The 144179-nt window shown below is 47.9% G+C and overlaps 3 protein-coding genes and 1 long non-coding RNA gene across 4 annotated transcripts; 3 read left to right on the top strand and 1 right to left on the bottom strand.

Moving 5' to 3' along the window:
• Window positions 1-446: 446 nt before the first annotated feature.
• Window positions 447-92157, top strand: LOC144097960 (uncharacterized). The gene is made up of 3 exons (XM_077630549.1): window positions 447-530; window positions 54357-54520; window positions 89956-92157. The coding sequence occupies exons 1-3, from the start codon at window positions 447-449 to the stop codon at window positions 90236-90238; spliced, it is 531 nt and encodes a 176-aa protein (XP_077486675.1). The 3' UTR covers window positions 90239-92157.
• On the top strand, window positions 35124-37727 carry LOC144099431 (innexin inx2-like). The gene has a single exon (XM_077632725.1). It carries the CDS (start codon window positions 35171-35173, stop codon window positions 36263-36265), a length of 1095 nt encoding a protein of 364 aa, XP_077488851.1. The 5' UTR covers window positions 35124-35170; the 3' UTR covers window positions 36266-37727.
• Window positions 71377-73851, top strand: LOC144099432 (innexin inx2-like). Its single transcript, XM_077632726.1, has one exon. The coding sequence runs from the start codon at window positions 71535-71537 to the stop codon at window positions 72618-72620; it is 1086 nt and encodes a 361-aa protein (XP_077488852.1). The 5' UTR covers window positions 71377-71534; the 3' UTR covers window positions 72621-73851.
• A 28296-nt stretch (window positions 92158-120453) lies between the features above and the next one.
• On the bottom strand, window positions 120454-122460 carry LOC144097347 (uncharacterized). Its single transcript, XR_013306986.1, has 4 exons — window positions 122330-122460; window positions 122068-122247; window positions 121755-121935; window positions 120454-121354 (listed from the first exon to the last, which is right to left on the bottom strand). It is a non-coding gene; the product is annotated as an uncharacterized LOC144097347 (long non-coding RNA).
• Window positions 122461-144179: the final 21719 nt, after the last annotated feature.

Genomic DNA, 144179 nt, shown 5'->3' on the forward strand with positions numbered 1-144179 from the left:
AGCAATGATCGATTGATATGCAGTGCTCAGCGCGTGCTCACTGATCACTGCAACGCATCTTGCGTTTATTAAAAGACAGACCTGTCGAGTAAAACCAGCCCATAGCCGTGCTTTAGCTTTCCTCAAGGTTCCTGCTACAGCTACGCCTCAATGTGGAAGTGAGCGCGATACGCCGAGGCGCATGGCAGCCATTGAAGGCCGCGAAACAGCCGTATTGTAGAGCAATCAGGATACCCCCCTCCCTAATCGAGCCGGAAGCGGATGAGAGAGAACTCCGCGGCTGCTGCTCTGAGGAGCCCTATTGGCTGCACTGCCCTTAACGACGTGCTATGTCCGCTTTTCGCAAGCCGTTGAGATCACGGTTTCACGCCGCCCTTTGCCTCATATCCTGCAATTCTTCCGGTGACGTAAAGCTCAGGAAATTCACAAGGGCAGTTATTTTAACAATGTGGAGCTTGCTTCCGCTAGGAACGCGATTACAGTCATTGGTATGGAAATTGCTCGCAAGGGGAGACAGACGAAAAGAAAAGGTGAGAGGACAGACGCTATACTGACGATAAATTTAATTAGAGATCGCTGAATGTGTTCTCTTTACATTCTGCTTCCGGGTAGGAAAATTAGTTTTCATTTCAGTGCCAGTCCCTTTATAGTGGAGCCCTGCCACAACTAAATTGTGCCAACTTGCTTCCATAATGGTCGTGGCATACCGTCTAGAGCCAGCAATGGCACCCCGTTCGCTGTTTTCCATAAGCTTGAAAACATGCTTGCCCTTGAAATAATGGAACGCTGCAAGAAAATCCCGATTTTTGTCAAATTGTTAGTCACTTACTGTGCTGCAAGACAAAAAGGGTTTTGTACTGTTTTCCCACACTGTCTCTATTTTTTTGCTGACAATTTCGGCCTTGCGTTCTCAACTCCGCTTGACAGAAAACTCCCTCATCTGTGCTTTCTTTGTATTAAAGTTCCCGCAAGCACCTAATATTGCGTACTCAATGACCGACCTGCAGCTACATTCACACACATCGTTTTTTTTTGCATTTTTCAGCGCTCTATCGAACTCAAGCACAATCTCTTGGAAGCAAATGAACTCATGGGAGCTTTTACCCTTTCAGCATGGGTTCCACTCAGGCTCAGTGGATATTAAGATCACCAACGTTCACATTAGCCGACGCAGTGCGAACAGACAAGTTCGTTCAAACGCATTGTCGCAGTCATCGGCAGGTCTTTGTGTTCATGACCAGACTAAACTATAATGGTTAGTGAGTGCCCTGTAAACACCTCGCGCGCGCTTCACGAAGATGTTGCACAAAGGTACAAAATGGTGTGATTATAAGGCATGTTCGTCTGTAGAAACGCAGTTCGTGATGCCAAGGATGTAGACGCCAAATAATTATGAAGTATATACCAGCTGGCTAGACGATGGTCTTGCTAACATACGCTCGTCACACAGGCTCAGAATTAACATAAAGCAGCGGAATCGGTGACCCCGAAACCCTGTGCCTCGATCCAGTACTGTTTAATTATGCATTTCGTATTCAAGCACACGGAATGGATTAGGTGTTGATGGACACAACGACGTGCCACCCCATGCTTGGCAGCAGTGCCGCGCGGTCCACACTTCCAGCTCTGAAACTGTACGCAAAAGAACGAAGGGCTACTCTTACCCGGGCAGTCGATACTGCTCTTCGCATCGGCGGATAACGCAAGCCAGTGATTTCGCGCTTTTCTTCCCTTTGAGTACATAATAGTTTTCTTTCATATCATATTCAAGCTGCTTTGCACAATTCTCTGCACGGCTGGTTAATGACCTTATCACCTTGACGTAGCCAATACTAAAAGAAAGACAAAACTTCGTCTTTCTTAGTTTGACTGCAATACAGTTTTACCTTGCCAAAATTTGCAGAATATTCCGCGCACCTCGTAACAACGGTCCTGATGCACTACATACAGCTATCTGGTACACAAGCGTCGGCACGCTCTCATTATAACCACAGCCGCTGCCGTTGTCGACAATACTTTGTCGAAGTACGAAGTACGTTCTCGGGCTACGCAGCGAAGAATATGACAATGAGCGTTCATTCAATGAGCATCAGGTATGAAATTCCTGCGCACCTTCATGTCGTTTCATAGCGAGTTCTACTTACTGCTACGAGTTTACGGACCATTCATTTTTAGAAACAGACTGATTAACTTCTTTGGTACATTATTTGGTACACAGTGCATTTTCAGGCACCACATTCTGCTGTAACAATGTATGCAATAGCTAGGTGCGAAATGGGCATGCGCGGATGCTCTCTGTAGTCAGTCGCTCTTAATAAGGAAGGGTATATTAGGCAGCGAGACACGATCTCTCTAGTGCTGTTCGCCGCTTCTTTACAGGAAGTATTCAGAGAACTTCACAAGCAGATTTCTTCCAGATGTCTTCACAAGCATGCCTTGTATGAATGTTGAGAAATAAAATTGAATCAATCAATCAATCAACTGGATTGGGAACAGGTACGGATAAGTGTTAATGAAGTGCAGATGGGTGGAAAATTGGGCGAGTTGGTACTGATCCATGTTATTGAGTCCCTACAAGGACGGAGGAAAAGAATGACAGAACGTGAAGAACATCTTAGTAATCTGCGATTTGATCATGCCATTGCTCTGCTAAATATAAGGGGACAAATTTCAACGCATGATCGAGGACCAGTAAAGCTTAACGGTGGGTATAAAAGCTGATATGATGAAAACTAATTAATGTTCAACAGTCTCGAAAAGGAATTGCAGTTTAAGATAGGTAGCCTGGCACTGGAAGCATTAAATTACTACATTTACTTGGGCCAGGTAGTGACTGCAGATACGGGCTTCGAGAGTGGATGGATTAAATGGCAGAATAAGAATAGGGTAGAGTACATTTGACAGGCATTCTCACACGATGCAAGACAGTTTATCAGCATCCCTCCAAAGAAATACATATAACATCTGTATCTTACCGGTACTCACAAATGGGGTGGAAACGTAGAGGCTAGCGAAAAGCGTTTAACTTAAATAGAGGACAACGCAGGGAGGTATGGAAAGGAAAATGACAGATGTAACGTTAAGAAGGAAGAAGAGGGAACAACGGGCCAGGGGACAAACTCGAGATATTGTCACCTTTGTCGAAATCAAGAAGAAATAGGCTTGGCCAGGGCTTATAATGCGAAGGCAAGAAAAGATACGGTGGTTAGGATAACGGACTGGATTTCAAAAGAAGGCAAGTGTAGCGGAGGGTGAAATTACGAAGCTGGCACACGACCGGTTTAATAGGAGAGATATGGGAGAGGCCTTTCGCCTGCAGTGAGCGTAGTCAGGGTGATGACTATGATGGGGATTATGATGATTATATCTCTATTATCACCACAAAATTCGAAAGTGAACACCTTCAACCGAAGTCCGTACCGTTCTCTGATGTGAGCGAGAGTGCTAGCCGGTGCGCCTAACCGATTTAAGGCTGTTTGTCTCGACTTAAATCGTATTAAGGATAAACCGTGCCGTCACTAATATGTATTATGCTTAAAAGATACGGTAGCACCAAAGCTAGAGTATCGTTCCGTTGGTTACGGGTTTCTGGGCGTATTAATCACACGAAGGAAGGGAGACACGAACAGGGGTTTTGAAACACCTCATTCACGAATGGCTCGCGCCAGGTGGTCACGGGAATGAGGACGAGATATTGTGCGCGCTGCCTATTCACTCGCCTCTGAGGATAGAACCAGGACGGTTCCGAAAAGTTGAGATTTTACAAATCTTTGCTAGAGCTTAAACATCTCCCCCGCGAGACCAGCCGGCCTTTAGTCAGTTAACAGACTCCGATGGGGGGGTCATTAAGAAAGCTACGCGTTCTTGATCTAAAAGACTTCCTGCTTTTTCATCTTATAGACTGTCGCAGCAGTGCTGTAACGCAGTTGACATAATTCTTTGCGCTTGAAACTTAGTTAGGCTGCGTCCTATGTGACGAAGTTTATGTCTCCTGAGATATGATTGGCACTCACGCAGTGATAGCTATATTTTTAGGGTTCTGTTTAAATATATCCCGCTTTTGGTAAGCCGAAAGACGTCTTCTCGTGCCCAGATGTCTTTTATGTAAGTAGCTACAGTGCACTGTAAAACTACACCTGACACTAGCAAGTTACACATCTTCCGCAGCTTCCTTCTCCGAAGAAGTATAAGCCAACTGTGCCAGCGTTTCTGAAAGAGCCCGTGAAGTGGTCGGTGAAACACAACGGGCACGCTGAACAAGCAAGCACAACAGATAATGCGTCCGCGGAAACGTAGACCCCGTCGAGCCGAGAGATTGGGCAGCAATGCATGATTGCAACATTATCGTCGACTCGAAAGCCTTACATCAAAGGCGTATGCAATCTCCCAGCAATCCTCTGCCCATGCCAGCGCGGTCGCGTTGCAGCAGATGACGAAGCGCAGCTTACGTGCTGCTGCTGCTTGGCTATGTCAGGTGAGGAGCAGGCTGCTATTTGTACGTATATGCGCCTTTTAAACAGCCAAGGAGAATGCTTTTCGTCCTACCATTGGTTAGCGTCATGTGCGCGAATCCCGAAATTGTACTGTTGGAGAGCTTCCACTAGCGTGGACAGCGTCCACATTAAGCCCCATATATACCACCATGTACTGTTGAAGAGCATCTATTTTGCTTGAATTGACAACAATCTATCAGTGTTTCGTGGGCGTGATCACTCTAATGATGCTTTCTTGACGGTTCGGTCTCTGAACACAATTTATTTTACGTTAGCCTAGAAAAAGGCACCATTATTCATTTCCATTGCTACACCCCGAAATCCGTTCCAAATTCTGGGCATCACATTGTGCGGATAGAATTTTCCACTTTTGCAAGATTTTATTCTATTCTACGTCGTAAAGGCGCCGAACATTCCTTACTTTGCGGAGATGGAGATGAGGGCCCAAATGCGAGAGGAGGTGAGGGACTCCATTTGGGATTTTCTACTTTGCGCCATCATTTCGCACCAACGAAATTGAAGGCCAGAAGTATTCTTGCAGGGTCATTTGTCTATTTATTCTGGATAGGCTTAGCACTTTTCATTTTAGTCCTTCCGAAGCTTAAGGCGCACGCGTGCACTATGCTTATAGGGTTTCGACGCATAGCCCGATTATCAGGAACCGGTGCAGGTTGCACATTTTAAAGCGGTGATGATTCTAACGTGATGACAATAAGATAAGGGCCATGGAGGTTCCGGAGATCAAGAGCAGCTGGGGCGTATTCTTCTTATTCATTCCTACTTCAAACATTCACGTCACCTATGCTGTGCAAACACTAAAGCATAGAGTTGGAATAGCGTAGAGGTGTTGTGCGGTTCTGGCATCCGCTATGGCGTACGCTACTTTGATAATAGCGATGACGCTCTCTGTCGTGCTCGCTCACGCCACCACTTCGACGAGTTCTCCCGACAAAGCGTCACTCGATACGCTTATCTAATAAAGGGGCGACCTGACGTGTAAGAAGATAGCAGGCGATTACACCATGTAGGAGCGGCATCGTGTTGCACTCGCGTCACAAAATAAACGGGACAGAAAAAGGTAAGTAATCAGCTCACGCGTACAGAATATGTCTGTGCAGATCAGGCCGACCTCTTGCCTCTCTCAGTTTGCACTTCTGCATAGTTCACAGCACACTGCACAAACACATTTTCACCTTTTACTATTCGAAGAACTGCACCCATGTACTTTCAGAAAGGGTAGTTGCACATTCTGGGTTTTGGGGTTGGGAAAGGAAAAATACGTTTTTACTTTTTGCTGGCCGCCCTGAACTGAACGCAAAAAAAGAAGGTTCACAGTGACACCTGAATACCTTATGCATCGGCAATGCGACAGCAGTGAACGCTTTTGGTGACTTTACCGAAAGTGCATGCCTTCACTTCCATTCTGGTGCTTTCCTCAAGCCAATGGGCGAATTATATGACCGATGACACTTTTTTTTTCGATGAGGCTTTTAGTCTCAGCGGAGCAAAAAACAAAAAAAATTGGCAGCAATTTAGCCGTATATGATACATTTCTCCCCTCTTTTTCAGATTCTCCCGCTGCCAACTCTCACTGACAGGCGCCTAGCAACCTTGGCCTTGAAGCCTCACATTCAATTCAAGCAGCGCCAAACAGCCGTATTATTCGAAGCTGAAGTTGATCGATTCGAAAAGAAAAACAGAGAAGAGGAAACCATGAACACATTCCAGGGCGCCTAAAGTACCGTACATAATTTTTTACTCTATGAAAAATTATTTCAAGGTTTTAACGTCTTTATTACACTGTCCCGACTCCCGAAGATACAGAACGGCACGTCGATATTGTAACCACTGGCATAATTGCAAACGAGTCTTTTACGTTCATGCCATGACTGCTGGTGTGTCATGCATTAGTTCTTTTTAGCTGACATCAACCGAATTGGGGACTTGAGGACAAAAAGCATATTTAAATCAACCGTACCCAGGGAAAGCCATAAATTCAAAGCGCTCTGCAAAGTATGAGACTCGGTGTCAAGGAGCTACGCAAGAGGGTGAACCGCCGCACCAGTCGGTGGAGAGAATGTGACTGGCGGCAGTGGCTTAGAGCTTTGACACAGGCTGAGGTGTCTAGCCTCCGCTCAGTTTAGAGTGCACGTAAAGGCCCAACTCCAAGAATGGATGCATCCCGCGTACGCTTTTTAAGGCGCATGGTTCACTTGCTGGAGAAGTCGCGGCCTTTAGCGGTGAGGATGCATCGCCGACAAGGAGCATGCTTCTTTTTTCGAATTCCTGTGATAGCAATATTTTTTTATGCAGGAAAAAAGAAAAAAAAAACGTCCAGCTTGATTCTTCCCGGAATATGTTCTGAGTTTAACGGAAAACTAATTAAACTAAATAGTTTACGGGCCTGTTCAGTGGCCTTTAATCACTTGTGTGCCAGCAGGTACGCACAGCGAAAATTCGCCCGTACGCGGCGTCACCGCATGGTGGAAGCGTATATACATAAAGTGCCTATAACGCAATCCATACTACGGCGCCTTGGCGTAGGTTGATATCGTTATCAAGAGGAGCGCTAGCTCAGTCGTCACCATTGTTATCTCTCTTGATGTTCCCTGAAACTTACGAGACGTTTATCTGAGACAACAGACGCGAAAGGTCCTTCAGGGGATGCCACGAGTGCTTATCTATGTTAAACAAGCATTTTTTTCTCGGTGACACCTTACTTCCATTTTCTCCTCATCAGCACATCACCTAGATGTGAAAGTGTTTCTTATCTTTGAAAGAGCACAGCAACTCTCAGCGTTACCTTGGCAGAAGGATGGCGAAAGTAAGTGCTGTTGAAAGTGAAAAAAAAAATATCCTCCCTCTCTATTCCCCAATCCCCTTCCCATTCGTGGAATAGTGGGCTACCATCATGCCTCCTAGCCCAACCTCCTCACAACACTCGTATTTCAAGCCTGTCTCTTTGCGTATTGAATGCACTATGCTTGCGTTGAGCGACAGCTACTTGAAAGGGCACTTGAGACGGACTGCTCAAAGATAGTGCTAGAGGTTTCAGGTGACGTTACGACTTGAACAGCGAGCAATGGCCACACAAAAGGCGCCTGAATTGTTCCATGTATTTATAGTTGAAAGAGACATCCATGTATCCTTTGACAGTTTAACATCAGGCTCTTGGGCCGCCCTGTGAATGCAAGGAATTTGTTACAGAGAAAGGCAGTATTGATTGCATGTGAAGACAAAAAAAAAGACAGCCTAAAAATTCAAAAAAAATTATTCTTCTAGCTCAATGAAGTGCTCCCGTCATTAAGCACAGCAAAGCCGTAGTATAAAAACAGGATAAAGTAGAGTAGTTAATTAGCCAATGAAGCCTCACGTAAGCACGAACTGAATAGCACTTGGCTATGAACCGAAGTTCAATATAATCGTTAATTTTGATAAACAATCATTATAGTATACTTGATTTAGGAAATGAGAGTTAAAAATCATTCTCTGTGCATTCATGCTACACGCGGCTTCCGTACAGAAGCACAGTGAGGACAGGTACTCGATTTGTTTCCTTTTTTTTCCTCTAGCAAGACGTGACCGAAATGATCCATTGTCTCCGTGGCTCGCCTTTTCACAACCTCCCTCGGGGTCATCCGTCAATGTCGCAGCTAACAATCCCCGGTATACTTCCGCTTTTCTAATTATCATCGCTTCCGAATACGTCAGACTTACGCAACGAACGCCTCTTCCACGTCCCACTACGCATGCGCCGACGAGCCATTCGCGTAACCGCTGCGTTGCTTCACCGCGTTCTTTTCCTTCTTATCGGCAGTCGAAATTGTCGCCGCCGGCCGCAGATTGCATTACGGGGCCCGCAGCGAAAATTGTGACAGAAGATTGCGGGCGGCGGCAGAAGGGATTGAAGATCATTACCACAAACGTTCATCCTCTAAGCCGCTTGTTACGGGACACATTTTCCTCTTTGCTCGACTGCTGTCTCTGCGTTGGCGCTGTAGAACGTCATCCTGAAATACGATCGCGGCTGCGTGAAGGCCTCGTCACATAATATGCATCAAGCTATGGACAATATTGTGAAGACGCTGATCCATATACCGAAAGGCAAGATAAGGCAGCCAACGTTGTGCGCCCACTTACCTGCCCTAATGCATGAGACGTCATAAGCGTATTGAACAGTTTATCTTATTGTCATTAGGAAGGCTTAAGTATTGTTAAAGTATGCAGACATTAATTAATTAATTAATTAATTAATATGGTGCATTATGGTTTATGAAGAACAGAACCTAGGATCTACAAGCTAGATGTAAAAAAAATTTTTGAACAGGAGCGGTTCATCTCGGCGTTGCTGTGAAAGAGCTGCACGACATGCCCTGAAAAAGGCAAACTACTTTACCTGTCGCGTGTTGTAGACGTCGGTGCAAAATTTCGCTGAATACAATATTTACTCGCATAATGAACGCACCCCGACTTTGAGGATCAAATGGTGCAATTTTCTAAAAAATTTACCCACGTAATGAACACATCCTCCAAATTTTCAAATATTTCTTAGGAAAGAGGGTGAGTTAATAACGTGCGCAAATACAGTTGACCACTGCATCTCATGAGGCCTGTACTTTGTACGTGTACCCTTTGTGTCAGCACAAAATCAGCCCAGTCGACAGAATGTTTCTCCTCCCTCGCGTAATTAATTAGGCACAGGACGTTCAATGGAAAATTTAGTAACGAAAAATCGATGTGGTTTTTTTTTGTGTGTCACGAGATGTGTGAGCTATCCTCCTCCTTCGGGTCCTCTAGCGTATCTTAGGAACTGAGAGCGTAGAAGAAGATGACACGAATGCGTATATCATCTTCACACTTGAGTCTCCTTGCGGTGAACTACAGTATGGATAGCTAATCTAGTCATACACTTAATAATGTACGCACAGGCGTCTGCATCTGCCAAGCGGAGAAAGAGTAGCTTCAGGATCTTTACTTAAGTTCTTTTAGTCTACACGCATTTTATATCATTGGCCGCTCTCCTTTTGCTCACTTGTTTGTAGCGTGCAATGTACTCATCTTCAATTTTACCTCAGTTGCTTGAAAACCTTCGCAAGCGATGGTAAGCCAGCCTATGAAAAAGAAAATATTGAAGCTAATGCGCCTTTTTCAGTTTGTAAGTGCGTGCTCTCTTGTACAATATGTGCACAGGTCTAATGATTTATGGCTAACTAGAAGTGGACCTGCACCTCTGTTGACCCAGAATGTGAAGCCACATACGGCAACAAGTGCACAATGCAGGCAGGCAAGCGAAGAGTGCAAACGCTCACACAAATCCAGAGTCCGCCTACTCGTTCGCTCCATCTTGCGTGCCACACGCACATTCGCTGGCGCACACACGGCAGACCACCGCGGCAGACCGGCAGACCGGTTCGTTCCCGGGCAAACGCTAATGACGCGCGTAATTGTGACAGTCACGCAAGGAAGAGCTCCAGGTATAGCGAGGCTATCACGCAACTCGCGGCTATAATGCACCATCCGCGGACGGTAATTCCTGATGCCCGTTACGCGAGATTTAAGCGGAGATTACACACAGGAGACACGAGAATTTGCGTAATGCTTTTGTGACGCGCGTCCCGCGCCTATCAACGTGAAGAAAGCACGCGAAGAACTGTATACAACAGAGATGAAAAACCCTAGTCTAGAAACAGATCTAGAAACGTTAAAACCGAGGTTATTTCCATTTTTTTTTAATTTTCTGACGAGCGAAATGCCAAAAAAATGTGCGTCCTAGTGCCACATGTAAAATTTTCTACACTTGCGTTGACGTCGCCCTGATGATTACAGCTTGCATTATCAGATTGAAATATCCCTTGAAGAGACTTTGAACGTTTGCGGCGGTAATAATAACGTGGATGGCGGAAGCAGCGCAACGTTGCAGATACGTATAGTAACCGCTGAGCAACGGCCACAGGCTTTGCTAAGTATTGCCTGTCCCTAAGTAATGCAACAATAGTTATGCCACAGCAAATAAAGCGCGTCTTCGCACTGCATTGCGTGCCGTTCTTCATTAGGCATACCCTCCCCGAACGCTTGAAATTTCCTCTCTGGGAGCGTTAAAACACGATGAAAATCGTGCGTCGTTGCACGAGATGGACCCTTATGCTCCACATCTAAGTAAGCTACATTGTGGAGCTCTCGGATCCCGATGTGGAGAGCTCCGAGTATCCCGGTTGTGGACGAACATTACCACCCCCACCTTAAAGGAATTAGAGCCCTGACGGAAGATCTGATCCTGATGTAAAGTACCGGCTCGTCAAATCACCCCTAGCCGCAGCAATCGTTTGTGATCCTCGAGCCGCACTTGCTCTTTTGAATTCAATGTCGCTTTAAAACAAGCATCGACATCGGCTTTCTTCAGTGCACTTCATACTGCGATGTTATTGAACGTCATAACACGCATACTGATATGCCTGAGTGAAGGCTTTTGTTTCGTTAGCGTTTTTTTTTATCTTTCTCTCTTTATTCTGCGTTTTTTGATTAAACGCCCAGCTGCGAGCAAGCGCTTGTGTTGCTTGGTCTTCGCTGCCCGTTGTCCTGAGTGCGCTATATTTTCTCCACGATAACACGTTTTCCTAGCAGGAGACGAACGCGCTGATTAGGTGGCAGGGCAACCAAACCCGACAAGACAGTGTTTTATGAATAAGGCGCGCAGCGCTTCGAAACACCGTGACCAGGTGATGCAAAAAAAAAAAACTTTTGAACTGCGTAACTCTGCGTCAAGTCGTATTATAAGAGTCAAGCTAAAAACGACGGCAGCAGAACCAAGCAGCATGAACTATGGAACTGCTTCGGAAATCCCCCTATACTCTATACAACACTATATACTGCACAGCATGCCATTTGAGAGCTGTCAGCCATCGGACACGCCCTCTAGAAGCCATGGACTGATTCTCAGGCCACTCTTCGTTGAGCGTCGCAAGAACATACTGGATTAGCAGTAGCAGCTGTACTGCACATCATACTCGCTGTTATTAAATTCGTTTTCTCTCTCCCTCCGCCGTGCAGGATTGAGCCCCGCTAATTGCATTCGAACGTCGCCATTCCAGCCCTCTATCGGCCAGCCAACGGCGTGAACCCCAAACGGGGCCAGTGGGTCGGCCGGCGCCGCGCCCATGCCGAGCCGGCCAGGAAGCAGGCGGGCCGCACACGATGCAAGTGAGGCCGTCGGCGGCGTCAGGTGCGGTTGTCGGGCGCGTTTTGTTGCGTCTGTCGCGGCCGTCGCCGGGTCACGTACCGCCGCGGCAAGCAGTGAATAACGCGCGTCGCGTGCTACTCCGCCTCTATAAAGCCGCTGTCTGGCGCGTGGGCAGCGAGCAATATAAGATGGCTGCGCTGCCGTCTCAGATTGCAGCGACGCCGCATGGGGCCTGACGGCAGAAGAGATTGCCGGCGCGTGCGAGTCCGGCCAAGACTCACGCGCTTCTGAGAGCGAAGCTCACCAGCCGTCGCTCAACCAAGCATTCTTGCGTATACATAACGCTTTCGTATACGCCGTTACCTGCGTGACTTCCAGTGAAGCGCCTTACGGACTGCGACTCCTGTCCAGCTTCAGCAGCTTTCGAAGAGTTCGTGAGGCCGGTGATTATGTCTGGTACTTAGATGATTATAGTCGACGAAAAAGACACCGTCACTTTTCCTAGGAGAAAGGCGAAGGATATGGCAAGTGTCGCTGAGGCACCGACGCCAAGGACGACGAAGCAAGTTCATATACCACCGCTGCGGGCTTCTGCGCGAGGAAGAAGCTCGAGCGCTTCTCTTGAGGCCTGGCCTTGCGTTCCGCAACACCATCTGCTTTAGTTCCCGCTTCAAATGATTCCAGGGCCTGAATAAACCTTACTTGTGTGGTTTTTGTACTTTCACCTGTGAATCCAATCGTTGCAAAGTGACCTGCTAAGAAGGTGGAAGTGCCGCCCGTAACGGATGTGAAATTACGTCTTTAACATAATAGAAAATGCGTTTTTCCGCAATTCTAACGCTTTTCAGAAGGACTTATGCGACCTGTACTCAATTAAGCTTCACAACTCCATATTCCTGCAAGAAAGTCCACGTTCGGAAGATGTAAACAAAAAGAAATTGAAAAAGGACAGAGTTTTTGTATCAAATCAATACTTCGTTCACTCTGCATATTCATATACCACCAGCGTTTTAGCTCTAAAGAATTCCGGTCTTGAAAGCCTCGCAGCCCGCCGCCGCAACGCCAGCCTCTGTTTGCTCCGCAAGTTTTTCCATAACTCTCTAAATCAATCACCCTACATTACTCATCCGAACCGCATATCCCACCGCACTGCCCATCGTTTCGGATTTCCCGCCCTGTGTCCCGTACTGCAACTTTTTAAGACTCATTCTTTCCCTGAACTGTTGTGGACTGGAATGCCCTCCCCACCGATATCGCTATCGCTGCCATCACGCACCCGTCTCTATTTCCAGATGCTGTAAACACTTACATTTCAAGTCAATGACCTGTACTTGTTGATGTGTTGACCCACCTCTTATGTAATACCCACTGAAAGGGGTCTTTAAGGTGAATAAAGTGAAAGTCAAAGGCATTTCCCAGATCTGTATTGGTGTAGCGCTATTATTTAAAGGAGAATGTGCAAAGAACGCCAACTTAAGGGCGTAATTTAACCTCTGAATACGCCCCCGCTAACGTATTCACAACCACTTCCATTTGGCCAGAGTTCACAAACTAAACACCCTCCTCAAAAATCTCCCGTTACTGCCAGGGTACATCGCAGGAAACATCATATCAACTCCTCCTTTTCTCCAAGGTTTATGAACTTCGTTGCGACAACACCACATGCTCATCGTTAGAAGTCCTAAACGGCCAAGTCAACAAGAAGCAAACAACGAGAGCTGCAAGACCTGACAGCGACACCGACTTGGCGACACATAATCGCCACCATTAGAGTGTCGTCTGAAGTGGCACGTGCGCATGAAGGCAGCGGCGGCGGGCTTAACGACGTCTGCGCCGCACTGATTCCGTCTTTCTTGTGCGGAAGCGCCTTCGCACTTTTGGAGACTTCGCCGGTCAAATAAAGATGCATAAGATCTGGAGCCTGCCTCGGGTATTTTCAGTGGCGCCTCCATAGGGGGTGCACGAGGTAGCGAAATGAGGCAGAGTGGACAGACAAGGCGATGACCATCGTGCTGATGCGAAAGTCACTGGCCTGCTGTTTTGTGTGCAGTTACGACGTCGCAAACTTCTCGAAACCACCAGCTAACACAACTGCGTTTGTAAAACGCGCGCGCACGGCACACACGAGCACACGCACTCTCGCACACACGCGCGCACACACACACGCACATACACGCACGCACGCACGCACAAATGCAAACACATATCAATACGGCATCTCTTTCTCTCTTTATTCACTCTCACCTTCCTCCCTTCCCTACGGCCCGGTGCGCGTGTCCAGCGATGTGAGACTATTACTGCGCCATTTCCTTTCCTGAAAAACTTACCAATACGCATACATCATTGGCAGCGCCTTCACTTTTGATGGGAAGATTAAGAACACGAAGTTTTAAATGAGATAACGCATAGCCTACCTGAAGGGAAGATCTGAGAGCAGCCTGAATAATACCAAGGCATTCTTTATGCTGTTAGTACGTCTTCATTTAGGGTGGAAAAGTGCTATGCTGGTTTATACTGCTTTTCATACATAGCAGACAACGCTGGAGAGACCGCGGAAGTAGTGCGCCCGCGAAACCATATTCATCAACATCATCATCATCGTCATCATTACTCCGCCACAACCGTCATTCGTCCTTCTCGAAGCCTCGGGGAGTGTTCGGACGAAAACAAAGGGTGGTATAAAACTAAGCGGTAGCAGTGAAAATTACGGTCGAAGCTGTGAGGAGGATTGCGTCAATTTTTAGCGTCGGCAGATGATAAATAAAATCCAGTTTGCGATGACAGCTATCTGACACCATGTTACAACTTGACTGTGAAGATTTGGACTTGCCGGAGATAGACGTGAAAAATGTTGGGGCAAGGATTGACATTGACCAGCTGCTTCCCCCCCCCCCCCCCCCGAAAAAAAACAGAGTCCTTCAATTTCTTGAGTAAGCCCATCAGTCGACTCAGAGACAGGTTATTTCAATGTGACATGTACACTGGAAAGAAGACCGAAAATAATAATAATAATAATAATAATAATAATAATAATAATAATAATAATAATAATAATAATAATAATAATAATTGGTTTTTAGGGAAAGGAAATGGCGCAGTATCTGTCTCATATATCTTTGGACACCTGAACCGCGCCGTAAGGGAAAGGATAAAGGAGGAAGTGAAAGAAGAAAGAGGTGCCGTAGTGGAGGGCTCCGGAATAATTTCGACCATCTGGGGATCTTTAACCCAAAGGAATTTCGACAGGCTGTGGTACGCTCCCTCGTCGGCAGCTTTTCTAGTCAGTAACGGGCAATAACAGGTCTTGCGCAGACGCAGAGACGAGTCGCATAGTTGCCAGAGCATGTAGGCCCCGCACCACCAAATGGCGAAAGGTGACTCTGATGCTGCGGGTCCGGGATCGCTCTACGTGCTCGGTTTAGCAAGCAGAGAGTTGTGACACTCGCCTGTTGTTCCGCGACGTCGGACATGGCGCGATGATGGAACCGCGCAGAGGGTGGCTGCGGTGCCATGGCGGTGTGCACTGGAGGTCCGCTGCTGTGCTGGTTCTGACGGTCGGTTCCCGGGGGTGACTTGAGTCAGCCAAGCTCCGAGTAAGGAACAAACACCGCGCACCACAAACGCTCCATTACTCTGTTGTTGGGGTTGTTGTTGGCTTCGCACGAATGGCGCATACCAACAAGGTGATTGGCCATGACTAGGCTGCGACTATCAGTTTTGTTGTGGTTGTTGTTGTTGGCCTTTAGAGGAATGGCACATGAACAGTGGGAGATTGGCCTGGATTCCTCACACATTCTCTAGATTGTTGTCATTGTTGTTGTTGTTATCCTCGTACATTCATTGTTGTTGGCCTTTACTCTGCACTTCTACTACCTCTTTCCCTTCTGCTTTCTAATTTCTACTTCCTCTTCTCTTCGCCCGCACCAGAGCTTTTTCCGCATCATCACACTCATTCTCGAAAGCGCTGCGCAGATTGCGTGAGGTTGATGGTTGAAAACTAACACATTCAAATGTTGCAGTTTGTGGAGTGCTTTTGGGCTTTACGGCTTGAAGAAACTGTTTTCTAGAATTTCTCAGCGCGAAAAAGTGGCGGCTATGGCTGGAGAGAGTTGGCTCCCATAAGGTATACATAAGGTCATATGTGTTCCAACATTTCAATTTTCCCGGATAATAGAGAGTTTTAGTGTTGCCGGACAGCTGTACGGCAAGTACGGTAACGCGTTGCCGTCGTTACCGTTGCCAGGCTTGCCAAGCCACATTTGCCGTACGGCAGCAATTGCCGTAGTTACCGTGTTTACCGTACGGTAGGGCTAAAGCTCTCTAATACCAATTGCCGTATTTATTTTTCCTTGTTGCTTTCTAGGTCATAATAAACGAAAACAAACGCTGTAATAATTAATTTCCCGGTCAATCATTTTATTGTGTTCCTGAGGAAGTTTTTGAACGAGTGTGTCAAACAAATCGCATCTTGGTCATAATATTCATTAATTTTTTATTAAGCGCGTCATTATTCCTAGTTTCAGCGGTATAGTAATGGCGTTCTTCACATTACACCTTAGCAGCAGGCAGCAGATTAGATTCGAGAGCAAAGGAAAGAAGTATGAAGGCCAACTATGAGGTGAGGGACTAGTCAGCGGAAGTGCATTGAAGTTTGAAGTAATGAGGCTCAGGTGATCAAGTTAGAATAAAGGCACGAGATCATAGCACGTTGTCCAGATTATTTGTCTCGTTTAAACAGGTTGAAGGTGGCGACTCAGGTCGGGAGACTTTGCTTTGATTCGCACTGCGGAAGTCATGGTAGAAGCAGTCGAAGCGCCGCCTATTTTCAGGCTGTGAAGCCAAGCAAAATGCATAAAATTACGATAAGATGAAACGACAGCTAAATCCAACTGAAACCACATGGAGCTCGTCGACAGACAGTAATGTCAAAACACTTAATTCTAAGCCACGATGTCGAACTGGTGAAGGCGGCGATCAATGTTATTCACCTTTTTCAGAACCATTGCCACTTAGGCTGGAAAAAGATGGCTCATCGACGTTTTAGACGCTATAAGCATCCTTCATTACAAAACTTGTATAGAGCACCCTGAACACGGACCGGACATCAGTTCAAGTAACGCATGAATGTATGCAGTAAGTTTTGTCTTTACTTGCTACAATTTATAAAGCTAGTTTACGATAGAGTGTTTTTAAAACGCAGTGCCTCTATAGTTAGTTCCACTGTTCCCATTTTGTTATACTCTGTTCTCACCTGCTCACCTCGCTATTCCTACCTCATTTTGTCACTTATTCGAAGTTACAACTTTCATTTTTGCAATTCAATGCGCGGATCAAATGTGTGAGCCTAGATAGTGTTGCCGTGGCATAGAAAAAAAAAGAACCTTGTCACAAACGCGCATTTAACAAGTGATAAAAATGCCAATTATATTACGTGTCGTTTTTTTATATGCGGCCGCATCTCCACTTCTTTTATTCCAACCACTCCATCTAAATCAAATCACGCGACGTTCTGCAGCCTGCCACAAGCGTCGTGGGGCTCTACAGACAGCGTGGCATTCACAAGCCAGCCTCCAAGATCGAACCACCCAGGAAGCGTCGACGGCCGATTCGCCAAAATTGGTCGCGGCCACTCCACCCTCCTCCCCGTGTGCTCCCCGAAGCACGAAGTCCCGACGACCTGTTGCGTGTTCAATCGCACCACAAAACAAACAAACATCCGCCGGTACATCTGCGCAAAACGCGCCTGGTCCGCGCCAGGCAAACAGAAAGACGCGGTGCGAGACGTGGCGGCGCAAAACCGTGAGATGTGCCGATGCAGAGGCTGTACCCACGTACCGAAGCGCTGCAGCAGGCACTTCGCTTGTTCCCAGCCATCACGGCGCAAAGAAACATCCACGTTGCACTGAGGCCGCTTTCGCTGAACAAGCAAGCGGAAAGTCCGCGACCACCGGAGGAGGAGGCCTTGCGATGAGGTCTCGGTGAAGGGGGTTCGTTCTCGCATTGATTCGACCCGTGCACGACGTGCAGGGAGGGTGCGGGTTCGAACGCCTTCTCGGTCTGTGCTCTGCGTGACGGCGCTATTGGCGGCGTTACAACGGAAATAAAGCGACGGCCAGACGGCAGATGCTTGCGAGCGTGGCCTGTCCTTGCTATGTTAGCGACAGGAGAGCCATTACACCAGCGCGCCGACAATTGCGGCATCCCGCGCTGTAACGTTCGGCGGTGCCATTGAAAGGAAAACTGTTCGAAAAAAAAACGGTTACATCATGCATTCGTCCGCTTTTGTTGCTTTCGTTGCTTTAACCTTCATCCCCGTCTACTGACGTCATATAACGAGAGTTGGGAAGTGATGATCGATAAAGGGACGCTGCAAACCGCCCGTCCCGGTCCAAGGGTATGAAGAATTCTGCGTACTATGTAAGATCTCGCTATGTATGACGAAACGCTTTATCGTTGGAGATTGTGTAAAAAGGCGAAGTGCTGATGGCGCTGCAGCCGAATGCGAATAAAAGATGCAAGAAGGAAAGGTCAACGAATAAATACATATACTCGATACGCTCTACGTTAGCGGACAATCACGCGCATGTGAATAAGATTGTTTTAAACGTAGTTAACCGCAAATGTAAAAAAAAAGAGTGAAAGTGCGTCGAACAACTTACTGAACAAATTACTTATTCTTTCTAGAGCCTAGAGATTTATGCATTTCGGATTTCTAAGGCGCTTAAAATTCATCCATGTTATGACACCGCTATCCTTTCGTTGCCTTGAGTCGCCAGGGTGGCTCCGCATTTTCTGCGGGGGCCAGATTGCAGGGAAGTGGAGCCGAACGGCTAGAGGCAGACGAAGTCGAGAAGGGTGGGCACCCGGCAGACTACGAGCTACCAAACCTGTGAACAACGGCTCCGTTTCCGACGGGTACCAGCCTCCTAAATCCCGCCGTACAGGACAAACATCATCTTGTGATTATTGGCGATTTTCACGAAATGTACGCCACGCTTCGACAGCGCCGCGAACTAGTCCAAGGAGGATCGCCAAGCGAGGAAAAACGTGGTTTGCTCCTTTTCTGGAACCCGCCGCGGTGGCTCAGTGGTTAGGACGCTCGACTACTGATCCGGAGTTCCCGGGCTCGAACCCGACCGCGGCGGCTGCGTTTTTATGGAGGAAAAACGCTAAGGCGCCCGTGTGCTGTGCGATGTCAGCGCACGTTAAAGATCCCCAGGTGGTCGAAATTATTCCGGAGCCCTCCACTACGGTACCTCTCTCCCTTTCTTCTTTCACTCCCTCCTTTATCCCTTTCCTTGCGGCGCGGTTCAGGTGTCCAACGATATATGAGACAGATACTGCGCCATTTCCTTTCCCCAAAAAAACAATTATTATTATTATCCTTTTCTGGAGTGGTTCACAACCGCATTGATGAGTTGTAGTCGGAGATCTGAACTGAAACATATTATGGGACCGCTGTTATATGGATATTTGCAAGATATAGAGCATACAAGAGCCGCTAAGTGTCGCCGCTTGACTTTTCTTGTGCCAGCGATACGGAACGAGCTTTGGGAAGCGAAACTTATCACCTGTGTAATGAAATGCTTGCCGGATTTTTACTGAGAAGATAAGATATGCAAAACATTACCTCAGCATAGATTGCGTTGCTCAGAAGCTAATTATCGTCTAGTAATCGTCTTCATTATTGATGACACTGAGTTGTGCCAACTCTGTTCAATGCGCCATCAAAGCTGATAGCAAACCTCGACAAACAGCAAAAAAAGCACGCGCTGTATAGTGTACTAAGGTACAACGTTGATAAAAAAAATAAGGGGGGTAGTCAAAGCCACTTCAAAATACTGGCGATTGGGGCCAGTTGGCACGTCATGTTCAAAAAGAACAGCGCTAACCTGGACAGATTTTGACAAAAGACACAGTATACAAAGCACTCGTCCTTTTCGTATTCTCAGACCTTCCTTCAAATTTTTCCGATTTTGCGCCGTCCAATTCAACATAGCAAATCAAGGCCTAGGCCTTGATTTCTGCAAATAATGGCTTTGCCTCCTGACTTCTGGAGAAGGCAACTGACGCGGGCACCTCGTTCGTACCCTTGAAACATTTCGAGGGTACTAGATTCAATAAATTAAGTGGCTCAGGCGGGGCGATTGCTGACAGGCCACTGTGAGGCTAACCCTCACAAACACCGCTCCCTTGTCCGTTCGCAATTTAACGATAGCATAGGAATTCTGACACTTAGTGATTATGGCACTCATTGGTTTTGGCACTCGGCTGCTGACCCAAAAGACGCGGGTTCGATCCCGGCCGCGGCGGTCGAATTTCGATGGAGGCGGAATTCTAGAGGCCAATGTGCTGTGCGATGTCAGTGCACGTTAAAGAACCCCAGGTGGTCGAAATTATTCGGATCCCTCCACCATGGTGTCCCTCATAGCCTGAGCCTCTTTGGGACGTTAAACCCCCATGAACTATGAACCAAACTGGGAGTTTAACGTGCAGTTTCTATGAGAAAAAAGTCCACGGAAAATGACGACCCCATGTTTCTAGCTTAATTCCACTCCTCCTCCCCCCTATATACCCAAGATTAGAAGCTGTTATTTATATCTGAAGTAGCACGTGTTTTATAAATTCCAAGGGCGTGAATAAACTGAAAATAGCGCTGTTTTACAAGTGAAAACTCAAGCGACTCTAGCAGGAAGACTGAGTATTTATTACCTGCGCAGTCAACATGACAACCTTTGTGTCTTGGTTAATGTCTGGTGCTAAATGCGGAATACTGCACTTCCATTATTGTCATACACCCGCGCCTCCAAAGCGCGCCAAACGTCTACTCCTTCGCTTTCACGCCGGTGCACATTTTCAAACGTGAGGCACCGATTTATTTTCTTTTTATCTAGTTTATTATTTGTAATCAGCTTGAAACGAAGCTATAGTGCTCCGGAGCAATATCGAAGCTTTTTGGCCCACACGAGGTCGCCACCATCGACTAACAGGCGAGAGTGTACGGAAATTTTTTTAGGTAAGCGCATCCCAACCTATGCTGACCGTAAAAGCGCTCGCTTAAAGTATATCGGACGATTCCATACCGAAGAGGCACTTTTCAATTCCTGCCGCGCAACTCGTACGCGAATTTGACGCTAACAACTCCCTGCACTGCTCATAAACTTGTCAGGCTGTGGATGACGCATGTCCATCCGCCTGAATTTTGTGTGTATTACAGCTATCGATATTTCGTGCAGAAGCGAAATAGGGTTTGGCGCGGTTTAGTGTCGGTACCAACTGCCATGTCTGCGCATCGCAAATTTTCAGAGCAATAAGTTATAATTTTCGTGAGAGCATAAATGACCCCGAAGGCAACGTCTCATGCACTGCTACGGTGCAGTGTCATTATGCCTGCTGAGACTTCGTCGGCCTTATCGTTTTATGACACTATAAAGTTCCCAGCCATTAAATTACTCGCACTTCAATACCAGCAGATAAAGAAGATCGGTTATCTTTCGCAGCTTAGGTGGAGGCCACTCTCGAAAAAAATTGGGTGTGAGAATGTGGGTTGTGTCTGTACAATAAACTTATTTTTGGGAATACTAAATATTTTTTTTTGAAAAATGCATCGCGCATAAAGACAGGACAGTGCCGAGACAACACGGGACGAGCGCTAACTGACAACTGCAGGTTTATTTGAAATCCACACTCGAGGAAACCAGTGCGAATGCTCAGCCACGCAGCAACAAACGGAAAGATTGGGACGCCGATACAGTTATCATGAAAACATCACATGTACAAAAATTCAGAGCCCCAGACAAAAGGTGACAGCAACACCCCCTTTGATCTTTAACTTTCAGAACGAAGAAAAATTTTACTTTGAATCGAGGAAACAAAATTTTTTATGCAAGAGAGCAAGGGAAGGTTCGCTGACACAGTTGTCCCTTCCAGTCCTTTGGATGTTAGACGCCTCAAGAATTTCTCTGGCAAGCTGGTCTTTGGCGCGGCCAACAAACTTAGTTTTGTACAAAAGTGGACGGCACCCGCAGTCCCTACAAAACATGGGCAAGTGCCTACCGCTTACACCCTCGAGTGAATTGGAGTGCTCGCGTAAGCGATCATTCAAGCATCGGCCAGTTTGGCCTATGTAGATACTGCCGCAGCTTAGAGGGATTTCGTACACAACGCAAACAGTGCACTCGACAAATTTAGTGGCATGCTTGATGTTGCAAGCTGGTGTCTTGGCAATATTTCTGCTAGAAAGAGCGCAAAGACTTGAAAGCTTTCGGGGGGCTTTGAAAACCATATCTAGTCCGAATTTTCCAGCTACTCTTTTTAAATTATGCGAAATGCTGTGGACGTAAGGCAGTACTTCAAATTTCTTTTTCTGATTTTCTTTCTGGGAACCGGACCGCGTTTCTTCTCGACGTAATTTCTTCATCAAGGTTTCTGCCACTGCCGTGAGAACTGACATAGGAAAACCAGCTTGCTTGAGTCGCTCAACTTGGAGGTCAAAACTTGAACCCACTCTGTGCATACAAGACTTTTAAAACGCGGCTCTAAAAGACAACGAAGCTATTCCTCTTTTCACGAGATTAGAATGGGAAGACTCAAACGGCAACACAGCCTTAGTCGAACGTGGCACATAGGCCCAACAAATGTGGCTAGTGTGGTTAAAAACAATCTCAAATCTAAAAACCGCAGTGAATGATGTTGCGGGAGCTCAAAGGTGAATTTTAGGCCCATAGAAACAAATGAAAAGGCTTGCAGAACTTTGTCAGCGATAAAAATGATATTATCTTCCGTTGGTTGTAAAAGGACCAGGAAGTCGTCAACGTACCTAAAAACTTTAGCAACGGGTTCAGTGTTGAATTTTTGGTTTAGAGCGCGGTCAAACTTTGCTAAAAAGATTTCACACAATACAGGCGCCACACAAGAACCGATACTTATTCCACTTTTTTGAATGTAGAATTTCTCATTGGAAATTGATGATGGTACTGTTCAAGTAAAATGTTAGTAGCTCTAAGAAGGCTTCAACAGAAAGGCCACGCTTCCAGCAACATCAATGCTCTCGCGAACAACTACTAAAAGTTCATCGTGCGGAACTGAATAAAATAATTCTTCAATATCCGCCGAGATGCCGCAGTTAGCCCCGTGCCGTTCTTCACGAAGCATTTGAGCAATTTGTTCCGAGTTGCGCACCTTGAAAGGGTCTTCAATCTGTAGCTTGCTGAGTTGAAGCTGCAGAAACCTACTGAATTTAATGCTTTCTTTAACAATGCTTCGTGAGGATGGCAAGCTCCCATCTTCGTTAAACCATTCATAGCACACGGCATACGTGTGGGACCTCGTGTCCAGATATTTTCCTACTGCGCTGGCATTAGTTCGAAACCTTATTTCTCGTTCGATTGTCGGTCTTATTCACTTCCTTAATGTCAAGGCCTTTGTTTGCTTTAATTGTAGCTTTATAATTGTTCTCTGCTGTATATAATGCCTGAATAATGTTTATTTTTTCAGGGCTGTTTTGTTTCTAATTGCGTTGAATTAAGTTTGATCGCTAGACGTTCCTTCAGCGGATGCAATAGCAGCCATCTGTACGCGATTGATGCGAAAATACCTTTCCTATGGGGTTGCCACACTCGCGTCACTCGACGCTCTCGCTGTTTTATAACCGAGAAAGTTTTTTTTTCAATTCAAACTTATATTTTATTTGCTCATACAACGCCAATATCTACATTCTGAGCAACTTTTTCGCCTTCAGGCACCAGTGATTATGACGGGCTTCTGCGTACCGCACGCACTTCAAACTGGAGTTTCGTTCGCCTTTTGTCGGATGCATGCACCGATTCATTAAGGCGCGGCAATGCTTCAAAAGGCTGCCGAGGCCCTTGAATCACCTTTTTTCTACGCATCTTGCAAATGTTACTGTCTTTTATTTATGTATTTTTTGCATTATCGGGCTTCTAAATTACATGTGATTACTAGCCGACTTCCTTGCGCAGCCAAAGGAAAGCATGTTCCTGGGCGCATCGTAGAAGAAAAAATACAAAACCAAAGAAAAAAAGAAGACATTCCTATCGTGTCTCTGTGCATGTCTTTTGCATGTCACGCCCGTATTTGCGTCACTGTCTCGGCCGTGAAGGCCACCGCCACACTGTCTGATGTTCGCAGTCGGCACACTGGCCGCGATCCAAGCTCGGAATCACATCTGCTCTGGTATTGAAGGTAGCCGCATTACCGAGTTGCTAGCTATATGAGAGAGAAAAAGATTGCTTCCTTCGGCCACGACGGGATGACCGCATTGTACACATAGACGTACCGGATGCCAAGACACACGCTCAACAAACGCAAATGCTAATTTTCTGTTGCAGGCCAGAGACCCCGGCAATTGCCTGAAGTACGAAGCTTGAGCTAGTCGTCTCCACTGTTGTTCACTATATGAATTGAAATCTTATCAGGATTCTAGTGCTATCCATCAGATGTTCTTACACTTCCAAGATCGCTTGCCACCTTCCCGTCGTTTATGAGACCCCAAAACTACTTAATTTTTCTCACACACACACAAAAAAAGCTGCGACTATTGACAGATATTCAGAGAGGTAGATAGCATTATGAGTACACAGTCATCAACGCACTATGTCCGATAGTGTGAACAATTCCGACTGTACTTGTGCAGCATGCACGATGTGCTGACGGGGTAGAGCCCAGGCTCTACAAGATGAGAGCGCTCATAGTCACGTGCATTTTGTACCTGAGGTAAATAATGTACGTGCGCTTTTTTGTATTTGCAGATTATGAGATGTCAGTCTTCTCGTTGTTCTAGTAAATGCCGTTTCCCTCTCAAGCCAGAGCGAAGATGATGGAATATCGTCAGTCTTCCTTGAGGTGTCTGTATTGCTCACAATTAACTATTACTAATTTTCTGATTTAATAAAACAAAAACTTATCGTGAAGCGACCCTTACGACAAAGACGTATGTAATATTAAAAATTTTTGGCGATATTCTTTGCGAGGGGTGCTTAAGAATTTTTTTGCAAAACAACAAATCGTGTTTGTTGTCATTTTTTGGTGGTTCAGAACGCATTCTTGGTATTTGACTCAACAGAGCTTTTTCAGGGATACTTGTCTTGCAGCGGACAAGCCCGTTGTAAATCGTTTTAAACGATTCCCAAAAGAAATTTTTTAGCAGCTGTTTCTCTGAGGCTCATGCAGCAGCCGCCTTTTGAATAGTTTAATCATTATGAAAGTATATAGCATATTTTGCTTTGTTTTCTTTAAAATTACAAATAAGAATGTAAAGGTTCAGAGAAGGCAGAGGTTATCGAAAAAAAGCGACAGAAGATGAGAGGGAAACAGAAATATTGTATTATATTGTATTGGGTTTTACGGCACATATAAGCAACTTAGGCTATCATGCGCCAAACACATAGTATAATTTATTTCAAAAATTGGGTGTCCTCAGCGAAAGTCCTTGTCCGGACAAGGACTTCGAGGAGCCCATCAAATCGAATGCAGACCTCAGCCTTCTTCTCAGGACTGAGAAAATGGATGAGGTGCGTCATAAAATGCGCGAAAGCACGGGGTAAAAATTTTTAGAATTAAGAGTTCTGCGATATTTGATATCATATTTTGTTTAAGGTGGCCGCCTCTTTCAGAAAATTAAAAACAGATGAAGTTCTTACAAGTTGATTATCCCCTAAAAGTAAATTGGGGTGAAAGGGAATGCGTTCATCGTAAAATACAGTAAAATATTTTTTTCTTAGCCGTTCAAGTTGTGTGCACGAGAATAAAATGTGATTAACTGTCAGCTCATCTCCACATTTCTCACATAAGGGTTTGTCTTGTTTTGTCAGTAGAAAGTTGTGTTAGGTGTGTGTGTCCGATGCGCAGGCGGCATAAAATTATTTCTATAAAACGTTCCTGATGCCTGCATGATCTCCATTCTCCCAGAATAGGTTTTACTAAATGTAGTTTGCTATTTTCTTCACTATTCCATGTATACTGCCATTTTTCTGTAAGTTTATTTTTTACTAACTTCATGCAATCTGCATAGGGTACATTTACAGTCTGGACTTCCTTATGGCGAGCTTGAGCAGCGCACGTGTCAGCTCTCTCGTTGCCACGAATTCCGAGATGGCTTGGTATCCAACAAAGCTTAATTTCATGTCCTTGTGTTTCAGCAGTTATTATGTCATGTATTATATTTCCTATAAAGGTTCCCTTGCGTTTCTGGCTTTCAGTGCTGTGATTGCACTCAGCGAGACCGTGTAGATAATGCTGTTTTGAATGTTCCTTTCGACTATTTTTGATACAGTCACCGAAATGGTATAACATTCAGCTGAGAAAATTGACGCGCACTGAGGTGCACACGTGCTCGTACCGGATGTTCCAAAGTCCTCTATACACTGAAAGCTTACCTTACGGAGGGAGAACAAGCTGTGGCGGTTAGCAGCAGCTAACTTACTTTTGTGCCGTCCTGATAGAAACGCACATGCGCACTGGTTTTGTACAGCACTCTTATTGTTGTCATGAGTAAGAGCGGCACAACTGTTCATGATATTATGAAACACGAGCACCGGACAGTGTACAAGTTGGCTCACCCAAGACAATTATAAATAGCCACCTCACGAGAAATAAATAAATAAACTTTATTACAGGATGGTTCACCTAAGATAGTTAGTCATTTTAGAAAAGTGAGTTTTGTAGTTAAAAGGGCTCTTCAATCCGTATAGTATATTGTACGTGTCTTACACCAGAATGCAGCTGAGACAACTTTAACTTGGATAGCAAGGTGGCGAGCCGGTACACTAATTATCGCGCGAAAGAGCAGGAACCAAAACAGCCGCCACAAGATAAAGACGGCAACGCCAGCGCTTTCTCACGTCTTGCCATTTTGCGAGGCGAACAACAACAACAATTAAATATTTTACTGATAAATACGCGCCTTTAAAACATAACAATAATGAACAAAGCAAGAACCGCGAGAGAAAAACCGATAAAAGTGCACGTATAATCGACCGAAAAACCTGCTGACATCTGCCCGCGCATTTTCAAAAAGGTGAATCGTGTCAGTCAACGTATTTAACATTAAACCACTAATTTGGCTTCACACGGTGACCAGCGCACAAACGAAATAATTGAGGTGTTCTATGTAGCAAATAAAGGCCCCGATTCTGTAAGGGAGCACTCGATTACTTTGTACAAAAATAACTTTACAACATTGCCTGCTCACTTCTGTGACTCCTATGATCCCTGAACAAGTTGAACTCACACCTATAGGAGAACACTAACTCGTCTTAAAAAGCGACTATTCGCACAAAAACGCGATTTGCAGTCGTAAAGGCGGCATTGTTGGGCGTTGAAAAATGTTGCAAAGGCCGGTGAGGTTCCCACTGATGCTTCGCACTGATAACATGTTGTGCAAACATCCGCCCTTGTGTATAGCTGCATTTTTGCACACAAGTGCTATTGTGTGATGTAATCTACTCGTGCTCGCCGCTAATCTCGAGGGGTTCGTCTTCGGGCTTCCGGTGTGCATGTGCGGTGATTTGTGTATGCGTCTCTGGTCCGTCGAGTTCTGAGCCTGACAACGCATAGGCAGAAATGAAGTATTCGTAGTTAGTGGCGCAGGTTTACCGATGGCGATTAAAACGCACGAGAGTAAGCGAATGATTGCGTGTGCGAGGGAGCGAGTGAGCAGTGAGTGAGTGCGCGAGTGAGCGAGTGAGTGAGTGAGTGCGTAAGTGATTGTGCGAGTGAGTGGGCAAGTGAGTGAGTGAATGAGTGGGTGAGTGAGTGAGTGCACGAGTGGGTGTGCGAGTGAGTGAGTGAATGGGCGAGTGTGCGAGTGAATGGGCGAGTGAGTGAGCGAGTGATTGAGTGGGCGAGTGAGTGTGCAAAGTAGTGAGTGAGTGCGCGAGTGAGAGAGTGAATGTTCGAGTGTGCGAGTGAATGGGCGAGTGAGTGCGCGAGTGATTGAGTGGTCGAGTGAGTGTGCGAGGTAGTGAGTGAGTACGCGAGTGAGTGTATGTGAGCGAGTGTGCGAGCGAATGGGCGAGTGAGCGAGTGAGAAGTGAGCGCGTGAGTGAGTGGGCGAGTGAGTGAGTGAGTGCGCAAGTGAATGTGCGTGTGAGTGGGCGAGCGAATGAGTGATTGAGTGAGTGAATGAGTGGGCGGGCGAGCGAATGAGTGATTGAGTGAGCGAGAGAGTGCGCGAGTGAGTGTGCGAGTGAGCAAGTGGGCGAGTGAGTGAGTGAGCAGTGAGTGCGCGAGTGGGCGAGTGAGTGAGTGTGCAAGTGATTGTTCGAGTGAGTTGGCGAGTGAGTGAGTGAATGAGTGAGTGAGTGTACGAGTGAGTGTGTGTGTGAGCGAGTGTGCGAGTGAATGGGCGAGTGAGTGAGTGAATGAGCAGTGAGCAATGAGTGAGTGGGAGAGTGAGTGTGCGAGGTAGCGAGTGAGTGCGCGAGTGAGTGTGTGTGTGAGCGAGTGTGCGAGTGAATGGGCGAGTGAGTGATTGAGTGTGCGAGGTAGTGAGTGAGTAGGTGAGTGAGTGAGTCGGAGAATGAGTGGGCTAGTGAGTGAGTGCGCGAGTGAGTGTGCAACTGAGCGAATGAGCAGTGAGCGAGTGAGTGTGTGTGCGAGGTAGTGAGTGCGCGAGTGTGTGTGTCTGTGTGTGTGTGTATGTGACCGAGTGTGCGAGTGAATGGGCGAGTGAGTGAGTGAGATAGTGAATGAGTGGGCGAGAGAGTGAGTGATTGAGTGAGCGAGTGAACAGTGAGCGAGTGAAAGAGTGGGCGAGTGACTGCGAGGTAGTGAGTGAGTGCGCGAGTAAGTGTGTGTGTGAGTGAGTGTGCGAGTGAATGGGCGAGTGAATGAGCGAGTGGGCGAGTGAGTGAGTGAGCGAGTGAGCAGTGAGTGAGTGCGCGAGTGGGCGAGCGAGTGAGTGTGCAAGTGACTGTGTGAGTGAGTGGGCGAGTGATTGAGTAAGCGAGTGAGTGTGCGAGTGACCGAGTGAGTGAATGGGTGAGTGAGTGTGTGAGGTGGTGAGTGAGTGTGTGAGGTAGTGAGTGAGTGCGCGAGTTAGTGTGTGAGCGAGTGTGCGAGTGAATGGGCGAGTGAGTGAGCAGTGAGCGAGTTAGTGAGTGAGTGCGCGAGTGAGTGTGTGAGTGAGGGAGCGAGTGATTGGGCGAGTGAGCAGTGAGCGAGTGCGCGAGTGAGTGAGTGCGCAAGTGATTGTGAGCGTGACTGGGCGAGTGATTGTGCGCGTGAGTGAGTGAATGAGTGTGTGAGGTAGTGAGTGAGTGCGCGAGGTAGTGTGTGTGTGAGCGAGTGGTGAGTGAATGGGCGAGTGAGCTGTGAGCGAGTAAGTGGGCGAGTGAGAGTGCGAGGTAGTGAATGAGTGCGCGAGTGAGTGGGTGTGTGTGAGCGAGTGTGCGAGTTAATGGGCGAGTGAGTAAGTGAGCAGTGAGCGAGGTAGTGAGTGCGCGAGTGAGTGAGTGCGCAAGTGATTGTGCGCGTAAGTGGGCGAGTGATTGTGCGCGTGAGTGGGCGATTGAGTGAGTGAATGAGTGGGTGAGTGAGTGGGCGAGTGAGTGAGTGGGTGTGTGTGTGAGTGTGCAAGTGATTGAGTGAGAAAGTGAGCAGTGAGCGAGTGAGTGCGCACGTGATTGTGCGCGTTAGTGTGCGAGTTAGTGGGCGAGTTAGTGAGAGAGTGATTGAGTGAGCAAGTGAGAGTATTGAGTGCGCGAGTGAGTAACATTTCAGCTTCGGACAGACGAGGGAGTTGTGGTGGCTTACACCGGAGCATAGGAAGTTACAATGGCAGCTGAGGTACTGGATCTTGCATAAATGAGTCGTGCTAGGCACTTACATGGAAACGAGCGAAATTTGGGTGGTGACTCGGAACAGCTTTCTCATGTGAAAAGAGCATGAAGAGGGACGAGGCGCCGGGGGACAAAATGCGGATGCTGGTGAGCACTGGGAGAAGTCCCGTACGTGTTGGGATAGCTCTCGCAAACCTGACAACGGTGGATGCCAGGTCGGTCCATAACACGATGCGCGTTATCTTGGGCCGCAAGTGGACGACTGTGTCTTGTGCCGTGTGAATGTGCACTATATCTCGATGTGCGACGCCACGGTGGGAGCCGGCAAATTGAGGCAGTACCGGCCTGGGTCTCCGCAGCTCTCCGTGATGCTTTTACAGGGGAGGCACGCTATTCTCGGTGGTTGCAGTCCCTGAGCCAAGGTTTGAGGTAACTCGAAGGCACATATTCGCCGGCAAGGACGTGGCTCTTTTTGATCCTTGCGACGCCTTGGTGTCCAGGGGGCCACTCGCGGAACGCACGAATGTGATGTGGAGTTCCAGACGTGAAGTGTAGCTCTTGTCTGATACGTGATGGTAGGATGCTGAAGATGAATTCCCGGAGAGCGCCTTGATTACCATTGCGAACCGTAATCGAGCCGCTGAAGGGGGTTGCAAGAAGGTGGATTCAGTTTCATGAAGTTACTGCGTGTTGTGTCGGACTGTTTATTCTTCCAGTCACATTGATGGATATGTCTTCAGTGGACGTAGCATCCCAACGTCAGACAGCTTGCGGGGATGGGCGAAAATGGGACGCGGTACTCCCCTGTACTTCGGGATCCATAATCGGGTTCATGTGCCTGCATGCGAACAGATTTCGTTGTTATGCGAGATATGGTGTTCCCTTGCGTGTTTTTTTAGGGGGGGGGGAGGTAAAATAGAGAGTAATAGAAGTAACTTGTTTTTAGCGTCCGCTAAAGTGCTGCCATAGATCTACAAAGGAATTCCTATAGAGTGTGGACAGAAACTTCGGAGTTCAAAAAAAATTTATGATGGTCTGTTGACTAACAGGAGAGATGTGGTGTCGTACGTATAAATACCCCCAATACTTTTTTGCAAGGGAAATGTGAATGTCATCCGAGGACATCCAGACTGCCCTTGTGACGAAGGTTATTACCGGACTGTAAATAAATAATAACGCGTGCACAGATCAGCCGTGCACAGATCTGGGAAAGAAAGGTTTACTTTGGTGAGCCTTTGTGCATTTTGGATTATTAGACTTCTTTCGGGAAATGCGGAAAAATGCGACCTCAATCTTTTTTTTACACGTGCACATACGTTTAGAAATCTCTCCTCACATTAATAAGCGCATTAAGTCAATAATAACGATGGGTACGAATCAACACAGACGTGCACAGCCTAATAAGTTAAAACTCAAACGGCAGTGACTGGAGAACTTTCTTTAGCAAGAAATGTTTGGCAGTTACTGTTCCACGAGTTTCATATAAAGCTGCGGCCTTTTGCGTTTTGCGTGCTGATAAATTTCGTTACGCACGTGATACTTTAATATAGCCACATATTTATGGTCGTGTAGAGGTGGAACGCGAGACAATGAGGTCGTCTTTTCCGCGTACTGTTTTCACGAAGCAGTTACTATTCCTTGTGTTCTCAGTTTGATCGTAAGCAGCGGGTGGAAGGCTTGCAATAAATGTAAAGTCGCTATGACACAAATTCTTTTCGTTTTTAGTCGACTCGATTATTACCGTTCTACCGTCTGTCACACTGATTCCAGCGATAGCCATGATATGGAGCAGTGACGAAATGCAAAATGAATCGGAATGAAAAAGAATTTGAATGAAATCATCATCCAAGAATAACGAAGCCCGATATTACGGCACACGTATGCCCCTTTGAAGTCTATCATATTGCACAGAAAGACATGCGTAAATCTCTTCAGCCTCGAAATATGTCCGTGAATCACGCATGCTCAGCGATATCTGCAAACCGTCTATTTTTAGAAATTTAGCCCCGGTGTCTGATAGGAATTACGCTGCAATGGCCCTGCAAGCACTCTACCACAGGGTGGAAACTTCCTCTTATAATGTACCACGTGGGACAGTGTGATGCTGATGCGGGTTGTTTCGCTTGACCATCTTCCCTGTTAGGGGCTTCACCTCGATGACAATTGCTCATCTTCCCAAAGAGGAATCAGGGAGGGTATGCTCTTGAGCTCCTCTCACATGAGATGTCCGTCTGCTATGCGTAGCTACTGGTCTTGGCAGGTCAGAGTGCGCCGTTCTTCTTCTCTTTGGACACCACTATTGATAATCACTTCTATAGTGGGCAGGCCAGCGGAGCGATATAACTCTTTTTTGACGGCGTAGGCCACTAACCACACGCAGGGACGCCCCATACACTGCTTCGATGATGGTGATGATAGTGAATTTTCATGGCGCAAGGGCATCTGCGGCAAAGACCGCCATGTAGTAAGTGTTTAATCATGAAAATATAATAAAAAGGAAGTTAAAATATTTTTGCTCACCCCGGCATCTGCCATCACTGTGTCGGCGGCACCTGAGCTGGGGCAGCGGAAATAAAGGATAGAAGGCAGTATGAAGAAGAGAAATGAAAGAGGTGAGGGGACAGCAAGAAAGGACATAGGGAGTGGTCATATTTACACTATTTACAAAGAGTCAAAATAAAGTTGTCCAGGCCATGCGTGTGTACAGTCAATGTGAAAAAATAAAATAAAGATAAAACACAAGCGCACAACACTTTGCACACAACCGCTGGGGGGGGGGGGGGGGGGGGGGGCAGCTGTTAAGACCGCCATGGCACATGGTATTTTTCGTAGGCTCAAAGTGGGGTGAAAGACCCATTTCACAAGCATTTCACCCTGATTAAGCCGGGCATCAGGCCAGCGGAAGCTTGTACCCATTGTATCACCACTGGGTACCCGGCGGCACTGGGGATCGAACCCCGCACCTCTCGCATGCGATACACTGCTTCGAGCTGCGCAGCCTGCTTCTTTGTTAGGGCGAAGCGCATTGCGGCGTATGCAGCCCTCGTGATCAAACGCACGAGACAGGCAAAGGCGACGAGGAAAGAAAAACAGCACAGCATCAAAGCATCCTATCCACGTGCTTCGGCTCGCTGTGTCGGCTGAACAATACACTACGAACCACGCAAGCAAAGCAAAGTTGCCCCGGCGTCTTTCTTCGAACGCCGCCAGTCAGCACAGCGTCGGTAAGGTGCACACCCTTGCTGCTCGAAACGCGGCACCGATGCAACCGTAAGCGGGCAAAAGAAAAGACAAAGCGGAAACCGATTGGGGAACGGCCGCTTGCCGCGCGCATCTCGCCTCACGCGCCTCGCTGGCTGATTCGGTGGCGTTGCTTTTGTGGTGTGGTAGCTGATCTGGTTCTCCAGAATAAACAAAAAGAGGCTGGGAGAAAGGTATGACAGACAATGCCGTCAGAAGATCTTCCACGTTGTGTCTGTCCACGTGATTCTCAACTCAACGGTGTCGAGACAAGAATGTGGTGCTGATGTGAACGCATGTCTCGCGTGTTTTCGTGTCCGCCTTGAGCTCAGAAGTTCTACAATGATACAGAAAAACGAAGCGCCGACACAAACAAGCGCGTGAGAGTGGAACGGACATGCGCATTGCGTTTGTTTGCGTCGCCGCTTCTCTCTGTAACATGCACTAACTATACCAGCTGAAAGGTCCGTAGTGAGTTTGATAATAAGATGGGGTATTAAATATGGGGTTAAGGTGCGTGCGCACAGGGATTTCAAATTGCATAATGGATAAAGCAGTCTTCTCCGTAAGCGGCCTTTTATCTCCCCACCCCCCCCCCCCCCCCTCCCTTGAGACTTTCCGCACTCTGGCCTCTACACAGAAAACTTCAATGATTCAGATCCCCTGAAGCGGCTAATTACGATTGTTATACATGCTTCCTGCGAATGCTGGCTAGTGCGAGGGATCAGTCAGAGCACTCATGAGTCACTATAGAAAGGCTTGAATATCCGACAGTTTCACTGGGTGTTAATATTCAACAAACAAATGCGTCCTTTGGGCTAGGTAGTGCCACATTCGCTAAGTGCCCGTCACCTCATCTACCTTCGTTGTTTGCGGGAGATTTCTAGAGAGAGAGAGAGAGCAGCAAACTTTTATTTCGGAAATAGGATGAGCCGGTGCACATGGTGAATGTCGCCATCGTCTATAACACTGCCTTTGTATATAAATCGTGCCGTGCTGTTCGATACCGAACAATTCGGACAAAAGCTTTTTTTGTGAACGGGGAAGAATTTATTAACACAATTTTTTCATACATTGTAAGATTTCACTGTAACATTCAATATATCCGCAGATATCCCGCCGGCAGCCTTGGATATTTTTGCTATATTAACGTTCTTGCTGTCATCAAAAGCGTTTACCATTGATTTCTTTTGGCAATCTTATTTCCTCGATGCGAGCGATGGAAACACCATAAAAGAATGTTTTTGCTACATATCAGAAGAATGGATCAATACCTTCAATATTTCCATAACCGTACGTTACAATTTTCCAATATTCAAAATTCTTGTCCAAAAACATTGGACATGCTTCCTCCGTTTTGTTTTTTATGCGTTGCCGATGGTTACTGCTGGACGATTTTGCGATGATAAATGACTTATCAAATATTATATCCACAAAGTGCAGCTTCGTCGATCCACCTTTGTTTCAGGTATGTGCCTGATGGCACCAAATTCCTCCTTTATTTCGTGTGATTAATTTCATCATTTAATAATAATAAATTCAAGCATTTATTCACTCTCTAACACGCTAGCAGTGACAGGCGGTCACTAACAGCGAGCAGGAGATAGCTAAAACGGCGGTTATCGTTTTCGTTTGGTATCGGTTTTATTCGGTTTAACGTCCCAAAGCAACTCAGCCTATGAGGGACGCCGTAGTGCACGGAGGGCTCCAGATAGTTTTCGACCACCTGGGGTTCTTTCACGTGCACTGACACCACATAGGCTTATCGTTCTATTTGCAACGCTAGCTGTCGTGGCAACAAGTGACAACAAAAGTACCGTGAAATAACTGTTGTCGCCGCTGTAAAGTTTGCATTCTTCTAAAATACCTCTCGCGAGCAGCGTCATGCACTAACTCCATACAGTGGCCGCCAGGGGCAGAGCACTTCACGCATCTGGCTCACGGCTTTGAAACCAGGAAGTTAGAACGCTGCTGATAGGAGACCGGCTTCTACGTCAGCAAATAACATTTACCTGAACTGAGCAGTGCTGACATTTGAATATGCCAGCGCACGATGCTGGCTATCCCCAACGAGCAGGTAGACCTGCAGTTTTTTCCAAGCGTTCATTACATGTTCGAAAGTAGAGACTTTTCTTTTGGTGTATTCTTTTTGCCTTCTTACACGCTTCGTATGTCTGTGTTATTCATCGCGAAACGCAGAATTTCACGGCAAATTTATGAATTCCTCTTTTGTAATACAATCTCATTTGAAAGTACCCCAACGCCCCCTACCATATTCGATGCACGGGTGTGAGAGGAAACGCAGCCTGTGCTTCTAGCGCTATCTCTCGTGCAAGAGCCGAACCTTTTCTGAGGGATAAGAATTACGTCGTCGACACGGACTGATAACGCGTTGACAGTGTATCAGCACCTTGTTCACCTCGCCTTTTGCTCGCCGGAGGGGCTCGGAGGCGGTCGCCATGGATCTGTTGGGTTCGCTGAAGTCGTACTTCAAGACCAAATATGTTATCACCGACAACCTCATGTGCCGCATGCACCACAAAGCATCTGTGGGCATCTTGGTGGCTTTCAGCTTACTAGTGACCGGCAAGCAGTATGTCGGAGACCCCATCGACTGCATCAGCAAGGATGCTGTGCCCCCGAGGCTGCTTGACACATACTGCTGGATACACAAAACGTTCAGTGTGTCCACAGCATGGAAAGGCAAGGTTGGAGACGAAGTGGCCTACCCCGGAATAGCCCCCCACATAGAAGGCGAGCCCAGGGTGTACCACGGCTACTACCAGTGGGTCTGCTTCGTACTCCTGCTGCAAGCCATGTTCTTCTACATTCCTCGCTACATCTGGAAGACAATCGAGGGTAACCGCGTCCACAGCCTCACGGAGCAGCTGTCTACTCCCATGCAGGAGAAGGCGACTCTGGACAAAGCCCGCGATATGGTCGTCGACTACCTGGTGAGCAACAGGGGGAACCACTGCGGCTACTTCCTCGCGTTCGTGTTCACTGAGGTCCTGTACTTCGTCAACGTCGTGGCTCAGATTTTCGTCATGGACAGGTTCCTGGGCGGCGAGTTCTCGACGTACGGTTGGCGAGTCCTCCAGTTCACCGAGTGGCACTGGGAGGCCCGCTACGACCCGATGATCCAGGTGTTTCCGAGGATGACGAAGTGCACCTTCCACATGTTCGGTACGTCCGGCGACATCCAGAAGCACGACGCTGTCTGCGTCCTTCCCATCAATATCATCAACGAGAAGATCTACGTGTTCCTCTGGTTCTGGTTCGTTATCCTGAGCATCATCACAGGCCTCTTCCTCATCTACAGGCTGGTCGTCATTGTGTCTAGTTCTGTGCGCTTCCATATCATGTACAGCCGAAACCGCAACGTGCACTCACAGAAGCTGCGAGAGATTGTGCAAGCCATCAGCTCTGCTGACTGGTTCATCTTGTACCAAATGAGCAAGAATATTGACCCCGGCAACATGAGAGAATTCATCGACGAATATTACCAAATGATGGACGACAAGCACAAGGACAGCAGACAGAAGCTGAAGTGAAAAAGTTTTCAAGCGTAATAATGCCCGAGACTGCCCAAAATCGATGCCATTCGGTGAGCTTCCCTTCATTCTCCTTGGAGGCACTGTCAAGAGCGCAACAATCGCTAAGTGAAGGGCAAGGAGAGCCGACTGCGCAGTGTCGCGCCCCGTGTTGTCGAACTTCTTTATCTACGCCGGTTCAACCCTGGGGCTAACTCTCCCTGATGAAGCCGCATGTGATCCACAGTGCAATCCATTGTCAATCTGGTCTCAATGTGTGCTACTGGAGTCGCATTGTAATCTTGTTAGATACTGTGTGCGCTGTGACCACGCGGTGCTGTTGGACACTTCTGCTATTCCGAGCTGCCCGGATAGCAAAGATTAATAAGGAAGATCAGAGCTAGGTGTTGACGAAAAACTATCTAGTTCCTTAAATAAACTCCGTTCTAGAGTATGATATGACATAAAAATTAGACCGCGGAGAGAGCAGCGGTAAAGACGGGTGCCATTATTGGAGTAGAAATTGCCGAAGAAAAAAAATTCAGTATTGATGAAAAAGTATTTCTATTCAATGCAATGTAAACGACCTCGGCTGCCGCAGTGGCAGTTTACGGTCGCGTAAGAGTCAAGTTAATATCTCTATTTACAGCGGCAGACAAAGCGGTAAGGGGGCGTTGAGGTTGCAACCTGTGATCGGGAAGGTGACTGTCAGTGTAAAACAGCTTTTCAAAGGGCAGAGACGGCCGTTACACGGTCCGCCTCAGGCCCTTTCTTACTGGGCGAGGTTCAGTAAAGATATCGTAATGGAAGTTACGCCCGGTTTTATCGCCAACCGTCGCTATCGAAGCGAACAAGCATTCGTACTGAGCGCCGCTGATTGCTGAAGGGCTTTTGAAGGACGAGTCCAATGTTTCTACGAGGTACCACTGTCTCTAGATGGCAGCACCTACCTGAGATGCGGCAGAAGCAATCACCCAGTCGCCTGCTTCGGAGGACACGTACGTACCAAAAGCGGGCTACGAGAAAATCTTGACGATGACTAAAACTACTCTGGTTTTTGAGTTTCCTGCTCATAAGACGATAACGAAAGGCTGAAAACTGAGTACATATAAAAATGGATAAATCTTATATCAAGCATTGCACTGATTTTACGGCTTCCAGTACCGGAGAGGAGGTTGCATGTGCGTGCTAAATTGACCGTTGTGTCATCAAAGCTAAGCGCTAAAGTGCTAACTAAATCTAGTAGTCATATTCAAGCTCTAAAATAGGTCGGTCATTTGCATGTGCGCGACCAACTGCCGAAAGGTGTGTTGGCGCGCTTCTCGGCTGCAAATACAAAAAGCTGCTTGCACATTTTAATGAATTTTATTACGTCGCTATTCTTTCGTAAAGCATATGCTCAGGTGTTAAACAAGTATTGTGCCAGCCCGGAACCCTTTGCAACGTTGTTTGTACTCAATAAATCGCAAAGTTTTTGTCTCAATTCAGTGCCTGCAAACAGCTAGCCTAGCTGCACGCTCAGTAGCTTTTCCCCAAGCTCACGTGATGCATTGGAGACTACCGGCAGCGAATACGATGCTTCTGTTGCTAATGTTTCTGCAATCGCAATGTAGTGACTGCGTGGAAAGACAGCCACCTCGATCTTTTTTGGCTCTCATTGTGCACCACAAACAGGTACAATGCGCAGGACCAGGAGACAAAGTTGGTGAAAGTGGCCGATTTTCTTGGGCTCAAGAAAGCCTGGCTAAACACATTGAATTGGCGCTACTACCGCCCCATGCCGCAAGACGTTGAACGTTCAAATTAACCGCGGGTATCTCGAATGTTAGTTAAATTCCACTTATCTTCTACATATAGTCGTCAGTACTATGCGTTGAGAGCGCAGGAACTATTTTACAGTTACATTTTGTAGCGTGTAGGAAGTGTAGACCAACACTAATCACTGTAAGCATGATTTTACAGCATCCACTCGCGTACAGGAATTTTCTCGCAATTACAAGCGAAAATATACCCTCTGGGTTACGTTGCGTTCGCTGCTGGCAGGCGACAGATGGCGCTAGTTGATGTCTAGGAATAGGGTGCCTGGATGCCCGCTCGTCTCATCGAAGCATCCTATCCAGGAATAGCTTGCAGCGTGGCTTGCTTCCATAGTTGTGCTGCATGAAAAGTGCTTTTGTGTTTAATTTCATTCGTCAATGTGGCGGGCAAGAATTGTTCTTGACTGCACTAATAACATGAATTATGATGATGAATCCTAGCCCTAAGTCATCTGCTGCGCTTATAAGATTTGAAATCATTTCGGACAACGCTCGCACCACGATTAGGACGCAGCAGACGGTACTGCTCCTCAAGTCGCTGGTTTCGCTTCCCCTCTGACACAAATAAGTTGTATTACAAAATGAATCTCAGACACTTGGTCAGCGTGAGCATAGCTACGTTCCGGGAGAAGTCCACTTGCTTAAGGAAAGAGCTTGGGGAAATGTTGAAGACATCATCGGTTAACGCTTAGTCTGCCGACTTCCGGTTGTCGCACCCGTTTTCCCGCTCATGGGTCTTCCCCTTACAGAAAATCGGAACCATGTGCGCGAATACATTGACCTAGCTCGCGCACGCCCGAAAGTTTCGCGCAGCAACACGAGCAGACGCCTCTCGGGGCTACCGGAAGTGCGCCCGTTACGTCACAGCTGGCTTTGATGTAGTGAATGGCAGTGCCTGGTGACATTTCGCTCCCCATGACATCAGCGTAGTCAAGTCCGGTCGAGACATATACCATTTAGAAGTTGCAGAAACCGTTCCTACGGAATGATCAATCTGCCCGCAAATTAAAAAAAAAACACGGTTTTAAAAAACTAATAATAGATTACCAGCTCCGTCGTTAAGACCCATACTTAGTGCAAATGCTCAAAAATATTAGTTGTACATGTTGAACAGATCTTCCAGCAATATTTCCAATTCTCTGGTCCCTTTAACGTCCTACATCCAATTTGCAACCTGTGGCCTTCTCAGCTCTGCATTGAAACGAGACCCCCTGAAGTTGATTGGCGAAAGCGTGAACTCCTAAATAGTAGCAGAACGCTGTACACGGTTTCGATTACAGTAGTCTTGGCGTTTGTAAATAAACGTGGGTTACTGATGATGATATTAGCCCCAAGACGCTCCCGCTATCAATGACGCTGCTTTTGAAACGATATGCACCGGTGCAGGCGACGCCCGTTGCGCTGGTTTTGTTAAGAGGGCTCACCAGCTACGAGGCAACTCAGGTTTGAACTTTTTCTCTCGATAGGTGGCAGCACTTAAGCACCACAAAAAGGAGGGAACTTCTGTTTCCCCTCCAGCTGTGTAAATTCCACCTTGACACCTCCTTTACCGCGACACGACAGTATTAGTTCTTCCACGAACAAAAAGTAGGGCCGAGAACTTTCTTTGTATATCCTGCCAAAGCTGGGAGAGGGAAGCACAAAAGAATAACCCGTCTCAAGGGGTGGCGGTCACAGAATTGACATTTTTTCAGTAACCGACCACTCAGCTTCCACAAGGAAAATTAGGTTTTCCGGTTTGGGCCCCCCTAAGCTACCTGGCATATTTTCTGCGAAAATACATTTACAATGGTAGGCTGGGGTATACAGCCTGTAGTTAGAAGCTGAGTTGGTTTCGCCAAGCCAGAACAGAGAAGTCTGAGTCATCTTTTGACACACATTGGGAACACCTCCCCTTCGGCACTTCGGCCGGCTATTCCGTATTCCGCGAATTCCTCCGTAGCCACACGCAATACAAGCCTTGTGACCGTGTACGAGTGTGGAAGCCGATTCGACGACGCGGCCTCAGTGAAAAGCTTTTTGCGCTCTCATTGTTTGCACTGCCAGTGCTTATTTTGCATTTTCATTGCCGTTGATGACCTTTTCGTTTAAGAATCCGGCCGATGCTTCTTTCGGAGAATTAATGCCGCGAAATAATTGTGCTACTCGTTTCTTCGAGTTCAAAACCGCTGGCGCGCGGGAATGTCACTTTGTAATGCGAGATGCGATCAGCGTTATATATCTGGAAGGATTGCAGCCAGGCGCAACTATTTCGACATTATTCTGGGTTGTTGTAGTTATTTTTAGGGCCTTATCCTGATGGTTCCTCTTCGATTACCACTGAGCACGTTTGTTGCTATCGGTGTCGCCGAATTCTTCACTTTATTTATGGGCGACAGTCACATCAGTAAGTAAATTACTGCTGAAATACTTTATTTCATGTCTCCTTCACTGCTTATAATTTCACAACGGAACAAATCAAACTTGGGTAAAAGGGTGAGATGTGTGGTTTGCAAAAGCTTTGAGATCGTCCTGTTGCTATTCGTGGTGACTTTGAACGCAAATTTCGTCACTGCACAAGCGACTTCTAACTGTTCTGGATAAAGTTCCTATTAGTGGTTTATTTTTAAAAATAATAAAAATTGCAATTTAATAGAAGAAAAGATGGGCGCTGCAGCCCCGCCAACCGCGTGTGCTCTTTCTGTACACAAAAACGGCAGCGCACCGGAATTGTCATGACGTCACGGGTTTGAAAGCGAAAATTCTACGCCTACTATGGTTTCCGGGAAAGTCTCATTATGCGCCCTTTTGTGTTTTTATACGTTTTATACATTATATACTTTTATGTATTATATATTTTATATATTTATTTATATAGCGCCCATGCCGAGCGCTTTTCTGATTGAAAAATGCGACTTTTGGAAGCGTAGTGCAGGAGGTGCGACTAGTTGTGGCGCATACCGAGGCGTATCTAATTGGGAGAATAAAGACGGTTGGGGAACGCTTGACACATGCGAAACCGGGTCAGAAGCAAAACTGGATGATTTTGCCAGCCGCGAGCTCCTTTCTGCAGACAAGGTGCACCCACGCTTAGCCGCGTACAGTGGACAGCACCTGCACTGATAACGCCAACATACAGGCAGAGATATGCCTGGTCGGGGGGAGAATTGGGAGAAAGAGCGACACGCGACCAAAGATTCGTTAGAGAACCGATGTTTCGATGCCGATCCGACACAATCTGGTTTAACTAGCTTGGAGCCAGAGGCGAACGTTGTCTTCGACCGGTTCTCATGACGTAGCAGTTGCAGTGCAGCAGAAAGTGAGCTGGAAGATGAAGGAGACGGTCCTTTCTCCCCTTGATGTGGGCTGTTGCACTGCCACAGATAGTTGTCCGCTAGTATAGAGTGAAATCGCAGGTGATTGGCAAGTGCCTCCGTAAAAGGAGTTTTATCGCTACGTCATGACAATCAGTCTACGCCATTAGCCCTGTTTACATGAACCCGATAGCGTCGGGTCGATTTGGGGGTCGGGTTGAGCATGGTCAGTCCAACTCAACTATTGCGTGTTTACATGAACTCGATTTTAGCGATTCGAGACCGTTCAACTGTAGAGACACCAAGCGTCGAGCAAGCAGTAGCAGCCTCCAAGATTCAGGCACGCCATCGCTTTATCACAGGCGCGACAGCGCACGTGAAAAGCAAGTTCGCATTTATCCTCTCCCCTCTCAATAACCCTACTTTTCGACTCGACAGCGTTTACAAGAACATCGGGTCAGGGTCGATTTGAGTCACCTACCCCTTGCGGCGGAGTTGACTGTACCCGACCCGTCGACTGCCGACTCGGTGCGGGGTACATGAACCCAGTGCCGGTTTTCGGCCCGATAACTCAACAATCAGGCGTGTTGGATTCATGTAAGCGCCGCTATTGGCTCGAGGGCCCCCTATGGGGAATATCTGAAGCTGCATTCTTGACTTGTATCGCCACCTGGGTTACTGCGCCCCTGCGCTGGCCAAGGAACAATGGTGTTCTCCCACACTGTCCGGAATAGGGAGCCCCCTTCCTGTGTTTTGGCACTAACAATGCCTTATTGTGTGGCTGCCGGGAGGGGAAAGGGGAAGCGCCTTTGGGTGTGTCCTTGCATCCCACTTCCTTTCCGCACGAAGAACTCGAGCAAAAAAGAAAAGCAGAAATCCTTTCCGAATACAGCCCAAGCAAGAAAAAAGGAATAAGCTGAAGTCCGTCCAAGTTCTGAGTAAAAACCTGCGCGCAGGAACACAAACAACCAAGAGATTGGTAGTAGAGTGTAGTAGCGAAAAAATATTCTGACGCCAGATGTAGCCGGCTCGCGCTAGTTAAATTAGGCGCGAATTTCAAATCCCCGCAGAAAATATGTGCACAACGTTCAGAACCTGTAAAACGCTAACACTAAGCTCGATATGAATGAAAATTGCTGCTTTACAATCAAGAAAGAAAAAGGGAGGAAATGTTGTGGACAAAATTCTGATATTTGGCTTAGTTTTTTCACGAAATGACATGAAAGACCAACATATCTAAAAGTGCAATTTTTCTGGGTATTTACCTCTGATTGGTAAAAAAACAAAATTAGAAAATAATATCTGTCCGCAACATTTCCTCCATTCACCAAGAAAACGCTGCCACAGGCCTCATGAAAATCGAGTCATTTTTAGACACGCTACAGCTTCTGAAAGTTTTCATGTACTTCCTATGGACACTGTCACTGGTGAACCAAGAATTGAACCAAGCCAAGAATTCCGTGAAGTGTTTGATAATGTGCTGGTGTAGCCTTTCCATGCCTCTCTTAGAACAGGAATTGCTATGGGGTTAAACAAAATTGTTGTCAGATAAAAAAAAAGTTCCATAAAACGGAGTATAGCCGCTCTGCCGCAGCGACGGGCGAATGGCAGCACTCTCTAACATTGATTCCGGAACCAGGTTAAAGACACCAGCCCTGATGAGAACTAACGGCATACATCAGTGTGCTACTATATCGAATTCTACGTATCCGAATAATGACTGAACCTCCAAAGGAACTATTTTCCGTTTTAAGCAGTAGGAGACCACTCGAGACAGGCACGTTGAGACGGCAATCAGGTTGAGACACGCCATTACCAGTTTTTCTTTCAACACGAACCAACTCGCCCAAACTAGAGTTTTACTTGACCGTATTTCTCCTACAATGGGCCCTTTCCTCTTTCGAAGCTTCCGCACCGAACCTGCCATTACGTGTCTCAACCTGATTGCCGTCTCAACGTGCCAGTCTAGAGTGGTCTCCTACTGCTTAAAACAGAAAATAGTTCCTTTGGAGGTTCAGTCATTATTCGGTGTTCTGCAGCCATCTTGGGGGCACGTCAGGCGCGTCTGCAAGATACTCAAGTCTGAGTTGGCGTCTGTCCTGTCTTTTGTGTGCCTTCTGTGTCCCCGTTTCTTGCGCCATTACCAGTTTTTCTTTCAACATGAACCAACTCGCCCAAACTACAGTTTTACTTGACTACGTATCCATCAGCCGCCTTTATCGAGCACTTGCTGCACTCACTTCAGCCCCTAAAAGAACCGCTGACAGAGAGCAGCCCACGCCGTCTAGATATAAAAAAGTAAGAATTGTTCTTCCCAATTTCAAGTTCGAAATGAATTATGATAAAATTCAGCGGTTTCGACGCTAAGTCAGAAGAAATGAAGCTCTTCATCAAGCGTAACCGCATACCAATACCACGTTCCAAAAACCCATGCGCTATTGGCGGCTGTACGTACCGATTTATGGGAGCAGTGTACGTTAACGGTACCTAGCATGCTCTAATAATTTATGCCCGAGGCACTGCGACAGTATATACTTTTAAAGTACACGTTCCTAAGCGTTCGATTTGCTCCATTTAAACCCCATTTTTCAGATCATTGTGAACTGGAGTGCACTATTCCGTGTACGCGGCTATGATCGGGTTCCATGGAGGTTGTCACAGCCTCAGGAAAGGAGGAAGGCAAACATTACAAGAATACAACGTTAGCACCTAAAAATGGCGATAATTAATCTCACAGCTAAACACCTTTGAAGCAGTCGCGCTAAGGTGAGGCCACGCCATGGCGGGAAGATGCGCGCGGAATGTCGTTTGGAGTAAAAGGCACGAGCATCGGTGTCTCCATGCTATACTGCTAATGCCACTGCGACTCTGTGACAGTTACACATCACACTTGTCGCTCTTATAATCTCCATGGGTAGTACTTCCGACAGGAGCCGTGAGGCGGCGACAGCATCGCTCGCTGCGGGTATATAGCCGCGGGCTGTCAGGCACGCATCGTTGGGCAGTGTTATGGGACTGGCCTCGTTTATTGCGATGATGTTCAATATATACAGCAGCGCTGATCGCATGACTTTTGTGATAGTTCTGAATGCCAGTGAAAGAAGCATGCTCGTTTTTATCTACAGGCTGCCGTCACATCTTTCCCCTTTTTTCAAACTAAGTATATTCAAAGGAACTCTGCAACACAGTTCATATCGTTAATCATTGATTCCAAGTTGTTTCGGCGTCGGCATAATGCGACTGTAGCGGGTGGCTCTACGATGTCCGGTGGCTTCGCTGGCTTATTGAACACCATCTGACGGCTGCTGTACATCGGCATACTTTATTGGCAGCATGGCTGGTGACGCGGAAATTTGCGGCTTCTTAGGTGCTGCATCAATTCCTTGCGCATGCTCATGTCGTTGAATCTCCGATCATACACTATCGTCGTCTGCCGTCTCTGGCAGGACCGCAGTGTTTGGTATGGTCGCAGGACAGTTTTGGGAGCATCCTTATAATTCAGCCAAACCCGATTCCGAGCACAAAGTCTGGGCAAAGATCGGGCAGCATGAAGCTTGTGTCTTTTCTGCCTGTTACTGTGCTCCTCATCTATTTTCTGCCAGGAAGAATTAACGACAGGAGGCTGTAGCCTACATTGAACGCAAAGTATTCTTGACCGCAATCGAAGGTTCATCAAAAGTTGTGTTGGGCTGTAATCTGTGGGACCTGGCGAGTTCCCGTATTTCAGTAAGGAAATGTAGGGGTCCCCTGCTTTCTTCAAAAGTAGGTTTATCGTTCTTACCATGCGTTCAGCTTCGTTATTAGCTTGCGGGAAGCGAGGACTAGTGATGTGCTTGAACTGGTACATATTTGAAGCCTTCTTGAAAGCCAACGAGAAAAACTGTGGCCCGTTATCGGATACTACGGTTTTTGTAATTCCGTGCCTTGCTCTTCAGTTGGCTGATGACCGCTTCTGATGATGGGTCTTGTTTCAGCAAGGCCAGCTCTGGATATCTGAAACGATAACCCACGACAACAAGATTCATCTCAAACAAGTCAGCGTCGGCAACTTTTTGCAATGGTAGCTCTGTCGTTTCCGAGGGAATCATTGGTTCCGCGAACTGAAGACGTTCGATCGCAGAAACGCGGCAATAAGTTACAGCTTTCGCTATCTCTTTGCAGAGCCTCGGCCAGCAAGCATTCTTTTGCTTGTTCTCTGTAGCGAATGATATCTTGGTAAATAGCATCGATTAGTACCTTCGAGTGGGCCAGTCGGTGAGGAATCGTGGAGAGATACCTTTGTGTCCTTTGCGTATTCGTCCAGTTATTTCGCAGGCTTTCCGGAATAGTGATGGAAGCATCTTTTAGCAACAAATCGTTGGAAACTAAAATGTTAACACGGACGGGCCAAAATTGTCTGAAAACTTCTGGTAGCCTTTCTTTTCTTGGCCACCCGTGGTGGCAGGATTACAGCAATGACAAGCACTCATCGCCTTTTTGTAGCTCGCCTCGTATGGCATTAAGCATGCTTTCTGCAGCAGGTAGGCCTCGAACGATTCCATGGACGAAAGCGGATACACCAGACTGTCAGGTGGCCTAGGTTATGGTTAGCGTTCGATCGTATTCTTGAAAAGGTGTCTGCTGTCGCAATTGTGCTTTCCTCCGGAACGTGCGTTAGTGTGAAGTGGTACCTCATCAAACACATTCTGAATCTTTGAATGCCAGGCGGCATAGCGTCCAGAGGATCACATCCAAGCATCGGAAGTAGAGGCTTGTGATCTGTTTCGAACAAAAATGTCATACCTTTTAAAAATTCGTCGAAAAGTTCAGCTGCTCACGTCAACACTAATGCCTCCTCTATTTGAGAGTATTTTTGTTCCGTTCTTGTCAGCGATCTCGAGGCAAAACCAACCGGTCGTCGTTCTCCAGATGGTTGGACCTGCAATGGAACGGCACCAAGACCATATGACGAAGAATCTGCTGAGACTTGACTCGTAAAGGGGGTGGTACCTGGCGAGGCACCTTCCCGAGCTGATTTCCTTGATCTTGCAGAATGCTTGTTCTTGTTGCGGTCCCCAAGAAGAGTCACTCTCCTCGCACAGAAGGCTGCGCAGAGGCGCACTCATCGATGCTGCATCTGGAAGGAACCTAGCAAGATGGATCCTCATTGCCAGAAGAGAATGGACGTTTGAAACGTTCTGCAGCCTCGGAAACTTTGATGACCCGCACTTTTTCAAGCTGCGGCCGCACTCTCACAGCGCCAAAAATCATGCCACAGAAGGGCACTTCTTGTACGGAAAAACAGCATTTTTCTTTGTTTAGCGTCACCCCTTCCCGCTGCAGTCTCTCGAGCACCTTGTGCAGATGAGAGTCGTATTCTGCCTTATTTGCGCCGAACACCAGAATATAATCCATGCAGTTCACAACGCCGTCTAGTCCTTCCAAAACTTTCCTGAACTTCCTCTGAAAAACGTTAAGAGGTCATGCCAAAAGGTCTCCGGCAGCAGTACCTGCCGTACGGCGTTATGAACGTTGTGAGGTTTTGGCACGACTCTTCAAGTTGAATTTGGTGAAATCCAGAACTTGCATTCAATTTCTAGAACGCGGAGGCTTCCTGAAAGCTCCTCATGATCTGCTATACTGTCGGTAGTTGGAGGCGCTCTCTTCTTACGAACTTGCTTAGTTGAGTGAGGTAGGCGCAAATCCTGACTGCGCCGGATGGCTTCAGAGCCGGCACAACTGGCGCACACCATTATGTCGGATCCTCGACCTTTCTGATTATGCCTTCCCGCTCAAGCCTGTCAAGTTTCTCCTTAACCGCTTGCTTCATCGGGATGGGGATCCTGCGCGGGGTTGACACTGCGTGTATGGTCTTGCATTTTCCACCAACGGTATCGTGTGCTCCCTTGGTAAAGACCTGATTCCTTGATACAGCCCTGGGTAGTTTGTCGCGACCACCATCTCTCGCTATGTGATGCCGCGGTGATGCCCAGTTGTGGCCCTTTTCTCCAAGAATTTCACCCCAAAGATAGCCGAGCACCAGCCCGGGGCAATGCTTGTACCCACTGAAAGACCGGTGGGTGCGCGACAGCACTGGGGATTGAACCCAGCACCTCCCGCATGCGAGGCGGATGCTCTAACCACTAGGCCACCGCTGCGGTAAAGAAGGGCCACAAATGGGCTTCTACCGCACGAGGCGGATTTACGGTTGCTAGACGGCGGAACTTATCTCTGATTCGTCAAGGCAACGGTTTGGTCTAAGACCCTTTTCCCAAGCACCTCACTATAGAAGAGCCGAGCACCAGGCCGGGGGAAGTCTTGTACCCATATAAAACCGGTGCATGGGTACCCGGCGGCACTGGGGATCGAATCCAGCACCTCCCTCTCGCTCGCTATGTGCGCAGTCACTTACTCTACGTCCAGTCGGCCGTGTTCAGCTGCCCGCAGTGCAGGGGCTACCAAAGCCTGCGCTCGAATGTGCAAACTCTTTTTACATTGGCCGTCTGGGATTGAAGCGCGTGGATAGCGAGGCGGTGCTCGAGAGGTGGCCGTGTGTGACTTTACGAGAAGAGCAGAACGTTTTTTTTTTTGGCTTCAAATGCGGCGCCGTAGGCGGGGCGTGATCAAATTCGGGGACAGGCAGGAGTTGGGTATCCAAAATTTACAGCCTGCAGTCGTGCATCACTCGTGTCCGCTTGCGAAATGATCAGAGCTCGTTTGAATCTCGTGGATAGAGCGACTGCGAATGTTGGCTTCCACTGCAAAAAGAAAAAAAGTAGAGTATTGCGCCGAAATCTGCTTAAAAACTGGCGACTACAAGGGCCTTAATTAAAGCCAGTAGAGGCATGCGCAGGTTTTTCACGGCGCACACTGTCTGCTCGCAGCGACTGTCCTTCCATCCGATTTCGGCCTGAAACTTTCCGCGCGTGCCAATGCTTGCATCACGTGGTCCTCTCAGGTTTTCTGCTTTATCGAGGTAATTCGGTATTCCTGGGAAAGCTTCCCCCACAACCGTGGCTTCTGCTCCAGCATACACTTTCATTTTCAATTCATGACCATTTATCTGCACCATCACAAAGTGCGCAGACGCCTAGCTTTGTCGCAGTGTGACTATGCCGAGGAATTAGCCTCCTTTATCAGCTGCCGTTACCCCGTCGAGTTTCCTTTCTCGGTTCTTAATGCAACAAGCTTTTTCGAAGTGCCCCAACTTCTGACAGTAAAAGCATTCTTGCTACTTCCCTGGACAACTAGTTCACGGGCGCGTTGAACCTGCGCAATAAGTGCAGCTTTGTGCAGAAGCGTGCTTCCTACGACGCGCAACTAGGATTCCCTTCTCTTTTCTGTTCTGTTTTCTTGCTCTTCTCATTTACTGCTGCCATGCATTTTTCGGCATTCGTACCTTCACGCTCTTTCAAGTCCTCTTTCTGCTGCTTTACTTTTTCCCTTGTTCATGCTTTCGCTACTGCGGTGGGCAATGTTAGCCTGGGATCCATTTGAAGCTCTTGCGTCGGTGCTTCGTATAGAAGACCAACTACAAAGAGATCCCTAATCAAACGATCCTTCATCCTATCGAAGTCGCGTCGCTCTCCTAAGCAGCACAAGTAATTGGCCCAACATTGGAACTGTATTGGCAAAGCTGGCCCTACAAAGGACCATGATGGGACCATCTTGTTGCAATATTGGGCCGATGACCTGTGCTGCTTTGTGGAGCTCGGTTGCAAACTTTTCTACAGTTCTCCCTGGCTGTTTGCGATGTCGATTAAAGCGGGCGCTCTCATACAAGCGGTATTATTCGTGTGCACGAAATAGGTTTCAAACTTTGACTTTATGACCTTGAAGGAATTCAGGTCTTGGTCTTTTACAGCTAACGACTGAAGAACCTCCCTTGCCGTCCGCCCATTGTTTAAAGAAGGGTTCTTACTTGAATTTCTTAGGTTTTCTCGCAAAGACCGGATGCGAAGCTGTAGTCCTCGATCCAAGAGGGCCACTCTGCAGCGTTGTGGAAACCAAATGGCTGCGGAGGCTTTATCTCCGCCATGATGGCCTGATGGTCGCTGCTGCAGTGACTTCCGTGAAGACTTGCACCACATGCAATCTACTGCTCCGCTGATCACATGACTTGTGATAGGGATGAAGGTCTGAGCAAAAGAAGCGTGCTCGTTCTTATCTACAGGCTCACATCACACGGGCCACATTATTGTGCATTACCGCACATAACTGACTCGGGTGCTGGCTACGCAGAGAAATTCCGATGCCCATTAGCTGCGCTATTGAAATACTATGCCCCTGAAGGTTTTCGTGCTGAAATTTTTTCAAATGCGCTTATTATTCACTCCGGAAAGACCCAGAAGATGGCGACGCAGGTGCTTGCCATTTGCCTATGCCACCGCGCACTCCAATATATTTGGTTCCCTCGTTACGCAACACGCAACAAACCGCAGATGATGAATCCGAGTACATTTCACCGCGTGGTATCGAAGGTCTCGAGTTCTGCCGCCATTGCGGCCACACCTTCAAACTTTACGGGATCAGCCGTCACTTTCAAACATATTCAGTTCATGTCCACTCTCGTCCTTAATTCGTTCCCTTAACGCAACGTAGTGATTCTGAAGCAAATGGTTATGCAAGAGGTCGCGTGACCGCGGTACCAACGCTATACCTGCAATAAACGAACCTCGCACAGTGACATTTGTTGACCAGGTCATGAAGCTTTTGCTGCTATAAGATAAATGCATTTACAATATATTGAGCGATGGAGCACCAATAGTGTAATTTTCCATTTCCTCGTAGTACTCTTGTGGCATAACGAACATTGAAGCAAGGTAAGCGCTGAGCGCGCCGACAAATATGTTGCGCCGATTCGGCCTCTGTTTCATGTTTCGTAGCTCGGTCCGTTTCGGAATGGCGATTAGAGATGTCAATACGTTGGAGATAGGAGAAGCGGTTTCATTTTACTTGAAAGGATGCAACTATGCCAGGACGGAGAGTGAAATGCATTAACTGAAAAGAATTATGTGATGGTCATTCATAAATGTGAGAAGCTTAAAGGTCATCATCCGTAACGGTGAGCACGTGGTTATGGAGAGCGCCTTAAGAAGGCCCAGGGTCGTTTTTTCCATGTGGCAAAGCGGCTGATAATTTTAACCAAGGGAAAGGCATCGGAGCAATTATTCGACCCTTGGAGTTGTGCGAGTTGTTTCGCTACCAATCTTATTTGCCCAAGAACATTTGCATGATTGATTCGCTCTTCTTTTGTAACACTCTGGGCCTCAACAGCTGCCGCTGGATCAAACGCATTCGTGTGTCAATCAGCTTTCGCACAATTTCTTTCACTGTGGCAATTAGCATTATCAGAGGATTGAATTGTTAGCACGCTGGAGCAGTGGCGTAGCCAGAAATATTTTTCAGGCGTTGCTATACGCCACCGGTGAAAAAATAAAAAGAAAGAGAGCCTGCGCCGAAACAAAATCAGTCATTTTTCTATGTTAATAAAGCTGAAGAATCAGTTGCTTCGTTTACTCTAATAATTATATAAAAATACGATTGTGCACAGGACTCCGAGGACTTGTTTCCTATAAAGAATATCTATATATTCTAATGTATATATTTATATTCTCACAAAAAACAATCCCACAAAAAATCGTGGCTTTTCATAATATTTTCACATAATATACAAAAACACACAAGCTTTTGGACCGCCTTGATGATCCTCGCCGTTTCACAGAGGCCAAGATCCTCGGTCCGTGGCTACAACAGTCGACTGCCATCAAGACTTACAAGGCACTGTTTTGTTTTTACAAACGACTGCCTTGATTGACAGATTGTGACTGCGTTTCCCGTTCCTTCTCTGTTCCCTTTTAATCCCCTCATTCCCTCACCCAGTGCAGGATAGCCTACCGGAAAATTTTCTGGTTAACATCCCTGCTTTTCCCCCTTTCTTCATCTGTCTATCTTCTACTCTACAGCAAAGTCGGCAACCGCGAACGAATGGCATCTGTAAAAACTTCTACCCCATGCGTATATGAATCCGCGCGTCCGCAGGGGCGCTTCAAAAAACAAAAACACTTGTTTTCGTGATTCTTTATGATTATTTTAGGGCGAATTTCGTGGGGTGTTCTGACACCGAAACTCCCCTCCTGGCTACGCCCCTGCGCTGGAGTGTGCGCGAGAGAGAAAGAGCAATATTGTTTACAGCACATCACTGATGCACTGGTGATGCGCGTCGTCATCATCATCATCGCCGCCTGGTGCGCGTCTCAAGACTATCCTGTTTACTGGTGAAGGAAAGTTATTTTCAGGCGTCAGGATTCGCACCCAGGCCGCTGCATGGTAATTGCTTCGCGAAGATGTTAGTGCTGCATTCTATTTGTCGTAGACCGCCACTGAGTACAGCATGCATACAGAGAAGAAGCAGCTGAGGAGGGGCGTAGGATAGGAGCACACAGGGGTGTTTTAAAGGGGCCGTTCTGTAGATGGGGTTTGGGGCGCGTCAACCGTCCAACACAAGAGGTATGCCTCCACAGTACGCAACGCTTTCTTATGGGAAGCAGGAACTTCCCGCATAAGTTTTACAAAGGTCCACTGGAAGTGGAAGTATTCTGAACTGAGGTCTGAAAGTTTCGCTCGAACTTTGAGCATTAACATGAAAAGCAGGCCGACGCATATCCCTCTTGAATTATTGGCGTTATCCAAAACCACCGTCTTGCTGATATGTACCGCGCTAAATTTTGGTATTTTACTTTGTGTTAGCATTATAGTTGCTGTCGAAGTTCGTGGTCGCACAGGAAGATGGGTGGATACGGGAGCACAGGTATAGAAGCTTTCGTCAGAGACATACTATCGCCGCCTACCGCTGCAGCATAATTAAATTATTTTTTAGTGACTGTGGTTTCGTAGAACGGGGTATAGAAGTGTGATGCCAAACAAGCTGTTTCCCTCTGAGGAAAATCCTTCTCCATTTATGTTATGGGGACGATGTGCCGCGAGGGATGACCGGTTTAGTCTGGTTTGTTTCCTCTCTACGCGGCAGCTCGCTCATTAGGAATTTCTCGTTTCCACCGCAGGTGTCGTTAGCTAAGCATGCGACACCTTGCAAACAAAATCAAACGTCAACGTAGCAGTTAGACAGAGGGAAACTTAAAGGTCAATGTATTAGGCTTCGGAGCATTTGCGTACCTCGATTCTTCCGTTAGTATATTTTAAGGACCGTTTTTGAACTCTGCATTACTGGGAAACTGGGACGTCCAGAAATGGCGCAGTGAATCGCTAATAATTCGCTGAAGCACGTAAACATGCCGAAATATAACCGCAACAAATGTAAGTTCCCAGCGAGCAGCTATACCGAAAGGAACGGTACGCTGTGCTGATACTGAGTCGGCAGACAGGCGCCGTGGCTGCGAGAAGCACCGAGCCGTGTACTTCCCGCCGTACTGCCTGTTATAGTGAGCGTAAAGATTTCCATCCATTTTCATTTTTGCTGGTAGAATTAGGTGAATTAGTAAAATAATTGCAGAAACGGCCACTTCCATGTAGTTATCAAAGCAAGGTCAAAGTGTACGTTGGCAGAAATGCCGGCTGACATAAATTAATGCAAAAGCTAACCCTAATAGCAAAACAGCCGACAATTTTCGGCGTCATAATGGTTCACTAGCAGACAATACATCAGTTTTGAGTTTTATTCTTGATTTACTCTGTGCGCCTGCGGTTGAGTTAAGTTTTATCGTCCTGTTCCTTAGAAAGCTTAGCAGAATTAGCTAAATTTTAATTATGCTCTAATTGTGCTTTTTTTAAGGCAATTCTTCCAGTTTTTTTTGCATTTCTGCAAAGAAAGAAGCATTAGCCTAGTGATTAAATCCTGAAAGTTCATCAATTTTGTCCTATGTTTTAATTCCTGGGCCTTACGAGGTTAAGAAATGTAGTATATGCCTGATGCTCGCCCTTTTCTTATAGCCACCCGAACACTCCCGCGTTCCAGCCTTCAGCACAATGTTCGGGAACAAGGGATCGAAATGCTTTTAATGAGGAGGACAGATTTATGCAGCCGAGACTACACAAAGCGCGAACACTGGACCACACGTATAAAATGGGAATGTATATACCAGCCACCGATATAAACAATAACGCACACACGTATATGCAAACACCTACGCAAAATGCGCCTGCGACTGCGTGTGTCCAAGTTGGCTCGCATGGCAGCTCCGTCGCCTCTGTAGCGTGCCCCCGCTAGTCCTCACAATCAGCAGCGCTTCGTGACGGGCGTATAGTTCTTACAGCTCCATAAATAACGGCTCTATAGTTGACTCCGTCCGGAACCCCGCTGACCTTTCGACGCTAAATCTTTCCGGCATCGGTTCCTCGGGGGCACCAAACAGGCGGCATGTCCTGGCGGCTTTTCCTCTTCTCGTCCAGGATTAGTTGGCTCGGCGTCGCTCTAATGCCGTCGCCGCGCCGGAAGACTCCGCGCCAAATTCGTGTCCTGCTGCGCTTCGGAATGCCATGGACAACGAGCCGAAAGCCATACATGGCAGTAGGTAAATCAGTATTTTAAGTAGTTTTACCGGGACAACGTTAGTAACCCCTTCTTGAAAAAAAACTCTGGCGACGGCGTTAGCTACCATTTCGAGGTTCGCAGCCGGAGCGGCCGGAGCAACCAGCCTGTCCGGCAACCATATGGGCCAGATAGGTGACTTGACCTTGTGGCGTCATCACAACCTGGCCACCGGATCGTGAGCAAATTGACTACGGTGTCAGGTAGCAGTTAAGCTACTGACTGGTCGCGAGATGTTGCTAGAGGAGGGTAACCTATAGGTCTCCCAAGCCCCACCGTTGGCAGCACCTGCCATCGCAGGGCAGTGGCACATCGCTTAACCGCTGCACCACTGCGCCAGGAGTTGTACTATGAGGACTCTCAGCGATCTATGAATGTAGAGTGGAGAATTATCATTTACCGCACATGAGCATTAAAGTTATCGTGTCATACCCTTAAGGTGGAGTTTAAGTGTCCTCTCCAATTTTTTTTTCCAGCTCAGGCATGAGCAACTAGAGCAAAAGAAGCAGCACCTTGTCCACTCCTATCAACGGCCGGATTTCCGGAACGACAAGTGCGAACAAGAAGTCGCTGCACCGCCCACGATTGACGCGAGCCACAAGTTCTCCAAAATCAGTCAATGCAGACTTGAGAACCTCAGGTGGGTGAAATCGATTTAGACCCTACTCCACAATCCATGCGCAGCTTCCCCTGTTCATACCCTGTACATGCAAATGCATAACATCAAACGACGCTTTTTGAGACACAGAAAAAGAAGTATAATTACAGCCGAGTGGAACATATAATAAAGATTATCTACAGCCTTCGTTGATTACGAGAAAGCATTTGACTCAGTTGAAACTTCAGCAGTCATGCAGGCATTGCGGAACCAGGGTGTAGATACGCCTTATGTGAAAATACTGGAAGACATCTATAGGAACTGCACAGCTACGATATCCCTCCATAATGTCAGCAATACAATTCCAATAAGGAAGGGCGTCAGACAGGGAGACACGATCTCGCCAATGCTATTCACCACCTGTTTACAGGAGGTACTCCGAGGCCTGAATTGGGAACAGTTGGAGAAAAGAGTTAGTGGAAAAAACCTAAGTAATTTCCAATTCACTCAGGAGATCAACTGCACTTAAGTCTGCTTATGAGCGGAAATGCGAAAGCCTTTCCCTGTCCTCTGTTTCTCTCTACATTTTTCATTCATAGTATTTTTATATCTTTATCGTTTAAATTTTCTTCCTTTATCCATTTTTAGATTTATTTTTAAATTTTATTTCTATTTTTATTTCCTTTTCGTTTTCCCCGTTTTATTCTTAATTTATTGTTTTTACATTTTCATTCCTTTATTTCTTCATTTTGTTTGATTGACAGGCGGAGTGGACACTTGCACACGTTTCCTGCGGACAGGTCTCGCGCCCACTGATGAGCCAAGAAAGGCTTTCGCCTTAAAGCGGTGGTTATTAAAATTAACAAGCACAATACCAAAGTAATGGTCAATAGCCTGGGAAGGAAACAGCAGCTCACATATGGTAGCGAGGTGCTTGCAGTGGTAAGGGATTATGTGGTTTATGGTTTGTGGTTTTTGGGGGTTTAACGTCCCAAAGCGACTCAGGCTATGAGGGACGTCGTAGTGAAAAGCTCCGGAAGTTTCGACCACCTGGGGTTCTTTAACATGCATTGACATCGCATAGTACACGGGCCTCTAAAATTTCGCCTCCATCGAAATTCGACCGCCGCGGCCGGGATCGCACGGGTCTTCCGGGCCAGCAGCCGAGCGCCATAACCACTCAGCCACCACGGCGGCGTAAGGGAATATGTATACTTAGGGCAGGTAGTGACAGCTGATCTGTATTATGAGAGGGAAATAACTAGAAGAATAAGAATGGGGTGGAGCGCATATGGTAGGTTCTCTCAGATCATGACAGGTAGTCTACTGATACTCCTCAAGAGAAAAGTATATACTTTTGTCTTACCGGTACTCGGCAGAAACGTGGAGGCTAACGAAAAGGGTTCAGCGCAAGTTAAGGACAACGCAGCGACCTATGGAAAGAAGAATGATAGGTGTAACGTCAAGAGACCGGATGCGGGCAGAGTGGGTGAGGGAAGAAATGCGGGTTAATGACATCCTAGTCGAAATCAAGAGGAATAAACGGGTTTGGGCAGGGCATGTAATGCGAAGGCAAAATAACCGCTGGTCTTTAAGCGTAACGTAGTGGATTCCAGTTGAGAAGGCAAGCGTAGCAGGGGGCGGCAGAAGGTAAGGTAGGCGGATGAGATTAAGAAGTTTGCAGGAAAAGGGTGGATGCAGCTGGCAAAAGACGGTTAACTAGAGAGACATGGGAGTGGCATTTGCTATGCATTGGGTGTAGTCAAGCTGATGACGTTGATGATGATGGTGGTGGTACAGATTTGCGGCCACTGGTCCGTGGGGACGAGTGTCAACTGGTCTTGTTGGCGGCCGGAAACAGCTTCGTACAAGAAAGAGGGAAGGTGTTCCACAATGAGATGAGGTGCTATTGTTCTCATCAGGCGCGTAGGCAGTGCCCAGGGCAACTTCTTGTATCAAGCGCGGGGGGACGTGAGGGGGGGGGGGGGGAGTAAACAAGCGAAGGTTATCTGATTGGTGGCTAAAATCAAGACAAGAGTAAAATTTCGTAAGTCATGACTAGGTTGCTTGAGCCACCGCTCGATTTAAAAGGTTCAGCCGTATCCGTCCGTACGACCGTCCGTCCGTCCGTCCGTCCGTCCGTCCGTCCGTCCGTCCGTCCGTCCGTCCGTCCGTCCGTCCGTCCGTCCATCCATCCATCCATCCATCCATCCATCCATCCATCCATCCATCCATCCATCCATCCATCCATCCATCCATCCATCCATCCATCCATCCATCCATCCATCCATCCATCCATCCATCCATCCATCCATCCATCCATCCATCCAGTTGCTGTACAGTACATGTCCTTTTTAAGAGGATCGAGGAGAGGGGATGAGCTTGATTTGGCGGAGGAGGGGCGCCCGCTCGAACCCCCCCCCCCCCCCCTTCCTTGGATACGTGCCTGCTACGCATATTCGATGCTGAATGTGCGACTTTCTTATGAAACCAACCACTTCTTCATTTTGAGTGCCACCTAGCGAACTATGACGTCATGTTACGGTCAAACAGAAAAAACAGAAAAAGTACGGTAAACACTAATGTGACTCTTTACCTCGCAGCAAACGTCACGTAAGCAGAAAACGCCGTCTGCCTTTCTAGGACATTTTTGTCTGGCCAGCATGCAAGGTCAGGCCTTCTACAGCAATATTTCTTACAAGGACAGTTCGTCATAAATATTTCCTTTTTGCCCACGTAAACCTACAGTTTTTACGAATACTGCGCCCACTAGAAGGTATGCAGCCCTCCCTGGTGATGAATGATGTTTAACTTTCTTACAGCCGGTGAACAATGCAGTGAGAATAATTTTGAGGACCCGGACGAATATTCCGTTCACCTGCGAGCTTCCAATAAAACTGCGTATGATTCCTTCGGAGCAGTAAGCATGGCTGCATTCAGGTGGACCAATTACCAGAACGTTCAACCTGGCGGTACTCAGTGACTAAAGGCACAGTGCGTCGTCATCATTTATTTTTCCTTAAGGGCTCCGTTGAGCCATTACATAACGGGGGGTGGGGAGTTCAGATGATAATTACGGGCCACAAGAAATAATAAAAATAAGTTGCATAAAAATAAATAGTAAGCACAAGTTGACACAGTTGTTGACACCATGAGGTGTGGAAACAAGGCAATAAACAGGTAAAAAGGGCGCTTAGAACATGACTTTTGAAGAGATATAATCTGACAATAACTGTTTAAATTTTACAAGGTTTCCTTCATTGACCACAACGTACTGAAGTGCATTCCACTGCGCTTGGGTCTTGCACTGACTACAAGTAGCTAACCACGCCTAGTGGAGCAAGAAACCGTGCCCACACCTCGCGCTGCTCACACGGGCCGTCGAAACGTTGACATCTGACAGTGAAACCTTGCCTCTGGCGTCATCGAACAGGGCAAACAGAACGGGCGGCACTTATCGCCGCGGAACTGCGTCCGGTTGCCGCCGTGCGCGTAGAGTACGAGAAAGCGTCGCCTTGAAGGCTGACGCTCTTCTGGCGTTGTTTCGCACCGAGTTCCTTGTAAGGAGAGCGGGAATTGGTCATGGTAGTTGTGAGAAACTGTTTCAACCTTGTGGAGCCACCTCGGCATATGTCATTTCCTTCAGGCTTCACTCTAAATGTCTGCGTTTGGGGGTTTAACCTGCTGTGCAAGAAAGCCCAGATGTCACCTTTAGCCGTTGTTTCCTGGACATCTGAAGTCCGCTGGATATCGATGTTGCACAAGTGGTGAATGTTTCGGGAGCCAGATATGAGTCTCCATACTGAGTGCATTCGGACAGGCGCCGGCATTCTCGGGAACATGGCGACTGTTATTTGAACAGGATGGATGTCTTGAGGTCGGAGGAACGGCGTTTTGGTTCATAATAACGAGCACTAGCGTAAACAAAAGCGACAGTAGACATAGCGAAGTCTGGATTGATCGGATATGTAAGATGCATGCGTGTAAATGAAGATAACGCTTTAATACATTTTCCACTCCTTTCTACTCCTGCTTCTTGTCAGGCGAATTTTGTCTGTTTACCAGGGGAATCGGCTCGAGATAAAACGCGCCTCAAGGCTCCACTCGAAAACCAATTTCAAAATAAAACGGTGGGCATTAAGAATTTTCTATAGTTTTGTTGTCCGAGTAGAAGGCGCTATGGTTTCCTGAAATAGCGGTATCCGCCATATGCTTGGCTCTTATGTCTTACATATTTTCTCCTCGGTCTTTGCAACGCTCTATAGTGGCACAGAAGATGGCGTACCTGTATAAAGTTTGGGCCGCTTTGAGTCATCAGACTTTTTCTCCTGTTATTTTTGCTTATGTTCATATACTTATTATATATCCAACGGCCCTAGGTACTCAAAAGGCCTCTGCTTTCGTTTATTTTTTTCTCGGAAAAGTGAAATATCCCTCTCGCTGAAAACACAGAAAGAGAGCGGTCGCACAGCAATCTGCAAACAAACAAAAAAATATTATACCAATTCAGGTATATTGTTTCCTCCTTGTACAGTTTATGCCACCAGAATAAAAACTAAAATGGAAGTAACCGTGCCATTATGTAAGAAAGAGCGCCAAGACATACGAGAGCTGAACGGATGCAGTTGAATATAACCTGCGGTATCAATTACCGTGCTCTGAATCAAGACTGGCCTTGATGAACGACTTAGTAATCCATTTCCAATCCGCAGAGAAAAAAAAAAGCAGATGGTCGATTTTCGTAGTTAGGCTAAATGCGAATTCGATACGCTAGCAGTTCGGTTTTCACTTAGATTTCAGTTTTCAGACCCAGTGTTCACGTGATGACGGCAGTTCTTTGGATAGCTATAATGTGTTAATATCCATATATGTGTAGAATATATGTGAAATTGGCCATGCTCTGCATTCATAGGTCCTCGGTAATCTTCCTACCAATCCTGGCGCAGTGCTGCAGCGGTCAAGCGATGCGCCACTGCCCGTCTATCGCATAGATGCCGTAATGAATGGGACTATAGGGTTGCTTGCGTTCGGTGGCGACCCGGGTTGCTCTTAACGAGTAGCCCCTCGCGATTAATTGAGCTGCCGCCTGACACGGTGGACAGGCTGCTCACCAGATGAGCGAACGGTGAGCGGTTGCTGTGCAACAAGCGGTTACTACGGGTGCAAACGCCCGCAGCCCGATCTATGGCAAACGCAGCTGACAACTACAACTACTACAATAACCCCATTTTCAATGTTTGAATTAAAATTAAGATTTTTCAGAAGGCAGTCAGGCAGGCAAAATGCTAAGTGTACGCTGAAGAGAATCACAAAGAGAGAGCGCAGACTGCGAGAAGGCTTACTGATCTCTTATACTGGATAATTAACGCCTACACTGACGCGATACGTGCGAAGCACGAGGCCCATCGATGAACTTAACTATGATTACAGTTCACACTGCCTTCGCATCAATTGTCTGCTGTTTGGCCGTGCTGTCTGGCCATCGCCCGCACAGCGAATGCGGGCCATTGCTTGTACCGTGATAAGCCGTGTTTGGTCTGGCCCATGGTGTTGGCTATAGTCTGGCAAGAACCTATACAGTTTTTGTTAAAATAAAAATGACAAATATGTAAAACACCTCTCCTCTGTGGCACGAGGTTCCGCCCCTTCGTTGCCACGTCATCCGTACTACGACTACTAATACTACTACTTTTTATTGCCGCTAAAGAAAGCACTCCATATCGTATTCAGGCTCGTCAATGCTTGGACGCTGAAGGGCTACTGTGTCCCTCTTCCTTATCTCGATTATGGAATTTTGCAACTGACAGTACAGTTTGCTGTTTTGGGATCCTGCGTGCTGATTAGATGGGCCACTATCAGATTAGAGCCATGTTCAGGGGCGATTGGTTCTATCTGATGGTGCCTTGCAGGCATCTGCCGTGTTGACGTCACGCGTTGCGGCAGTAAACTTTCCAGGGCAGCTGGCACTCGTTGTGGTAGATAATCCTGCTAGGAACTTAAGCTGCTTAAAGAACTGACAAGGGGAAGGGAAAGAATACCATGCTAACTGCACCAAGGCAGCCGTGGAAAACTTCCGGACAACTGAAGGCTCACACGGTGAATAGAAACGGGGTCATTACACTACTAAGCGTGGGCGTCGAAATAATGACCGTTGGTCTGATGTCTGCACTTGGCGCAAGCGTTTCTGGGTCGCCGGCATATTGGTCGTTGCAATGCTGTGTGCGTCTACATATTAATAACGGAGTAATTACTCATTAGCATCCACACAAGCGCAGCCACATGGTAGCCGTGTGGCTGCGCTTGGGTGGATGCCAAAGTGCAATTACTCCCATGTTCATAATATACTCCATCTTGGGGGATTCCCCTAAAATATCTAACCATGCACAGAGTAAATGTGCTAGCGTAAGGCTCCTGCCCATTTTCGCAAGAGTTCAAAAGCAAGTGTTTCTATATCGGCACGCGTACTTGGTTACATAGAACGCAAACAAGGCAAAGTGCCACAAGTTCAGCGTACGAGGAAATTTGAACCGAAAATTTTTTGGAGACCGCAAAACACACTGCATGTTTAAGAATCGTGCGACAAGATTAGTAGTTTCCAAAATATGGTAAGCGACTCTGTTTAGCGTGCCTTTGGGCGATTGCAGCGAACGTCAGCACAATTGCAATGACTAAATTGGATGCAATTGCAGGAACGAATCGTGATTGAAGCTTACATCCAAGTGACATAGTGGGTTTTTGCGACCGCGATGGGAAGTCAAAAGACATTTTAGAAGCCGCACTCCTTCAAAACATTCATGTAATATAGACACGTCTAAACCTCTTGATCATTGCGCCTCGCCGGCGCCTCCGCTGTTTTTTGTTGTTGAAGTTGTTGTTGGTAGGCAACAACCAACCTAGGCAATAGGTGATATGCCGCTCACGGGGCAGGAACCAGCCGGCGGCAATTTTTCCGCACACCCGACGAAAAGGCGCTTGCCAAGTTTAGTCTATCCGTTTACATTTGGCAGCCTCGGAATGCGACAGCTGACAGACGGAGCATCCGTAAAACAATGGAGATACTACACCGACCCGGGTTTGCCTGGAGAAGGTCCCAAACATATCGCAGCCACTGCACGACAAAACAAAATTGTTGAGCTAGTGCTTCAGGCGCAGGAATACGCTGTAGTTGGAATCAGATGCAGGAAAGGGACGGCTGCACACAACGGAATCGAGTACTTAAGAGGGTTCACCAGTGACAGTGTCCATAGGAAATACATGGGAACTTTCAGAAGCTGCATCATGTCTAAAAATGGACATATTTTCGTGAGGTTTGTGGCAGCGTTTTCTTTTTTAGTGAACAGAGGAAATGTTGCGGACAGATTGTATTTTTTAAGTTTAATTTTTTTACAATTCAGAGGTAAATATCCAGAAAAATTGCACTTTTAGATATGTCGGTCTTTCATGTCATCTTGTGAAAAAACTAAGCCAGATATCAAAATTTCGTCCGCAACATTTCCTTCCTTTTTCTCTCTTGGTTGTTAAGCCGCAATTTTCATCCATATCGAGCCTAGTGTTTGCGTTTTACAGGCTCTGAAAGTTGTGTATGTATTTTCTGCGGGGATTTGAAATTCGCGCCATATGTAACCACTGCGACGTGGCTTCACCTGGCATCAGCATATTTTTGTCGCTACTACACTCTACCACCAACCTCTTGGTCGTCTGTGTTCGTGCGCGCAGGTTTTTACTCAGAACTTGGACGGACTTGAGCTCTTTCTTCCCTTTTTTCTTGCTTGGGCTGTTTTCTGCAAGGATTTCTGATTTCCTTTTTTGCTCGAGTTTATGGTGCGTGACGTTGAGCTGGCGCGCTGTTTTGACAAGCTGGACAGCGTTCCCTACCATGACAAAGCGATCGACGGGGGTTAGCAAGACGGCCCACGCCATTGAGGAATTGGACAAAGGGCCGCACCTGCACCATTCTATCACACAGTCATGGGTCGGGAGGAAACACCTGTTTGACCAGCGTTGCCAAACGCTTTAAGATAATCTGGCAACAGTTGTACACCCAGTGCATCGTTTGCTCTTTTGGTTATCACTTGCTTATCACGTGCGCCGTCGCGCCTCCTATACAGCGATGGCGGCCCCAATTTCGGAAGCTGCCACTGCTTGCTCGCTCGACGCTTGGTGTCGCTGCAGTTGAACCGGTCTCAACTCCCTAAAATCAAGTTCATCCAAACACGCACTGGTCGAGTTGGGTGGACCTCGCTCAGCCCGACCCCCTACTCAACCAGACGTTATTGGTTCATGTAAACAGGGCTAACCAAGAACTCGCTTCCCGCAATTTTAAGTTTTATCCAACTTTGACTCATTTCGTTGTGAAATTATAAGCAGTAAAGGAGGTGTGAAAGGAAGTAAATCTACTTCAATTTATAATAAATATTGTCACGAGGCGGTGAAAATGCCATGAAAAAACAGACGAGCAGATTAACGTGGTACTGAAACAAGCTCTTTATTGGGCTGCTGCAGAATAGCCGTCTACGCCCATACGCGGTCACTTGGCTTGAATTGTGCGTGGCGACGGCGGAGATTGTAGCGTCGGGCGTAGGTTCGCTCTTGGTGTGTAATACGTAGCCGAGCGACTCGTAGAGCTCCCGCATGCTGCAAGCAGGCGGTGACGTCAAGGTTGTCCTCACTGGTGACGTTTGGAGGCATGGCGTCAAGCGTTGTCGTTGCTTCTTCGCCGTAAATGAGCCTAAAATGTGTCATATAGGACTGGTCATCTCAACTGCGGTGTAGTAGACGAACATGACGTACGGAAGGAAGAGATCCCAGGTTCAGCGTCGGCGACCATGGCGAGCTTGTCTGCAGTGGTTTTGTTCAAGCGCTGCGTGTGGCCGCTCATCTGTGGATGAAACACAGTCGTCGTCCGACGGCATCTATACTGTAGCGCACGATGGCTTGCGTTCGCCCCACAGTGAACGCAGTTCGTGTGTGTCACGCAGGACGCAGTGAAAGAAGGAAAATACGCGCTGTAGTCACAATGAGTGTCCTAGGTGGTTTCTTGGTTATCGTCGTTTTTCGACGTTTCCTTCAATGGTCGCTTGAGCGACCGAGTGTTTTGTGCTTCGAGAATGTAATCAGGCTCACGAATTGGAAGGCCACGGCTCCTCCTTGGGTCCACGACCTCAGGCAGCAAGCAGTGCATATAAAATTTTTTGAGCCACGGCAACATCTCGTCCTCCCAAAACGGTTGATTCCTGGATATCACATCAGTGCAGATGCCTTTTTTGGTCCACAACACAAACAAGCACTTCCTACGGCGAGCAATATTCAACTGTCCTTGCACTTGATACCAGTAATTACTGTTTGTCTTCAGCTGCAATCTCCCGTTCTTGTTTTCCTCACAGCACGTTATTTTTTTGGCGCGAACTCCTTCCAGTGGAGTAAGGTCCCTCGCTGAGTACGGACACTTGACTTCAACAAGAACGTCCTCCCCAATGAGTCCGTCCGGGGAAGCGCCAAGAAAGGGGCTCTCCTGGTCAACAAGCAGGCCGCACTCCTTCACCACGACGTTGCACTCATTCGCGATTTGCTTGAGTGCTAAGCACTCGTGGTCCTTTCCATACCGAATCGCTTCGGAAGTTATTTCTTTGTACAGGATGTCACCAACTGTCCGCCCACATCCCGTCGTTGGCTTCATTTTACAAATAGCACCAAACAATGATGCTGTCAATCTTTTTCGCCTTTCTTGTTTCCACACAGTGGATGCACTCTGCTTTGACGTTGCTCGCTGCAGGTCTTCGATGTTGGTTGCTGATAGCGGGAGCGATTTCAGGAAGTTGTCGGAAGCAGATTGAAAAGCATCAGGCTCCATGTCTGGTACGCCGTAATCAGCATCGGCACCAATATGTCGCTCTTTTTCTCGATGCTGGCAGCGTGGAGTGATTGATATCTTCTTTTTCGGTAGCTTTCGCCTCGAATCTCTCCTAGAAATTAATGCCTTCACAAATGATGCTGTGCATCCTCCAAGCTGCCCTCCCGATATGCTGCGCGCGATTTTTTCCTGGTATGTTCCTCGGCAGTTGAGCGATAAGGAGGCTGCAAAACACCTTGTCTCGTAAGATGCTTTCTAGGAATAGCTTATCCTCTTTCCACCTACAAATTTTGCCACAACGGAATTGTAATGCTCGGCAGCATTGTTATCTACGTCCATTATTAGGCTCGCCGCGTTTGCAACCACTCTGCTCATGGCAACGCAAATTTCTTCAAAGATGCCTTTCTGAACTATTTCAGGAAATATATTTCCTTCTCCCGCTTTGCTTCCGGAACCGAAGTAATCAGCGCAGTTGGCGTGGTCTCCAAACACATGATTTGGGCCGTTCTTTATGTCATGAGCAAGACGGTCTATTTTTTCAGAAAACGATGCATCTTCACTGCTTCTAACTTTTATTGCTGTTGCAACTCCATGCCGTAGGCGCACAGCTGCTTGGAGAATGGAGTTTTTTAATTTAGGAGGAATTTTTTCCAGCCGCTTCTTCTGAGCGATCTCTCTTATTTTTGCTGCATAGTTTCGAAGTAGGTGGTTCCTGCACTCAATTTTTTCAACCCGCTAGTTGCCATACGGTGCTGCTGCAACGATAGATCGGTAAGTGCAGGAATCACCATCAGCTATAAGCTTTGTATATTTGATGCCATGTAGCTCAACGCTTTTCTTGAAGCCTTCAACAACAATAGCTTGCTCCATGCTTGTTGAGCTTCCCTGTCAGTTCTTGTGGCACTGATGCTCTTTCGGGGTGGCACCTTGTGGAGTCCGACGACACATTGCGCATACCTTGTTTTTCACGCCAAGGTGCAGGACTTTTCCAGTTCTGTGACCAACGATGGCAGTCTGAAAGAGTAATGCCAATATTAGTCACGAAGCTGCCATACTGGCTGCACTGCTAATCGCTAGAACATATAGGTATTGTCATGCTTGTGACTCAAGTGCCGCTTTGTAACTACCTCCAGGCAAATTGATGCCTTTCGATCACAGCGGCACATAGCCCCGCTTTCATGCTTATTCTATAGTCTTTCTTCCTGCTCGTAGAGTGATGTAAATACTCTTTTTTTCACACGATATTAATCCCTGAACAACAGGAAAAAACTATAATTATTAAAACTGTGCGTTTGCACGTATACAAGGGCCAATTCAAACACACATAACATCGTTGACAGCATTTTTGTATTCACAGTTCTAATCACTGCACGCTCTCTCTCTTCGTTGACGCTAGCACTGAAACTAGTTTCAGTGCTTTGTTATGAAAGCGCGGGCCTTTTCCATATCTCTTCAATGAGCCGAAGGAGCAAGTGTAAAATATTTCAAGTACAAAATGCAGCATTTTTACCACTTTGGCAATTAAATAAATTTTTACACTCACCACGCCTGACGAAGCGTCATATTTGTTCTTGTAGGATCTCTTTGACCACGCACCATCTGCGATGACTGCTATCGTGGGTGTACCGTCACTGTCAATGTTGCCACATTCTCTTGCCAGCCTTGCCTCTTCTGCGCCCGCTGTTTTTCATTTCCTCCCAGGCGGCTTGATTGATAATGTGGCCAACGTTGTCCTCTATTTTTGTGTAAGTGTCCGATTACATTCTTGGGATGTTCATAGACGCAAGCAGTTCGTTAAGGTTTGAGGAGCCACAGTCAATTGGCATTATTCCACATACCGCTGATGTGTTTACATCACCGCAGCCGATAGAAGCTTGTGCGTCACGTGGCGGGTCCGTGTGGATGACATCCTTCCTTCGGCACATCCTGCGTACGAGAGTCAACGTGCTTCGAAGACCTTGCTTTCTTTCAGACTCACAGTCCATATCCGCTAAAGTGCAGTTGAAGGGAGCATGGAGGGCGGTCTTTTGCAAGCTGCTCAACAGGTACTGAAAGCTAACAATGCGCCGCCCTTGAATTCCAGCGCTTGCACTGCCGTTCTTTACTGAGGTGGTCGCGGAACCTCCAATAGCAATATCTTCGTCGCACGACCCTGTTGCGCTCATCACTGAAAATTGATGAAGATGACAGGGCACTTCCTGGCACCTCCGGTTCTCTGATGAGGGCTTCAACGTCTGCCGGCCTTGGGTTGTGCTCGTTGACTTCAGGCGTCGAATAAACTTCAGCAGGGTGGCCAAAGTCACCACAACAGCGAGAAGAGTGTCTTTTGCTCGTAGGAGCTTCGTTTTCGAGAGCAGGCCGCTTTCTGGTGTTCGCAATTAGTGCACCTGCACGCTTAAGCTTCCCGTACCTGAAATTCTTTGATGGCATTTTCTGCTGACTTGTTGTCTGCTGGTATTCAAGCCCTTTGAGACAAATCTACTGCTGTCAAGACAGGGATCAAAAGTATGGCGCACAAAAGTGCCACAAGATGATGACCATCGTTAGAACAAGCCAAACACTCAAGCCTTGTTGGTGCTGAGAAGCGGAACATGGGTGTTCGGCGCTGGGAACGCTCGTACGAGACTAGGAAAAGTAAGCTACACGCTGTCACTGCACTCGAGGACATCCATCTGTAGCTATATAAGGAAGGCTACGCGGGAAAGGGAAGAAGACCAGCCATGAGGCCTTGTGCTAGGAGCTCCTTTCTTTCCTTTTATTTGGGGCTGGCTACATAGGTGCTCAACCCAATGGACCTTTTTCCAGTAATGTCCTGGGGATGCGCCAAGTCTCTTCCGCCATTTTAATCGAGCACACCTGTCTGCTCAAGCTAAACCAGAAACCCCACCCTACCACTGTAAAATAATTTTCTCAGAAAAGTCGAGGGAGCTTAGGCGGCCCAAACCAGAAACGCTAAATTGGTGGGTTACTGCGAAATGGCCCATTGTCTGACGCCCACATCCTTCTTTGCTGAATGGCTTCAGAGGGGTTAACGTTTTTGTGCTTCGGTCCCCCGAAATTTCGCCGCGTACCTACAGAAAGTTCTGGCCTCTACTCTTTGAACGCGCAAGAACGAATGCTTTCGTGTCGCTGTGTAGTTTACATACATGGAGGGGGGATAGAACTTACCACCTTTTTTGGGGGGTGCTTAAGTGCTACCATCTATCGACAGAAAAAGTTCAAATCAGAGTTGTCTTGTTAAACGAAAAGTAAGGGCAACCACAGCAAAGACAATGCGAAATAAACACTGGCAGCGCAAACAATGAGAGCGCAAAAAGATTTTCACTGAGGCCGCGTCGCCGAAGCGGCGTCCACACTCGTACACGGCCATTAGGCTTGCATTGTGTGTGGGGACGGAGGAATACGCGGAATACGAAATAGCCGGCCGAAGTGCCGAAGGGGAGGTGTTCCCAAGGTGTGTCAAAAGATGACTCACACTTATCTGTTCTGGCTATGGGAAACCAGCATAGGCTGTATACCCCATCCTAGCTGTCACCTGTCATTGTAAGTGAATTTTCTCAGAAAGGATTCGAGGGAGCTTAGGGGGACCCAAACTCAAAAACGTATTTTTCGTTGTGTCAGCTGTGTGGTGGGTTACTGGAAAAAGGTCCATTCTCTGACCACCACCCCTTGAGAGGGGTTATTCTTATTTCCAGCTTTGGCAGGATATACAAAGTTCTCGGCCCTACTTTGTTCGCGGAAGAACTACTACTTCCGTGAAGCGGTCAAGGGGGTGTCGCGGTAGAATTTACACACCTGGAGGGGAAATAGAAGTTCCCTCCTTTTTTGTGGTAGTTAAGTGCTGCCATCTATCGACCGAAAAAGTTCAAATCTGAGTTGCCTCGTAGCTGGTGAGCCCTCTTAACGGCAGCGCTTCTAGCGCGTTTCACATCTCACCGTCTATTCTGTAGCTGCAGCTGAAGTAACAGTTCACGTAACTAAACTGACGCAGCCTTAAACGAAGAATGGAAAGCTAGACACCCCTTTCATCTGCATGCATTTCACGCGGGTTGTATAGCTGTAGCCTTTGTCGAAGCTAAAGTTTTCACAGTGGGAAGAACGCCAGCTACATAGAGAAACGATAGTGACGCATCTAAGGAGGAAGGATCCATCGGCCGCGACTGCTGCCTGCGCCAAAAACACCTCGTCATTTTATAAGCCGTCTACTTGGAATCGCATGCACAAAACGCCAAGCGTGAAGCGTAATCGCCGTTATGCTGATCTAACCTCCTCGGGAAAACACGTAAATACAGCATACCGTTCCGTTCTCTTCTCTGTGGAAAGGTAAATTCCGAACAACGTGATTACGGCCCTGACGGTTGTGCGTTGCACCACTGCCTCGATCATGCACGTGGCCTGGAGAGCATGCCGCGGGCAGCGCCATTAGTGCAAACGCCATTTTTCGCGGACAATTGAAAAAGCTGGACGCGCGTCTGGACACGGCTTCGTCCATGAGCACCTACAGATGTTGCCAGTTCCTTAGCAGGCCGTCCTTGCGCCTATGCACTTTCCGAGCTAATAGAATGCGTTCGTGCTGTTCACAATACCAGATGTGATACCAGAGATACCACCGACAGTCTATGGGTGAATTCTGGCAGCGCGCGCACTCGCGACCTCAGTGATTAGATGTGAATTCCGTCTTGTCCACAGGATACATTTAATGAACTTGATAGCACGAAATAGTAAACAAAAATACATAAATAGCTTAGAATCGCGGTCACCGCTGCGCTTGGTAAACGAAGCAGTGGGAGAACAACCCTACTTGATAAATGGATAACGTAGCCTGTCGCTTGAGATCTTGTACCCCCTGAACAAAACAAAGGCCCTAAATACTGGTACCAGTACGAATAACGCTCATCAGTCTAAATGAAGGCGAGATATTCGAGGCGCGTACGGAGAACACAGCATTAATAAAGAGTTTTAGTTTCACGTACGTAGAGGCTTCACGTACGTAGAGCTCTTACGTGTGACCAGTGCGCATGCGCAGAACGCAAAGGGTCTGCGCGAGTCTCACGTACGTACGTGAGATTCGGTTTTTTACGTTGCGGTCTTTGCGTTGCTTGCGTACGTATAGCGTTGACAAACAGGGCGGCGCCCTGCCCGCCGCTTCACAGCGATAACAGCTTCGTCGCTAATCGCTCGACGCGATATCGTGTTCTAAACTGTTGTATTCGCCTTCGATTAGCCCATTCTTACCCTAGCATAAGGTTTCAAGCGACAAACAGCTTTTGTTTTTCAGACAGAAGTGCGATTTTTCAGCTGTTAAGCCTGACGAAGTAGCGTTGGTCGTCGTCATAGCAACGGTGTCGCTATGAATGGCTTGGCTTAAAGACTTGTCTTGGATGATTTAGGCTACAACCAGTGTCTGTGTTTCTTAGTAGATGGCGCTAGGCGTAACGCGCGGCGTGTTTCGCGTACGTATAACTATAAGGGTTTCAAACGACCTGCGTGCAGGCTTACGTAGACTTCTCACGTTTGCGCACGTGAACCATCTACGTACGTGAAACTAAAACACTCTAATACCTCCAATAACATGAATGTTCGGACGCTGCAAAATTAATCTCCGTAAGTCAGTTGACGCGATTTCGTCTATCGAATGGCAGGAAAAAATTGAAATTTGTTTTTGAGGAAAGGAAACGGCGCAGTATCTGTCTCACATCTCGGCGGACACCTGAACCGCACCGTAAGCGAAGGGATAAAGGAGAGACTGAAAGAAGAAATAGGTGCCGTAGCAGGGGTGTTCAGAATAATTTCTACTAGCCGCGGATCTTTAACGGGCACTGACATCGTACAGCACGTGGGCACCTTTGCGTTTCGCCTCCATCGAAACGTGGCCGCCGCGGTCAGGTTCGAACCCGACTACACAGGCTCAGTAGCCGAGCGCCTTAACCACTGAGCCAGCGCGGCGGGTAAAAACGGCAGGTCCACTCCGGCGATTATGCTTTAAAGGCGTAAGTCTCGGAGGCTGCACCTAGAAAGAGGGCGATAAACTGAACAAGCGCCGAGTTGACGCGGGCACACTCTTTAACAGCTGAAAAATATCACTCGTATTGATGGTGCTGTAAAGGACAACCAACAAGCTATCATTCACGTGGCAAACTAGAATCGTCCGCCATTGCATCTGTGCGGTTTAAAGACGCCGCCCCGTCCCAAAAAGAACGGGGTCATACCAGCCTCGCGATAAGATGCGGCATGCGTCGATGCTAATCTCTACCCGCGTCGTTTAGAATTCGATAGTCCACAAAGGGAATGCCCAGAATGACTCGTTCGGCCACAATCGCGTGCTCCCGTAGATGCTTGTCTCGTGACTAACAACTCTGAAACGCTTTGCGTGGGAAAGACGCGCTGTCCAGCCCCGCGTGGGAGGTCAAGACAACGATGAGCCAGCGAATATTGCTTCATGCCGCGATAATGGCGCCGTTCGGCCGGAGCGAGCAAAAAAAAAAAAAGATGCGCTGGCTTAACTTCCAGCAGGCGTAGTCTTTCTAGGAATAGTTTATTCACTTCCCGCGTGAGTCGCGATGCCTTGATCAGGTGTGCAACGTTTGCATCCGCGCGAAATTCCCCGCGCAGGACTGCTAAATTCTCGACACTTTCTGACCGCGTCCGGAACATATCTTTGCCCCAGCCCCGATAAAGTACTTTTTCCGCCGCCTCGGCTATCTCCAGAATATCCAGACAAGCGCCTGGCTTCCCTGGATGCAACCGTCTGCCATGCACGTGCACGCCGCGAGGAAGCAACTGGTTTTTCAAGAAAGCCGCTGCCGCAGAAGGCATGCGGGGAACAGCTCCCTGCAAGGGGAAACCAGCAGGGGAGGGGGCTAGTCCTGAAGAAGGGGGCTTGACACAAGAGACTTCTCGGAGCGAGGGGGGTGCGAGTGACGTCAAACGTGGGCCCCAGCAACGGGATGAGCAAGTTTCGTCGAACGCCGTGATTGGCTCAAAGTTGGCGTGAGAGAGGAGGACCAGTTACGCCAGTTCCGCCGTCTCGGCCGCGGCGGACGCGCGTGCTCTTTCTCCCCGCCTCGCATTTCCCGCCAGCCACAGTCGAAAGGGGCTCCGCGCTCCAGCAACAAGTGTCAGAGGCGTCTGCGAACGGCTCCTCCGCAAGTGGTGCGTCCTTTTTCTTGAGTGCGTGGCAGCCGGAGGCGCGGAGTAGCGGCAGCCATGGATCAGCTCTTTGGGAATCTCAAAGGGTTCTTCAAGACCGACTTCACCGTCATCGACAACAATGTCTTTCGGCTGCACTACAAGGCCACTGTGTGCGTCCTCATCGCCTTCAGCATTCTCGTCACTGGCAGGCAGTACATCGGCGACCCCATCGACTGCATCAGCAAGGATGCGGTTCCTATGAACCTACTGGACACTTTCTGCTGGATACACACCACCTTCTCGCTTACCGATGCCTGGCACAAGAAAGTGGGCGTGCAGGTGCCCTACCCCGGCGTGGACAAGTACACGCCGGGCGAGAAGCGCGTGTACCATGCCTACTACCAGTGGGTCTGCTTCGTGCTGTTCCTGCAGGCCGTGCTTTTCTACGTTCCGCGCTACTTCTGGAAGGCAGTTGAAGGCGGCCGCATTAAGAATCTCATTCTTGGCCTGAACAACCCGATTCTACCTGAAGAAGCGAAAGAGAACAGCCGAAAACTGCTTGTTGAGTACCTGTCCATCAATCTGAACAACCACAACATTTTCTTCTATGGATACGTGACGGCTGAACTGATGAACTTTGTGAACGTCGTGGGTCAAATGTTCCTCATGGACATGTTCCTCGGCGGCGAGTTCTCCAGCTATGGTTCTAAGGTGCTGCAGTTCACCGAGTGGGATTGGTCCGTTCGCTACGATCCCATGATCAAGGTCTTCCCCAGGCTAACAAAGTGCACCTTCCACATGTACGGTTCATCCGGCGACGTGCAGAAGCACGATGCCATGTGCATCCTGCCCATCAACATCATCAACGAGAAGATCTACGTGTTTCTGTGGTTCTGGTTCATCATCCTGGCTTGCATGTCTGGTGCAGTGCTCATTTACAGGGCGTTCATCGTCTTCCTGCCCCGCATCCGTTTCATGGTCCTCCGCCGCCGCGCGAAGCTTGCCAACAAGGACTACGTGGAACGCGTCTGCGAACGCTGCAAGCTCGGCGACTGGCTCGTGCTGGACCTGCTCTGCAAGAACATGGACCCCATCAACTTCAGAGATCTCATCAACGACTACGTGCGACGCCTCGACCACAAGAGCATCGACAACGCGTAACCGATCACGCCGTGTTGTCTGGCTGCCTCCCACGAACGACGACCGACGCCGCTTTTCGGCGAGGCACAATGATTTGTAGCCGACCTTGACACCGGCAAGTCTGTGCCTTCTTTCATATTTTTTGCCTTTCCTCATGAACCCGGCAGCTCGATCTTTCTGTCGGAATGCATGCGTTACTTTGGGGAAGATGAACCAAAATGGCGCAGACCACCGGGACCAAACAGCCAGTAACCTAGCCGAACTACTTCTCATGGTGACATGACCTGCCTTTACCGCATGCCTTCAGGCAAGGCATCGCAAGTGCCAACATGACCATGGAGGGAGCAATATCGGAGTCGCCTATGCTGCCAGCGTTTTGTTCTTTTGTGTGAATTGTCCTTTCATGTAATCTCTACCATTGTAGCTGAAAGCCTAGGAACAAATTATTTTTTTTATGCACGACATCAATATCACTAAAAAAAAAAGCGAGCCGAACAAAGCGCGGCCTTGCATAGTGTACTGTTTGCGTCTTTGTTTTCTTTTATTATTTAGAAATGCCTTTCGTCCAGAATCTCCAGGCGATGTCTTTTAGACCGCTGCTTCAAGTACAATCGTCCTGTTATTGCAGCGTTAGTGCATGCAATCTATACTCGTTGTGGCGCTCTGAAAGCAAGCAATATTTTTTGTACTGTATTTCCATGTTACTCAGTGCCTTCGAGGTAACAACAAGAATCCCAAGTCTTCCAGATTTTGTGTATTCCTTGCGGCTTCGTCTCTTATTTAACGTTGCACAGAGACTTATTGTTGCGAGTATTTCCGTTTTGTCAAGCAGAGACGTAGTTATTTTAGTTTTATTCGTATTTCATTCCATGCTGTTTTTTTGTGTGTTGGAGGTGGTGCCCATTCCTTTCTTCTCGTCGTTTTGCATTTCCTTATCCGCATAAGCAATGCCAACATGTTAAACATCTGCTCTTATCACATGGAGTGGTGACCTGCCAAAATGAATTTTTTGTTTTCATTTTTTTTTATATTCTCTCATAAATATGAATGCGTCTGCTGAACGATAGATGTCGACTGTCTCAGTGCCCTTTTTTTTTCGGATGTTCTATTTTTGTACCGTGAGAAATGATCTGTAAGATACAGCAGTGGAAGAGTTGTTTTACTTTTTGTGCGTGTGTGCGTGAGTGCATTGCAAATCATCGATGTGTTGATGGTTTGTGGCGCGACGAATAAATGTTACATACAAAAGGTTTCTACGTTGCCTGCTTGAGTTTCTTTGCAACACGAGAATGGCTGCTTCACCTCGTCAGTCTCTGGATTCAGGAAATATCTCTGGGCGCGACTAGTCACTGCCCAGTACTGGCCTTTGTCCGGACATTTGTATTATTGGCTTCCGGATTGCAATCGCTGCCTTCGGTAATTTTGCTTAAAGGCACCATTGCGGACTTACTTTGCACTCTGGGCCTCATTGCGTTTTGTGCTGGTGCATAACTTAGCGCCACTAATTTGTAAAATGGATGGTGCCAGTCACAAAAGACGACCACGGTGCCATGCCAGAACGCATTTTTCTAGCTCAATCAGTTTGAGTGGTTGAGATAATCGGCATATTGCGCTTTAGACTTTCAAATGCCGTATATTGGGTGCATGCGAATTAGCGAGCAGCCGCAGGCAGCCCGGAGACCTGCCATTGTGTCCGTGCTCTTTGCTGGTGCGCCATTATGTGAACATCACTTTCGTGTGACGCCCTGCGTAGCTGTGGTTTAGCGTCATCACGTGCTGTTCTGTTTACCTCACAAGCGTACGACCCTGTACTATTTAAATACGGCTAACGGTCGACGACAGGTGCCTCCCCTTAAATGATATGCCTGCTGTCATCCGGAGACTTCGAACCAGAACCTATACTATATTTACTCAACTTGGCAAAACAGCCTTTGAAGATTTTATCTGGAGACTTTAAGAAGTGATACTATTGGGAGTGTCCTTGGCATCTTAGATCTGAACGTTTGTTGTGCACCGTCTATGGTGGGGTTACACTTCTGTTTGAGCTGGATTGCCTTTTACGTCGTTGTCACCAACATTTTGCAGTTCAGTATTCTGCGCTGTTACTGGCACCGACAGTTTGCGATAAACACCCAGCGTTCCTTTCGCTTGTGGCGACACAGCTCTGACTAGCGTAACTTTTGCTGTCGTGTTTCACAATCCCAAAACGAAGAATGTGCAAACAAAATGTGAAGCTGTCCTTGCGACATGCTTATGGGTCGTGTCGCAAACACTTGCAGCCCATGTGTGTCATTCCAGCAAAATCTCACGAAAACTCATGCAGAGGTAAATAAATGAGAAACTCCGCCACAGCTATGGCGTATGCAGCTGCATCATCGCCATGGGGTTTTGCAACAATGCGAACGTTGCAAATAGACATCATGCAGCTTCTTAAAGTGAATCCTTGAACTGGTTATGTCTAGTGGTGCAGTTAGTTTGAATTCATCAGAAGCGCGGGTACTCTGAGTGTTTATCTCCAACGACGGTGATAAACACTGATATAGAATTTAGTGGCGCGTCATCGTTTCTAAAATGCACAATGAACTGCATGTCTTTCAGTCATTAAATGTCTTGATTAACTTCACTATCTTTCGTTACAAATGACAAAATCTTATGAATTGAATCAGCAAGTTTGCCTTATCGGGTTCTTTGACGCTGCGCAAAAAAAAAAAAGTACTGCGTTTTAATTTTACACCGAAATCAATTTGAATTGAAAAGCTGAGCCGGGCAGAAAGGCAGAAGAAAAGTAACTATTTCCTGGAGAATACCGCACTTACTTTCCCGGAGCAATTCTTTCGGCGGATGTACATCCTGTCCAACCGGCAGCGAATTTTCAGGCGAATACGTCATTTAATAATTGCAATTTAGTCACGGTAGCGCTTATTTCGTGTCATCGAGGTGTGCCGACGCTTTGCGATTTCCCTCCAAGCGGTCTCTAGAAGATCACTTGGACCGATGCAGCGACGAAATATCCGAGGACATCGTTCAAAAAGAACGGAGGTCAGTAGCGCGTGTACCAGAGAGGTCGTTATCCGGCCTGCCTTTCCACGGGAGCGCGGTGTGTTTGGCCCCTTCCGCGGATGGCGCTTCGCCATCGGGGTCCCATCGCGGCGTTTCCTGCCGGCCACACAATGGGCCCCTTTCGTATACCGACGCTGCATGCTCTTGGCTCTCGTCCACCCGCACGGCGCCGCTGTAGCCGCCGTTCGCACGAGCCTCCCACGATGCCATTGACGGCACCTTCCGTGCCTGTTCCTCTCTGCTCTCTCTCTCTCTGTCAGTCAGGAGAAAGAAATGACATCATTTTTATGCCCGTCAATCCTGGCCTGCAATACTATGGCTTTGATTCATTCTCAATTCAACGCCCACTTCCGCTGGTCTGTGAGTTGTATGCTTAGAAAGATGACCGCGAGTACGACTGTTGCTTGCGTTCGCGCGAGAATAAATCTGCGCTTCCTGTCTTTTCAATTTTTTTTTTGTTTCAGACTTTGACTCCGCGGTCTGGCTCGCCACACCCGTTTCAAACTGCGTTAGCATCAGGTACCTTTGTATCTGCGTATTGTGAAATTGGTGTGATACTAAAAGAGAGCAGCTGACAACGTAGGCGGTCGCATTTTTTGCCTTACTACTACTCGCAACGTTCGGACGGTCGGCAGAGAGGTAACCTGCAAAACAAGCTCGCCACGAACATCCTCTGAGACATGGGCGGATTTGTAGGGATCAAGGTAAGGTAAGGTGTGGAGGGGCGATCATCTGTCGTCGTCTGCACTGCCGAGCCAAAAATAGTACATTAGGAAGCCGCAGCGACCTTCAATTTCTTACCAAACAACTGCCTGGAGCATTTGCATTTCAACTCCCTTTCACACCAGCCATAAGCGGTTCATAAGCACACCACCACCGACCAAACTTAATAAAGCCATTTGGCTTGCGAAGACGACCTGCTTCCGGAAGTCGTCGAGTCGCAAAACCTCATTCACTGCGTTTTAATGGCTTACCTGCTGCACTTACCTTTCGCATTTTTCTTCGTCGCCCTCGATAAAAGCATCTTTAGCGCAGCAGTTTCTCACGCTAGGTGGAATGAAAGTTAAAGTAACAAATCAGAAATAGCTTTGTGGCTGTCCAAGTTTCCTTTCCGCGGGCTTTTCTCTCTGTGTCGACGTAAGGAAGCGGAATTATGTGCGTTTCTATTCGTACTGTTTCTTTTTTGCCATCGTCCTCAGTGTCTGCTTTCCTGCTTCCTTTTCGCTAGTTTCCTTTTGGGACTAAAACGCCTCTGCGCCCTTCCTGACGAGCAGCCTCTTTCCTTCTCGCGTTTTTCCTTGTGACCTTGTAAGTTTTCATTGTTCGGAATAATTGCGCCATGTTTGGCACCTCTCTCTATATTTTTTTACTTCAACACGAAAACTTGGCAAGCAATATCTATAAATCTTGAGTGACAGCCACAGGATGCAAAAGCTGCAGGAGCAGCCATAACTGAAGTTTTCTTCCTGTCCGTTCCAGTAAAATGCGAAACCCGTGCCTACACGCAGGACTTCTGCACACTCTGGCGTGTGGGGTCTGCAACTACTACTTCTAATAAATTGCGCACGCGCAGTTTTGCTCCTTCACCCTTTGTTTTGAAATGTAATGTTCCCGCTTCACGAAACAGCCTACTCAATGGCTCGAAGGAGAGTTTTCTGCTCTCATATGTCTTGCCTTTGTAATGTAAGCGACATTGTCTGAAAACAGGCGTATTTTATGCCTGGGGCTATACGAAGAGGCAATTTTTGAAGCATGAAAGCAAACTTCGAACTTAGAAAACTCGTAGCATTACAACAAAATCCATCGCAGTTAGCGTGCAGAAGAGTAAAATGAATGGCTCTTTCCGCAATCGTGAAAAACTGCTTGAGGACCCATCTTTGGGCGTGTTATTAGGGAACTCAACTTGGCAAAGTCTTCACATCGCAGGAGGGTTCTTATATCACAGTATTAGATCAATTGTACATTGATTCATAAGACGGAATTTGTCCAGAACGGGGTAGCGCTGTCAGACTCGACGAGTTTCCTTTTCGAATAGTGAATGAAAGAAAAAAAAGCCACCTTTTCGTCCAATTATTAGAGTGTTGATTTTGCAAGAAAATGGAATGCATAATTTTGCTCATCCTTTCAGACAACTTGCACGTCTGTCAAAGCGACCAAACAAATCGACTAAACATTATGCAGAATAAGGACTCACATGTTTAAAATGATAACCGAAGCGCAATCTTAACGTACGCTAAACATTTACCACAGCCTCGGGAATCGCGTACGGTTACGAATAGGTTCGACATATTAGAGACCGTTAGAATAAGGGAACCCTATAGATTAAGGACATAGCGAGGCGCCAGTGCGCATGCGCACTGGCGCCTCGCTATTGTTCAGCGCATGCGCAATCGGGTCTCGCTGTGCCCCTATGCCCCTAACCAATAGGTACAAACGAACAGCCGAGTTCCAGCCCGTTTCCTGGAGAAAGTTGGATTGCGGGGTTTACTGAACAGAAAAGCGCGGAAGGCGTTTCCATGTTCCTGGTTCTTCTGCTACTTTGTCCAGCCGATGATGGGGCTCATTAGAGAAGCGAAGGTCACTGGGTCGCCAGCCTAGCTGGCGCCCTCTCCCTCCGTCTCCACCGCGCGGCTAAAATAAAGGAGCTGTGGGGGCCCGATGCGTCTCCGTTTCGAACAAGTCCGCTTTTGTTGAACAAAACCACTTGTCTCAACTAAAGAACCTAGTAAGCCTTCAGCAGCGCTTGCTTCGTTAGTCGAGGATGGTGGAATCCATCTGTTCGTCAATTTTAAATCTAAGCTACGTGATTCGCCGCGAGAAGTCGCTTTTTGACTGGTGAAGAATCACGTCGCAAGATGGCTGCCGAAGGTTTTTAAGCACGGATCTGAGAATCTCGAGGAATACAAGGATATAGCAACCATCCGGATCCGGCTCTGCTCCAGAGATGTGCGCCCGTTACTTTCACTGCTTATTTTGCAGTTTTGTCTTGTGTCTGTTGATCTAGTGTATACGTAAAGAACGTTCCCCACCTCCTGACCGTAATAAGCCAAGCTTTTTATTATTATTTTATTTCGATATACTGTCAGTCCCTAGAGGGATTGTAACAGGGGTGGGCACAAAAAGAAAACGGCACACTGTTTTTAAATTGAACGAGCAAGTAAACAATACCATTAAAAGAGACCAGGCGGTGCAATCGAAGCTGAAATCACTGCAAGACGAAGCCAATGATGGGCACAAAGAATGTAGAAGCAATACATAACCCTGAGCCGCAGCGTAGTAGATGCATACGAAGATGAATATACACGTGGTACAATAAACTTACTCAAAACTAAAAAAGAAAAAAAAAGCACATGCAGTGAGAAACATATCAGTAGGCAGATCTACTGTGCGTTAGACTGAAATATGGATTCTTCCACAAACTGGGTAAACCTTTTCAGGCGAGCTCTGTTGTGTGACTTCTGGATCAAGTTCGTTCCACTCGCGAACTGCGAGCGAAAAGATGGGGTAAAAAATGTGTTAACCCATGTTACGCGAACAAATGCCCTTCTTCGATCCGGCGGAGCCAGAAACCCTCGCGGAACTTTCAGTTCTCGGCACCAGCGGCAAATAATTCTTGGCTACCCAAGTTTATCGCAGAAGGTGGCCACTTAAAAGTCACTTTTTTTTTCTCCTATTTTTGGAATTTTACTGAAGCGCAAGTCGGCGCATGGGCACTTTTCGACATGTCTGCCGTCCTTGACCTAGAGGGGGACAGGTCTATCTCCGGCTGCTCCCTTTCACAGTGGGCGGTTCACTCTCTCTCTCCCGCCTCTCTTTCCCGGGTGCCTGCTGGCTGAAAGCGGAAGATAACCGGAAAGCCATGCGTCAAGGCGACGGTTGGGGAGTGAAATGGCAGGGCTCGAAAATAGTAAAAGCAGAGGGAGTGGACAAACAAGGGGAGTGCGGCTTAGAAAGGAAAACGGAAACGAACTGAAGGAAAAGAAGCAGCAGCGGCACAGGGATTCCGGGGGGTGAAAAAGTGTGGAGCCACTTTCTTTGGAGAAGAAAAACGGGCATACAGGCAAACCAGTAGCTGTGGAGGGAGGACTCTCCTCTGCTTTGACGCGGCGAGAGACTCCTGCGCTGTATCTCATCGCGGTGTCACATGAACTAGCGCAATCGGCCATCTTAGTACTACTCGCATAAAGAGATATGGACACCGCGTAGGGCAGGCGTAGTGCACTTGACGAACACAAGTAGAAAGGGAGTGAGAAAACGAGAACAGGCAGTCCAATGGCGCTTGAACGTTTTCAGGCGGGAAAAACGTCCAGAGGTAAAGTGCCGGTGTTTCGAAAAAGCTGTATCTGGTGCTCTGACACACAAGTGGTCGAGCTTAATTGGCCACGCCGCCGAGTTGGAAATATATAGCGGCCAAACCGTTGAACTGCTGCCAACCATACTGAGTTCTTAGTAGGTCACCGGCAGGAGCCGAGATTAATGGTAATTATAAAACAATGCATGTCGCCTCTTAATTTCATGTAAGTGTAATTGGTCCATAGAAAGGAACGAAGTGGTATTATACTCGGTGGAATTAAGTGTTTGCTTTACAAGAAGGCAACTCACGTACACTTAGAGCAACGACGCAGGTAACAAGATGACTTCATTTCTTCGTGCGCTTCGATATTCCATTCGAAACAATGCATGTGCGGAAGGGAACCATGTTAAAGGGGATGTGAAGGGGGCTCTAATAAAGCTGCGGCATGCATGGGATATTGAAGCACGCCGCTTCACGAATACTGTCCAGCAAGGATTTTTAAATGCGCTATGTAGAAGCTGAGTTATCTGTAGTTAAAATATGAATTTCAGCGTCTTCGCGCCTTTCCCTCTCCTCTCGTCACTTTTTGCAGCGACCCCCCTCTGGGAGCGGAGCTTCCCGACCCGCCGGAGCTAAGCGGCTTATTGGCCGCAGCCACGGTAGCTGCCTGACGTCTGCAAGAATCTAACCAATGGTCACCTCTCACCTTGTCTACGCAGATGAGGGACGGAGGAGGGTGCGGGCATGAAAAAGTCGCCGGCAAGGGCTCGCCAACTTTGACGCCTGATTGTGGGTCGTCTGCTGTGTGTAGGAGAATATTATTTCGCTCTGGTTTTCATGGCAACACAGTGCAGTGATTAAGTGAGTTAATGTGCTCTCCTCGGAAGGCGTTTCAGAACCCCTTTAAGACACTAGGCAAAGGCAGTTTCTTCGCCAGTGTTGTTGAAAACGTATATTTCTCTTTTAGCTTCTTTTCCGCCTGAATGTATTACTTTCTGAGTTGTCGTTCAAATTATGCTGCTGGCACCGTAAATCTTGAATTTGAGCTCTACGCGAAGCACTCTTTTTCTTTTGTTCAGCTTCTAAAAGGTTTCCTTCACGGAAGGCTGCACACCGGCTGTGGTTTGCGGAAATCTAGCAAAAACTGCTGTCTCTCGCTTTGCTAACCTTGGCTTCCCTATGTCCTGCTGCTCAGAGCAAGAACAAGTACGCGAGAGCTGTGAAGGTCAGGAGAGACGCTCGAGCGCTTGGTCGGCCAGCCAACACCAGAGCGCCGCTAAGAACGGCTCCTTCGCGCATGATGGCACGCTAATAGCAGCTCCATACTCGGGCATCCATACCGGTGTTTATTTGTATCTTTTTCTTACTGTCGGAGAGTACAAGTAAAACAGATAACCCCCACGTTTGCCCGCGCATAAGTGAACCGTAAGTTATGGTGATTTCCGCTCGCCGATTTGGAGCGGCGTATGCAGTCCCACAAAGAGAATTTAATGCATACAGGAGAGCACTGCCTGGTTGTTGGCCAAGCGTGCTGCTTCAGGTGAGGGTGAAAGAAGAGAAGAAGAAGAGGGTGATAAAGAGAGGAAAAGAAGAAAGGGTGAATGGTGAAATCAAGCATACTCAACACTCACGGAATCACAAACATACATGATTATCAAAGGGTGCTAACCAAACCCGTGTCTCTAAGGAAAACTATAATGCTTCTGTCCCTCGCGCAGCCGTGACCGCATCACTCCAGGCTAATAAACGTTACTCTGACCGAAATACTAGTGAAAGCGTTCATCCACAACCGTTTTCCCAACTTCCACGTGGCGTCCACCCGCCATATTTGCATCTCTAGCTGTGTTTCATGCTTAAACAAAGCAATAGAATTCGGCATGTCAACTCCTGTGGTGCGCGGCGTTTTGATGGGCGCTATGGCCAATGGCAGCGCAGGCGCAACCGCGGGAGCGTATACTCATTTACGTATGCCTACTCTAACCTACATACCGCTGTGTCCGAATAGCTGTGCGGTACGGCGTCGGAGTAGCCGATGGTTTTAGGCTTTTCCAACATGGATCGTCACCATCATTCCCTCTCATTCCTTCCTTTTGTAGACGTCTTCGACGCAATGTACGGAGTTGAGGCACTCTTCGTTGCCCCTCATCCTCAAGCTACTCAAACAGCGCTATTCCCAGGGTCAAGGTGAAAAGTAAAAAGCCATTCTCTCTCACGGCGTCAGATCTGCATTGAACAACAAATGCGCCTGCTTATCCAGCGTGTCTCTAAACGCGATGGAAACGAGAAAACGCTGGCTTGGCCATTTCGGAAGTTACGGCAAAATCCGACCAGATATAGGTCCAGCAAGAAAGCCTCAATAGTGCGAGCTATTCTGAAGCGATTTTGCTTAGTAAACTGAGATTAAGCAAAATCGTTTCGGAACTCGCACTACTGCGGCGAGTTGTTCAACATATGACAGCAAATGTCCGCTCTGCGGCGAACGCTCAACGCTTTATCACGTCACATGGCTTTGTCAGAAAACGCAGGCAGCGCCAGTAAACAACACACCAACACCGGAGCAGTGGGAGGCTGCGCTGTCCTGCTCGGAGCCTGAAGAACAGCTCAAGCTGATCGACAGGGCTCGCAAGACTGCAAAGGCCACTGGGGCCCTGGACTGAGGGACCTGCCAACGCCGCGAGAATCCTCCTTGGCAGTAAAGTTTTTCATTCATTCATTCATTCATTCATTCACTCATTCTGAAACGACCTGCAAAACGTTAGCCCAATCCGGATATACCAGTGAAACATGCATTTTGCTTTGCAGAGGCAGAAACAAGCGGAAATCGACAAGCGGAAGTTGCCAGTAAAATTTGGTACTTTACAATGACGACGCGGAAAAGGTGAGAAGGAATGACTTCCGGAGAAAATCTTGGGAGACTTTGCCCAGGCAAGCTACATCTATTTTACTTAGTGAGCATGTGCTGAAGGCTTCGTATTGTATAGTAATATCAGAGAGTCGGCATTTATCATCGCAATCATCCCAGTCGACGTGTCCTCAGGTATGACTGTTGCTTCTGGATGGGCTTCAATGAGACGTTTCTGTTCAGTTCCAGTTCTTCTGGAAACTTACCGCTAAAGTGTTCTGGTCAGTATAGTTCGAGCTCTGCGTTCGGCATCAATAGCGGTCCTCTGATGTTTTCAGAAAGCTACATTCCGTACTTTATTTCGTTGACGAGAGCTCTTCACCTGTATTCTTTTCTTTCAAAGGAAGCAAAGAAATGCAGGCAGCGCTCAAGCGCTCCGCATCAGATATGCGCATATGAAACAGCGGTTTTTGAGACTGTGGCACGGATTAGTTCAGATATGCTACTGAATTTTGTCAGTTACTTGTTAATACTACTTAGAGCATTTTTCAAAGCAGTGTTTGAAGGCAGGGTGAAAAAACGAAGTTAAAAGGAATGCATCATATTGCTAAGAAATGCGCCTCGCACTTTTCTGCTTGTTCTTCTCATGGGTCGATTCTCTATGTGAGCTGGCAGTTTCTTGCCCTCACTCGTGTCGGAACAATAAGCTGCTGTTGCGCTGCCCAAAATGTCCGTACGGAGCTTTCTATTCAGAGGCCATGCACGGTAGCGAATACGCGGAAGGCGATCGACGTCTGCACGCTCCCAAGCAAGGAAGGTAGCCATGGCGTCACGTTTCTTCGATTTCGGCGTCTATACACGCGTTGGCATGTGGACGATTGGCCGGCTATTCCGAGCTGTAGACAAGAATGATGCCGGACGGCAATGACCTGGCAAACCGTTCTGTATTTTGTAGACACTGACCTCTGCTGGTGAACCGTTAGCTTGTAACACGTGCCCAATATTTTGAATTGATGTACTGAGACCGTGGGCATGATATGACTCAAACTGCAGCTACATTAGCGTCCGTCGCCACATTCCCTTATCATCCTGATATCTGCCTGTGTGAGCACACTGAGGAAACAAAGTCAAAATGAGGGCTCCACGAGAATAACTCGTACAATATTTCGCAGTACTCGCGCTCTGTGCCTTTGACGAAAACAGTCACCAGGCGAACCAAGCTACCGGACTTGTGAATATTACCGCCATTTCCGCAACTATTGTTTACTTCAAGTTCTCTATTTAACAGAGCACTAAAAAGATGTGCTTGGGAATTTGGTAACATCTAAGTTCTCGAAACACACAAAAGCTATCGCTCAGATGCAGTGCCATTTTGAACGCGCTCCGAGACGGTGGCGCGGAACATCCGCAGGACGTGCATACTGCGCATGTGAGTAGACCTCTGCTAGTTTAAGGACATGCAGTCGGAATATGGTGACACTTCTTTCCTTTGGCCCGGGAACAAGCTGCTTCGTTTGCGGATAGTGAACTTATCCACCTGACGCGCTTCCTACACCTCAACCACGCATGAGGCCGCCATTGTGGCGCAGATATTTCAAGCTAGTGGCCGAGTAAAAAAAAAAGGAGCTCTGCGGAGTGGTCCACCAGAAGACACTCACTTCAGTAAGGACACAACTTCAAAGCAAAAGGAGAATGAACCAAGAGTTTAACCAATGTTGCCGCGGCTTAAGGCGTGGAAAACTGTGCTTGTAGCTTGCAATGCCACAAATAACGACAATGTTGAGCATAACGAAAGACGCACTCTCTGCCATGTTTCTGGACAGTAGAACTGGCTGCTCAAGGTTAGACTTCGCCAGAGGTGTAATGAGAAAAAAAAGTGGTAGGGTTTAACGTATAGTTAAACCTAGTAGATGTGGGAGAGTATGTGTTCATTCTTCAGTTGGAGGAGACACTTAAGCTCTGCCTTAAGGGATGGCGCGATGTCCATATATGCATAATTGATCCTCCGCTACTTAACATTCAGAGATCGCGGCGACCCTCTGCGCTTAATTGTTGCGCTGGTTAAGCGCAGCGGTAAGCTATGTGCCACTCCACTGACAGGTGGCTGTTTCCATCACAGCCGCCTGTAGGGACTGTGCCACCCATGTTGCTCTTAACGAGCAACCTCTCGCGACCAATCATTAACTTAGCTGCCACCTGCCACCCGCCTCCCATTGGCTGCAGCTTGTGCGACGCTCCTCCGATCTAACCCGAGCTTACCCGAGCAACTGGGATAAGGTCGGGTTAGTTCGGAGCACTGTGACGTTCCTTGTGTGTGCTACGAGGGTCCGCGTTCGACGGCGCGGCGTAGACGGAGCCCCAGGTGACAGCGGCATCATCAATTACCGAGCCATACTCGTTGAGAGTGAACGACCAGAACGAAGGGGCTTCCCCTTTCCATAGTGTCGGCACGAGTCGAACGCCGCCGCCGCCGCCGACCGCCAACCAGCCAGAGCGCGCCTTACCACAGCCGACGCTACCTCGACGACAACCTTCTTTCCCTCGGACTCAACACGTGAGGGGGGCGAGACCATAAGTGCGGTGGTGTGTTTGTGCGCCCAAGTGAAAGCCCTAGCCCCCCCCCCCCCCCCCCACTCCGGCGTGGGTGTCCTCACCCTAGGGAGTGTGGGGATAAGAGGATATAAAAATCGACAAGGAGTACCGAAGAAGCCACGCTCAGGACGACATCGTTCGCCAAGGGGGCCTTCAGCGCCGAAGCCCGACGGCGTGCAGCTTCTGCCAGCAACCGTTCGAGCTCAACTCCGGAGCCCCTCCATCGTCCCCATGAAATCGTCGGCACGTAAGCTCGGACGCCCCAGCCTCTGATGTATAATCATAATCATGTGTAATTATTGAATATATCTGTTTGTTTAAACTGAGCCATACGGTGTCTCTTTGCCTCTCCGTCCCGTGTGGACCTGCGCATTATGGGGGGTCATCACAGCACGAAACAAGACGAGATGCTTGCTCGCGGTTGGTACGTTTCGAGTTGTGCATGATTTCGCGCTAAAAGCCTACATATCCACGGAAACGAACGCACGCCCGTCCGCCTGGAGGAAGCGTACAGAATGAAGCAACTTCACTTTTCTCGCAGCCATATTTGGTGTTCTAGAGTTTTCATCCTTACACGATAAGGTGTAAAGTGTGCGTGCAAGCTGTTTGCAACCATGGCGCAAGTAACGCCGGTTGCTCCTTTTAGTGCACGTAAATGGCGTGTGACTTAGAACATTTGCTTTGCAATGACATTGGCCAATTTCGGAACTCCGCCACGATTTCTCCTAGCATGGGGTTAAAGAAAACTGATATTCCCTTGTTTGCGGCCCGGTGCAACAGCTATACGTACGACCACTGTTACAACCCACCGCTGAATCTGAACCAGCGGGCTATCCTGCTGATGACGTTGCTCGCCGTCTGGGAAGACGGTGACCCTGTTTCGGAGCAGACGCCGGGGCCCAGGGAGGCGCCAGGTGGCGGCCACGCCGGAAGGCGGCGCCAGCCAGAGAAAGGAACACCGCGGGGTTCGGGACCTGGTGAATGAAACCAGCGTACACTACTCCGGGGGCTCCGGTCCGCCATTCATGGACGACGCACGAGGGGGGCGAGAGAGTGCGGAGGAAGAAGTCTTGCCCCACAAAACGCGAGGGCCCTCTTTGTGAACTCCTCTCGGCACACCACAGCCGAGTGAGGGGGGCCCACCCTCTGGAGGCACTGTGGGGTAAGCCGATCGTCGTGGGGCCTTCCTGTCGCCTCCTCGTTGTCGGCAGCATGGTGGCCGGGAGCCGCACATTCAGCGAAGGCCTGCTTGCCTTCATTTTCCACGAGCCGTCACCTGTTCCTGCGGAAAGCGAGTTCGAAACGGGAAAAAAATAAATAACTAAAGGAAACGGTAAGTTAATGGCTCCTGGGATTTGTACGCTTTTCTTTTGCTTATTTTTTTCTTCTCCAGCGTCTGCAAGAGGGGGAATGGAAGAAGGACCAAGGAACTGTCCTCGTCAACAAACACGTCAACAGCAGTATAGTTCCATGTTGCTTGAGATTTTTTATATTTTTCTTTTTCGTCGCTTCGTGTGTCAGGAGGAAACGGGAGTGGCCGTTTTTGTACACACTCTCAACGGACACAGCTTCCCTCCTCGCGGAGCACGTTTTCCCCTCGCAGCATCTGCCACATTCTTTTTTTTTTGTTATTGTTGTTGTGCTCATTTGTACGAGGTCTGTAAAATAATAATAATAATAATTGGTTTTTGGGGAAGGAAATGGCGCAGCATCTGTCTCATACAGGGGGTTTACATGAGCCCGACAAAAGTCGGGTTAAGTCGGCTGTCGGGTAGAAAACCGGTTGTCGGGCTCATGTATACGCTAGGGGGTCGAGATAAGTGGTCGTCGAGTCGAGCTGAGCCAGCCCGGCTGCAGGGGTGGGTTGACTCGTCCCGACGTTGCCCGACCCGGTTCTAGGAAGCATGTATACGCTGCCGCATCGGCTAAGCGCCTCCCCTCCTTGTCTCGTCTCTTGCCTCCTCTCTTGTCTGGCTGGCACTGCGCAGGAACTCGGAGATATTTTCTGGTCCCGTACTGCGGGAAAATGGCAGCAAGTACGAGTACCATGGCCAGTACGAGCGTGCGCGCGGCGTGGAGCGAAGAATCTATTAAAAGTTTCTTGGCGCTTATAGAAGCTAGAAGCGTGAGCGAAGCACTCGACAGCAAGCGCCAGAGGAACCAAGATGTGTATAAAGAATTGGAGCGGGAGATGCGCGCTATGGGCTATAATTTTACATGGGAACAGCTGCGCACTTGCTGGAAAAACATGAAAAAAAGGTTTACGCTTGTAAGTATTGAAAAAGTTGCCCTTGTGTACCTCTCAGGTAATTTATTCGTGGATTTTAGGAGCTGTTGGAACAGAACAAGAGCGGAGCGTCCCCATCAGCATGGAAGTGGTTCGACCATATGAGCGATCTATTAAGCCATCGGCCACTCGTTCAAGCACGTATGTACGGTGTTGACTCCGCTGAAGCTCAACACAGCATGAAGCTCAACACAGCAGCGGAGACACCCATTGGAAATCTTCTTCTTCTTCTTCTTCTCCTCAAGTAATATGGCACATACCCACGTGGGGGGATTGGCCAAGGTATAGGGTAGAATGCCAATGAAGCATTTGCGCGGGGAAGGAAACGTCAGAAGACTGAATCAAGATCAAAAGCGAGCCGCTGCCGGCCTCGAGGAGAGCGCGCACGTGAACGGGCGAACCAACCGACTGGAAAGACGGGAAAGGAAACATTTGGCGTTCCTCCTCCCCTTGCATCACGCGTGGTTTGCTTCCTCGACGCTAGGGGTAGCGGCGATCTCCGCCCGACAGAAAACCGGCACTTGTAAACGCGGTGGGGTCGGGCTGGCCAACCCGACATCTGGCGCGCCCCGACTCGACCCGCAACGTCGGGCTCATGTATACGAGGCTATATATCGTTGGACACGTTTTTTTTTATTCGAGAAGTGTGCCATGAGGCATAAGTTGAAAAAGGAAGGGGGGGGGGGGGGGATGCACGGGATTGAAAGTTAAAACAAGGAGTCGCACAGGTGAAAACGAGGCACCAGAATCCCGTCATAGACCGATATTTGCGAGTCCGTCCTCAGGCCAGGGCCAAGAAATAAAAGTTTGGGCCCGGGATGGATCCTCTGACGCTCTCTTTTCTTTTGTATTTCATTGTTGCTTCGGTGTTCAGAATTCTAGATCTTCTGCTGCGCTTTTGTCCCATGGCTTATGCTTCGTGTTAGCGATACATTGACGCCTGCCAGCATGCGACGGCGGTGAGAGGCGAAGCGAAGATCGAAAGGAAGCGGGCGGTTGGGACTTTGAGGTATTATACACCCACGTGTTGAAGGATCCATCATGGGTGCCGGGAGCACGACAGGCGAGCAGCCTACCTGCCTTTCTGCAACTGAAATAAAGTGGTTAGCGGAAGAATGATACATGCCGATTAGGGGCGCTGATGCGATGTACCGTAAATACTCTCGCACGTCCGTACGGCTTCCGGTTTTCCTCCTACTCTCGTGGTCGGTGTTTAAAATCCTCGTGCACGAGACGATGGGGGCTAAACTTCGCTGCTTGTGCTTCTGCCTTTCGTTCATTCCTTTTCCTCTGCCTGTTCCTGCTTCTGGGCCTTGACCAATTTTCACTTAGGCTCCAATTCTTATAGTGCACGAACATGCCCGACGTACCCTGTTACTGCATTACTTCTACGCAACACTCTAGACCACTTTCTGTGGATATGCAGCAGAAGATATGGGGAACTTGCGCTGAAGTTTGCAGTGCCGATTGCAGCGCCATAACACACTGCCTAGCGAGAAGAGCAAGCAGTTTTGGGTAGTACTATTAGTACTTTTCCGCGCCACCTTCAGGCGCTTATTGGCGTGAGCCTCCGCGCTCTGTCGAAGGCGCACGTTCCGTGCGTCAGCTATCTGGGCTACGCCGTAAGAAGCTAGGCAATGAATGCTGTCAGCCAAACGCGGGTATCTAATTGCGCAGAATGTGTTCTCGCGTTTGCAGCGGCCCAAGCAGCTGACAAAAGCAGTTTTGAGTCACCGAATGGAGCAATTGCAGTGCCACCTTGGCAGCGCAGGTTCCCCATACACAGGGCAAAACACTTGTCCAGAACGCGTTGTGAGCGTGTTTCGGTCTGAGCACCCGATATCGAGCGATAACGTTTGGTTAAAAATGGTATGGACGTAAGCATGTGCAGTTAAACTCATATGATTTCATTGTCTCAGCGGTGTTGGGAGCTGCGGCACACATTTCGCTCGTTCTAGACATGTGCTTTGCTCTCACTACGAGCGCAATTAGGCTACGCGTTCCACGAATGTTCTGTTCTTGCTCTGCCGCGAGCCAGCCACGCAGGCCCCGAAGCTATATACCGTCTCATGCTCGCGTAGCTTCTGACGCGAGCGTGGCGGTGTGTTTTGCTTTGCCATGCTTGGGTGCTGTTTTTTCTATAATTATTATTTTACTTGCGGCACTCCGGCCCTGGCGCGTTTTAGTGGTACTATCACCGACTTTCGCTCTCCAACTGAAGCATCGTTTCTCGCTTGTGTTCGCATCGAGTGCTTCGGGGACCGTTTTTTTTTTTTTTCAGCCGGCTCAACCTGGAAGCCGAGAGCGGCGGCCTGGCATGCGACATGCTCAGCCAAGAGGCCCGTCTCGCAGCCAACGCCGAAAGACCAGTCTTGGCTTCCACGAAGTTGGGTGTCGGTGCGACTTCCTCCGCCGGAGCAACGAAAGGGTTTCCAAGCGCCCTGGGGGTTTTCCTCGCAGACGTTGCCTTTCGAAGGGCTCCCCGAGAAGGCGTTCACGGGACAGAACTGGATGCTGCACGACTTTTTGTTGTAACTGTTCTTTTTGGTTTTGTGGCGGCCTGAACGACGCACTGCAACATGCACACCGACCCTGGCTACGACTAAACTGCTTCCTCTCTCCATTTGTTATCCACGACTCAAACACCTAGACAGGAGTGCGTGCAGATGCTTGCAGGCGTGCAGATAAAGTAGGTAAGATAATGGGGCCCGCGCCTGTAGTCCTGACCAGGGATCTCAAACTAATCTCTCTAGGCTGACCAAAGTGACAAACTTTTGTCTCCATGGCGCCCAAAATGGGAAGGGGAGAAAGAAGGAGGGGTACAAGAAAAAAAAAGGAGTAAACGTAAACCGAAGTATAGACGAAAGTGAAAATGTCTCACTACATTTTTTCTTCCTTTTTAATTCTTTTTTTTTCGTCGTATACGATGTTTCCAGGCCATACTCACGAAAAGTTCGCAGTCGAAAACAGGCGTATAAGACCAGACAAGGCGCAATTGTTTTTATGAGTATAGCAAGAAACTCAGAACGGCGACGTTCTTTCGGTGAAAAGGACTGAAGTTCGAAGATTTCCAGATTTTTCTTTTCACGGATATGTTATTTTAACATGGTAAATTTGGTTGAAGGTAACTCGATTAAACTTGCAATGCATACATAGGGATGACATGCATGAAGGAAATGCATGAAAGGTGAAATGTACGTCGGCGATCCTTCCCAGCGCCTCATGATAGCGATTACGGGGTCAACCACCAGGTCCCACTTGCTTGTGGGTGCCTGGTCCTTTTCTCACACCTTCAACTATTGGGCCACAGAAAGTTGACCTCGAGCATAGATCGGAGAAAAAGAAGTAATGAAAGGAAAAAAGGAGAAAGTGCAAGAAGGGAAAACTAGAGCTTATAGTTGTGACGGCACATAGCAGTGTTGCCAGTGGCTGGAGCTGCAGCCCAGCCCCTCGCTACCGTGAATTCCGTAGGTGTCCCAAAACAAGCGCCAGAAGAGGCGGTCCTGCGGAATGCATGCCCACGTCTGCTTGTAGGACAAAGAACAGTAAACCTGCAACGCGAGGAATAAATAGTTCGCCAATCGAGTTCAGTTCCCATAGACCCTCTAGTGATGACAGCGTCAAACGTAACCCTCAACGTATTTCCCATTGGCAGTCGTGGTTGCGAGCGTCAGACGTTACAGGGAACAGGACGACCGCACAAAGCTAGTCGTCCCGCAGCTGTCCAGCGGCAACAGACAGAGGGAACACGGCCGCTCGTAGGTTCCCACCGCGGCAGGAGCGTTGTGCGGAGAGCGAGCTGACGTCTGCAGCGACGCAGATGGGTCGTATTTCGACTCGTCGACGGCTGCACGCGTCGTTGCGCGAAGCGGTCGCTGCACCGAAGCCGACATCCGCTTCTCGCCCTTCTGTACTCCAGTGACACCGTCTTGCCGCCGGAAACACACGAACCCGCAGAGACTGAGCAGCAGTGTTGAATTGCGTTGCATGCTCATTTTTCGGCCCAGGCTGCGGCGGCACTCAACCGTACGTCTACTCGCGAAGCAAGCAAACAAAAAAGGGTGCTTAACTTATACTTTATTCATTTTCCCTTTTTCTTGTACGCGAGTGGTCTCTTCTAGTTTCGCTTTCGGATCTTCAAGAATGCAACGTGTGGTTGGCATTGGATACCGTTGAACCAATTCATTTTTAACCTCATTAATCTCTAAGACGGCCAGCAGTTGGAACCACCTGCCTGCCTGGGCTGACAGTATCTCTGGCGTGTGTTGATTGAGAATTACCGCTAAAAACTAAGTACTTGACGTGTAATGTGACTCGTTTTTTCGTGTCATCTTGGAATGGATTCTGTGCTCATTTGGACGCCTTTTGTATTGTGTCATGATTTTAAAATCTTACTGCATTATCACTTTCCGTTTTGTTTATTCCACTCACTTCTGTAACGTTTTCTGCGGTCTAGAATATATTACAACGAACATGTGCACCAACAAAGGAATAAATTAATAAATAAATAAACAAGGTCTCTCTTTCGTTCACTTGCGCTTTCACTCATTCGGTTTTGTTCGTTCGCTGTAATTCAAAACCTGTGAGTAAGCTAATTACAGTGTGATAACAACGCTAATTAGGTACACGCAGGACAGCTCAGTAGGTTAACAGATCAATAGTACCCAAGCCTACGAAGATGTACGGTCGCTGTAGGTGCTTCCCTAACGTGTACACGCAGCCATCGTTTCAAATAAGCATCGTTTGTGGAGTTAGCTAAGAAGCGACCTGTCTGTGCCGATGGCTGCTGTCGGCAATACCCTTGCGCGGAGAGGCATATTCTGGCAGGTCCTTAGAGACGTGAGAAAGGGGACATCATTAAAAGCTAGTGGTTAAAATCCAATTTCACAATCTAGTGTGGTTTCCATGTCAAATGTGGCTGCATACAGGCGAAAAGTAACGAGAAAATTAGGCTTTCATAGCCTTGTCTGACAACGAAGTCGAACTAACGTACAGTGTCCATATCCGCAGCAAAGCGTTCTCTGCACTTAAATTCCAACATGCTCCGTGGGCCATTCCGCTCTGGTGACGATGATAGCATGTAAAAGAGATCTGCTTTCTGCATCATATTGCGTTTGGTGATGGATCGCTTTCCATTTTTCCGGTCTGTCGCCAGCGATGTTTCTGTCCTTCGAAGAGCACGTCTCTCTTGGTGCCGTACTCTTCGCCAGCTGACGACATGAAGGCGGCTAAGTTGCCGAACAATATACGGTCCAGACGAGAAAAATTCCGTCCTGACCACAAGCTGCATAGGAAGAAACTGCCGCGCTAGAAGTATACGTACTGTACAGTGGCGCTTTCCTACACAGGGCAGTAGCCTCGGTGCCCATGGTATCCAGTACGATAAACAAATCCTGCTGTTGGCGATTAGATAGGCTCTCGGTAGTTCTTTTATGAAAAGAGTAAAATGAAATAACTTTCTAGGTTTAAGGAATTTATAAAATAGGCCACTTCAATTTTCAAACTCTTCCACTTTACGCACAGCGACCGGTGTAAAGTTCAACGGCTGTTTCACGTTTGAGGTGCACCGTTTAGCTATGTCACTATTTCTAGAGGCGTAAAATTTACATAAAATTTGAAAGCTAGAAAAACCCCGCACAGTGTCAGTAAGGATTTTTGTTTTGTAATTCAAAAATAAGTAAAGAATTTTATTTTTCCACCAAAAGGAAGTTGCTGCAAAGCACGTTGCAGAAAAGTTGCTGCAAAGATGGTGACATAATGCACACCATGCAATCGACGCAAAGCATTGCATCAGTCTGACTCGTCTGAAAGCCATGGTTTTACACCTTTCCCCGCCTTTACCTTCGAGCGTACGTACACAAGATTTGCATGCGCTCTTCTTCAAGCCTCTTGCGCATGTTCGTATGCACATTACCGAACTGCGACCAGTTTCTTTAACGTGACACGGACGATGAGGGAATTCGGAGTAGCCGACAGATGACTGACGCCCGCAGTTCGTTGCTTCAAAGACCTAATCAGCGTGCGGGCTTTTGCAGGTGGTAAATAGACTCCCACAAACGCCCTCTAAACCACATTTAATAGTGCGCAAGGAAGTGGTACTCTACAGAAAACTTCATTTGCAAAATTTCGGCACTTCATATTTTTTGGGGTGATGAAAAAATTGAAACGAAAAACATTTGGCCCTCTAATTTTTAAAGGTATTTTTCGGGCACTCACTTGTGTACTCCTTTCACGTTTCGCTTCTTTCATGAAAAGGGGCGCCTTTGCTGGAAAGGCCTTCGGGAAGTGTCTTGTGACAGGGCCATAAGCCGTACTGCAAGGGTGCAGCAATACCTTGGGTAAGTTGTCTAAGTAGGTGATTTATTTATTTATTTATTTATTTATTTATTTATTTATTTATTTATTTATTTATTTATTTTCATTCCCCAGCTAAAAGCAACGTCTCAAAGCACACCATATTGGAGGGCTCCCAATTTAGTTGAACCGTCAGCGATTGCGGGGCAGACATCCCGGCTTCAAAACATGGCGAAAGTAAAACGGGCCAACGTGTGTTCTGTGACCTTTCACGCGAGCAGCATCGTGCTTTGCAGGCGTTGTCCACCATTCGCAGCTGGCCGCAGAGGGCATTGGACATCCCGGTGAAGGCGACAGAGGCCTGCCTCACGGCATCGCTAAGCCGCGTTGAACATACCGGAGGGGTGTCCAGCCGTGCGTAGCCAGGAAAGTGGGGGCGCCTTCCAACGGGGCGCCCCGGCGGCCGACGCAGCCTAGGGGAACCGATCTCGCGCGAGCCCAGCACGCTCCGGCTGCGCTGCCTGTGTACCAACACTGCGTCCAGCCTCGGTTGCCGAACCGGGTCACGCCGACGCTTGCCACACGGGCGGGAATTAGTTGCGCGCGTGCTAAGCACGGCTGCATACGGTATGCTTTCGCGTTACCTCCGACTGCAGGTAGCTGTCTGTGATGATAACGGTGACGATTTTAGTGACACAATGACAGTTCTTGGAATGCGGGATCTGGGGTCAAAGACCTACTCTACCGAAGTATTTAACCCCTGGGGAAGCTCAGGTCCCAGCTAAGAGAAAGCATGTAAACCAATTTGAAGTTCGGCGGAGCCCCGGTAGATCTGTGTAACTGTAACGAGCCCTGCCCCTCCCGAATACGAGCTGGAAACTGAAAGCACTCTGCCATCGCTCTTTAATTTTTCTCACACGCCATTTGTTACACTCGTTTAGATACACGAATAGGCTATAGGCTATCTACAAAACTGACACCTAGTGGCTACATTGCACTATGTCTTAGCAGAAAACACAGCTGAACACAACACAAACAAACGGTGACAAGGAAAGACAATGCTTCCACAAAAGTCACTTTTGGCCTAGATGTCTTCAGCTAAAGTATCATTTTACTAATACGTGTTTTGGGGGAAACGAGGTAGGCAAGTGATTCGACTATGCATGGCGGCGCGTTCCAGCTGGCAAAACATGTCGAAAGTGACATTGCAATTTATATTCTGCTACGATAATTCAGACCTGACAGGGTCATCCCAGTGATCTCTCGCCTCCAAGTAGTACCGGCAAACTTCGTCACTCCTTCGCCGATCGACGCATCTGTCTTCAGGTGTTCAATACAGCATTAGTTGCGATTACGTTAAATAATATTAAGAATATAAAACACACGAACGCGGGATATACTGACTTCACATGCGGACAGCGATATACGCCGTTTACGTGGGAAAATGTCCCACATGCAGTTGTATGCGTAAAACGTCTTCAGTCAAATTCGTGTAATTTACAGAACACACGCTCAACTTTCCTGCAGGGTCGCGAGTCGTAGCGAAGCCGACGGGTGTTGGACCTTCGAGTGTTACCGTATACTCTTCGTAACTATAACTGACTATCCGACAACACCAGCCACCGATTATTTGCGGAAACCTGTAAATCGTCTTCTCTGCAAGGCTCGTTTTCCAACCAAAAGGTCTCGAACCCAGACGACACAGACACACATTCTTGGAGCGAATGAAAACTCCGGATGGTCGCACTCTGCCTGGAGCAGAGTCTAGGCAGAAAAAAGGGGGAGACTGTCCTTTGTCACAGTGCTGTGGGGTGTGGGTTGTTCCTTGTTCTGGCTAGGGGAGGTGAAGGGAAGTTGATAGACAGTGTTGTTCAGCTGATCATTTTTAGAAAGTTTAGTATTGTAGGCTTTTCTTGCGTTGGGGCGGGAATAAACGGCAGGATGACTGTTTACTTTTTCAAACTGTTTATTGATAACGTTAAGTTGAGAGCGATTACATGACTGCATACTGACCAGCGTCCATCTTGCGTCTGCCCTTCTTCCTCCCCAGGGTTGCTAGTCGCTTCCTCGCCCAGAGTTGCCGGACAACCTCACTTTTTCCGCTGCGCTCGCTCGCCGCGCATCGGGAGGTCCGCTAACATTGGGCCATTCTGGCATCAGAAGCGCCCTCGCTTTGGTCCGAAGGCTCCTCAAAGTCTTCAGCGTCTTCGTACGACGTGGACCACGTTTTTAGCGAACTGATGTGAGCCGTTATTGCGTAGTGCCTGCTTCGTGTCCCCTTCAGTGCCTCGACTCCATACGTGTCGTTTGGTTTAACTTTGGTGAGAATCACCGGCCCTTTGTAGCGAGGCTGCGTCTTTGTCGGCTCGCCGGTGTGATCGGGAGCACATCGCATGACGACTACGTCGCCAACCTTGAGCGCGTTCCCACTGCAGTGACGCATGTTGATGCTTTTCTTGTACTTTGCCTGAGAATACAGTACTCTCGATCGCACTTCAGCTTGAAGTTGTTCTGGATCCGTCCAGGCGACATTATCTTCTGTCTGTAATCTCACGGAAAGCACCGTCGCGAAATTTTGAGCTTTATTTATTTATTTACTATACCCTCAGTGACATTGCGGCATTACAGAGGGGAGTGGTTACAAAAAAATGAAGTCAATTTAACAAACTGGAGTTAATGAAACAAAGTACAAACATGAGGCTACATATACACTGTTAGATAATGCGTTCAGAGGAAGAGAAAAAAGATAACACAATATAAAAAGTATCCTAGTTAAACAATGTTAGCTATAACGTTCTTGAATAATTTATGAACGGTGATGGTGGCCGTCAAAGAAGGAAGGTGATTCCACTCATTCGATGTGCATGGTACGAATGACTGGAAAAAAGTTTTTGATTTGCAGAAAGGGATGTCAACCTTAAGAATATGGTCTAGTCTTGTCGATACGTACTGAGGTAGTGAGATAAGTTCGGCACGAAACTGCGGGTGATAGAATAATCTGTGAAAAAGGGACAGGTGAATAATTTTGCGACGTGATGACAAGGATGGTAAGGTAAGGCTAGATTCCATGGCACTGATGCTTGCTGCTCTGGTATAGTTAGAAAGAATGAAGCGAAGAGAATTATTGTGAACCATTTCCAGTGCCTGTGTTACGCTTGTTTGACCTGGATCCCAAATTGTTGTAGCCATAGAGCACCTCGAAAGGAGTCCTTCCGGTACTCTTGTTGTAGGACGTGTTGAGGAAAGCTACGAAAGTTTTCAGTCTAATGTCCCATTCTCCCTAGTGGTTTCTGTCCATGGCGGTCATGATGGTCGGAACAAGAGTTCGGTTGACCCTCTCAACATTACCGTTTGCACGAGGATGTCTCATTGAGTTCAGCACGTGCTGGATGCTCCTGCCTTTGCAGAATTCCTCAAATGTTTTTTGATGCGAAGCACGTTCCTCGGTCGGTTATTATCCTTTCCGGCAGACCGTAACTTAAGGTGAAGTCCTCACAAGACTTGGTCACACTTTTTGCCGATGTGTCTCCTGAAGGGAAGAGCTTCACGTACTTTGTAAGGCTGTCGATGACGACGAGGACGAACTTGTTTCCCTTTTTGCTTCTCACATATAGGCCCAGGTGATCTGCATGAAAGGTCTCGAACCGTCGCCACCCAGGGGGGATGGGGTGCCACTTGGCACATTGCAGATCAGGCACTCTAAGCATCGTCTGATGTGCTCACGGACGTACCTGCGCATCCCTGAGAACCAGTATGTTTCACTGACCTTTGCGATTGTCCGATCAATCCCGAAGTGACCTTCCAAGTAGTGAAATTTAACACAAAGGCTTTTCACATGGATTTAGGCATAACTTAGAGCAACTTCTTTTTGCCGTTCGCCTCTGTTTCGCGAGACAGTCGTCCCTCCTTCAGCACGAAGTTTTGTGTCAAGGCGCGTTCTGCTGCAGTACGATCGCATGAGTTTTTCTCTAGAATTGTAGCTATCCGACGAATTTCTTCGTCTGACCTTTGAATTGTCAAAGCTTGGTCCTGCAAACTGATCGTCAGCCATGTGTCTGATTTGCCGGCGATGACGTTATCCCACGGATCGCTTGCGTCTTCAACTGCAGCGCGACTCATTGCGTCAACGTGCTCCATCTTCGAACCCGGTCGATGGCGTATGTCGAAGGTATACTCCTGAGGCACGTCACACCACCTGGCTATCTGCGGCCTGAGCGCCCTTGTGGCATTCAGGTAGACGAGAGCCTGACAGTCAGTCACAAGGGTGAACTAGATTCCAGTCAAGAAGGTCTCAATCTCTCGACGGTCCACACGATTGCCAGCAGCTTCAACTTACTCGAATGGTAGAACCTCTCAGCTGGGCTGGTCTTCTTGCTGACGTAGTAGACGGGATGTAGGATGTCATTCTCGTTCGCTTGCAAGAGAATGCCTGCCAACCCGTTAAAACAGGCGTCGGTGTGCGCCTCTGTTCTCGCCTTCGGATTGTATAGTTGCAGCACTGGATGTGATGTCAATGCGATCGTCAGGGCCTGAAATGCGTACTCCTGATCCTGGTCTCAGCGAAATTCCTCGTGTTTTCGAGTTAGCTGACTCAGTGGCTCGCTCAGCGCTGCGTAGCACGGGACAAATCGTCTGAAGAAGCTCGTGAGCCCGAGAAACCTCTTGACTTCATGAAGGTCCTTCGGCACAGAGAACTCGTCGATTGCTCTTACTAAGTCAGTTCCCGGTCACACGCCGCCTTCACCGATGATGAATCAAATGTAATCGACTCGGTGATCTGCGAATCTACACTCTGAAAGTCGGAGTGTCAGTCCTGCGTAGCGGAGAGTTCGAAACACTTTCGTCAGCCTTTCTAGCATCTCTTCAATATTTTTAGCAGGTACAAGGATGTCATCCAAGTAGCATATTGCTTTAGTATTACGGAGATTCCCCAGAGTTGTGTTCATCAGGCGCTGGAACTCTGTCGGTCCTCTCGAAAGTCCAAAAATGAGTCTTTCAAACTTCCATGTTCCGTCTGGGATCACAGGGGCAGTCTTCTCTTTTGCAGATTCCTTCAAAGGGATCTGAAGAAAGCCGTGCGCAGGGTCAAGCGTTGTGAAGAGCTTGCTTCCAGGGAGCTGCTGGACAGCGTGATCAATTAGTGGGAAGGGGTACTTGTTCATCACTTTGTGCATTCAGCTTCCGATAATCGACTACAAGTCGCGGTTCACTGTTTTTCTTGCGCACGAGATGTACAGGGCTTGTGTAAGAGACCGTGACTCCGTCACAATTTCTGCGGCCTTCCACTCGCTGACAATTTTCTGTATCGTCTCACGCTCTTCTTTGCTTGCTCGGTAGGGTCTATAAGAAACCGGCGTACTTCCTTCAGAACAATGTCCATTTCAATGAGGTTGGTGCAACCCAGCTCGTCAATATTCGTTGCGAAGCACTCGCGGTGTTGGTTGAGGAGGTGTTTGAGCAGGGCTTGGAGTTCCCCCGTCGTCACACCGTTACCTATTGCAACATCCTTTTCATGAATCGGATCCGCGCTTGCTGTTTTCACTTTCGTTGTTTCACTTGTACTGAGCTCAGCCGTGTCAATTTTTATTTCTGCTACTCGACCAAGGCTCATCCCCTTCTTCAGAACCTTCGCGCAGTTGGAAGTGTTTGCCACAGGTACACTGAGCTGCTTGTTGGCAACATAAAACACGCTTCCAGTCATCGTGCCCTTTCGCTGGTACAAGACGTCAGTCTCGCCTTCAAGGTCCACACTTGCCATGATGAAATTCATTGAACGTGGCTCGAGGGCTACGTCGTTCTTTGTCGTGATTTTTATGGTTTGGTTTTGGGTACAGGGTTCGAGATGTCGGAATGTTTCGTCAATTTTGCCCTAGATTTTGAAGGTGTTGTCTACCTTGACATAGGCGATGTTAGGCAACTCCGTCCAGGTGCGACCAATGATTACAGAGAAGTACTGGGATGTGTTCGGCACGACATGAAGCATGACGTCTTCGCCTTTCACGCCATCTATCTCCATTGCTGTTTTGAATCTTGAAAGGCATTTGACAGGGCTTTGGTCAAATCCACACAACTCCAGGTTGTCCTCTTCGAAGCAAGAGCAACAAGCCATGGTGGCGTACATCTTGATCGTGCAGACTGATCTTCCGGTGTCGACGAGCGCATCATAGCTCTTATGGTTCACCACCGCAGTCTTGACGTACTCGAAATTAGGTAGATCGCTACTCGATGACGCAGGCGTGTATTGTGATGGCTGTCTAGCCCCCGGCTTTATGGTTTCATTGTTGGTGCGGTGAACAGGCATCGGACAGTCTTTAACAAGGTGACCGTATTTCCGGCATCTGTAACATTTCGGTTCTGCGGCCCTTTCAGCTTTACCGTGCGCGATCTGCTTGGGCTCCGTTTCCTCGCCTTCTGATGTGGCCGACACACGCTTGTTTCCGCCCTGGCTGGGTAGCCGGCGGCTTCCATGGGAGCTAAAGCAGGCTGCCTCCTCTACTGTAAAAATGTGTATAGGTTTGAACGGGTTCTGAAGCTGGGATTATGGAACGGGACCTATGACCTAGCTATTTCAATCGGGGCACCTATATTGGTCGGGTCTTAGGATTGGTCGGGCCCAGGATTGGTCGGGGCCTTAGGATTGGTCGGGATCTTAGGACTGGTCGGGACCTTAGGATTGGTCCGATCCTAGGATTAGTCGAGGCCCAGGGATCAGTGGGGAATGACCCGCTTCACTCGTCTAGGTTGAAGCCAGCTTTGTCAGTGTTCAGTGTGCATTTTATATTCTAGGACAAGTGTGCCAGATTTAGACATCTGTAAACTTGAGCTAGTTGGTACATATCTAATTTATGTCAAGGTTTATTTTTAACGCAGCTCTGACATTGTGAAGGTATGACAGGGGTACAGGTCTGGTCAGGAGCCTCAGACAGACACAGTGCATATATGCATACACAAAACAAGTGTATTAGCATGAAAGGAAATTTACAAAAGCCCAACGGTCGGGAAATAAGCTTAGCTGCTGGTATGCATGTATTGCGGTCGGAGGCATTGCTCGTGCTGACGGGCACTGTGGGTGGACAGCAGGCAATGGCTGGCACCGGATATCAATGACCTGGCCCGGTTGGGGGCAGCAAGTGGATGACAGCTGGAAATCCTGCTAGACCTGGTGAGCTTATCAAATGCGGCGTTAAAAAATAATGTGCTGCCCAGCACAGCACCACAGTCTTGCACCAAACAAAAGCACCGAACACTACGCTCTTCCACGCAAGCACTATGGCTCGCCCCGCACGCAGCCACACTTTTTTCTTTGCAGACGCATTCCACACATTATCACAATACACACCATCATTACAAATAGATAAAATAAGTGTGCAGGCAATCAAGACATTACAGGAGCAGGTTCCAAAGTACAGGAGGAGGAGAGAGAGAGACTTTAATGAAACAGGAGAGGTCTGCCTGGTTGTCGGCCTTGCATGTTACTCCAGCAAAGTACAGGAGGACTGCAGAGGGAATCTTCTAGAACATAACAGGTGAAGTAAAATTTGCAAAGGGAGGCAATAATACTGAGTAAAATGTTATGAATGATATGCAAAAATAAGCAATGAAATTATTAAAGTGCAACTCTTAGTGATGTTTCAAGAAAGCAAAAAACTGCGCAACCCGACAAGGATGAAAGGCAAAGGAACGAACACAAGACCATGCGCGCAGACTGCCAACTGTTTATTCATGGAAGCGGAACATTGACTAGAAAGGCAGGAGCCCAGGCGTGTGCCCACTTTTATCACTCGCTCAGGTACACATAAACAAGGGTTTGAAAAACCAAGAAAATCACATCAAAATCCTGTATCAATGCTAGAGGCCAGGTGGGACATGATAACCCGATAACGCGCCACAGTGGGCTACCTGTGAAAGACAAACAAAGAAAACAAATCAAGGAAATAAAGGAGACAGGATGTCTCGTAACAAATAACAAGCGTAAAGGTGAAGGGTGAGGTAAAACCCACATGGGAATCTAGATAGTTAGAATACAAAACAGCAGTCTGGCTGTATGGCTGAGAAACAGTATGACTGAGTTCAATATATTCAGCAGAATGTTATGGACAATACATTGCGCTTCGACATGAAATGAATAATTTCTCAGGTCGTACCTGGTTATGCAAATAAACAACTTGATGCCTGTAAGCTTGCAAGGCCATTAAGCAACAATCACAACGTATACAGCCCTACATCATTCACTTGGTGGCAGTTCACAGGCCTGCAAAGAAACCTGTTCTGCAGATGCCAGAATCATCAGAGGTAGCAGCTATCGTGTAATTTGGTGACTTGTGATCCATGTGATCCATGTTGTGCTATTGCTATATTGGAGTGTGATATGAAACGTGCAACATGAGCACAGACTGCATGACAGCTAGAAGGCTGCAAACTGAGCTGCTTTTATTTGGCAAGCAAATCTTGGAAGCCAGCGGACCTTTCTCTCAACATTTTGAAATCTTCCAGGAGTTTGACAAGGCAAAAAGCAGAAATGTGGCAATTAAGTGAAAGCGCCACTGTTGATATTGGTTTGGACGATACAGATTTTCTCTGACATGAATATTAATGTTGGTGTAGGAAATTCGCATCAAGAAATCCTACTGTACATTCCTACTACAGTAATGAAATGAAGTCAGAATATTAACATCACCGTAAGGTCAGGATAAATGTAATCCATTTTGCAGTGCAAACTGTGGATTACCTTTACAACATGGGTGTTTGTAACAGTCAGCTAAAATAGCACAAAATGAAAAGGAATAAAAACATGGTATTCGATGAATTTGAATACTCTTACTTGGCCATCGACATACTCATAGAGAAGCAGCCCCTCCTTTCCTCCAAGATGCTCCTGGAGATGCTGCACATGAGAGGCAAGGTACAAGGTCAATGAAAAAAATGAACTGATTTCGTGAACCTATATTTTATTAACAAAAAGTACTACACAGCTCCTACAAAGTGACATAAGTATTCTACTCATATTCATAGTTTTTCTACTGCCCTGCAAGTGCACACTGTGGTGTTATTTCCCATCCTAGAAACGTTCAAGGTGGTCATCACCTGTAACACATGGTGATACAAGAATTCCTCCCAAGCATGTTTCAGCATCTCATGATCCACTGAGTTATCGCTGTTATTCGCTGTTTGATGTCTTTAAGATTTCTGGGTAATGGCAGAACAAATACACCATCTTCAACATGTCCTCGCCAGAAGGAGCTAGATCGCATCTTGATAAGGTAGAACACTTTTTGCTGAGGTGTCATCATTTTAAGCGCCACCGTGCAACTAAGAGCAGGGAGGAGGAACACAACAAAGCACTATGGTAGCTACAATTAAAAATTATGAAGCCTGCTCCGTGCAATAGAATGCGACACATTTCGTTAAGCTGCTTGAGGACAGTGAAATAGTGCTTTAATTTTAGAAATACGCTGTATTCCTAATAAATTAACCATTAGTTTCTACGAAATTATTTGGCTTTTTGCATTTGCCGCCTCAAGCAGCTCCAAGGATGTAGTGAAGCTTGCTGCTTTAAGCCGCAGTATCGAAGCGTGGTTCGCATTCTGCAGGCCTGCGATGATCAAATTCTTCCATTGCGAAGTGTCCTCCTTGATCTCGCGCTTTGTGCAGAAGTAACTGTTGTCAAAAAAATAGTCGACAACGGACTCGCATGGACATTGGGTACGTCGGAGCATTCTCTCGTAGGGGGCAAGCGGGTTGCTCTCTTCGTCGGGAAAGACCTTCTGCAACTCCTCCGCCCATTTCTCCCAGGTCTCCAGCTGCTTCCCCCTTGCTCTGTGTCACTTCAAGGCAGTCCCGCTGAGGTTCGACGTTGCAACAGCGAAAACGACACCGTCCCTCCAGCCGGCCTGCCTCGCCACCATCTTGACATCCGATATCCACTCCCTTGCGCTCTCTCTCGCTCCGGTCCCCGCAATGGCGGTGCCCGAGAAGGCGGGAATGGATTCCAAGTCCAGCATTGCTGTAACTACTGCGCTGCCTTGGTTTTGGGCTGTCAACAGCTGTACGCGGGCTAGTTGTTCGGTGAGCGTCGTCAGCGACTTGATTATTTCTCTGGCTTGGGACATGGCGACGCTCTAGAGGTTGCTGCTAGCTGACCGCTTCACTTCAAGGAGTCAGAGTATTGGAAGGAGGCTCACCGGTGCCGTATTCACGTAGTCAGCGTCGCGGCGGTTGCCTCTTTCACGTTGCTCCAGGCTTTCGAAGGCGGTAATCCCACTTCTGATTTATGGGCTTTTCTTGAGTTGAGGGGCGAATTAATGGCAGGATGCCTTTATTACTTTTTCAAACTGTTTATTAATAAAGTTAAGTTACATAAAGTTAAGTGATTACATGGGTGCGTACTGTCCAGCACACATCTTGCGTCTGCCCTTCTTCCTCTCCAGGGTTTCTAGTCGCCTCCTCGCCCAGCGATGCGGGACAACTGCGCGTTTTCCGCTGCGCGCGCTCGCCGCGCATCGGGAGGTCCGCTAACAGTATGATGTAGTTCACTACTGCCGGCACAGGAACAAAGGGCCATATCCTTCTATTTCCTGCCTAGCCTCTACTGCAGTGCTACAGAAGGTTGACTGCAACCCCCTTTTCTAACTGTACCATTGTACTCTTTCGACCTCTTGGGGCCATCTTGAAATAAACTGTCGACATTCCTGAGTTTACTCAGAAGGGGGAACTTGACTCTTTTCGTTTCCACAAAAAAGGCGAGACTGTCGTCTGAGAACGAGACCCTTTGGTTGCAAAACAAGCCTTGAGGAGGAGCTGACTTTGTGCAATAATAATAATAATTTGTGCAATAATAATAATAATTGATTTTTGGGGAAAGGAAATGGCGCAGTATCTGTCTCATATATCGTTGGACACCTGAAACGCGCCGTAAGGGAAGGGATAAAGGAGGGAGTGAAAGAAGAAAGGAATAAAGAGGTGCCGTAGTGGAGGGCTCCGGAATAATTTCGACCACCTGGCGATCTTTAACGTGCACTGACATCGCACAGCACACGGGCGCCTTAGCGTTTTTCCTCCATAAAAACGCAGTCGCCGCGGTCGGGTTCGAACCCGGGAACTCCGGATCAGTAGTCGAGCGCCCTAACCACTGAGCCACCGCGGCAAATTGTTCATTTCAGTCGGCGTGAGGAAAGCGGCGACGAAGGCGAGCATCCGGGCAACGAACGCTCAACGTGTCGCGGGGGCACTGGCGCGTGCTCTTTTCCCCGCCGCGACAAAAAAATACAAAAGAGACCGTTGCCCCAGTCGGATTCCTGTCCTCCTCGCCGTTCCAGCGCACGTTCTCTGCGTGAGATGCTGGAGATGGAACTCACCTGCGCCCTGGTGGCCATCGTCGCCTATTAGAAAAAAAATAGAAATAAAAAATGGGGTGTCAGAGTAGTCCTAGCTGGTATCCATTTCTTACGCAAACTGCACGGGATGGTGGTGGTGGTTTTAATAAAAATAATAGTAAAACGAAAGGAAAAGATTTTTGCTAGCCCCGGCATCTGCCATCGATACTGAAGCACCTGAGCTGGGGCAGCGGAAATAAAGGACAGCAGGCAGAATGGAGAAATGAAATGAAAGAGGTGAGGGGACAGGAATAGAGGACAGGGGGAGAAGTAATATGTACAAACTATTTACACAATAAGAAATGTGTCCAGGTTGTGCGCGTGATTAGTTCATTTTAGAGGAATTAAATCACACACGCGCACAGCACTGTGTAGGTTACAACTGGAGTGGGGCGTCCAGTTATTAATCGTTCAAGGTAGAACTCGCGGAGCGTTCGGTCACTGCGTGTAACTACCTGACGGAGAACAGACGGGACGTCAAGCCCGTGTGTTCGAGGAATGCACAGAGGCTCACCAAAGTTCGCTCACGAGTGCGCGCACTGCCCTGCGGCCACAATAGCGTCTTGATGGAGTCTGGTAGTATGCCCTGCGCCCTATAGGCCGCGAGCATATCGCAACGAGCATCGGCGAACGCGGAGCAGCGAAGGAGCAGGTGTTACTAGTGTTTCCACTGCACCGCATCCGTCACACACATCACTCGTCGCGATTCCGTGACGCACCCGTCGTTCCCCGGGCCACACGCAGCCAATGCGCGCGCGGAGGATCATTGCACGTTGCGACCGTGTAAGTGCGCGACAGCCGGTGACACTGTCCGCGGAGAAACCAACCCACTCCCAACCGAGGGGCGAGAAAAAGAAAAGGAAAAGGGGCGCAGAAAGCGAGCCCGCATCATGATCTAATCCAACGCGGCGCGGCAAGACGGCATGTCTATAATGCAACAAATATAAAATAAAAAAATCATTAGCGAGCCATAAAAGCCAGACAAAGTAACGTGAAATTAATGTGCGCCACTTTCAGCCAATCGGACGCTGCGAAAGAGAAGAGCATCAAATAAAGAAGCATCATACTAAAAGCATTAAGCATACGCATTTGAATATAAAATGATTTTCATCATCATCATTCTAAAAATACATTTCACCGCACGAAAGCAGCGACGTTAAAAACTCACTTTTTATTCGTACACACACTGCGGAGCAGGGGTTCGCACTGCACAGCAGTGCTTTTAAGCTCGGCTCCGTTGGCCAGAAACGGCGATTCACCCAGTGGCGCCACCTGTTGTGCACAATAACAACTGAATATGTGCGCTTGCGTGTCCAATCACAGTTGCGCGGAGTGGTTAGCAGTTTGAGCAGCGAAGTTTTGTCAGTGTTTTTTTACGTGAACAGCGGTTGCATACCTACAGCACATATAACGTCCTGCTATTATTCGCGATATCAATTGTTTAACCCAGGCCGCTACCAGCAGCATATGCTGAATGTTAACAACACCATGAAGGGAGGCTGGCGCTATATGGTGACTAGGCGATGTTAAAGAACGTCGTGCAAGCTGTCGTAATTAACCACAATCCCTCCATCATGGTGTTCCTCATGACACAAAGTGCAGTATGGACAGCCGCAGTGTTAACCGCGGACTGATGGCAAAGACCTGCTTCATAGTCAACAGCGTTGGGGCCACCTAAAACTCCCCAAACCAAAGCATCTACTGAGCAATCGGTTGTTATAAACAATTCTAAAAGACTGCAAGACAATATGCTGTTCGTTCCAGCATACTATAGCAAAGGGCGGCTACAGGCACACTAGCCAGAAGACGGCATACAATCAAGGTGACCGTGAGTTACATTTATTGGGTGAACTTGGGTCCACTAACAATAAACTGCAGCAAGTGCATTGCGGGGATCGAAAACAGAGTGTTTGCCGTTTTAGGAAACGCCCAATTCAAATTTAACAGTGAACCACCGAGATAAGGTGCCTAAAACGTCAACAGAAGTCTTGAACGCCGAAGAAATCTCCTTTGTGGCAAAACAGTTCCAGAGAGTTCTGGTTGCGCTTCGCATAGCGAACTCGAAGTGCCAAGACCACGCGCCGGCGATAGCCAAATAGAGAAACAAGGAAAACATTTGTGACAACATAACGGAGCAGCGACGAAAAGTGGGCGAAGCAGGACACCCTCAAGAGGTGTGGCTCCGGCCTGGAAGCTAGAAATGGGAACGCCGATGACAGAAACAAAGAAGGAAGGAAAGAAAGATGGAAAGAATGAAAGAAAGAAAGGTAGAAAGAAGGCAAGAAGAAAGAAAGAAAGAAAGAAAGAAAGAAAGAAAGAAAGAAAGAAAGAAAGAAAGAAAGAAAGAAAGAAAGAAAGAAAGAAAGGAAAACGAGTACACTACGACCAGAGTGGCTACTGCGTGTTTGTGCGAGGGCTTCAACTCCCGGTAAACCGAGCAACGGAATAGTCATTGTCGTAAGCCGTGCTTGCATATAGGCCGCTGCTACACCACTCTGGCGTACGCGCACTACCCGATAGCGTGCAAACAAGGACGAGTTAGCTTTTGTTACCAACCGGTCGCTGGTCCGGGCGTTTCCTTACTCTGCCTGATGTTATCTTGCGCTAGCGGCGCAGTTCTTGGCGACGAGTAAAGCAAATCTAGCCGTGCTGATTCAGCCAAAGTACACGTGTGCGTCTAGCTGGTGTTAGGTGTCGAAGTTGGCGCGAGACGAGGATAGGGCGGCGAATGCAGCACACTTTTTGTTTCCTTTTCTTTTCCGGCCCTTTGTCCGTGCTGCCGCTACCCGAGCCACAAGTGGGCCATTCCTTTGTTATTCCTCCCTCTCAATTCACACTCGTCTTCGTGCTTGCCGACTGCACCCTGGTAATTGCGTGCAGCCGTAACGGGGAAAAAGAACACGCGGTGCTTGAGAGGCGCTTGTTTGCTAAACGCTGGTCGGGTAATGTGTCGTGAAGTTTATTAATTTAGTCAGTCGTTCGCACGCCAATTCCCCTTATCGCGTCTTTTTATCGTTCTATGTTGGTTGTTGCTCACTCTGTGCGCTTTTCTCATTTATTCGCTTCGTCGCTCCCACACTTCTTCGTGAGGTCTTGGTTTGGTTTGGTTTATGGTGGTTTAACGTCCCAAAGCGACTCAGGCTATGAGAGACTCCGTAGTGGAGGGCTCCGGAAATTTCGACCACCTGGGGTTCTTTAACGTGCACTAACATCGCACAGTACACGAGCCTCTAGAATTTCGCCTCCATCGAAATTCGACCGCCGCGGCCGGGATCGAACCCCCGTCTTTCGGGCCAGCAGCCGAGCGCCATAACCACTCAGCCACCGCGGCGGCTAACGTGAGGTCTTGCACTCATTCAGATATATAAGCAATAAGTTTCACTGGACGATGGTGTGAGTTGCGTTACATTGGCGGACGTGAACGAAAGTGTCCAGCCTTAATCAAAAGGGTGAACAGCTGAAAGAAACACGCAGCAATGCGTGAACAAAGTGTCCACGCAAGGAACTAATCTGTCGCTCACATGGCTCGATTCGCTGCTTGCATAGAGACAGCTTGTATAGAGAGGCCGAAACTGAAAACGCCGCTTAACTCGCTGCCCTGCTGTAAAGCTATCCAGTTCAACCTGAAGAGCAACCGGAATTTACGGCCATAAATAGACCTTTTCACGACCGTCGGGAAAACCGGTTTTCTGGGCTTTGGGGAGAACGCGGGGGAGCTCAATCCTCAGCTCTTTCCGGTACTACGAGCACAGCCCAGTGCCCAATATGGCAGCATGCCCATGAACATTTTCTTGAAAAGGTCGATAGGCCCTGTCATGTATGGCAACATGCGGCCGCGCATGGCATGTGGTTATAAAGGCACTAACTGTACACATTACGTAATCCCGCACATATCAACTAGCAATATAAATTCATATATGGCTTACAGGACTCATAAACTGTAAGCGATGGCTGAGCGCTCTCTACGATGTGCCATCTTTCCAGGGTCATAGGATACCGGTGAGCTCTCGGATGGCCATCTTTTTTTTTTTTTTTTGAAGAGGTGGTCCGAACTATCACTGTTACCAACAGGAAACTTCCTGTTGACATACGTTTTATGAGGGCCGTGGGCAAAATCCAATTACTAAATTTCTGCAATGATTACGCAGTTTTTACGTCACTTGGTTGTCAACACAGAAGTTATAGGTTCACCCGCATCAGCGCACAGGCGTGCACGCGCACGCACCCAAACACTGCGTTCGCCCAAAAGGACGTCTCTCGTTGGTCGTCGTGCGCTTGTGGAGAGGAGGAAGGCAGGAGAGAGAGACACTTGACAAGACAGAAAGCGGCCGTAGAGTGATGCCCTAAGGGCCAACATACGTCGGGACCAGTACCCCCTCCCCAGAATATCCCATAGTACCAACCACCACCACCGGCACTGCACGGAATCACGCTGGCACGAAGGGAGTTGTTGCCGGCGCTGCCGAGACGAGGTGAAGGACGCGCGGTCGGAGGAGCGACGCTGCCGCCTTTCTCAGCAAATTACGCGCCAGCGGCTCTCATGTCGTCCTGCAGCCGCTGGGCCGAGGGAGCTGCTATTCTCCCCCCGCTACACTACGGGCCGTTGGGTAGTTTTGTGACCAGACACCGAGTTGATTAGGATCGTGAATGTCTGCATCCGCATCTAAATAACGAGGAATGGCCGCCAGATAATCCATATTTCGGTTAACTAAACTTGGATACAACTCAATAACGCAGCGGCTTTTTCCTGTCAAACGAGCCCCTTCCAGCCAATTGTGTCTGCCGATTCTCATGACCCTGCTAGTGTGACGCAACACGAACAGCATGAAACGGGATAATCCTTTACCTCTGTGGTAGGGGATAGACCCCTCTCTCCATTGTGGCCCCGCTACCTGCACTGTCACGCTAGCAAAGTCATGAGAATCAGCCGACGCCATTGGCTGGAAGGGTGTCCTTTGACGGGGAAAAGCCGCTGCGTTCTTCAGTTGTATCCGACTATAGAGACGCGAAACGCTGTCGCGAGTAGTGACCCATGAGAGTATACTGGAACGTGCCTTCTGGGTGCATGGAACACGTCATCATAGCGCCCTTTTGGCAGGTCGCGTTGTAGAAGCAGCCTTGTACCTTTGGATGGACTTAGTATTTTCTGGAGGGGAAAATGTGAAATGATAAAGAAAAGATATGGAAAATACCCAGCGTCCCACCTATACTATCATCTCTAAACAATGCTGGAGTCTTAAATGTATACCAGAAACCCTTTATAAGCGCAACTTTAGTGTACCATGCTCAACGGCACCTCGCAGGGTACACTTTTTTTAGCAAACTACGTTAGTTGCAATGTACTCGAACTATATTACTCGTATTTCCTTCAGCCCTTCTCACATGTGCGATGTATAGAGCAAGATACTGTTTGCTACAATTATTTGCTCCTGCTTCAAGAGCAACTCAGAAATATGAATTTATTTACAAGTGAGGATTAAAATATGAGCCATATGAGTCTACAGATAGCATCAAAATACGTCAAAATGCAGGACCCCAGCGCTCTCTAGACATGCGGCAAGCCATACTTTGGTACTCATCATGGAGGCTGAAATCCAGGGTTCGACGGAAACCTGTCTGGTCAGGTATGTTCATGGCAGAAATCCTTCAAGTGCCGACCAATCGTTTAACATTGACGTGAACAAGGCTCCCGTAAGCCGGGGCCGAAACGTCATTTTTTAAACGATTGGTCGGCGCTTGAAGAATTTCTGCCATAATGGAGGCTGGCAGAGTAAAACAGAAATATTCTAAACAAGGTACAGTTCCGTATCTCGCATTACGTTCAAGCTTGCTTAGTAGCAATGAAGCAAAAAAAACATTGAAAAGAAATGCACTCATTGACGAAGTCAAGGCGTGGTATACATTTCGCAAACCGAGCGGATTTCTAGATTACCATGAGGCGCACAAAACCAGTGCTTGAAATTCTAATGAGAAGTATGTGACGTAATGGTCGTGCGTGCATATGTATGGCAGTATTCCGTCCGCCTGGCTCGTGGTATTCGACGTGATTTGGATGAGGATGACTCAGACAAAAGATGTCTTGTCAGCTTTTGCTCTTTGCCTAATAGTCGGAGAGAACAAACGCCAGCTTTATTTCCATTTATTTTCGTTTGCCTAAATATTAATCTCCTATTTCAAGCCTCAGTTGCTATTACTGCTGCTGCAGTGAAAGCCGCTCAGTTCATGCTGCCTCAAAACCCGACATTTCACTGAAACGACTTCCTAAGTGGTGGCGTATGACGGCCTCCCCTCGAAGCTGCACGGCGACTTGCGGAGAGTGCGCGGTTCATCGCCACCAGAACACTTTGACTCGCCCAGTTTCCGGGTTGTGCCGCGGGCGGAAATGACCGCACCGTTAGGCACGCACGAGCTGGCAGGGGTTCTAAATGGCTTCCAAGGGAAATTCCCGTAGCGTTCCGACTGTCGCCTGTCTGCGAAGCAGCCGAAGGAGCCGTTGCGCCCCAAAGAGAATCAGAGCCAGTCGGCCGACGAAGGCGAACAGACCTACACTCTCGTTGTTCCATGAGCGCCTACTGCGTCCCACTTGAACTCGGACAAGGCATTCTCCCGTTCCTCGACGTATTAGTACAACACAAGGGCGACGGACTCTCCTTCAAAGTATACCGGAACCTACGCACACAGGAAAGTATACTTAGACTTTAATTCGAATCACCCGATTGCCCACAAAAGATCTGTTGTGTTATCTTTGGTGTGGCATGCGACACGAATCTGCAAAGAAAAGGAAGATTTGCAAGCTGAACTCCAAATGATACGCCAAGAACATTCGTCCAACGGCTATCCCAACCATTTTGTGAAAAGGATCGAGAAAAATATTTTGCAGCCGAGCTCTTCCAGTCGTAAGGTTTTCACCGCCACTGCTGGAATTCCGTATGTACGGGGTATAAGCGAAGCTTTATTCCGTATTTTCGCCAAATATAACTTGCGCATCGGACACGTGCCTTCCAGCAAACTTCGAAGTATTCTGGTGAATGTCAAGGACCCCCTGCCAGATAACCGCTTTCCCGGCGTTGTCTACCGAATCCCATGCGGTGATTGTAACCACATTTACATAGGAGAAACGGGAAAGTCCCCCAGAAGATTGAAAGAGCATCAGCGCGATGTTGATAATCACAAAGTGGCTTCCAATGCGATTGCCGAGCACGCGCACGAAAAAACGCTTGATATCGCCTGCCATGGGACAACGCCGCAATTCTTTCCAAAGAGCGGAACCTGACGGCACGGCTTTTGCTTGAGTCATCATTCATCCAGACGACACCTGATACTATGAACCGGAAGGAAGGGACGATGCCACCCGTGTACATACAGTCATTACGTCATATTCTGGGTATTTAAGTTTCGACCACTGCCATTTTAGCCTCATTGTGAACAAGGAACCCGTACGGGTTCCGAAACGTCAATTTGTTATTACTTTGACTTGGTCAGTGACTGTAATCTTGCTTCTATTGGTAAACTTATTTATTTACTTATTTATTACGAGTACTGCAATCCCAACAGGGATTTTCTCAGGGTGGGTGCATAAATAAAACAAATTAAAATTGACAACTACAGGTGTAACAAGTTCAGGCAAAAAGCTCAGACATACAAGTGACAATATTAAACAGCCGCTCATCGTCAGTAAACAGAGAAAATAATACGTAGTTCAGCTATTACAGCCAGTCAGTAGCAAAAATTATTTGAGCCAGATGATAAAACAGAAGGCAATCAAGCGACAAAGGCCAATTTTTCTGACGAGCTGTCAAAAAAAGCCGCACGACACGGGAAGCTAGAACTATGCAGTTGTATAAGTCGTGATGCTCATCGTGAGCAGCGTTGAAAAGATTGAGCAGACTTTCAGTTGAGCAGACTGAGCAATGTGAGCAGACTTTCAAAATTTGAAATTCAGTTCGCAGTCTCGCTTGCCTGAGGTGCGAGCTATCAGTGCGAACGACCCTCATCTCACATCCTCTTCCAGCGTAAAGGTCGATTTCGACGTGGGGCGCACGTTCTCACTTCGATATAAGCCGTATTAGGACGGTGGCCCCCATATTCAAGGCGGCTGAGACGGCCGGGTGAAACTGCGGTAAAGATATGCCTGCATTTCTCCGAGCTCTTGAATAGAGGCGCTTTGCTACGCAGAATAAAAATAAAAGGGGCAATGCCCTTTTGATCGAATGCGTTGGGAAGACTTCCTTTTGCTGTGACCCCTGGAGCTCCTTTGTGCGAGGGAACGTCACACGGTGAGCCCCAACTGGATGGCCACGTCGTCGTGACATTTGTGGCGTAGGCATAATGAAGGCAGCGCAGAAAGTACAGAGCGCCGCAGTAAAATAACTGCGGGACTTGCAGGAACGAGTGCATACGTACTGCACATCGACATGTTTCTAATAGAGGGGTATAAAGATGTGCTTATTTGCTGAAATGGAATTTTAATACCGAACTAACCAAGTTATTCAAAGTGGAGCTTGAATGCTCCTTTTTTGAAACAAGCATCATGACCTGTGCAAATGCCGTGAGAGGCCGGTACTAATTGCTGGAACGAAAGTGGACGAAGAAACAAAATATCCAGGAACTGTGAAAGTGTCAGCAATGAAGTTCCAATTTATGATTTTTTTTTTTCGCAATTCCGATCTCCTTTTTCTTTCAGTATTTCGGGAAATGGGATGGCGGTTTTTTTTTCTTGTTCGGCCATGATAATAGCGTGATTTTTCTTTTTCTTTCTGTGACCAAATTAGAAGTATGGCGCGTACGTGTTCCAGCACCGACACATAATGAATTTTAATTTTAATCTTATTTGTTTCAGGCGCTGCCAATTATGGTATAACGGGTATGTCGCTACCAGAAAGATCTTCACCTTGAGATCGCCAAAAGTTTTGATTTAACACAGCCCACGTCAACACCTATCTTTTACTTGTGCCTCTGAAGACTTTGACTGCTCTCTGTGTTATAGACGTATTTCATTTTGGGGATAATTCGAACAGTTTTTTTTCGATACGGCTACTCCGCATTTCTATTCTCTCATACGCAACCACTGCAATATAGGCGAACATAGAGCGACGCCGAAGCGCGCCGAAGGCCACATTTTGTCGTTATTAATGTCCTGATGATGATAATGACGATGAATATTTATGGCGCCAGGGCACCGGTGGGCAAAGAGCGCCATGGTACAAGTCACTTTCATCCCTTCGAGGCGGGGTCTAAGACCCATTTCCCAAGCATTTCACCCCAATGAAGCCCCGTACCAGGCCAAGGGAGAAGTTGTGCACATATTGCATCAGCGGTGGGTACCCGGCGGCACTCGGGAATGAACCCCGCATCTCCCGCATGGTTATTTTTTTTGGTTCGTACTTTCATCCAGACTTCCTACATCCCTCTAGTTGCTGCATGTCAGGCACTATAGCAGAGTGAGCCGCCGACTCCTATTTCAAAGCTAGGATTTACAAACTGTAAATAAGTAGAAGAGTGAATAAAGAAAGGAACTATCACAAAAGAACCCCAGGTGGTCGAAAGTTCCGGAGCCCTTCACTACGGCGCCCCTCATAGCCTGAGTCGCTTTGGGACGTTAAACCCATATAGATTAGACAACATGCGGTCCTACACTGAGGAGCATATCAACTAATAACGAGGGTAGGTGCGTGCGAGGAGGAACTATGGGTTGCACACGTCGCACAAATCTCGCTCTGTTTCAAAAAAGGCGTACACCTCCATACCTTCAAGACATCCTATTCAAAGGAATTTTCTGCAGGAAAACGAGGGAGACGTTCAAGTCTTCGCGGACGAGTCAGGTGTAAACAAAAACCAGTAATCTGCGCCACAGAGTAGCTCGCAGCACGTGTCTCGCACAGCAGGATATACTCGCTGCATCTGGCTCTGGACGTAAAACTGACCCTCATTGTGCATATCTACGCAGACGCGATTCGGCCGCAATGCATTTGTATTCACCTTGCGCTTTCACATGCGTATCCGCTCACCTACTCATTAATTCCAAGCTGCTCTACGGGGCCTGAGGCTCCCGGAGGCCTGCACACATGGTCTGCGCAGTTATGAGCTATAGAGTAAAAAAAGATCGCAGACTACATCATGCGTTGCCTTTTTTTTCCCTATCGATTAAAGACGAGCAACCTCAAAATTTGATTCTGGAATAATGGCACCTGATAGTGTTCAGACGTTGAATACAATAAGAAGTCAAAATATTCTGGCTTAAATATTCCTTCACAGAAATTGTCTTGCGGCAGTTTGCACTTGCAGGATGTAAGGAAATGCTGAACCTGTTCTTTTGCATCCGGTGTTTTGTAACAAAACGCAGTTATTTCCAAAGGAAGCGGAGAGGAACAGCACTGAGATTTTATTAAGGACTCGATGGAAAGTTTGGCAAAGAAGATTAATACCCCTGTCACACGGCCAGTTTCAATGGCCGTCGAGTCGAGGGCCTTCGAAATTCTCAATCGCCATCGAACTCGAAGGAGTTGCGTCGCTGCTACACGGCAAATCTCAATGGTCATTAAAATGGTTCTCGTGTCTTACACCAAGCATGTGTGGCGCCACAATCGCTACTTTGGATTTCGCAAAAATAACAAAAATATTCGCCAAATGTATTCTAAATGCTGAAATACACGCTTACGCGCTAGTCGTTTAAAACCCTTTTAATTGCACGTACGCGACGGACAGATGCAGACACTGCCTTAGCCACATTAATACAAGACGAGCCAAAACCAATTAAGCCAGCCCAACTGCGTCGGAGTGCTGCTACAGTGCTGTAGCGCTGCTTCGTCAGGCTTAAATGCATAAATGTGCATCAACAGCAGCAACTGTTCTTGCTGCCCGGGAACATCCTGCTACTACAAGCATTGCTGTTGACATCATGAGAACACATATTCGGCACCCCACACGGGTGCCCTTTCATCACCTCGCAACACTCCCAATAATTAGGCCGCGTACTGCATTCGCCAAAGTCATTGAAGCCCATCGCGCATATCTTCCATCGGAGTTCACCCCTGCGTCAAGACCGCGCTCACCCTTATGGAGTCTTCATGAACCTCGGGTTCACCTCTATATTCCTGGCATTACGAAGAAAGCTGGTGTATCACTGCCCGCTCTCAAACAACTGACATTGAATCACCTGCATTCTTACCACCACAGTCACCGCATACATGTTTAGAGAGATGGATCAGTTCACTCGACCAGTTCTGCGGGGTTGGTGGTGATACCGGCTAGATCCATCTTCATGAAAGTGAAGACGACCTATCCAACATCAACTAGTGCGGAACTCGCAGCCTTACGGACTGCGGTAGCGTCCATCAGCCAAGAACCTCCACATGACTGGACGGTTTTCACCGACTCTAAAGCTGCCCTTCAAGCCCTACAAGCTGCGCTACGCCACGGGTCGCAGGAACAACTTGTTGCTGAGATCCGTCTACTGTACCACGGCACCGTTTCCAAAGGTCATGACATCATTTTTCAATGGCTGCCAGAACACTGTGGTATTAACGGTAATCACCAGGCCGATGCGGCTGCGCGTTCTGCTCCCAACGACGGACTTCCAGTGAGAATCCCAATATCAAGACCTGGCGCTGCGTGTGGGCTTCGCCCTTTGGCGCTGGAACTCACACTTTCAGCGTGGAACACGGGAGAGTTTTGCAACCTCCGCCTCAAGGCACTGGACACTGGACTGCGCCTTCGTCTTCCACGTAACTTAACACGTCGCGAAGCAACATTGTTATGCCGTTTACGGATCGGTGTTGCTTTTACCAACCACTATGCTTTCCGGATGGGGATGACCGACAGTCCTGCCTGTGAAAGCTGCGGTTGTGAGGAGACCATCGCTCATCTTCTCTGTGAGTGCCCTGCATTTGCGAGTGCAAGACATACACTGTGCTGTGCCCTGGACCGCCTCGATCCTCGCCCATTAACAGAGCAAAAGATCCTCGATCCGTAGTCGCAGCAGTCGACTGCCCTCAAGGCATACAAGGCACTCTTTGCCTACTTCAGTGCGACTGGATTGAGTGACAAATTGTGACAGCGTTGTGCGTGTGTGTGTTATACCTTTTTCCCCTTCTCTCTTCCTCCTTTTAGTCCCCTAATTCCTTTTCTCCAGTGCAGGGTAGTCAACCGGAACCCCTTTCTGGTTAGTATCCCTGCCTTGTCCTCCTTTTCTTTATCTATCTATCTATCGTCAGGCTTAAGACCTGTGAAATCGCCTTGATACCTGAAAAACCAGAGCTCTTTGTCTCTTGAAACTTTATGCGAGGGTAAGAATGGGAAAATCGAAGGCGAATACAACAGCTTACAACACGATATTACTTTCAGGGACCAGCGATGAAGCTGTTATCGCTGTGAAGTGGGCGGGCCGGGCACCGCCATGTTGCCAACGCAAAGACCACAACGTAAAATTAATGCGCTTAATGCGCTTAAACCCAGTCTGATACAATTTTATAATTATTGTACAGACTGCTTGTATTAAAGTTTAGGCGAATAATGTTTGTTCATGCTTTAGTACCGTGAATGTATCGTGTACGAAAGTGCGCTTGGTGCCGCTCGAAGCAACGCTAGCAACCTTGGGCAGCGCTCGAAGGCCCTCGAAATCTCGATGGAGTTCCGCACTGCTCCGTTGACTCGATGGCCATTGAAACTGCCCGTGTAGCAGCGCTCGATCGCCTTTGAGTCGATAGGCTATCGGTTCGAGGGCCTTTGAAATGCCGTGTGACAGGGGTATAAGACGGCAACGCTATAAGTACGTGCGCTTTAGCACTAATAAATCTAATACTAATAAATATAATACTTTCGAAGACACGCTCTATATAAATTATTTCCGAATAGTAAGTGCCCGCAAGTACTTGCATTCTGCGGGTCCCGTTATTCATGTGGTATTCCAGGATGCATAATTTCGTTTGCTCCCAGTAAATTCAAAGATGGTTCTTTGCGTTTCTTCGGAGGGGCACAGGACCTCTCTAAACGTGAATTCGACGGTGTTGAAGGAGCAGACGATGATTGATTCCAGATGATGGAGACAAAGATAAAATATATTTACAGGATGTACAAGAGCAAACTGCGTTACAAGTTGAGTCACACAGACAGTCAAACTGTAATTTGAAAGAAAATATCTCACACAGAGAAACTCGACAAGACCTTACTCATCGACCCGAGGTTAGAGTCTAGGTCTGTACAATTACGTGCCACTGCACAGAGCCTCTAGCTCAACTAGACAAGGCTGCCCTCCAATGATTTTACATGGAATTTTAAAGCTTTTGCAAACAAAGAAATTAGGGCGGTCATATATCGAGGCCCGCCCTAAGCTTCGATAACCAATGGAGGTAGCCACAGCCCCTGAAGGTTGGACCCAACTTCGAGCTCGGGGCTTGGCTATGGGCTCCGTGCGCTGGTATGGTGGCGCCAGCAGCGACCGCATCGCCAGCGCCGCCTTGCGGCTGTCCCTGCGTTAACCGGACGCCCAGTGTGTTTTTGTCAACCGGCCCGGCCACATCGCAGACGCGCTCTGACCATCGTTGTGAGAATGGCACCGCGGGAGAGCCAACGCCTGCTTTTCTGCGGATTTCAACGCATTGAAAGCCTTGATGTGTATTTTAAAAGAAAGAGTTTAAAAAGTGGGCGGCGGCTGTATGAAAGCAATCATGTGTATGGCGTTCAAGAGGAAGCAGTCGGCGCTACGGAGCCTTCCGACATCATCGGCAAGTGCGTCGCGCAAATGAAAAATGTGGACTACGACATTCGCCTTGAGGTAAGCAAAATTTACTGCGGTCAGCACTGTTCTAAGGAGGACTAAAATAACCAGGCGTGTTGTTTATAAGCTCTCAGGAAACCCAAGGGAGATCGCGAGGGCCAGTTGCACTTGCAAAGCTGGGGTCCGTGGATGGTGTAAGCATGCTGCAGCACTGGCGATCTTCGTCAATAGCCACGAGAATAGCTCATGCACGGACCTTCCGTGTGAATGGCGCAAACCGTCGAAACCAACGCTGGACACAAAAAAAAAGATTGAGGAATTGTTTCCAGGTGAGAATTACAAATTTTGTGTCCATTCAACATTTATTTTGCGCTATGTTTGTGTACGTTTTTGCGCAGGCCCGTCCCGGCAACCCCCAAACCTACAACCCCTTGATCCGGCAGTTGTTCATGCTAAATTTGCGGACCTGAACTGCTCAATCAGGCATGTTTTAAGGACTGAAAGCAGCCCTGCTGAAATGCATAAAAACGGACCAGTGGCATCACAACTGACAGAGAGGGAACAAAATTGTGAAGCAGAGCTAGTGAATGCCCTGGTCAGCGGGAAGCGACGGCTTTATACCATGCTTGAAATCGCAGAGATTTCCCCAATGAAAATGAGAAGGCTCGACATGGAGCGTAATTTGAATGAAAAAGAGATTTCCTTCTACAAAAAGGTCGTGCAAAAAAGTCTCAAAGAGATAATTGAGATAGCCCTGATTACAAAAGGCCAGGCAGCAGTTCAACGGTTTGTTTTTTATTGCTTTTATTTATTTATTTATGGTATATGCTGTTTTTGTTTCTGAGCACAAGATGGCATCAAGAACGACAAGTGCGCGTGAGCAGTTCGACTGCGCACCGGATTAAAACAAGAACAGCTGAGTTCCAATACTTAGCTGATGTTCTTGCCTCGCAAAGACCCTTTTCAAGTGCTGCAACCTCATACGGTATGTGCTGTGCCCTGCCTAATATATTTGTTTATTTAAAGTGTCCAGTACAGTGGCTGAAATAACACTGTGCAGTAGTGTCTTTGCAAGGTGTGATGCAGTTCTCTTCCACATGATGGCGCAGGAAAGAAAATGGAAAAAATGGCCAGACAGGGGTTGGAGCTGGCACTTGGGACGAAAATACACGAGGTAACTTCAGTACAAGCCTAATGAAGCCATGCTACATTTACTCTCGATTACTTTCAGGTTGGGCTCATCATCGATGCCGAGCAGCCATGGTTGTGTTGCAGTCCAGACGGCATTGCAACATCCGGCAGCACACTTCAACTTATTGAAATTAAGTGCCCTTATAGTTTGAGGAGCAAGTGTCTGGTTGACCCAGATAACGAAATCAGCAATGCGCCATATATTCACTATGTGAATGGTCACTTAGAACTGCGAAAAACGCACTCCTACTACACGCAGATAATGATAATGCTTTACATCCTGAGGATTGACACCGCTTTGCTTTATGTGTACTCCCCTCAGAGGAGCATAGCAATTAACGTAGAAAAAGACGAAGCGTTTCTTGCGGAGTACGTACCAAAATTAGAGGACTTTTATTTTAGGTATTTTCTGGAGGCACTAATTAAATGAATGCTGTGAAGTTCGCAGAACTTTCCGTGGCGCCAGTCGGCCTTGGGTTCGCGAGGAATGCCGCACCAGTCAAGTCACTTGCATCAGAGGGACGCCTGATGGGGATTAGGCGGCGGCTGTATTGTGATCAGCGCGTCGCACACAAAGGGACCCGTCCCGTCCCTGCCTCGCCATCCTGCAGCGGATGCCTTTGTGTTCTTCGCGCCGTCACGGGCATAACCCGTCTTGAAGAAGCTTAGGCAGGTACATCTGTCGACATGTGTGCGGCGTCAAGGGGTTGCCGAAACTTCGGGAATGCAGGAGATACGTCTGGGTAGGATCGAGTGACCATGAAGCGCATTTTTCCCTTGACTACTGTCTTCTTTTTTTTTTTTTCTCTGAAGAACCCACCACCTTTAGTGATCGTTCCTTCGGCATCCGCGTGTGCGAAAGAAACAAATTAGGAATGTAACTTCTGTGCGGTGGGAAATGGTAGTGGTGTTTGTGCTGGTTGTGTGTTTGATTGCACACAACTTCTCTCGTCTTCGCCGGTGGCTGTAGATGCAGTGGTAGGCTTTGCTTGGGTTGAAGAATCCACAGTGCTAATATGACACACCTGTGTCGAAGCTATGCAACCTGATGTCATGGAAAGGACAATGGTGCAGGCGCCCTGGCATGATTGACCGTCGGTCTGCGTCAGCTGCACACGCAAAGAAGACTGGTTAGCGATATCCGATGCGAGCCACATATTGCGGCCGGGGACAGACATAAAATTTAACCTAAGGTAGAAAACGGGAAGGCTTAGCAGCAAAATCGAGGAAGGAAAGAAAACACTCATACGAAAAGGCAGTTTATGGAAAAGCACAAGAAAAACAATGACACCAAATTTCCTTTGGTGGCAATGTGCCCATTGCCTAGGGTTTAATATTCAGAAACTAATGCAAACGTAAATAACGATATGGCCGGAGCAAACGAAAACCAACATAACATCATCAAATGCAAACAAAAAACTCGAGTTCTAATCAGGGGGATCGCGAAATTTTGTCTAGATATTGTATACTTTTTTTTTTATCCTGAAAAATGAAATATCTGTCGCTTACCACGGATGTGCGGAGAGTGCTACCCTCTTCCATTGGTATTTGTGCATCTTCAATGAAAAGCAATGGTGATTCGTATTCTGGATCTGGTGACCATTCCTGTTCGTGTAATGGAGAAGCGCTTTCCTCTGCATCATCGTCCGAACTGTCCGCAGTCGTCCGGTCTGCTGCACGACGCTGAGACCTTCAAATCAAAAGGATACATTTCGTGTTGCCATGCGCCAGAGAAAACAAGCGCACTATTTCATCGGTTTCAACAGACGTATGTATGACTCAGGTCGTACATAGTCATTCCCTTTCCTTCAGTGGTGCTTACCTGAGGTATTTCTGTAGTTTTTCACTAGGCATCATTCCATCGTCTTTCCCATAAGACGGAGGGAATATGGTGGGAACGTAGGCCGGGTGCGAAGCAATGCTACTTTTCTCATTGCCCACAAAGTGCGCGCTGCAAATTCTTGTTTCGTGCCGCACCGGCTGCCACGGTTTTCCGTCAGGGCTGGTAGGGCATGACGAAAACAGAAAAAAACTCAAAATTCTTTCTGGATTGAGCCTTCCCCATAAAAAAAGGCCATCCTCACCTTGCACGCCGCACTGCTTGAATCCAGCGCTCCCTCTTTTCCGTTTCGTACGGTCTCCAAGGAAAGCGATAAAATTTTATCCTCGGTACCTGGCCTGAAGTGTTTTTATAGCTGTTATGACACTTGTAAACACTGCAGTAGGTCGAGCCACCCATAATTAGCGAAACTTCCTTTCGCCTTCGATGGAAACACCCTACCGCTCGCCTAGCTGACAGCAAACTGAAAGAGAGCGCTGCGTCCGGTTTTCGCCACGTCTGTTAACCAGGGGGCGCCACCAGTACTCGCCAAACTGCAGCGCACGGAGCCCGAAAAAAAAACACATACAAAAACATTCTGAAAACCCTCTCCCCGGGGGGAGTTCTGGCCCATATTGCTTGATGCTTTCCCCTTCCCTGCCACACCCGCGCGTCGCCTCTCGAAGGATGAAAAGTTGTTTTTCAGCTAATTGGCGGGACCACTGATCCACTGGCTCGCCGCAGGAATGTCAGACGGCGGAGAACCGCGACGCTTCGGTGCCATCGAGAATGCCAAAAAAAGAAAAAAAAAAGGGCCCATCGCGGAATGCGAGGTAGACCGAAGGCCTGCAGGCCCGCGTAGACCGAAGGCCCGCAGTGACCGCAAACCAAGGGAATAAAAAAAAATGTACGCGTTGGTGAAGCGCGGACACAATTAAGTCACAGACGAACGCACTGACAGGCGTGAAGGCTAGAGGGACTGTTTCACATTTACAATGGCAGAGGCTATTAAACTTCTCTAGACTGTATTGCCTTCCTATAGATATTTCATTTTATTTATTCAAAGTCCATAGACTGTCTATAGACAACAATATGCTAAAGTGTATAGGCATAAATGTATAGATTGCCTGTGAACTGTCTATAGGCTTTAATTACTAAAGCCTAGGCACTCTATAGAATGTGTAGAGAAATTTTGGAAGGGCGATCTGCGAGAGTTGTAGGTTATGAGATCTTATGACGTGCTATATACGGCGACTACTGGACCGTTTGCTTCGGAGAAATTTATCCGATAAATTTATCGCCGCAATGAACGGCACAAGGTCAAAACAGAAATAACTTGTCGACCGAAATTTACGAATGACTCATTTTATTTGCAAATCGATTAAGTGCAGTCAGATGCACCAAATCTTTCTCCGCGGATGTGGTATACGCTAGTCTTCGTGTTACAGTGTGTTCTGTGTTCACCCGTAGCTCGTCACAGTCATTTGCGCGAGGAAAGTGACAACGAGATCCAGCAATTACGCTCCTTTGTTGTGCACCTGCGCGGCAAGTAGCGGAAGCTGGTACGCAGCAGCTGTGAAAGCTACTGGCTACCTCGCTTTATATGGTGCAAGTTTTTTTTTTGTTGGATTCTATTCTATTCTATTCTATGCCGTTATCGTTACTTATCTAAGGGAACGCCAGGGCAGAGCTGAAAGCAACAGAGAAGGGGAAAAGAATTGGATTGAGGTAGACAATCGGAACAAAAATTGCCAGTCTGTTATAGCGGTCCTGAACTTGGCTGCGAAGCATTGTCAGCACATAATGGTATTTCAGGGCGAAACACACATTTATATCTCCTGGTTGTGCGCATCATTGCGAACTTCATCTTCATGTGAAAAACCATGACACAGACTGCAGTGAACGGACCAGTTGTTTGAATTGATTTACCGTGATTAGCGGTTTAAAACGACGGTGAAAACCTGAGAGGGTTATCCATATTAGACACACATTTAATCTTTTCCGGGCGGCTAAATTTTCACTAAAAGACCTCAGTACTTTATTTTTAATGTAAAACCTTCACCTTTTCTGCCTGGTTCGTTTTGTGGAAGAAGGTGCACTTTGTTTTTGTGTTTGTTCCTGGCTCTCATGAGACACCAGCAACAATAGATACATGTAAACGACGCACAATCGCACTCTAAAAACACTTCTAAGCTTCCCGTCTAAAAGAAGAATCACGTGGAACGAGCACAAAAATTTTAATATTTATTATCCAACGTCAACTTAATTTTGGTACCTCCGCCATAGCCGTGCGCAACCATATCCAACAATTCTGGACAGAAGCATTTTTAGCACGAAACTGTTTATGAACGCAATTCTTCATTCTTCATATAAGATTTCACTATAACAATCAATATATCTGCAGGTCACCCGGCAGCGGTCTTGTATATATGTTTTTTTCTGTTAACGTTTTTGCTACAGTTAAAAGCATTCCCCACTGGTTTTCTGTGGCAGTCTTAACTGTTTGATGCGATCGATGGAAACTCTTCAAAAGAAATATTTTGCTACATATCAGAACAATAGGAAAGAACAACAATCCTTCATAAGTATCTCAGCAAAGCAGCCAGGGAAGTACCTGAGGCTGGTGAGATTGCAGAAAAAGGAGATTATTGTGTCAGCACCCCTTCGGTGTTGTTAGGTGATAAAGAACTTCGGGTCTTAGGAATTTCCAACTAGGGTATCATTGTTTTTGTTCTTGTTTGCGTCCATACATTTAGGTTGTAGCTTTATGTTGTCTTCCTTGTACCTGTGATGATGTGTTTCCTTTGCGGGTTGGCGCTGCTACCAGTCTCACATGACTTTCCTTTTCTTTGCTGCGCATGCCCGCTGTACTCTATATGTAGTCGCTGCGCGCAGCAATAAACGTTGTTGAAGTCGGCGCTTTGTGGTGTCTCCCTTCGTGTCCGTGTTCGTCTTTGCGCTGTGAATGTAAGCATGAAATACCAACTCGCCCAGGAACTGATTTTAAATAGCCCATTACCTTCAATACTTGTATAACAGAGTATTACAATTTTTCAATTTCCAAAATTTGTGTCCGGGAATGTTGGATACGGAATTGCATGTGTTTTTTGTTTAAGAATATGCGTATTAGTAATTTCGCTCACCTAATGCAGAACTCAAATTCCGATACCGGTTACGTTATCGGTGGCCGATTCGATCCTATATTCGAAAGTTCCAGACATCGCTGTTTAGTGGAGAAGTGTGGGCTCGTATACAAAGCGATGTCTGCTTGTCGACGACGTGACTTGGGACCGCCAGCTCATTTCCTCGGGTCCTTGAAAGCGAGGACGCGCGGGAAAGCTTGTTAATATCCCGTGAGAAAAAAAGAAAGGCAAATTACCCCAATTAGCGAGCCGAGAGCTATTAAGCTATTTTCAACTGAGAATGGGCTCGTGTCCACATTGCATACTCGTCTCCAGAGTGGGAATGCAGCCACGCAACTGTGTATGTACATGAACAGAAGTAACAACGTTGTGGTCCTCCAGAATTAAGTACTTCCGAGTGCCTTGCACCTGCGAGCAACTAGTCAACAATTAAATGAAACGCTCCAACACAGTTACACACGCACATAGATATGAAGAACACCGCAAACAACTTCTTTTAAACACCCAGTCCTGCGCTGGCTTCTACCGCTCTTTCCCTGGCAAAGCCATGGACGTTTTGGATGAAGAACCGCCTTAAGAATTGTTGGCATTGTTTTGTCAGCAGGCCAATATTCTCTCTTGAAACGCAGGAAGCAATTTCAGGGAAAGAAGTTCGAAGTGTTCGGTCTGAGTTGTCTTGAAGGGGAACACTTCTTCACTGTTTGTGTAGCTACCTAATGGGTGATATACCGCTCTGGAGGCTGCGGATAGTTTTCGGGTGACAGTACGAAACCTAGGGGATAACCGCATGTATTCTGCGACAAAAAAAAAAATACCTCCAGCGCAAAGAGGCGTCTGCAGTCGCGAATTAAAAGCTTCAGCTCCACTTTATGTGTGCGCATACCGATTTGAGCATTGTGGGGTATACTGAGAGGCGGAATCCAACAATGCCATTGGAATTTCTTTGCACTTTAGAAATTTCACTGTGCACTGCGGCGTCATCTATACGTCATGAGGGCAGCGAAGCCTGCGTCACCTGTAATCGTTTGTGTGAAGCACAACCATAGCGATCGTGTGGTGCTTATGTTTACTGGCTGTTTGCTCCAAGGTTGTATGCTGCTGTCATGTTGCGCTTTGTACGCTCGTCTTGGGCGTACACTGTATTAGAAAGAGTTGCGCCTCTGTGATGAGTTGCACTGCTATATCTAGGGGTTGCATTTTTCGATCTCACGTCCCACTCCCCCAACCCCCCCCCCCCCCAAAAAAAAAACATGCAAGTGCGCCAAATTCAATTTTCAAAATTCGCCTTTAACCGGAAAAGGTGAGTAGCTTGACACGCACCAGGGTAAAAGTATACGGGTGTAGTGAGATGCACACAACATGCAGCTAGCCGGCTCTTGAACAGGAGTTTCAATCACAGGTGGAAATTAACAAAGTATGGAAGCCAGGTGCGAGGTGAGGCGGTGATATTAATGCATGAGTACAGTTGTGCGTTTTGATACACTGCTCGCCTGCCTTGATTACACACCTCTTCACACAGGGAGACTCCAACTCATACCGAGTGCTAGCGACCTGCTGATTGTTCACCTTAATTCATCACCCGTTTCGGACAGTTACCTGGATGAATAGGTTTCTCCACTGCATGTAAGGACACTGACACAAAACCTTGTACAGACATCACGAAAAAGTGTCATGTTCTTGCTACCGGGACGGTTCAGCGGTAGTTTCATCGCTGCCGTCACACTCAAATGACGCGAAGCTTTGTCCTTTCAATGAACCCAGGGCAACAACCTGAACCCAGCCTGACAACACAGCTGAAATAAACTTCGACTTTGCGGTTCACTGCAGTTGCAGTTCACTAGTTGTGGCAAGGCAGTCGAATGGAAGAGGCAGTGGTGCCAGCTGTAATCCTTGCGCAAATCATCTCGTGAGCTAGCTTGCGCTCATCGATCATTCGTACCGTCAGGATAAGCGGCTGAAACTGATTAGTGTGTAGTATTCATCACTCACATATTTGGCGTTTGTGTCAGTCTTTTCGTTAAAAAGAAAAGGGAGCGCTGAAAGACTAACACAAAGAACAAGACGTGTAAGATGCGTTCCAGTCAACAAGCTTTCTTCTTTTCGCCACTTGCCTAGCAGGCTACCGTGCTGGCAGTGCAACTTGCGCATAACAAAACGCTGATCACTAAGCCGTGGAGTCGCATGCTTTAGGGTGCTCAGCCTTGTATTTTAAAACTTTTGAAACGGTCATTGTTCAACAAGCACCGGGGTCAAATACCATCGGCCTTCTTTTTGTTGTTATTGTTGTACTGCAGAAAACATGGAAAAAGCCCGGTTACATCGCGTAACATACGTCTAAATTGCAACTTGTCAAAAGGACAGGTTTGGTTTGGTTTATGGGGGTTAACGTCCCAAAGCGGCTGAGGCTATGAGGGACGCCCTAGTGAAGGTCTCCGGAAATTTCTGGGGTTCTTGAACGTGCACTTATATCGCAGAGTACACGGGCCTCTAGAATTTCGCCTCCATCGCAATTCGACCGCCGCAGCCGGGATCGAACCCGCGTCTTGCGTGTCGGCAGCCGAGCGCCGTAACCGCTGAGCCACCGCGGCGGCTCGCAGTGGAAAAGACAGTACAAACAGTATTCTTTAAGTGCACGCTGTTGTTTGTTCACTTTGGTAAGGCTGACTTGCTAGCCTATTTATGACACTCCCGACACCGCAGTTTCTCTTAATGTGCATTGGTTGTACGTCAATGCCGGTTGGCATGTGGACGGCTTGTATTCCCCTGATCTACGCCTCCGCCTCTCGTAGCCACCGGTTCTCTCGCTGGCCAGTTAAAACCCTATAAAAGGTGCTGGTAATAGCATACAGTTATAAAATCACATGCGGCTCTTCACGCGGATAGCGGATCACTCGTCTTAACAGGTCTCAATCGCAACGCAGACCGGCATCCCCAGGCACAATGGCACATTTGCGGGCTTCTCAGTTCCCATCTCATCGATTCCCGTCCCCCGCACTGCAATTCGCCGAGTGCATCTCTCTTCCCACCCAGCCCTGCAAAGAGTTGAGAAGGTGCGCTCTCCGTTCCGCACCACTTCACCGGCAAGATGGCGGGGAGGAGGCAGGGAGGGTTTCACACGCCGTAAAAACTGGCCGTTCCTCTACGCCCAGCGCCCACGGAACGATCAGCGGGCGCTTCTCGACCACTTCCAAAGCGCTCGAAAGGTGCCGGGGTTCCAGTCGGCGCCATGCGTCCACTGCATCAGGAAGGCCTGGCAGGAGCAGTGCCAGTGTGGCCAGAACCGTGTTGAGGGGGGGGGGGGGGGGGCAATAGTGGACGTTCTGCTGGGGAACCGGTTCCGTCTACGGCGCCTCCGAAGACGCGCCGCTATGCCCTCGGTGCATCAGGCAGCGTCCCAGACGGGGTGGTGCCTCACTGGCGTCCTCCTTTCCTCCTCGTGCCCCCCAAAGCCTTCTCCTCCACCTCTTCGCCCTCCGAAGTTTGTCTGCTTTCTAATCACTTGACCGCTTCGGCCGCCAAAGATGTGTGCGTGGGGGGAGGCCGGTGGCTGTAGCCAGTTTTCGAACTGCTCCTGGCGACCACGTCACCACGTGTTGCGGAAAGACGGTCCGAAGCCGCCGTCGACTGCTGTCCGTTGTACAGAAGTGTTGAGGACGCCCTCTAGTTGGAGGCCCCTGCCTTGATTTCTCTTTCCTTTCTCTGCACTGACAGCGCAATGGAGAGGAAAGAAACAAGTGCATAGCAGTAAATAAGCAATCGCATTGGTTGCCTGCGCCAGGTGCTAGGGCAACACTAAGTTTCTTTTGGATAAGCCCTAAAAACACACCGAGAGCACAAATCAAATGCACGAGTCGGCGCACAGCGCCTTCCTCATGGTCCCAACCAGTGCCGTGCTTTTAAATTAAGAGGACCGCTCTGGATGGCAAAACTAGAACCAAGTGTCCACTCTCTATCTCATCGCCTACAAGACCCGCAGGTTTCTAACGCAATCTCCTACCCCTTTTTATAAAAAAAAATGGAAATGCTGCCTATTTAAGCGCTGCGTCAGTTATAACCGCCAAAAAAAAAAAAAACGCGCTGTCACCAAGCGGAAAGTTAGTCCTGCACAGGCAGGCCTTTGCACGCACGCGCATACAAAGTTACGGGTGGCTTTATACTAAATTAATAAAACCCTTGCTCATGAATTTGTCAGAAGGCTGCTTCATTATTCAAACTGAAAAAAAAAACAAGATTAATTCAGTTTAGGTAAGAACAAAAGAAGTGCATACTCACCTCGCCGGGAGAAGAATTACCCAAAACATAGTTCGCTAATCTTTTGCGCACCCAGGAAAGGGCCTTCGATCGCATTTTGCTGCAGGTTCCCCAAATGAAGCATAGACACAACGTCTAGCTTCCCTTTGCGTATCGTCTACATCTCGCGTGCGCGTGCTTCGTGCTGCTGACTTTGTCGGAATGTACGATTTGTGAAATTTCCGTGCGCAGACATGCTCACCACAGAGAAAGACTGGCGTTGTGCCCAAGCCATGGAACCCGTTCGAGCAGGCAATCGAGGGGACAACGCCCAGTCCGGCCTAGATGCGACTTTCCCCAACTCCAGTGGAATGCCGCAGTGGAGACCCAAATGGCGTCTTGCAAACTGTCTCGCTTATTTCTTCTCAGCGCTGCCCACAACGGCTCATCTGTGCTGTTCTCACTGACCTCCATTTGTGGCGCCGCTCAAACGACTTACGCTGCCGGCACGCTCCAGTGCACTCGTTGCAAGCCGCCTTTCGGACGCTGCACGCACTTCGCCTGGTGGCGTGGCCACTGTTATTTGCACTGCTGCACACCACAGAGGTAGTATTCGCGTTCTTTTTCTCAATCTCTTGTTTGTCTTATTTGGTTCTCAAGTTGTTAGACTCACACTAGACCTTTTTTGGAGAGGAACATGCGAGGATGCATGTCTGTAGATCTTGCCATTTTCCCTGCGTTTATGTTTTATCATCCTCATCCTCCCCAACCAACCCGAAACTATAAAATGCAGGCTCCTCGTCTATGGAAAGGATTCAACAGTGCTAAGGAACTGGACGTAAGAGAAGAACACAAACATATGCGCTGTTCTTCTCTGTGTTGTCTTCTCTTCGCCTGTTCTTCTCTTGTGTCCTATCTGTTAGCTCTGTTCAGTCGTTTTGGAAACATCAACATGCACCAACCAGCCCGACTAAGCCCTCTCTACGACTATGCTTATTTTGCTTTATGCTTGCAGTCATTCTTCTCTGTTTAATGCCTTCTTTTACCTCATCATTTTTTCCTCTTCATTGCCCCCCCATCCTACGTTCCCCCTTTGGTTTCTCATTGTCTCGATTGTACCAAGCTTAGTTTGAACCCAACCACAGCGACATAAATCAGCCCGCCATGCGGCGCATTCTGCTCTGGAATCCCAGCGCCGCGTCCTAACTCTCGTATCCGCGCAAGGCCACCACCGCCTTTACTTCGCGTGCAAGGAACGCACGCAGGATGGAGAGAGCTAGTCGCATGCTCGGGAGCATGCCACCCTTTCTCTCCATTCGCTCAGCTGCAGTGCTTCTTCCTTCAAGCGCGACTCCCGAACGCAGTTTTCGCGGTGGAGATGGCGTCCCACCAAACCACCGGCAGGCACGTCCGTAGTTGCTCAAGTAAAACACCGACCCGCCTCATTAAAAGGACCGGACTGCACTGCAGCCTCGGCGGCAGCTCGCAAAACTGGTTTCCCAACGGCCGCGGAGGCACGGCAGCGCCGATCGCTGGGCTGCGGCCCATCGACGCCCACATCTGCAGCCTCTGCGGGTGCAGTGCGGCGCAATCATCGGACGAGGCTAAAAATAGACACCGGCCGAAATAGGCTGGCTGGCCGCAGTGCGGCCGTGATCTTGACCGGCCGGCGAAGGGCCGACGTCGTTCTGCAGTGCGCCGTAGACGCAGGAGCGAAGCTTGCGTTCGGGTAGATGTGCGCAGAACGGGCACAGGAATGCTATAAGCACAGATCTAAAACTCCTGTGGTCGAAAAGTAAAGGACGGCGTGTCTTTGTAATTGCTTTTCTTTCCTTTTGTGTGTCTGTGTTTGTGTGTCGGCAGCGCGACGTTGGAGTGATCGGACTCAAAGGCACTGCCACGGCATAATACGGGTCGTCTGACAAACGTGCAGCCACTCCGCATGGTGCACTTTCAACAAATAAAGAATAAGAGGCTTCTCAATACTTTGCACTCCTTTTCGTTTAAACTTGGGCGATAGTAGTCAACTGGTGTGTGGTGATGGTTTGCAGTCTTTCGAGGTTACAGCCCAGTTTGGTTCTTGTTGGGCTGCTTTGTGTGTCATGTCCGCCGAGATTTGTTCGCAATAGAAGGAACCCTTGCGTTCTTTCTGCCTTTTTTACGTAAACCGATTACGACAACTTCAGACAGTGCCACTTTTCTGCAGTACAGTCAGTTCTCGAATTTTAATGGTGTGTAACCGATGTAGCCCATCCGCTTAATAAATTAGACTGAAGCAGGTAAGTCACTGAGAGGCTTTACACTTAGTAACCATGCATGGTGAAAACGTTGTTTCCGAAAAGCCGTAACGCTGCTGATAGGAAAGGCTCATAGACTAAAAGAGAACAAGAGGACTCTCAGAGGGTTGCTGTTTTCTTTTCTTTTTTAATCTTCGACTAGGATTTTGACTGGACTAGTGAGAAGACCGGCTGGGGGAGCCTGCTACCATTCATGACATTCAGGCTTTCTCTCTTTCTCCTTCCTTCTCTCTGTTTTAGTAAATGGCACCGCAAGCTCGACCTCACTGATTGCCATCTGCAATATCTCGCTGCAAATGAACGGAATCCGTCAACCAATTTAGTCAGCACCAGCAGGAGGGCCGAGTCTACAGTAGAAGAGAAGTTTCTCCAACTGATCTTAATTTATTCCTGCTTGGCGTCAGCTACGAATGTGATCCCAATAATACACATTACACAGATTAATTTTAAGAGCTGGCGAATAACAAGAGTTTTCGGTATAAACCGAAAGACATCTATGAAAGTACGCCGAATTCATTCTGTTAAATTAAGCTTTAGCCATAAAAGGTATGTGTTCTCTTGACACGCGTGCTGCTGAAGCCTTTAGGCGCGTTCAGAGAGTGGTATCGATTGATTGCGTGCCGTGGTTGCGCTTTTTTATAGAGATCTCTCCGCGTTTCAACTTGATCGCGGTCGTTTCGAAATTAATTGTTAACTTCCTTGCACTGCATCGGCGACCGGTGGGAAATGCGGCATAAGGGACGCCGTCAATAATGGAGAGTGTCTCAACGACCGAGGAAGTATATCATTTTACTAGCTTTGGTTTCCTGACGATAGTACAGATAAGCTGAATGCATATAACGATGACGTTGAGTCGCTAAATATAATAAATAGTCTCTGTTTGTTCTTACTAGCATAACACCCATCTCCTAGTCGTAATCCAACCGGTTTTGTGAAAACGATATTCCTGAAATACCTGTGGAGAGAAGCATTTGCAGGTCGCCTTATACGCCTTCCATCTCGTTGCCCAGAAAACGAAAAAATCTTCATATCCACTGGACAACTTATTAATGCGACACAATCCATCCTGAGTCTTCTTACGCCCTATTGAACAAAAACTGGCGCGTATATGGTTGGTATATATAATTGAGAAATCGCCGCTTCTTTTCAAGTTCCTTGAAAGTGTGCTTTACATCCACGTTTCATAAGTGGTATTTGATAGCTGACCTTTTGACCAACCGACCCTCCCGATTAGCTGCACACCTGATCGGACCCGCCCCTGCGGTTCGTCCTTGGCCCGTCCGTCAGTCTCAGCGCGGGAGGAACGGGTATTCGCTTCGGCAGAGAACGACGGGGCGAAGCCGTCGACCGCACGGGCGGTGACAGGCGAAGGAATCCGCGATTGTCAAACAGCCCGCGCCTGCCGTCCCGCTCTCCGCAGCAGCGGGAAGCGACAACGCCAGCTCAAGCGTGAAGTCGTCGCTGAGCTTTCATTGTTGCGCCGGCGCCGAGCGCGCCTCGAGTCATTTGTGAGCGTTGCAAGGCCGCGCGCGCCCGAAGCCCATTGAGGAGGAGTGCCGAAGGACGCCGCGGCGCTGACTGACTTGTGAGAAGGAAGGCGGCCGATCATGTGTGCAGCGAGCCACGCAACAGGGGACAATTGAGGCACAGTCAGGCCTGTACGGAGGGGAGTACACGGGCCTCAGTGTGGCGCTGCCAGCGTTGCGAGCAGCGCCGGCTGGCGGCGTCAGAAGTAGCTTTTCTTTCCTGTGATTGTACTCGGGGAAACAGCGTCGAGAACTCGATAAAGAGCGAATCCGAGTTAATGGCACCGTCGCTGAAACCGAGTAGAGCAAATGGACCTGGGCGGGCCGAGCAGAGCAGATAGCCGGTAGTCTTGTAGGTTAACCGAGCAGACGCTGTGGCAAGAAACACGTAGTAGGGGGCTGCGGAAAACCAGGTTGAGGGAAGACAGGATCAGATTTGCCGAGATACAGCGATGACGGCTAGCATCGGAAAGGCTCAGTAGGCGATCAATGGAAGGAGCTTTGGACCTGCCATGTATGTAACGGTGCTGATGATGGAAGACGATCTCAGTCTCGCAACTATTGGAACAGAAGTGGAAGCTTCGATTCCGGCCAACCAATCAGCAGCGCGATTGTGCGTTGTCATTGTGCATCCTTCCCCCGTGCATCTTTCAGCGCTGGGGAGTGGTTATCCACAGAAGCCAGTCACCAAGGCTAATAGGGGCAGTACGACTAGTGCGTTTCGTTAAACGGCTGAACAATACGAAAAGCTTTTGTTACAAGAGAGTTTTTCACTGGCATTACTTTATTCGTGCGCACTGTCGAGCACATGATTAAATCTCGCCCGGCTTCAACAAACACCGTAGGCGGACTAAAATTATTGGTAATGTGTCATTTTCATGCTTTTCGCTCGAGGTCGTGGCGAAGAAGTTTGCCTTGGACAACAACCGTGAGTTCCAGTGCTAACGTTTGAACCAAACCCAAAATTCGAGTGAGCATGTACCAGCCAAAGCTAGTACGCGCTTGTGAACCCTGTGCAAGGAAGGCAGATGAGTTCAATACGTTTGGGAACGTTTCCGAAGAGGCGCGCCTGTGTGACGCCTCAGTAGCGGCCTTTACGAAACTTTTTTTCCGTATACTAGCTTCGAAATTGCCTATGAAGTCGACCGATTAATCATGTACGGAAGAACATATACAGTCGACGTTAGGACACCATCTGGCTGAGGCGTTGCGAATTATTAAATTTGCATATTTCTTAATAACGTTAAGAGTGCAGATGTCAGTAGAGAGGCGGAATGGGAATGAACGGAAGTAAGAAAGATCATGCTTAGTGGTGGATCGGCACAACCTAAAAGGCAGATGGAGCAGCAGGAGGATGGAATTAAAATTTATAGAGGACGTCAGTGCGTAAGAAGCTGAAAAAATGCGCAAGAATAACTGATCATTAAAGTAATTTGATAGCTCGTTACATCTTCACTAACCCTATCCAAAGTGATCATATATCCATTTGTTCTCTCCCTTTTCTAGCCGCCGCGGTGGCTGAGTGGTTATGGCGCTCGGCTGCCGGCCCGAAAGACGTGGGTTCGATCCCGGCCGCGGTGGTCGAATTTCGATGGATGCGAAGTTCTAGAGGCCCGTGTACTGTGCGATGTCAGTGCACGTAAAAGAACCCCAGGTGGTCGAAATTTCCGGAGCCCTTCACTAAGGCGTCCCTCATAGCCTGAGTCGCTTTGGAACGTTAAACCCCCATAAACCATCTCTCTTTTCTATCTCTCCCTCCGTTCCCCTTCCCACGTGTAGGGTAGCATACCGGGCGCTGCCTAGTTAACCTCCCTGCCTTTCCGTCTCTCTCTCTATCCCAAAATTAGAGCTATAGTATACCGAACCTGCTGGGCACCGTGGCCATGCACAGCGGCCGACTGAGCGCCCCACATGGTCTCTGCGCATGTGCAGCAGACCACTAGCTGGCCTGGTATAGTAAGTATGTCTGCGCTGTGCTAAAATTCCCAAATTCTCGCCGTGAAACTAGCCAGGACTCAGCCGATGCAAGTTTCAAATGCTATGCTTGGGAGAGGTAATGTGAACAATCAGTGCGATTCCTTCTTCCTGAAACTTGACAGTCGGCAGCGGCGGAAGCTAAATAGGCACTATGCGCTAGAGCCTCATCTGTCATCTGCGTGCCTATCGCGGTGACTATCGGGGAACAAGCTTCATACTATGTGAAAAATTACAATAAAACAGAGGAATCTATTTGAGAAATCCCAGTACTTTTTCGTTATCTGTAAACGTTAACTCGCGATTTACCGTTTTACGTTTAATGTGACGTTGTTTTTTTGTTTTCTCCTTTGTCTGCGCGACTTACCCCAGAGAGGGCTTTGTACCAGGCAATGACAAAGCCAAAAAACACAAAGCTCCCCTGATAGTGCGGTAGAGACGAGCACAATATTGCGAGATACAATCGTTAATGTCCTTGCAAAAAGGTGATAGACAGCCCATATACATCCTCTCAAATTTTTAATTTAAAACTTTTAAGCCCTTAATTTATTGTTTGAAACATCGATTGATATACTGACTGGTTAATCATTTAAGGGTTCACCAAGCAATTAAACGGGTTGAAAAAGTTGTTCATTTCAACCGAGTACGCCGAAAGCACAGTAACGTGCTTAAAAGGTATACAGTAAAAGCGGCAAAAAAGGGCGTAGCGAAGCAACTTTTGCGTAAGAGTGCCCTCCGTGGCACCATCGGGCGCCAGTGTAATCGGTTTGAAGGCTGTGGCCTTGGGGCTTTCGAGACGGGATTGCGTTTGCTGGTTGCTTTCGTTTCGGCGTTCATTGTCGTTTTGCTTCTGTTTTCAGGCTACGCGTCGCCTGTGTTTGTCCCTTTATGATCAAAATTTGTTTCTAACATGGCACGTGGTTTGGCAATCTCGCACTCCATGTCAACACTAACTATAGCCCGTGCAGACTTCAGTGGTGTTCTGGGAGGAAAACGCTTTAATTCCTGCCCCGTTCAAGGACGACGAAGAAAGCATTGTCAGGTGATCATGCAGCGTGATTCGGCGCTAAGATGCCTGTGAAGTTCGCTGACCTTTACGAGCGCCAGTCGATCTCGTGTTCGCAAGGAATGCCGCACCAGTGGGGTCGGAAGTGGTTGTATGGTGATCACCGCGTCGGTAACAAAAGGACCCGTCCCGTTCCTGCCTCCTCTTCTGGCAGCGGACGTCCTTGTTTGTTTACTTCGCGCTGTCACGGGCATAACCCGTCTTGCAGAAGCTTAGGCAGGTACAGCTGGCGACATGTGTGCGGCGTCAAGGGGTTGCCGAGGCTTCGGGTATGCAGGAGATACGGCTGGGTAGGAGCCGAGTGACCATTAAGCGCACTCTTCCCTTAACGACTGTCTTCTTTTTTTCTTCTGTAAACAGCTTGAGTGATCGTCTCTTCGGCATATGTTTGCGCGCATGCACGTGTGCAAAAGAGAAAACATGACAATGTTAGGAATGTAGTAACTGTGGTGCCGTGGGAAATGGTAGTCGCGTTTGTGCTGTTTGTGTGTTTGATTGCAACCTCTCCTTTTCCAAATGTTTGGCTGGTCTAGGGAATTACAGAGTTTTGGCTTTCCTTTCCCCGACCATCGTTTAATCAGCACTCTTTCACCAATCTGTGATTAGTTGGCGGAAACCTTATTTTCCTTTCCCTAACCACTGATTGGTGAGGTAAGTCGCTTGTAATCTAATTGGTTGCTGTCCCCGCTAAGGGCGGAGACAGAGGGTTTAAAAGTAAGCGCTCTGGGTTTAACCGGGGCTGAATTCGTCTGATCGACGGTTTAGTCATGGTGTAAATAGTTTTCTCCTTGCTTGTTTCTTCTTGTTTTATTTATGTTGTAAAAAATAGTTAAAACCTTCCCCTTTCCTCGAGTAACGTGAATGTTTGCGGGTTAGAACCACCGGGTCATCAAGAAACCCGGATTTCACCATCAACAAGGTATTTCATCTCATCGCCGCCTGAAGGGGATTGCAACTGGCGCAGTTTGAAGGGGGAACACTCAACTATGCCGTTGCAGCATCGCGAGTAAATACATCCGATTCTTATGTGTCCAATTCTTCTTCAACTCCTACGACGGCTACTCATCTGCCTGACTGCACAGGCAGGTATCAAAAAATATATTAAAGAAAAAGACGCTATAATTAGTATGCGTAGAGTCCCGTTGCTACTCAGAACAACGGCTCCCCAGATAACTCCAGAAAAAAAAATATGATGACCGATTTGCAGAGTTAGGCCTAATGCGAATTAGGTGCGCCAGCACATCGGCTTTGACTTGGGTTTTGGCGTTCAGATCCAGTGTTCACGGAAGGCAGTTGCTCGGGTAGCGATAATGGGGTAATGCCCACACATGCGGAATGGGTCATTCTCTACATTACAGTCACAGATCCCGGGCAGTCTTCATGCCGCTCTTGGTGCAGTAGTACAGCGGTTAAGAGATGCGCCACTGCTCTGCAATGGCAAGTGCTGCCATCAATGAGACTTGGGTTGCTTGGGTTTGGTGGGCCAACACCTCCTGGACAAAACCTGTCCAGAGGGTGTCGGGTATGCACCCAAGCTGCTGCTCCCGAGCAGCCTCTTGCGATTTATTGAACTGCCACCTGCCACGGTGTGCTAGGCATATCACACATATCACATATTACACATGCACACATATCACGCGCGCACACGCACGCACGCACGCACACACACACACACACACACCTGGACATGTTGCCCCCAACCTGGCATGTAGGTGGCATGTTGTCCGTCACCCGGTGGGCAGGTGAGCAGCCTGCCACAAAGAATACTAGACAGACAGACATATATTAGTGTGGGCAGAGAAAAAGAAAAAAAATAATGTCAGACAGACAGAAAAACGAACACACCACGCACTAAAAAAAAAGCAAACCTCCTACCAAAGCTCGCCAGCCGCTGGTTGTTAGCTTCCCGTTCTTTTGTACGTGGAAACGCGTTGCGACGTCGGCCACGGTGACTTTAACGATGGCTTGCTTGAAGGACAGGTGTTGAGGCAACCCCGGTTATCGTTGGTTATACCTTTTCGAGGAACAGACGCGAGGAGAAAATGATGGGGCGTGCAGCGCGTACAGAGGGAGTTTTTTGCAGTCACGGCTCAAACACGCATGACGACCGGAAGCCGGGAAAATGGAGGGGCACGTGAAAAACCACTCGGAAACAAACGTGCTGGGCGGACTTGCAAGGACGACGAGACTGCATAGCTAGACCAGTGCTGCAATACCCTCAGCAAGCACCGGTCTCTCAGGGCGCCCTGGTGACGCATTCAGCTGTTGGGAACGTGCCTGAAAAACAGTGGCCAATGAGTAATTAGTCCCGTATTGCCTGAAACAGAAGCGATGGTAGTGGAATTTTCGTAATCGTACTAAGCTACCGCTCTATAAATTATTTGTTGCTGTTTTAAATGCAACAGATTAATATTGTACTACGGCGCTTAAAAATGTTAAATGGACTGTGAGGAGAATTTGAAATTGGCTTGTATCGTTAGAGTACGAGCTCCTAACTACAAAAAGACCACTATTGCTGAAAACAAAGCTCTTGTGAGGTAGAAAAGAGCTATATCTAAAATACATGTATCGCCGCCACAGCCCAATATCGCAAGTACAAGCGTGATGATGAAATCCGCGAAAATCCGTCGGATTTCGTGCGTAAAAGTTAAGCGTTTGAATACTGAAGTAAGTTTTGTTTTGCAACAGCTAGTCCACGTTTATCACACATAGAAGGCGGAAAAAAGACAACCTGAATGTTGGAAGTGAAAGAAAAATTGAAAACTTATAACGAACCCGCCGCGGTGGCTCAGTGGTTAGGGCGCTCGACTACTGATCCGGAGTTCCCGGGTTCGAACCCGACCGCGGCGGCTGCGTTTTTATGGAGGAAAAACGCTAAGGCGCCCGTGTGCTGTGCGATGTCAGTGCGCGTTAAACATCACCAGGTGGTCGAAATTATTCCGGAGCCCTCCACTACGGACCTATTTGTTCCTCTCTTCTTTCACTCCCTCCTTTATCCCTTCCCTTCCGGCGCGGTTCAGGTGTCCAACGATATATGAGACAGATACTGCGCCATTTCCTTTCCACCAAAAACCAATTATTATTATTATTATTATAACGAACGTTAGGAAGCCGAGCGCGACAGCGTTACTAGTAACTTAACCCTCCTTCGCAGAACCACAAGAGCACCATACGCATGCTTCCGTCTTCTCTTCTCCCCCCCCCCCCCCCCCCCTTCGTGCACCCTGTCACATGACGCGACACGCCAACCACAGAGCAGTGGGAACTTTCCACATGCTGTTACTGCTACGCATCAGGCATTCCACCGCCCCTCGAAGAACTTTATTTTCCACCGATGTAGGAGGTCCCCTACCCACCGCCCCTGGCACGCAGGCTCAAAGGACGGGGCTTCCGCGACTAAAGACAGGCGAAGTTACAGGCATTCTTCGCGGCTTCCGTCGCTAGGCGGATGACTTGTTGCTGTTCGGCAGGGGACAAGCTGCGCAGCAAGGAGTCCCAGGCATCTCTACTTTTAATGTTTTTAAAGGGCCACTGACCAGGTGCATGGACATTTTGGGCAAACAAGGCCAGTGCATAGATGAGGCATCGATGATAACCTCTGCAAAATACTAGAGCCATGCGGGCCCCGAAAAGCAGTAAAAATTTAAATCAAAGTCCGTTCGCTCCTTCCTTCGAGAAACCAACCTCCTCATCCTTTTTGCTGGCTCCGAAGTCTTCAAGTTTACGTTGGCTGCCGAGTCTTCAAGTTGATTACAGTGCTACCAAGGTTAATGATCTAACCCCAGCAGATCATAAGAAAAACAGATGAGCTCTTGAGTGTTGAAAGGCCTCCACCGTCTGGAAGACGTTGAAGTAACGAGCGTTAGCTGTTTGGTTTACTAGACGAAGAAAGCGGTGAAGAACGCGCCGCTCGTTTCGAGAAACGGAATGTAATACCCTTTGAAACGGGGTGGATTGCCACCATGCTCGGCTACGCGTGCACGCACGCGGCCTAGCGGAATGATCGCCACCTAGCGCCATCTGCGCCATCTATCAGAGAAATTACGATGCAAGTCTACTCATTGTCGAGTTGCAGCCCCTCAAGACACGTCCCAAACGGACTTTGCATCGTTTGGGGGATCAAGGTGGGCCTAGAATTCGGCTTTCGGTGCGATATGTTAACGCTTAAATATGTAATTACATGTATACAATGTTTACCTATTACTTTATTGTGGTTTTATTTTTATACCACAACCAATAGGGTTTTATTTGCCTACCAAATTCGGTATACAACTGTCCCCGGATGGCTGCCCATTGTTGTCGGGGTATATAAGGCCGAACGAATGCACACAATGCTTATGCAGGTGGTTATGATTTAATATCTGCTGCGGGTCCTTGGACCCAAGATATGGCGGAGTGCTTGAAGCACTCAAGTACGGGTCGGCCCGGTATTGCACTGCCTCCGGGATCGGCCCGGGGCATATTAGCGCGCGCCTTATCTCTCTATCTTTGCTCTCCTATCCTTTAAATCTCCTACTTTCAGCATGCGGCAGCAAGCGTGGTTCGGCTTGAACCAGCGGGCAGGCCCGTGCACTTTCCTTTTCTTTCTTCCTGTCAGCAGCAGCAGCAGCAGCAGCAGCAGCGAATGCATACATGCATAGCGGTCCCGCAACAGGACAGTTTTCCAATCCGTTTTGGGATATTTTTTGGTGAGGGGTGGGGAAGGGATGAGAAGGTGAAACCCATTTTATTGGCCGCCATCTTGGATTCGAGAAATTTAAACTATGTCGCCATTTCGTCCCCTGACGTCATACTCACATAGTCCCACCTATATCCACCATATTAGACCGTGACGTCATCATTGGCAAGCGGCAGATGGTTGTTTCTACAATGCTATTGTAGATGGAGTTACAAATCTCAATGCGAGATGTGCTGTTTTCTAGTTGCTGCCACAGATGGCGCTGTGATCTCAGGATCTCAAATATCTATGATAATTGTAGAGGAAGCTCTTTGCTGTTTGAGGCCAGGACTGGAGTTTTGCGGACTAAGACATATAGAGTCAGGTACCACGAGATAGACACGTTGTGCGTTGCTTGCGGAGAGGAGGAGAAAACGGCTGAACACTTTATACTTTTGTGTAAAAGGCTTCACCCTATAGTGGCAAGCAGCGGGGCTGATTTATCCGAGTCAATCGGGGTTAAGGACAGTGCAGGGAAAGTAGATTTTAAGCGGCTAGAAGTAACCAAGCGAAGGTTATCTGATTGGTGGCTAAAATTAAGACAAGAGTAAAATTTCACAAGTCATGGCTAGGTGGCTTGAACCACCGCCCAATTTAAAGGGTTCAGCCGTATCCATCCATCCATCCATGGTAGGAGACCCCGTGAAATCTCGAAACGTGATGAGTAGTTGCTGCCACATGTGGCGCTGTGATCTTAAGGTGGCAGCAGACCCCACGAAATGGCGAAACGTGATGAATAAGAGCTAACGCTCTTAAAAGAGTCACAAACATAGACTAAAATGCATGGGAAGAATAGGACCTACCCTGTCCCCTTAATGACGTCATGTCGAGTTCTTTCAGGCCCTTCTGGCTACAGCCGAAACAACTATATTTGACAAGGCTACGACTGCTTTCCCGTAAAGATCCAAATCAAAGCAATCCACAGTCGGCGGTGTCTTGTTAAGGTTAAGAAAGGCGGAATCGTTACACAGAATCGAAAATTTGGCAAGTTTATCCTTCATTCGTTCTGCTATTGGCGAGAGGAGGCGAAGTGAATTTTAAAGGCATTCATTTTTCAGTGAATGGCAATGAATATGCCTGAAAACACAAAACATTGACGAATCCTCTTTGAAGCGGGTGACGTGGGCGCCGCCATGTTGACGACGCTATTTTTCCTAGCGTAAGCAAGAGCACGCACGCTAAATACGAAAAAGAGTGTACGTAAAGCGAACGTACGTTAAACCTTAATTTGAAATAGCGCTTGGCGCATGCTTAGCGCGACGGACGCTATTTTATAGGGTTCGCTGCGCATTTGTGCATGCCTGCGTTCGCTCTACTAAAAGTCTCTATTAAGGGAGCAAATTACTCATTGACATCCACCCAGGAGCAGCCATACGGCTACAAAGGAAACCTATACAGCTTCCAAAGAAACTTCGTAGTTATAGAAACGTTCGTCCTAGTCCGGAGTTTTTCCTCAGGCTTGGTGAGTAAGGACATCGCCAGATATATGATCAAGAGTGCCCCTTTCTCCGCAGATTTTACATTTATCATCAGGTCTATCTTCTATTCCCGTGAGGAACAGCCAGGCTGGATTTGGAAAATTCCCAGCTTGCAGGCGTCGCCAAGCGACAACCTCTCTGTTGCTTAAAGTTCGGTCCGGTGGTGGCAGAGACCGTCTTGCAATTCTATAGTGCTCGACGATTTCAGTGTAGGTTTGCGCACGCTCATCCACTCCCGACAGTCAGGTGGCTCGACGGTTATCCGGAACTAGAGAGCTCGGGCTAACTCGTGTGCCGCCTCGTTGCCTGATACTGATTCGTGTGCGGGGGTCCAGGTTATCGTAATTTTAAAGTTCAATTCACAACTTGCTAAAATTTTGTTTGCCTCGATTCTACGTGTTTGACGTCATACCTCGCTCACACTGTTTGGCCGTGGCGTGACGTCACGACCTCTGGCGACCAATCCTGGATTAGTGTGACAATGAGCGCGACGTTTCCTCCGAATGTTAGCTGTAACACTGTCGCTTTAAAAACCTATGTTTGGCGGCAAAACAGCAGGCCAACTTAGTTTCGGCATGTTTTGTTGCTTTGAGACTATGCGCTTAGAATGCCCGCATGGTGTCGTTTTTGGCGCGCCTCGATTTACAAGTGCGGAGCTGCAGAGGGACTCCAAGTGCTTCTCTAAGTGCTCCTCGGACAAAAGTTCATGCCACGGCGAGCACCTGCGACGAGGAAAACACCCGTGGCTCGCTAATGTTGCACGAGCCTCCACGTTAGCAAACGCACCGCTAGGCGTGTTCGCTTCGTCAACGTGCCAACACGCTGGGTGGCGTAACCAGCGCTACGAGGAATATTATTACAGAATTCAAATATATGTGCGTACGTAGACCCGCAGCGGTGGCTCAGTGGTTAGGGCGCTCGGCTACTGATCCGGAGTACCCGGGTTCGAACCAGACCGCGGCGGCCGCGCTTCGATGGAGGCGAAACGCAAAGGCGCCCGTGTGCTGTGCGATGTAAGTGCACGTTAAAGATCCCCAGGTGGTGGAAATTATTCCGGAGCCCGCCACTACAGCACTTCTTAATCTCTCTTCTTTCAGTACCTCCTTTATCCCTTCCCTTACGGCACGGTTCAGGTGTCCGCTGAGATGTGAGACAGATACTGCGCCATTTCCATTCTACAAAAAACGAATTTTTGAAGCGAAAAGCTTCACTACGCTAGTCAACACCGCGCTTCGCGCGAGCCGGCGTATGTCGGAGCACGAGTGACGTCACGCACGGCGCAGGTATCCGCCGCCGACTCCGTCGCCTTTCTCTCTCTCTCGCTCCCTAGTCACTACTGCACATGTGCCACTAGGAGCACCGAGCCAAAGGTGTTCCGCCGCTGCGTAGCGCCGCGCCTTTCCTCAAAATCCAACTTTAAATTTTCAGTTTTCTCTTTCTTCTTTCCCTCCCTCGTTTATCCCTTACTTTATGGCGCGGTTCGGGCGTCCACCGAGATATGTGAGACGGTTATTGTGCCATTTACTTTCCTCAAACAGACAGACAGAAAAACTTTATTGAGCAAGTGAGTTTTAGACCCAGCTGGGTCCCTGGGCCACTGCGCGGTCCCGCACTGAATCAAGTAGGTCATGCCGGGACATGACGTCGGCAGCCCGAGTCACCGCAGCAAGCTGCGATGTCGGGT

The sequence above is a fragment of the Amblyomma americanum genome, chromosome 7 (assembly GCF_052857255.1).
Source record: "Amblyomma americanum isolate KBUSLIRL-KWMA chromosome 7, ASM5285725v1, whole genome shotgun sequence".
In the NCBI taxonomy this organism is placed as follows: Eukaryota; Metazoa; Arthropoda; class Arachnida; order Ixodida; family Ixodidae; genus Amblyomma; species Amblyomma americanum.

Coding starts and splice junctions, on each gene's coding strand:
- LOC144097960 (XM_077630549.1), top strand. CDS start 447: ATGTGGAGCTTGCTTCCGCTAGGAACGCGATTACAGTCATTGGTATGG. Junction 531..54,356: donor GAGACAGACGAAAAGAAAAG/GTGAGAGGACAG, acceptor TTTTTTTTCCAG/CTCAGGCATGAGCAACTAGA. Junction 54,521..89,955: donor TGCAGACTTGAGAACCTCAG/GTGGGTGAAATC, acceptor TTTTTTTTTCAG/CCGGCTCAACCTGGAAGCCG.
- LOC144099431 (XM_077632725.1), top strand. CDS start 35,171: ATGGATCTGTTGGGTTCGCTGAAGTCGTACTTCAAGACCAAATATGTT.
- LOC144099432 (XM_077632726.1), top strand. CDS start 71,535: ATGGATCAGCTCTTTGGGAATCTCAAAGGGTTCTTCAAGACCGACTTC.